The sequence below is a fragment of the Sus scrofa genome, chromosome 9 (genome assembly GCF_000003025.6).
Source record: "Sus scrofa isolate TJ Tabasco breed Duroc chromosome 9, Sscrofa11.1, whole genome shotgun sequence".
In the NCBI taxonomy this organism is placed as follows: Eukaryota; Metazoa; Chordata; class Mammalia; order Artiodactyla; family Suidae; genus Sus; species Sus scrofa.
The window spans coordinates 47242370-47364265 of NC_010451.4; the positions used below are offsets into that span (position 1 = coordinate 47242370).

Consider the following 121896-nt stretch of genomic DNA (forward strand, 5'->3'; position numbering starts at 1 on the left):
CGCACAGGGGTCTGTGCAGCCCTGAGAGGCAGCTTTGCCCCCCTATCCCGGTGTCCAGGCTTCATCAACCCAGGGAAGGGGACCACGTGGGCCTGGGAGTCCCCCAGCTCAGGCTCAGAGCTGGCTCTGCCTCAGAGCAGGTGACAGGAACTGAAGCCTCCCAGGCCTCTCCCTCCTTTTCCATAAAGGGCCCCAGGGGAGCTCTCCTGGGTTGATAACAAGGAGGCTTTCCCACCAGCCTACCCCACCCTCAGATTTCCCAGCTGCAAGTGACAGCTCAGCCCCAGCACAGAGCTGAAACTAGGCCCAGCTCAGCCTTGGGCAACTCTGGAGCTGAGAATCAGTGAGAGGTGAGCGGCAGCAATGGGAGAAACTGGTGAGAAGGGGGGTGGGACCAGAGTGGGTGGGAGGAGGAGAAATTGCTGACAGGGTGGGGCTCTTCGTCAGTCACTCTCAGAGCCCCGGGGCCTTCACAGTACAGGACCCTGAGCAGGGAATGTTCAGTTCCCTGGTGGCCGACCGGACCTCGGGCGGTTCTTTGCTCTGGCCAGGCCTCAGTTTACCCCACTGCACGTGGAGAGCCTGATCCCCTCCTCTTAGGCTCGTGCAAAAACTGATTGTGTCCTGGGGACACCGAGGTCCCCATGCAGAGGTATGCGGACAAGCCATGGATCTTATTAGTAATTCTTCCTAGCAGTATTAATTTAAAAAAAAATCACACGGAGCGCTGGACCAGGCCTGTTCCAGGTGGGGACATGAACTACGCTTCGGTAGCACCTCACAGCATGAAAACCAGAAAGTACTTTTCTCTGTGATGTGTCCCCTTCCACACACAGTGGTCATGCAGGAAAGGGGCGGTGGGGGCTTCTCCTGGTTTCCAAAACCAGGCATTTCCAGTTCAAAGAAGCCCTGGGCTGCCCCGGGCCAGGGAACCAGGTCCTCGGGGTAGGGGAGGGAGGACCCCAGCCTTGTCCTTGCTACGGGCTTGCACAGGAAGACCCGGCGAATGTGACCGAATCCTGGCACGGGGAGATATCACAGGAAGTTGGGATCTGAGCTTGGCTCCCAACTGTGCCATTTACTTGTGGTGTGGCCTCAGCCATGTGGTTATAATGAAGATAACAGAAACCTCTCCCAGCCCCTAGGGTGGCCAGGGCACATTAGGAGAGAGAAGGGACTCCAGGGGCTTGGCAAAACTCCTAGCCCAGAGTAAGTGTGCTCGAGGAATGTGTGCAATGGATTTCACATTTCTAAGAGGTACGGAAAGGGGGTTACCCGGCTGGCTTGCCTGCCATTCACAGGCCAAGAGACAGACATAATGATCCCCCAGGCCTCTCCCAGGGTGAGGGGCCCAGAAAGTCATTTTCTCAGCCTGTCTCATTTGCCTCTAGAGCCCCTCCCCATGCAGCCTTTGGGGCTTAAAAGCCCTCAGCAGCTGGCATCACCAGACAGTCAGAGGGCATCCCCAAGTTGATGGGTGTCCTGAGCTGAAGCCAAGGAAGCAGGGATCTAGACCCTAGGATGCTGAGCCACTTCTGCCCTGACCTTGGGCTTGGAACCCACCTGAGCCCCAGGCAGACCGTAGGGATAGTTGCCCTCACCAAAGCCACGGTTTGGGAGGAAGCAGAGCAAGAGCGTTGGGCTCTGGATCCTGACAGATCTGAAACCTAACTCTGCCTCAGTTTCCTTCTCTGTAAAGTGGGGTTATACTAGCCACCGTGGAGACTGAATGTGGTTATTATCCAGGCTAACTCTTCTCTTCGCTTCCTTCCTTCACCATGGAGGCCAGAATAGGGCCCGGGATGCCTGACCACTTGGCAGAGTTGACCTGAAGCTCTCTGTGTAGACATCCAGGATGCGGGACTGTCATAGGCTGGACCGGCAGGTGGGATGCTGATCACAAGAGCATCCGGGCCTCTCTGTCTTCTCCAGGACTGGTGGCTTCCCCAGCCGTCCAGGATGTACTACCCCGAGGCTAAGGACCCTCAGTGGTCTCCCCGATGAATGCCTGAGTGCCCTGACCCCACCCCCCCAGTCCTCCTCCAGGCTCCCCTTGACCCCTGTGCCACACAAAACATCACACGTGGCCACCTCCCGCCACCCTCACCCCTGCAGCAGGCGAGCAAGTCAGGTGACTCGCTCAGAGGCTCCGAGGGCTCCTCTGTTAAGTGGTGTAATTTAGCCTGGGTTCTGTGTTTTGATTTTGCCCAGCTGCGTCTGTGTGCATTTAGATTAATCCTGTTAGCTAGCGGGAACGGGGCTGCCTGCTGTTTATCAAGAGTGCTCGTGCGCTTCCCGTTTAACATGCAGCCACCTTCCCTGGGCTCAGAAGCCTCCAGTCTCCTCCCTCCCGCCAGAGCTGGGAGAGGCAGAGGGGTCCAAGGAAGGGGCTGGGAGCCACCCACCCTGGCCTGGCACAGACCCACCACCCAGCCTCTTCCACCCTCAGTACCTCCTTCAGGCTCCACTCATCAAACCGCCTTTGTTCCACTGCCTCTTGGCATCCAGAAGGCTCCAGGATCCTGGGTGTGGCTGCTCAAAAATCAGCAAGAGTCTGGGTGCTCTGAATAATGTTTGGAGACCCGTCCCTGACTCTCTTTTCCCACCTGTAAGATGGGGACTAATGATAGCTGTCCTACTTACGTGGAAGCTTGTCCTGCAGGTGAAATGAGCGTGCTTGTCCATGGCGCCTTGCATGGTGTCAGCCCTGCTTTGTCGGGTGCAAGGCATCCTAGAGGCAGAGTCCAGTCCTGCGCTCCCTCCCCACAGTGTGTCCTTTATGCATCACCAAGACACATGGCCTCTGTGATACCTCATGTAATACCTACCCCATCTACTCACAGGCTTGATGCCAACACTAACTGAGATCAATTTTCACCCATCACTTGAACTCTTCCCAGGTACACTCCACATAGCATCTAATTTCACACAGGGCAACCCAAGGAGGAAGAAATGACCACCCAGACTACTGATAAGGAGGAGTCTGCGGTCAGAGAGGTTCGCAGCTTCTGAACTCATGCTCCCAATATCCGCCTTCCACTAGCGGGGACACTGACCTGGTCAAATTCTGTCCCTCTGCACATCTTTGGTGCTGACCTCCCCCTGGAGGTAGATGGATGGGCTGGGGTACTGCTCCTTGGAGCTGTCGGTGCCTCATCAGAACCCCAGCCCCCGACACACACCCCAGCACTGACCAGCCCTCTCCTGACAGAAGTCACTGGGTCAGCCCTCCCCCTGCTCGGACACCCCCCAGGGGTGCACCTGCTTCAAGTGGCACCTCCTCCCCCTGAAAGTGTTCTCCCACGTTCATCTCTCTACCCCTTGGAAAATCCTTCCTGAGCAAGGTCACCCACCCCCATGTCGCCACCAGCCCCTCCCAATCTCTGTCTCCAGCCACACCTGGTCCCTCGGCCTCAGATTTTTTCCTTTGGGTTTGTTTCTCTTTCGTGAATAGCTTTATTGAGCTACAACTCAAACACCCGTGACTGACCCATCTGAAGTCTACAATTCAGTGTTTTTTAGCTTATTCGCAAAAGGTGCAAGCATCACCACCATTTCTATTAGAACCATTTCATCATCTTCAAAAAGAAACCAGGAGTTCCTGTCGTGGCGCAGTGGAAACGAATCTGACTAGGAACCATGAGGTTGTGGGTTCAATCCCTGGCCTTGCTTGGTGGGTTAAGGATCTGGTGTTGCTGTGAGCTGTGGTGTAGGTTGCAGACGTGGCTCAGATCTGGCATTGTTGTGGCTGTGGCATAGGCCGGCAGCAACAGCTCCGATAAGACCCCTGGCCTGGGAACCTCCATATGCCATGGGTGCAGCCCTAAAAAAGACAAAAAGACAAAAAAAGAAAAAAGAGAAACTGCATACCTTTAAGCCAGCACCCCTCTATTCCTCCAGCCCCACCAAGTCCCTAAGCAACCATTAACCTACTTTCTGTCCCCATAGATTTGCTCATTCTGGACTTTTGTATGAACAGAATCATATACTTGTGGACTTATGTCACTGACTTCTTCCAATTAGCCTCATATTTTCGAGGTTCATCCACAGGGTAGCATGTCAGGACTCCGTTTCTTTCATTGGATGGATACACACATTTCCATCATTCATTCATCCGTTGAACAGCCGGTTGTTTCTGCATTTTGGCTCTAATGAATAAAGATGCTATATACATTAGCATACAATTTTTTGTGTGCACGTATGGTCGTCTATTCTCCTGTGTGTACAGCCAAGAGTGGAATTGCCGGGTTACCCAGTAACTGTGTTTAACCATCTGAGGACCGTCTTCCAAAGTGGATGCACAATTCCACACTCCAACCATCAGCGTATGAGGATTCCAGTTGCTATACCCTTGACAACACTTGGGACTGTCTACCTTTTCATTTTTTAAGTTATTTATTTTTTATCGCTTTTTAGGGCCACACTTGGGACATATGGAAGTTCCCAGGCTAGAGATCGAATCAGAGCTGCAGGTGGTAGCCGCCACCACAGCCATAGCAATGACAGGTGCGAGACGAGTCTGTGACCCACACCACAGCTCATGGCAACACCAGATCCCTAACCCACTGAGCGAGGCCAGGGATTGCACCTGCATCCTCATGGATACTAGTCAGATTCTTAACCCACTGAGAAACAGGAACTCCTATTGTCTATTTTTTTCACTTATCAGCATCCTACTGGGTGCGAAGTAGTATCTCATTGAGGTTTGATTTGCATTTCCCTGATGATTAACAGCATTGAGCATATTTTCATGGGCTTATTGGCATGTATATTTCTTTGGAGAAAGAGATTTTCAGATATTTTGTCCATGTTTTGATTGGGTTGTCATTTTATTATGGAGTGTTCTTTATATAATCTAGATATAAGCCCCTCAGTCTTGTATTTGAACACCTAACTGGGCCTAACTTTATGCTCCTGGGGGAAGACAGCGAGCTCTGAAATGACACCAACCTGGGTTCAAATCCCCATGCAGACCCTGAGTAGTGGACAATTTCTTCAACTCAATCCGTAGAACTTAGGCAATAGCATTTGGGAAATCGCACAGGCTACTGTGTTCAGCTGGTCCTGGGCACAGGGCTGAGCATCTTTACAATTTGCCCCCTGAGACAGGAAAGGAACTGCTTTGCAGAGGAGGCAGCAGAGGCACAGGAACTTGCTAAGACTCTGGAGTAGTCAGTGGCAGAGTGGGGAGACCCCTCCCCCATGATCTGTGAGACTCTAGAACTGAGAGCCACAAGGGGGTAGGGTCTTCCCAAGGCTGACAATCAACGTGGTTAAACGAATGAGCAAATGCATGCCTTCACTGATGGGGACCTCACTACTCACAAAGCAGTCTGTGCTACCGTTGGATATTTCTAGTTATTGCAAAACTCTTTTTTCATTGAATAAAAATTGCCTGCCTCTCATCGCTTTGGCCCTGTTTCGGCCCTCTAGCAGACTCCTGACGCCCCCCCCCCCAGGGATTTGGGTCACCGCTACTGACTCCAGCCTCAGTCCGTAGGAGGTCCCCACCCTCCTGCATTCATACACTCCTGTGCGAGCCCCAGTCCTGCCCACTAGACCCCAGGGTTGAGTCTGGGGAGTGACCCCTCCCCCTGGATGCAGAGAAAGGCAAATTCCCCTCCCCAGGAGTCAGGGTCTGGCCCCCACAAGAAAATGAGGGCCTTGTCAACAGCCATGTGGGTACCGTGGCTGCGGGACCCAGTCAGTTTGAGGCAGGAGCAGGACCCAGGTGAGAGGCAGAGGGGCCCGTGGCTGGCTGGTGGGAGGGGGTGCACACGGGGAGATGCTCATTCCAGCAATCTGAGCAATCCCACGCTTGGTTAGCTCTGCGAGTGACATTGCTTCGGAGCTGACCCGTCATGGCCTCAAGGCTGACCCAACCAGAGGGCCGTGAGACCCAATCTCAGGATGCGAGACCTAGACAGCCTTGGGGGGCAGTAGGGATGGGGGGACTCCAGGGCACAAGCCTCCCCCCCCCCGACTCCCCCGAAGAATGCAATCAGCCTGCCATGCAGTCAGGCAGGACAGCACACCTGAGCCCTTCTTCCAGGCCCTCCGGACCTGGAGGGAGCCCCCGCTGGTCTCCAGGAAGCACTTCCCTGGGCCCCTTCATCATAGCAGGGGCCCCGGGGTGGGGTCCCCTTATGCCGTCCCTTGAGAACCCAGGCTGGACTGGACAGGCTGGGACTGCTCCTTCTTGCCAGGAGTCCAGGCCAGGACCTCCAGCTGCGCCCTGGATGTGAATGGAGCTGCCCTGATGTGCACAGACTCAAGGGCCAGCATTTCCAATAACCTGCAGGTCAGCGGTAGTGGAGAGGCTAGTCTGGGGGGGCAGGAGAGCCCAAGCTGGCATCCTGCCTCTGCAAGTTACTCACTGGCCTGGCCTCAATTTGCATTTCTGAGAAATGGGGACAGTGATGCTGACATTGCCCAGGTCCTATGAGGATTATACGAGTCCTTCAGGCTGGTCCGAAAAGGTTACATACTCTGCAATTCCATGTGTTTGACGTTCTCGATAACAAAATGAGAGCAGTGGAGAACAGATCAGTGGTTGGCGGGAGTCAGAGAAAGGGAGGAAGGGGGCGGAGAGGGTGCGTCCCAAGGGCACCAGAAAAGATCCTTTTGCGGATGGAAATGCTCTGGGTACTGACTATGTCCTGTCACTACTGGGGGTGTGACATTGCACTGGGATTTTGCGAGGCGTTACCATCAGGGAGGAACTGGGTACGGGTTACATGGAATCATCTCCCTGGATGATTTCGTGCAACTGCGTATGTAACTACAAGCGTCTCAAAATTGAGTTTAATTCTTTTTTGAAAGGAGTATTATCTCATGGCCGATGAAGATAGTCTCTATAACATTAGTTAATTCTTGTTCTCCGTTCCCCTGGGTTCCTCTATGAACTGGTGTGGCCTGGGAATTGGCATTCTACGAAGCTGTCACAGCAAAAGAGGGCAAGGAGAGCCTACCTATACGTTAGCATCTTTGAATTCTGCACCTGCCATGAGTGTCTAATAAACGCATAGGTGAGTGAATGAATGAGTGCCTAATAAATGCACGGGTGAGTGAGTGAATGAGTGAATGGCCTTTACAGCTGGTGAACTACAGGCCTCTCAGGAAATGAAATGGGCTTAAAGCAAGGGGTACTTGGGGGTAGACACAGGACCAACTTTACAGCCCCCAGGCTGGCCAGCCCAGGACTCTGCCTTGCCCCATCACCCCGGGTTGTGTTGTGGAGTGTGTGAGGGGGGGAGCCAGCTGAGTACCTGCGAGGACAGCACTTTAATTAGTGCAAGAGTCAATTACATCAGCCGAGGGGAGCCCCGACTTCTCCCAGTGGTGTGGGGAAAATGGAAGTCTAGCATTTTCAATTTAAGGTTTAGTTAGATAATGCCTATTGGTGCCAGTAGATTACAGAGTGGATATTAAATCCTGCAGGATTTGGAATCGGAGCGTACAAGTGGAATCCATAAATAGGGGGCAGGCGCCGGAAGGAGTTGGCCAGTCCTCAGCTAACGAGAAAGTCTCTGTGTGAAGGAGCAGCCGGCACAGACCTGTATCCCACAGCTTCTACCCACGGCTCCAGGACCACAAGCCATTGGTGATCAGTGAGGTTCTAGAGGCTGGATTCTTTCCATGGTATAGAAGGGAGCGCTAGGGTCCGAATGCAACCCAGGTTTGCCTCAGAAAACTTCAACCCCAACCAGCCCTTCCTCTCCTCTCCATATAGTCAACTCCTACACTACCTTCAAAAGGGCTCAAGCCCCCTGCTCCAGGAAGCACCCAGACTACCCACCAGGATTCCTCGGGGAGCCCAAGGGCTTTCCAGCATTGGGTCCCGCGCGGTGATTATCACCCAGGACTCCCCACCCTGACCCCCACCCCCTGTCTCTGAAGGGAGGTCAGGACTCACCCTCCTGCAGCCTCCCTCCCAGGCACACGGGGTACCCAGCAAATATCCTGGATACCAACGGGATTCTTACATGAAATTTGTGGTTGAACAGCTGATACTTTCTGCATATGCGATGCATTCACAGCGCTCAAGACTCAAGAGGTACAGAAGGATAAGGGCGAAGTCTCCCTCTGCCTGCCTTGCAGCCCAGCTCCTTCCTGGGGGCAGCCAGTCTCCTGTGTATCTGTCCAGGCTTTACCTTCCAAGCAAACACACATGCGTGGCTCTCCCTTTCTTATGGAAACGGCAGAACAGGCTATGCCTTATCCTCCCTATGCTAGGTCACTTCTCCGCCTTCCTTGGAGACTTTCTCATCCCTGCGCAGATAGCGTCCTCCGTCATCTTTGTCCCAGACCCCACAGCTTCAGGACGGGGAGCCCGTGGGGCTGAGGGCTCCAAGGATGCATCCCTGGATCCCCCTTTACTCCCCAATGAGTGCAAGATTGCTCGGGCACCTTGAGGCTGACCCTGAGGCTGACCTGGACCAGCACACTCAGAAGGGTGGACACCGTGCTCAAAACCTCGCTTGGGCTGAGCCCATGGGATGGCGATGGGGACCACGATGGCTTCCCTGGGGGCAGGATGACATCTCCGGCGGGCCCAGCATGAAGGCTCAGACTCAGGATCAGTGGAGAAGGCGGATATAGAGGCTTATTAGTTTAAGCAGGATGAAATGTGTAAATTAATTACCCCGGCCACCCGTGCATGTAGCGGCTGGCCCCTCGCGCTGGGAGGAGATGCGTTTGCCTCCATCCTTCTTGCAGGCTGCTCCCCAGCCAGATGCTGCTGGAGGACCCGTGGCTGCATGCCCACGGGTGCAGCCTGTCCCCAGGGGAAGGTGGGGCCAGGCTGAGCCTGTCCCCAGGAACCAGAGCAGGTGGTCTTGTGGGATGGGCAGGCCCTTCCCAGAATTGTGGCATTGGATTCTGCCACCTCCTGCAGCAAAATCTGGGTCGGAACAGAAGGGGCAAAAGGCCTGGATGCCCACTCACTGAGCACCTATTTATCGAGGGATATGAGCTGCCAGGAACCGTGGTGACACCTTCCATGCTCAAAAACCACCCAAGTGGTCACAATACCTAGTCCCATTTCACAGATGAGAAAACTGAGGTCCAGGAAGAATAAGTAACTTGCTCTGTTGCCGCGGATGCTGACTGGCAGAGTCAGGACTCCGGTCCCGGATGGCACACTGCCTCCCACAGGGACAGACAGACAAGGAGCAACATCTGGGATCCTGTCACCCAGACAAGCCCTCCCTGCTTCCACGTCCTTCGGCAGAAATTCCCCTCCATAGCCTGTCCAGACAGGCCTCTGCCTCCCTCCCCATGAGCTCCCCCTGTGGCTGGGACCTGTACTCTCTCCAACTTCCCAGGCCCCTGGGCCCCCTGCTCCTGGCCACTCCCAAACGGCCACATCCTCCTGTACTTCCTGCCTCTGGTCTTTGCTCATCCCTCCACCGGGGGAGCCACCAGCACCCCCATGTGCCACAGTCAACCCCATCGACCATGTCCCCAGCACCATCCTTGTTCGCCTGAACCGCCACGCTGGCTTTGTCCCAATCCACAGCGGAGTCCTCTTCTTAGAGCATCAGCGGACCTCTGACCTCCTGCATTCACAAGAAAACCCCCCCACCTTCTCTTGGGACCCAGGGTGATCAGGCCCTGCCCGCCTCCATGCCATCTGTGATCCCGGGCCTCTGGCCCGGCTGGCCTCTGCCCTCCTCACACATGCAGAACTCACCGTCTAGGGCCACTCCCTTGGCCCAGCCCCCTCACCCCAGTGTGACACAGCAGTGACCTCAGCCCATCAGTTCCCACTGCCCCACTCCCTCTCACACTCCACCACACGTCCTGCCCTGCATGACACTTACCACCACCCAAACCAACCCACAGGCTCATTGGTGCCCTTGTCCTCTGCTTCCCGAGCTGTAAGTTCCATGAAGAGCAGTGACTGTGCCTCCTGTACCCACCCTGCCCAGGTCTTGAGATTCCAGGAATGCTGGGAATGAGCCGGGAGCCCCTTCTAGTCTTGTGACCACACGAAGCCCCTCCCGCCCCTCTGCTCTCACTGGGCCTGCGCTGTGGACCCAATCTAGGCTCAGGTCTTCTGGTCTAGTTCCCCTCTAGGCAGGTCCCCACCTAAGCCACCAAAGGACCCAGAGCCTCGCCCCTCCAGGGCGAATCATGAACCCTTGGCTTCCACTGCCAGATCTGCCTTCTGCAAGTTGCTAATCAGGAAGGCAGTCCATGGAGAGTCTTAACCTGAGGATGGAACCAACCTTGGAGAGATACACTTTGCTCCCCAAGGCCAGTGGGAAAACAAATTGGCAGTCCACTTGCGATTAATTTCCTAATAACCATGAGCCAGCTGAGACCCTCCCCCCAGTCCTCCCTCGCCTGGCTCCTTGTCCTCCCTAGAGAGCCTCAGAGACCCAGGGCGGCATCACGTCCCTGGAGAGGTCTTCCTGGCTCCCCCTTCCCACCATAAAAGGGTCCAGTGGTTCCCAGGGTCCTGGCCCCAAAGCGGTCCCCTTTCCTTTGCCTCTTCCCAGCCTCAGCCTTGGCAAGGTGGTGAATTAGGAACCAGGAGTTGGCACAACCTCCTGGCAATTAGCGTTTATCTCTGTTGTTTATGAGGCTGAAGAACAGTTCATTTTCGAACTTCATAGTCAATACTCAGAAAGATAAAACTGCCTGGGTCACTCCTGGGGGGTGAGTTGAGGGTTTGCTGGGAAGATGAGGACAAGCAGGAGCTCGGCTCACATCGTCACTTCCAGGCACCCATCCCTCTGCACAGTTACTCCCAGGGCCTCTGACCACCCCACAGAGTCCATCAGGAAGAAGGTACAAGCTCCCCCTATTCCCAGGGCAGGAAATCCGAGGACAACGGAAGTCAAGGGGCTCTGCTGTTTGCAGCCTTTGTTTTTTCTCACCTTGGATTTCAAGGCCCTGACTTTTTCCATCTTGCACTTCGCTTGGGGTCTGCTTTGTAAAGAGTCCTCCTGCCTTGGAGGACTGCAGAAGTGATCCTGACAGGTCCACCCAGCCCCCTTCCTCAGGCCCACCTGCCCACAGAGAGAGCCTAAGGGCAGCAGCGTCCACATGGAGAGGGACCCGCACGCCACACTGCAGCCTCCATGCCACACTGGACAGTTTGGTGGAATGAACTGCAAGGCCCTCCTTTCTGCTTAGCTGTCGTCACACATTCCACAGCCTAGGACTACAGGGTCTACTTAGCTAATGCAGAGGGAAGGGAGAAACGGACTCCCCTCCTGGAAGGGCTGTGGGGCCAAGTCCTGCCGGCTGGATTAGCCCATTAACCACGGTGAAATGCTGCCACCTGCTGGCCATGACTCAGAACTGCAGGGTAGGCATGTGGCTGGTTCCGGGGCTGGAAGTAATTGGGAAACTGCCCAACAGCAGGCTCCTCCCTGCCCTCCAGCTCCAGGTTAAAAGGACTGGAAAACCGATCTTGGTCTCAAAGTTTGGATGTTGTTGCTGATTTGACAACAGTAATCATATTATCATTTATTTATTACTGAACACTTGTTATGCCAGGAGCCTTCACCCATTCCCAACAATTCTGTAAGTTGTCCTTATGAGATTTACCCTGACAGGCTGCGGAGCTCACCAACGGCCCACAGCTGGTGAGTGGTAGCCAGGACTCCAAATTCAGAAGCCCATGTCTCAGTTCCCTACGACGGAATGCCCTAGGTGCCCCCTCATGGGACCTCTCCCCAACTCCCCTTCTGTTTCACCCCTGCTGCCAGCCCCTCTCCTGATACCTGCTCCTCAGCCTCCAAGTGCTGTCCACATAGCTGCATTCTTCTAGAAGAACAAAATAGAGTAATCCCTGTTATCACGGAGTCCGTATGCATGTGGGTCCTGAAGCTCCAGGCCCACAACAGAGCTCGATGCTGCTGAGGCTCCAGCCCCCACCCCATCCTGTGCAGGGAAGGCCTGTCTTTGAGGAGGGCCCAAGCCCCCTAAGGTCAGGGTCTAAAAGTGAGGTGGGCCAGCCAGGTGAGGAAGGGGAGCCTGGGCGGATCAGGAGTCCAGTCCATCTGGCTCTTTCCACCAGGTCCTGATCACAGAGCCCCCGCCTGGGACCAAACTCCTTTTGCCAGGCCCTTCCAGCCACCTCACTTGGCTACACAGGCTATTGGGGCTGGGAAAGGACCTCAGGAATGACCCAGTGAAAACACCTCATTCTGGAGACGGGGAAGGTCAGGACCAGAGAGAGCAAGCAGATCCCACAGCCCAAAGTGATGGAGTCAGGAAGAGAACCCCTAACTCCCGCTGAGCCCCAGCTCTGCCTCCCTCCTCCTCCAGCCCGGGCCCCGCGGGTCCTCCCACCTCTGCCCGCGGGCTCCCCATGCCCAGCATCACCCAAGCTGGTGAGGACAGGACACAGGGAGTTTGACCTGGAGGAGCCGGAGTAGAAAGGGAGGCTGCTTCTCCCCTTTCTCTCCTTTGCCCTGAGGCGCTTGGGGCCCGCAAGAATCCTGATGTTTCCCTCCGCTGATGAGGGAGGCAGGCTAAGAAGTGGAAGAAAGGATTCCCCGCCTGCTTTATAATCACAGCTCTGATGTGATGGAACTGACGGGATGGGTGGGGGAGCCAGCGCTCCAGGCCTTCCCCACCCAGGCCCCAGCAGAGGGTCCAGGACCTCTGGAGCCTGCTGTCCTCCTGCTGTCCCACTTGCTGGCCCAGGAGAGTGACTCATCCCCATCACAGCCACAGGGACCGCAGGTCCCAAAGATAGTCAGGAGGCTGCCCGCCGCCGGGTGCCCATCGAGATGGACCTGCTGGGGGCACACTCCTCAGAGAGCAGTGCTCGTGGGGCTAGCACCCAGGGAGGGGACCGCGGCCAGCTCAGCGGCCACCCCAGGGACACCCCTTTCAGATCTCAAGGGAGGACACCAGTCTCACTCACGGCAGCCTCTCCTTCTTGACGACGCTACGAGGTTGTCTATACCTCTGATGCCATACTCATCAGAGGTCGAAAAAAGTGTTTGAAGATGTGCAGCCAGTCCCTCCCCAGATGCACTGGGTCCCATCACCGTCCCTTCCTTCCTTCTCCTCCTCCCCTGTCTTCCTCCCCTTGTCCGCTTCTCCTGATCCCAAGGAGCCCCCTCCTTTGAAGGCGGCTGGCCAGCCAGCACCCCAAAGCTCCTGGCCCAGCAGGGCGGGGAGGGGAGGCGGAGGGGCTGCCCCTGCATGATAGACCCCCCTGAGCTCCCTCAGGTGCATTTACTGCGCCGTTGCAGGGGTGAGGGGAGGGATGCTCCCTTGGTGTCATTTGATCCCTGGCAGGGAGCAAAGAAGGACATGAGAATGGAGGGGGGTGGGGGTCCTGGCCATACTAGGAGGGAGGGTGTAATTTTTCTTGCACCCCCTTTCCCTTCCTGCCAAGTCATGCTTTGTCTGTCTTGTTTGCCTCTTCCAGGAAGCATACCCTGATTGGCCCTCCAGGTCTCTCTGGGTTCCCAGGGACTGGAAGGCCTCATCTCTGTTCCTCATGGCCCAGGCTCAGGACAGCACTGCCCTCAGGAGCCGGGGCTCTCCTGCCAGGCCTCGCCTGTGGGCTCCCCTACCCAGAGAGGCCTCTTCCTCCCGATGAAGGCTCTGAGGTCTGAAGCCCCTGCTCAGCCTCCACTCCGGCCTTTGTGGAGCCTCTCCTGGGCCCTGGTGCCCTCTGGGGACCCTGAGCCACACAGCCCACAGGGCTCAATGTAACCCCCAGACCGCACATCTCTGTCCCCCACATCTACCCATTGCTAGCCGAGGCTGCTTCCGAAAGCTCCAGGGTCCTCGCTGCCACCCCGGGGTGGGGGAGAGGAGGGCTGGGAGGAGACCCAAAGAAACCATGTCTTCTGGAGGAAAGAGGGGACATGACGACACTCTCATCAAAGGTGGAAAAAGTGTGTCACAAGATGTGCAGCCAGCGCCTCGTGACCCTCAGGGAGATGCTTGTTCAATACAAAGAGGTGAGTGATCAATGGTTTATTCTGGAGGGGAAGCCCAAGCTGAATGTCTCCGTCCCTCTCCCACCCCTGCTAGCAGCCCCCTCCTGGGAGCCCCCTCGGGCCCGGGGTGGGGCGGCCGGAGGAGAGAGGACCCCTCCTTGCTGCTCCCGGTTTGGGGTCTCTGCAGGCCCTGGGCCCCTGACACCATGCAGCGAGGAGGGCAGATAGAAGGAAGAGGAAGACCCCAATGGGCAGGGGAGAGGGCGCGGGCCAGGGGGAAGGCGCCCTTGTAAATAGCATCCTTGTAAACAGCCGGCCTGCTCACTTCCCGTGGCCAGGGAGAAACCAGTGAAATTAGTTACAAAACCAATGAAATTCTATAGATAAACGACGTTTTCCTCGGGGCCGCTGGGCTACTTTCTTGGGGTGGAGTAGATTGTGTCAAGGGAATTGCTTATCTCAGCAGGTAGAAGAAAGACGTATCTTGGCAAAGATCATCCTGCCAGCCAGGAGAGCCGGTCCTCAGGGACCGCAGACCCACAGAGGGTGTGGGGTGATCCGAGGCCAGGCAGGAGGATGCCAAGACGCTGAGAGGCTCCCCTCGGTGGTGGCCAAGGGCTGCAGGTCCTGCCAGGCTGGCCTTGGTAGGTAGGACCAGGGCAGAGCACAAGTCTTCTCCTAGGGGCCAGGCTGCTGGGAAGAGTGGGCCCGCGTGGCTGGGAGATGGGCGCACACTCACTGCCTCTTGGGGTGAAGGGCCTTGGGGAGAAATGGCCAACAGGCCTGAAGTCAGCAGGGGCCTGGGCGAGGAAGGCAGACTGGTACCACGTGGGTACCCACCACTGGCCCCAACGATCACGCCCCAAAGGTGGGACTGGTGGGTTAGGGGAGAAAAGCCCACCTATCGCCCACCCCCGTGAGGGTTAGCCTCTGAGCACAGGAAAGCTGGTGACCCTTAGTCACAAAGCAGGAAGGGGACCTGGATGGAGCGTGGCTGACAGGTGGCTGGTGGGGGGGCAGGCAGGTGGCCCTGAGAGAGGGGGCCGAAGGCTGGAGGAGGGCAGGCACAGGGCCGGGCTCCTGCCCACCCAGATGAGAAGAGTCGCAAGAGCAGCAGGGCTGGCTGGGGAGGGCAGGGGAGGCGGTGCCTCGTTCCTGCCTGTCTGGAACTCATGGGGCCTCGTTGGACCCAATCCCGTTGCCTTTGTTGACGTAGAATGGCCGGTAGTGAGACTGCAGGGGAAACAAGAGCAGTTAGTGAGATCGATGGCGCTTAAGCCCCCCAGCCAGACCCCGCGCTCTAACCACCACCAGGAAGCGGCAGTGGTCTGAACCCCAACAGCTCTAGGGGCCTTTGGTCTGACCCACGAGCTCTAAATAGTCCTTGATGGGGGGGTTGGCCCCCAGTATTATCAGAGTCTCCAGCTTCAGAGCCTAATTAGAATTCCTGCCCTCCGTCAACTGGCTGGTGACCTTGAACCTCAGCCTCATCAAACCTTCTCTCAGAGTTCGCTGGTGGCCTAGAGGTTAAGGAATTGGTATTGTCACCGCTGTGGCCGACCTGGCGCAGAAACTTCCGTGTGCTACAGGCGAGGCCAAAAAAACCAAATTCTTTCCACGCCCAGGAAGCCCTTCCCTGCACCCCTGTTAATACAGCGTTTTCTGCTCCATGGAAACTCAGTCCTGGTAGGAGGGCTTCACGTAGATGGACTCACTGAATTTTAACAACCGCCAATTAAGTGGGTTACTGCTGTCACACGCATTTTATACATGAACAAACCAAGGCACAGAGAGGCTAAGCACCTCGCCCAGGGTCACCCAGATTGTAAGCAAAGGAGCTGGGATTTGAGCCCCAGAAGTCTGGCTCCAGAGCTCAGCCCCCTGCCCCACCCATGTCATCGCACGGCTGCTGAGTCTCAAGTGTCAGCCTCTGCTCCCTCTGCATAACTGTCCCTGACAGAGGGGGTGTAGAGGCGATCCCCCCAACCCAACATCGATTGGGGGCCTCCTTCCCAGCCCCTCTCTGCCTCTCTCATCCCGGCAGCTTCATTGGGATTCAGGAAGTGTCTCAGGACAGGGACGGTGACAATTTTCCTGCCAGCCCTGTGTATTACATCCCGCAGCAATTTCACAAAATCAGCGCTCCCCTCTCCTCCCAATCATTTCATCAGGGCCCTGAGAAATCGCCCCCAGGCACAGAGGAAGAGCACATTTTGGCTGCTGCTTGCCCCTGCGAACCCCACTGGCCCCTGGAGGGTCTCCGGAAGTGGCTTTGCCCTTGAGCTGGATCAGAGCCTGGGCCCTCCTCACACCCCACAGGTCTTAGGACAGGAGACCCCAAAGGTGATCCCAGCCCCTCCCCTGCCCCACCCAACTGGAAACCTATATCTAGGGTCACCTGCCTATATCTGGGCCACAGCAGGACTGGGGGCTGTGGAATGCCAGCGGGGGGGGCGGTGGTGGCTGAGAGTCCTTAGCTCAGTCCTTGATTAAACGACCTAGCAAACAACAGAGAGACAGAGGCCCAGGGCAGGGAAAGACACAGCCATGTTACCCAGCCACCCAGTGGCAGAGCAGGGTCTGGACCAGGTCTTCTGATCGCCAGGTGCCAGCCTGGACCCCAAAGTGGTTAGCAAGGCAAAGTGAATAGACCCAGAAATGGCGGAGGCCTTGCTGCAGGAAGGCAAGGCCAACAGAATGGATGCAGGTCAATGAATGGTGCGGTCTGGTTAAGAGCCCAGAGTGGTGGCGGGAAGGAACACCATGGCATCTGGGCAGGATGTTCTCTGCACACACACACACATACCCGTCTGCTGCCCCTGTTCCCTCTCTGGCTCAGAGTCACAGCACAGGAAAGCTGGAAGAGCCATGAAATCATCTGGGCAACTTAGGTTACATATGGGGAAACTGAAGCACGGGGAAGAATGACTCACACAACAAGTTGGTGAGAGGACTGGGGCCAGACCCCAGACATCCTGCCTCCCAGGCTGCCTCCAGGCTGGCTCCCATGCTAGCAACTGCTTCCATGCCTTCAGCACTGGGTACCAGTGCTGCAGTGGGGTTTGGGCCGCAGACCCCAAAACCCTGCCCTACAAGACAGCTCAAGGTGCTAATAAGCCTTCTCTGTTAGGATCGAGGCTCTGGGAGGAAGGGGAAGGGCCAAATTCAGGATTAGAATCCTTCCTTTTTTCCCCCATATCTGCTTTTTGCAGTCCTGCTGCTGCGATGCCCAGGGGCTCCATTCGAATCACACACGCCATCACTTAGCTCCATCACCTGCAAATTAAAACTCTCTCCAATTAAATGGGCCCCAGTCACTGTGGCCTGGAGCAAGTCACCTCTCCTTGTTCTGACCTCCAAATGCAAAGACAGCAGGCAGCTGAGGGTTCCAGCCCCTGTGCCCACCCCGCTGGTCCCACATCCCAAGGCGGCTGGCTGGCTCCTCCAGCAGGACCTGGCACCGGCTTGGGAGAAGGCATTCAAAAAGTGGGGGCTCAGGAAAGGAAGGACAGCCCCTGATCACTGAGGTCTCAGCAGCACTCAGGTCTACAGTGTATAAGGGACTGGCTCATCTGAGCACTGCCTTATAACGTAGAGATCCAGAGAGGGCTCTGACTCACCCGGGATCCCACAGCCAGCAGGTGGCTAGACCCCATGACCGTCTTGTTAAGAGCTTCCTCTTGCACTGCTCTTTGATACCCCCAGCTCAGGGTGATTAGCTACTGAATCTTAAATACACCTATTCCTAACTTTGCAACCTCTGCCTCACCTGCACTATCAGCTCAGTGATCCTATGCTGGCAGAGCTGGAGACCCCCCTCCCCCCGAGGGAAGCAGGACTCATCTTGAGGCTGCCTGTCCCCACCACCCGCCTCAGTCTTTTGGCCATCATTCAGCAAGCATAGGTAGCCAACAACCATCTAAAAATTAAAAAATAATAATAATAACAGGGATGCCCACTTTATGGATTCGAAAACTGAGGCTCAGAAATTATGTGCTTGCCCAGGCCCCCTGCCTATTAGCCCTGCCTCGGTCTTTCCTTCCTGTAGGCGTGTATTCAGGCCACAGCTGCCTCCTCCCTCCATCCCATGGCCCAGACACATCACCATCCTCCCACGGGCCCTGGGCAAGTGATGACCAGTTGCCCCTGGGAGGCCCATTTGGTGCCCATTCGGGACATGGGAGCCCGGGGAAGGTTCTGCTGGAGGTTCCTCACTCACCAGCAAAGTCTGCTTGCCAGATTTCCAAGTCTGGGGCTGGGCTTTGGGGCTCTGGCTCCTGATAAGCGAAGGATAACCTGGGAAGACAAGACATTTTGTCAGAGGGACCTCAAGCTGGCAGTCAGGGTCCCAGGGTCGGAGCAGCACAGATGCCATCTCCAAAGTGACCGCCAAGCTCCATCCAGCCCATTACCAAGTGCAGCCAGCCCTGAAGAGGCGTGCAGCAGCCTGGGGCGGGGTGGGGGGGATGCCAAGAAAATCCTGGGGAGGCGGGCCAAAGGGAGAAGGCACCCAGGCAGACAGAGGGGGAGGAGCAGGCCAGGTAGACTGGGCCAGGCAGCATGGGAGTGTCACCCCCAAATCCAGGTCAGGATCACACCACGTGCATGTGCAGGGATTCCCCCCTCCCACCCTGGAGGCTCACTCCACAGACCCCTCCCCTCTCTAAAGCCCAGGAAATCCACTTGATCAGCACAACTTGCCAGCATTTCCAGCAGGAGGAGCTCATGTCAACCTTCCCCAGCAGTGTGGACGATGCCTGCCCCCCCATTCACTGGCCCCACCCGGGCCAAGCACTGTGCTGGGACTCCCCACCAGTCTTCCCCAATTCTGTTACCCCGAGCTGCACAGCAAATAGCAGCGGTCAGAACTGGAAGCCAGGTTTGCTGGGCTCCAGAGCCCATCCCCACACCCCATTGCCTAGTTCTGCCCCGTCTTCCCTGCTTCACAAGCAGGAGGCCCGGACCCAGTGAGGGGCAGTAATTTGCCCTGTGGCTGTGGTCCAGGGTGAAAACAACAAGCCCCAAGCCCCCTCCCCAACCTCCCTCCTCAGCCCAACGGGTCTGCACGGCACTCTGGCCCACAGAACCGTGAAAAGCATCAGCCCTCAGCCTGCAGGGACCGGAAGTGGTGCCTGGGAAGAAATGGGCTGCGACCTGGACGTGGAGGAGCTCAAGGTATAGACAGGGTCCAGCTCAGGCGGGAGCAGGCCGGAGTCCTGGCCTGGCCTGATCTAGAGCAGTCAGGCCCAGAAAGCACCTGCAGCGCTGCCAGGCAGCCAGCCAGGCTGGCCCTTCCCCGGGATGGCGCTTAGCAAGGCGCCAGAGACAGATCAGAGAACCCCAGTGTCTCCTTGCCTCTGGGGTGGGGGCAGCCTTGGACAGAGAGGGTTCCTCGGGCCCTGAGTGGGAGGTTAAGGGGGGTGATCTCAGGTCTCGCTTCTCAGTTCTCAGAAAGAAAATCCCAGGCCAGTCAGGAGAGAGATGGGGACCAGGAGGGGGTGGGGTCCAGGAGACCAGCTTTAGAGCAGGCAGAATCCCGGGGAGGGTGGGCTGGGGATGGGGGCGGGGGGCATGCATCCTCTTCCAGGCGGCTCTGGGAGGAGGGACCCGGACACCCTAGAAGTGGCAGAGAGCCCCACAGGATGTCCCACTTGCCCTGCTACGGGAGAGAAAAGGGCAGGTGCAAAACAGGCAGGTACCAGGATTATTTTTAAACAGCCCACTGCCATCCAGGGGTTTGGAAAACTCTGTGCTGGCCTGTCCCAAGGTAGCGAACTGATAGGGGACTTTCCCAGTGCCTGCTGGGAGAGAGAGAGGCATTAGCACTAGTCCCAGGAGGGCCCAGAGGGAGTCACATGTCCTGTGGACGCCATGGCTCTTAAAGCCCCTGCTCAGTCAGGCACCCAGCACCCCAAGTGAACTCCCTGCCCCCCCCCCCCCAGCATAGAGGCAGGTGGGGTCAGTCTTCCCACACAGACACCCCGGCCCGGCACCCACATTCAGGGTCATTCCCAGCGGATCTGATGAGCTGATCTGTGTGAAGGGAACACCAGGTGTCCCTGGGCTTTGCTCGGGGTCCTGGTGTATTTGAGGAGGGGCTCTCCTAGGGCAAGGCCTTCATCCGGGAGGCCCTGCAGGCTGATGGGAGATACTGGGGAGCAGGGAAGCTCCAGATCACACCTAAGGGTGGCTGTCTTCCCTGCCAGGTGGCCTTTGATCCAAGTCTGAGCAAGCGCAGGGAGGGATCTGCTGGAAGCCAGACAGGCCAGGGCAAGTCCCAGAGCTCCCCCAGGCCTGGGGGTCCTGCACACTGGGACCCTCCAGTCATAGCCCCTTGCTGGTAGTTCCAAGAATCCTAGTGCTGGCTACAGGCTGGGATCCAGCCCAGAAGAGACAGCTGGATGAGAAAGCCACCGTCCGTGGCTGCCACTTGGGGCATGCCCTCCTGCACAGCCCTGCTTCCACTGCCTGCCCTTGAGCCCACCCAGCCTGCTTAGCCTGCCTCCCTGGCCAGATATCTTGGGGGCCAGAAGACCATCAGGCCTGCTCCTACTGTGGCCCACCAGAGCTGCATGGACATTTTGGAAGAGATGTGAGGGCCGTGGGTCCCACCGTGAGCTGGGGTCTGCCTCAGGCTTGCCCCTCGAGATGACCTCCAGGCACAGGGGGCATGGACCACTTGACCCTCTCAAAGAGCTCTGGGGGAAGAATCCGACTGGGGAGGCCTTAGAATCCATCTGATCTGCGTGTCTCACACAGGCTGGGCTGGATGCAGCTCCCAGGGCTGCTGACAGGGGCTATGTGGCCACAGCGTTCTAGAGTCAACCGAGGCTGGGAGTCACCAGCTGACAAAGTTAAATAAACTTTCTGCAGTAGGAAGACTCAGAAGTTAAGCTTGATGGAAGCAGCCTGGGGAGGTCTGGGGTGGGGGTGTCACAGAGGGGGTGGCCGTCCCCACCCCCAGACACTGAGACCCATATCACAGCACACTGAGGGCTGGCGTACGGTTGCCCAGCCCTCCCAACAGCAGAGACATGATGTAGGCAAGGTTCTGAGCCCTACAAGGTGAGAACTGCAGAGCAGAGACCAAGGCGGGGCTTACAGGGTGCTCAGAAAAGCAAGGTCGGATGAGGTGAGCTCACCTTTCAGCGAGAAGGAGGAGCTGCCTTGCACAGCAGGCAGGTCGTCGGAGCTCTGAATGGTGGAAGAGTATTCCCAGACCCGGGAGGTGTAGTTACCTGGCAGGGAGAGGAAGAGGCGTCAGCTCTGAGCAGCGTGGCAGAGGAGATGGAGACCAGGACATGGCCATTCCTGTGAATCTCTCCAGCCCCTGCCACGTCTCAAGCCAGGATGCTGCTGGGCCCTCATCAGGCCTCTGGCCAATCCTTCCTGCCATCACAATTGTCCTTCTAAACTATAAAGCATTGGAATTCCCACTGTGGCACAGTGGGTTCAGGATCCAGCCTTGCTGAGGCTGTGGCATAGGTCACAGATTGGATTCAATCCCTAGCCCGGGAACTTCCATATGCCCATATGCCACAGGTGCAGCCAAAAAAAAAAAAAATTTATAAAGTGTTGTCATGTCCCGGAGTTCCCGTCGTGGCTCAGTGGTTAACGAATCCGACTAGGAACCATGAGGTTGTGGGTTCGATCCCTGGCCTTGCTCAGTGGGTTAAGGATCCGGCGTTGCTATGAGCTGTGGTGTAGGTCACAGATGCAGCCCAGATCCCACTTTGCTGTGGCTGTGGTGTAGACCAGTGACTACAGCTCCGATTCGACCCCTAGCCTGGGAACCTCCATGTGCCGAGGGAATGGCCCAAGAAATGCAAAAAGACAAAAAATAAAATAAAAAAAATAAAAAATAAAGTGTTGTCATGTCCCTGCCTTACCTAAAGGCCCGCTGCTCTTACGTTGAGGTACAAAGTCCTTAACACGCCCCTCAGGTCTTCGATGAGCCGCTGCCCCCACCCCTCGCCATTGGCTCCACTTCCTGGCTTCACCCCTCCTCCCTCCTCTCCATCACTCACGTTCCAGCCAGACTATGCTCTGAGTCCCAACACACACCAGGCTCTCTCTTGCCCCAGGCTTTCTGCACAGACCGGGTCCTCTGCCTAGAAAGCCCACCTGCCCCCCATTCTAAGCAAATTCATGTGTCAGCTTCCATGTCATCTCCCCCAAGTTTAAATGCGTCTCAGCCCCAGGCCCCGTATCACGTGTAATTGCACGTTTAATGGTCCAGCTCCTCCACTGGACTCTGTGGGGGCGGGGGTGGGCATCACACCCAGCACCTGGCACCCTGCCTGGTGCCTGGAAGGTGCTCGTTGTCAGGGTGATGGATGACAAATGAGTAAAGGAACAAATAAATACAAACATGGAGACAGAGACAGCTGACACAAGTTCCAAAATCCTGTTTGCCCGTCTGAATGGGCTGCAAATGTCCATTTGCAAGTATGGCCCTGCAGTCTAGAGAAAAGAGGCCATGGGGATAGTGTGGCAGGAACAGCTCCACGAGGGCCTTTGAGAGCCCCTGTGGATGGTGCCTGCGCTCCAGCCGCTCCCTGGCGATCCTCTCCTGCAGCTGCCTGCAGGGGGCTGGGTCAGGGTCAGAGATGGCCGGGGCTGGCCAGTGTCGCATCGTGGATCCCCTCCCACGGGTGCCTCCAGCGGGCTCTGCAGCAAGGCCCTCACTGAGCGTGCACCCAAGGCTCCGGGAGGCCACAGGCCCTGCCCTCTCCTTCCCCCATTCATTCGTCCCCCTTCTCTCAGGCAACAAACGCTTACTGAGCCCCTCCCTCTCTGGGCCCTGAGGTCACAGTAGAGGACAGAACAGCATCTGCCTCACGGAGCTCACAGTCTACGGTGCCTGTGGTGGCAACAGAGTGAAGGCAACCCTGGACGCACAGGCCTGAGCTCCCCTCCCCCACCGGCCCCCCTTCAGTGGTGCCCCGACCCTCCAGATTTCTGGGGTCTTGTCCTCACTGCAGAGCCCCCCAACTCTCTTCCGTGCCTCTCAGACCTCCCGTGGTGTATCCGAGGCAGGGCACTGGAGGAGCTGGCCCAGTCCCTGCGCACACCCTGCCACCCCCGAACCCGGGCTCATCAAGGGCCCGGACCTGCTGCAGAGCAATGGTGCCCTCAGCGCTCTGGGTGGAGGGGACCCTGCACTCGGCCGCTCTCCCTGAGAAAGCCACATCTCCACCCACACTTCCCTCCTCCTGGGTCTCAAGGACATGCCACCCACCCGCCTCACTGGCACCTGTACCTCCCGGGTTTCCAGGGAAGACCCAATTCCAGCTGCCTGACTTTTCGGGTCCTGCTACGTTACTTGGTCTTAACCACCGTACGACTTTCCAACACAGGAAGACACAGATCAGTCAAGGTCGTCCGTGGTCCTCCCACCGGACATCTGCTGAGGGAAGTCTCCACACCCAACCCCGGCGTCCACTTCCCCTGACTCGTCCCTTCAGGGAGAAGATCTCACGGACTCCGAGATTTCCAGGATGCGGAGGTGACTTTCCTCAGCCTAATGATGTTACGCACATGTGAACACACACACGCACACACGCAAACCACACACACACACACACACACACACACACACCCTAAGCTCAGTAGGACCCTCCCCACCCGTCTCTGGGCCCCCGACCCCAGCCCAGCTCCCCACCTTCATGCCACACTGGGAGTCCAGGCCCTGCCCATGGCCCAGCCCCCACCTCCCGCCCGCGTGGCCCCTACATGGGCCCTGCCCACCTCCTACCTTTGGTGCCATAGAGATTGTTGAAGTTCTTCTCCTTGGAGAGGCGGCTGGGGGATGCCGGCTGGTACGATGTCCTGGCCCCACCTGTGAAGCAGATGAAGGGGAGGCGTCATCTCGGAAAGGTGGACCTGGCTCATCCGGGGGCCTGTGGCTCTGATCTGAGGGGTGCAATGCAGGACCTCTGCCCCCCATACAGTTCCCACTGCCTGTCCTAGGACCCAGATTCCACCACCAAGACAGCTCCTTTGGGTCCAGAATAAGGTTACCACATAATTTCCCATTCCAATCAGGACATTTTTGAGCGAGAAAGGGGCGTTATTAATAGTTATGCCGTGTGTACTAGATGACAACCCCGAGAGCGTTTGATGGGCTAAGATGCATGGTCACCCTAACTAGACCAGAGCCTTCCTGAGCCAGGCCCTATGTGACTAAGACCCCAGAGGCTGGGAAATGGGGTGCCCGTGGGAAGGAGGGCCACAGCCAGCGTGGGCAGAGAGTTGGTCCCTTGGCCATGTGGGTGCTGCCACCTGGAGGGGCCTGATGAACTGGTGCCACAAATACCTCCCCTGCCATGAGAGGCTTTCCCCACAGACGAGCCCTAAATGGCACAGGTGTTTCCCTCCTTTTCCCATTCGGGGTGCCCACCCCCACCTAGCGGATGAAGACAATGTGCTCCCATGTGCCTCAGACTCCCTCATCCGTGGGCAACTCCCTCCCACCTCCCCACCCCCTCTGCTGAGCTCCTGCTGGTCTTCTCCTAACATTTGTACCTGCACCCCGCACCTCTGTCCATCCCAGCTATGTCCCCTCTCCCGAGCCCACCACCCCTCTTTCCAGGAGCCTGGAAACTAACCTCTCCCAGAAGTCTCACCGCCCAGTCCCACTGCCCCAAAGCTCCCAGACTCAGGCCGTGGCCCTTTGGTGGCTCTGTTTCCGGATCTCCTTGCTGACTCTCCCTGCCTCTATCCTGAGCCTGGGAGCTCCCAGAGGGCAGGTTTCCTCCTCCCTCCTGTCCTTGGGGCGGGAGCAGAGGCACCAGATGAACCTGTTTCTCCAGCCTACAAATGCCACAGCCTGACTCTTGGTGACAGAGCTGGAAGCTCTCCTAGCCGTCAGGTCCAACCGCCTCCTTCTCAGATGGAGTGCTGAGGGGGCAGTGACCAGCCCAAGGGCGGCAGGCCCTGGCTCTCGGATGACATCTGGGTCCCTACTCTTTCCTCAACACCCCCCCCCCCGATGGCTCTGCTCCCCACATCTTCTACAGAGCAGGTGAGCCAGGCAGCAGCCAGTCAGGGACTTGATACCACACAAGGGTCTGGTGTCAGAAGATGGGGAGCCAGAAGGGCCAGAGAGGCTGGGGTGGCAGATTAATGCAGCTCTTCCAGAAGGGCGCTCCGGGTGAAGTGAAGGACTGGCTGCCCAGGAATGTGGCGCAGGGGTCCTTGGGCCCAGCTGCCTCTTGGGAAGCCCAGGTGTTGTTTTCAAGTTGGGTGGGGAGGCCAAGGTGCCTCTCTGCTGAGCTCATCTCTCCAGATCCCCTGGGCCCCTCCTACCATGTGTGTGGGCCTCTGAGGGATGCAAATCAGTGCCCGGGCCTGCAGGCTCCCTGCTGCCTGCACCTGACATCTTCCCATGCCTCCTGTCTCCCCCGCACACACGCACCCTCTTCTTCTGCCCCCCAACACACACACATGCACCCACCCCTCAACCCACCAGGCAGGCCCACCCTTATGTGATGAGCATGGCTGTGGTTTGTTGGTGGTGCCAAAGAATGTGACAGGCTGCCCCAGGGTGAGGACTGGCAGGTGCTGCTCTCCACCCCCACCCTGCTGGGCTGCCGGCCCTCAGGGTGGGCCTCTCCAGGGACTGGGAGGGACAGCTGAGGAATTTTAAAAAACAGCCCTCCGTTCCCCTGCCTTTAGGAGCAGGGTGGCTCTGGAGGAGCCAGCCCTCCTGCGGAACTACAAAAACCTAAGTGGAAATAAAACACATCTCAGCCTCAGCGGATGGGAGTGGGTGAGACGGCAGCCAGGAGAACCTCTGGAAGGAAAGGGAAGGAGGCGGTGGGCTGGAGGGAAGGGGGTGGGAGGGGACTGTCTGCAGGGGAGGGGGACCCTCTGGACAGGTGCAGACTGAGGGTGAGAGGAGGTGCTGTTAATTACACCAGGAAATGGATACACGCAGACCTTCCCAGGCAAATCCACCAAGGTCACTCCCTGGGGAACCTGGCTGAGTCTCTCCCGGATCACGCCCTCTGCGGATCCGCTCCCTTCCTTACCCTTGGGCGTGAGGTACATGGAGTATCTCTTCATGGCGTCTGGAGCGCTCCACTCGCTATTATAGCTGTTACCATAGTTGTTCAGGTAGCGATGGTCACCCCCTGGGCAGGAGAAAGGTCAGGTCAGCAGGGGGCAGGAGCTGGTCCCCTAGGGCATCGCTGGGCTCTGCTGAGTCAGCCCAGAGAGGCCAGGTCCCCAACCTCAGAGAATGTGGCACGCTGCCAGCATCCCCTCTGCCCCTGAGCTCCTGGGAGACGAGAGAGGGTCTGCGGGAGGCCACCCACCCTCCCAGGGACTGGCCCTTGTGAGTTAGATGGGGTGCAGGGTACTTTGCAGTTTACAAGGTGCTACCGAATCCCATTTCTTTTTTTCTGTTTTCTTTTTTTCTTTTGTGTGTGTGTATGTGTGTGTGTGTGTGTTTGCCTTTTCTAGGGCCGTTCCCGTAGCATATTGAGGTTCCCAGGCTAGGGGTCTAATAGCTGCCTGCCTACGCCACAGCTACAGCAATGCCAGATCCGAGCCATGTCTGCAACCTACACCACAGCTTATGGCAATGCCAGATCCTTAACCCACTGAGCGAGGACAGGGATCGAACCCTCAACCTCATGGTTCCTAGTCAGATTCATTAACCACTGCACCACACCGGGAACTCCCGAATCCCATTTCTTGTGGGATGTGTGCATCAACCCCTGGGCAGGCATGAAGCTCCTGGGTGACAGATGAGGAAACTGAGGCTCAGGAGGTATGTGAAGTCACTGTCCAATGTCACATGACCAATCAGGGCAGGTTTGGGGTCTGAGCCCCATCCCCACTGCCTGGCTCTGTCCCAGTCACTGCTGGCACCCCGGGGTGTGGAATGAGGTCCAGCATTGCCCTCCAGGGCCAGGGATCTAGCCTGCTGGGCAGAGATGTGCAGACAAAGGGAGGGAGCCACTCAGGAGGGGCACTGACTCCCCGCTGAACTTGCCAGCAGCCCCCCGAACCCAAACAAATCCGCAGCCCCACGCTTGCCTTTCCCCAGCCGCCCTCTGCCCCTTTCCTTTCCCTTGCCTCTTCCCCATCGGCTACTTTCCCTCTGCCCCTCCCTCTCCCCCTCCCTCTGCTTCCCTCCCCCCAGGGCAAGAAGAGGAGGGGCTCAGACCCTCATCCATCATCTCCATCACGTGTGCCCAGGAGGGGCCTGGCACACAGTAGGCACTTCATGACAAATAAACCGACTCCTTGATATCAGCCCAGCCCCCTCCTCACCAAGCCCAGGAGGAGGGTGGTCTGCTGCTTTTCAGCCCCCCGCCCCCAGGCTTTTGATAGTAGGAAAGAATCCCTGGTCTGGTGGGCAGGTCAAGAAAGAGAGGATGGATGGTCACTCCAAGGTCTGACTCACCAGCCACCCATCCCCCACCTCCTGCAGCCAGACTCACTCCCCAAAACACAGAAGTGACAGAACGCCAACACGGAGGCCCAGGGCCCTGGGCACAGATATAGGCCACTGACATCAGCAGCACCCATCCTGCTTTGGCAGCCTCCTCCCTACACACCTTGTACAGGCCGCAGGGCCACACCTGCACAGAGGCCACAGCCAACACAATCCGTGACCTAGAAATGGCACCATGGGTGGGCAGCAGGGATCCCTGTGAGGCTCTCAGGCCACCCATCCCCAGTCAGGGCCATCCTCTTCAGTCTGGCCAGACCTCAACTGAGGGGCTACCCCCCACCCCAGGTTGGTACCCCAGGGACCGTGATCATCACACGCCCAACTCCTCTGCATGGCCACCAGTGGCAGGAGCTTCAAGGATGAGAAGACAGAGGAGGCTGAAGAGCAGAGTGTGAAACCCAGCTGGCCCCCTGCTTAGCAGTGAGCCCTTTGCAAACGCCCTTCTCTGAGCCTCAGCTTCTCTCTGTGAGACGCAATGCATCACATAGGGAGACTAAGATAACGTAAGAGAGGGACTCACACGGAGGCAACATCCAGTGGCCCCCAATCACTGGCGGCCATCCCCACCAGCATCGTCGCCGTTGTCATTAGGAGGGTTTCAGGATCCAAGGGCCTCTTTTTTCTTTTTCTTTCTTTTTTTTTTTTTTTTTTTTTCTTTTAAGGGCCACACCCAGCAGCATTTGGAAGTTCCCAGGCTAGGAGTTGAATCAGCTACAGCTGCTGGCCTGTGCCACAGCTACAGCAATGCCAGATCCGAGCCACGTCTGTGACCCATACCACAGCCCACAGCAACACTGGATCCTTAGCCCACTGAGGGAAGCTGGGGATCGAACCAGCATCCTCATGGATATTAGTCGGATTCATTTTCACTGAGCCTCGACAGAAGCTCCCCAAGTGCCTCTTGAGGCCAATGATGGTCTCCTACAGTGGCTTACCTGTCCTCAGGTGTGACTGAACGTCCCTCGCATCTCACAGACACTATGTGCTGTCACCATCACCAAGATATACAGACCCCCTCCTGAGCCACAACCCCTCTGCTTACAATCACCCCCTTCTCTCTCCCAAAGAATCCCATGCTACCTTCAGAGACCAAAACCAAGGGTCCCTTCCTTTGGGGTGCTGGGGCCAGAAGTCATTAATTAGGCTGCATTCTAAAGGCCTGGGCCACTGGTGGGGCTTGGGGAAAGTGCCCAGCTATAGGCCCTAAGGGGACTGGGCTGGCCTGGTGGAAAAGGACTTAACGGGGCAGTTTCTCAAGTTAGGAGGCTTTCTGTGAGATGATTCAGTTGCCCTCTGCAGGGACAGTGTGATTCAGAAGAGAAGCTGACTTCAGGGGAGTTAGTGAGTCACTGAGTCATGCTATGCTCAACCATCCCCAGCCAGGTCGCCAGGCCAAGTCCAGCCTCTGGGCTCAACATGGCTCAGCAAGGCCTTGGTAGTGGGCAAGTTCTCCCCCTAGGCACAGACACTAGCATTCTAGGTCACATTCACTGGAGCCTGCAAAGCCACCAGGTTGGAATCTGGCCCTTACAAGCTGCAGCATCCACACAGCCGTTGGACTGGGCCCTCCAGTCAGATTCAGAGCTGAATGAAACCAATCCCTACATGTGGTGGAAGACCCACAAAGAGAGAGAAAACACATTTGTGCAGCCAGGGCCTGGGATGCTTCCCCCCTTGGAGACCCCTTGGGATAGCTGCATGGCTGGCAGTAAGTTCAAGGGAGGGGGTACCATCTCTGAGTCCTCATCCAAAGAGCCTTAGGTGGGATGAGTGGCTGGGAACAGAGAGGGGCCAGCCTGCACACAGCCAGAAGGAATCGACCGAGGAGAAAACATCCATGGCCTTGGGGCTTGCCCACAAGAGGGGACGTACCATTCTCCATGTGGTTCCTCTCAATGAAGTTACGGCTGAGGTCCGCCTTACACATCTTCTCAACGTGACGCATGCACACATTGAGCAGGTCGTCCTTGAAGTTGCCCAGTGACTGCCCCAGGCCCTCCCCCTCCAGCAGCACGTGATAGGTGGGCAGGGGCGGGGGGAGGGAGTAACTGCTCATCAAGGCACCAAATTCCTATCAGGAAAGGAAAGAAGTCATTAGCTTCCTGGGCGTTCAGGAGCTATGGGGACGCAGCTGGAAGACTCAGCACGGGAGCCAGAGGAGCTGGTTCTAGATCCAGCTCTGCTATTAACTAGCCCTGTTTTTCCTCACTGGGCACCATTTCTTATTCTTCTGTAAAGTGAAAGGGTTCCAGAATTCCCTGGTGGTTTGGTGAGTTAAGGATCTGGCATTCTCACTGCAGTGGTGCAGAAGTTTCATGTGCCACTGGCGCAGCCAAAAAAATAAATAAAAATAAAATGAAAGGTAACACTAAAATCACTAGAAGCTAACATCCCCGATGGCCCTGGCAGGCATATATGTGACCCTCTTTTCCCATCTCTTAAACTGGGTGCATCATGCCTACCTAATAGGGGTTGATGGGAGTGACACAAGTTGTCAAGTCTTTGGGAGTGAAAGTACCAAAGAAATGCAAGGAATTACCAGTGTCGTGAATCAGTCATGATGGTGGTTTCTCCCTCTGCACACGCCTGCCTCTACACAGTGGCACTTCTCACCTGCCTTCCTGCTTCCTAAACCCTTTTTTTTTTTTTTTTGGTCTTTTTAGGGTCACGCCTGCAGCATATGGAAGTTCCCAGGCTAGGGGTCCAATTGGAGCTGTAGCTGCTGGCCTACACCACAGCCACAGCAAAGCCATATACTTAACACACTGAGCAAGGCCAGGGATCCAACGCGCATCCTCATGGATACTAGTCAGGTTCATTACTGCTGAGCCATGATGGGAACTCCTCCTTCCCAAATCTTAATGGGCCTTCAAGACCAAGTTCAAATTCCATCTCCTCCACAAAGCTGCCTTGGATTATTCCAGCCTGTTCGCCCTTCCCAGAGCTTCCACAGGCACTTATCTCCTGAACCGTATGCTTTATCACTTAATTACCTACACTTCTATATTGTTCTCTAATTGTATGTGTCTTATCTTCCCAGCTGGATTGCAGCTCCTGGAGGGCAAAAACCATGTCTTACACCTCTCTATTCTCCACAGCATCTAAAAGAGGACTGAGCATGCAGTACCCAAAACACTCTAGCAGGTGGAAGGATGGATGGAGCAATAGACAAGACAGGCAAGATCAGGGATAACAAACATGCAGCACTTACACACCACCCCCCACATGCCATGCAGACACCACTAATCAATCACAGAATTCTTTCCTACTGAGCCTGAAGCACTATTAGTACATATCAAATGAAGCTGGTAAAAGATGATATTTATATGCCATCTTTTTTTTTCCTTTTTTTTTTTTTTTTGTATTTTTAGGGCCATACCCATGGCATAAAGAGATTCCTAGGCTGGGGATCGAATCAGAGCTGTAGCCACTGGCCTACACCACAGCCACAGCAACACCAGATCTGAGCCACATCTGTGACCTACACCACAGCTCACAGCAATGCTGGATCCTTAACCCACTGAGTGAGGCCAGGGATCATAACTGCATCCTCATGGATACTAGTCATATTCGTTTCTGCTGAGCCACAGTGGGAGCTCCAGTATGCCATCTTTAAAGTAGGTAGGGAAATGGCTCGGATGGAAAAAGTTAAATGGACCAATAGAATGGAGCTTAGGAGGATGAATTGATGGATAGAGGGAAGGACGATGGATGGTGGGTAGAGGGATGGTTGGACAGATGGACACTGGATGACAGTCTGCATGAGTGGATAGAAGGAGTGAGGAATTAAATGGCAGAGGAGTTGCTTATTACCTGCAGAAACAGCACCGAGTCGCTGATGCTATGCAGCTGCTCCCTGGTCTGCTTGTCCTCCTGCAGCACCTTGGCCCTCTCATCCAGAGCATCCACGATCACCTTTATTTGGTCCACGGCATCCTGCTCCCGTTGCTCCAGTGCAGCCCTCACTTCCTCCTTTTGCTTCTCCAGATCCCGCACCAGGTCTCGGAAATTCTGCTCCAGGACGGCCTTCTCATTGGTGGTGAAGCTCTGCGTCCAGAGTAAATTAGAGAGAGGAAGGAGGCTTTCAGTAATGAACAAAACCTCCCTAGTAGGTGCATCTTTAGGTTCCCAACACAGAGTCAGGGCATTTCTATGCTCTCACACCGCAAGCCTGTTCAACCAAGAATCTCATTCAAAGGCAACACCGAGGCATGCCATCTATTGGTGGAGATGGGCAGGCTTTTTTACAGTCCACCTTTTGTTGTCTATCTGCAGCTCACCCCCTTGGTGGGTTGACATGAACCCTCACTCCATCCTTGGGCAACTCCATGGGCCCAAAAGTTTCCAGATGAGTCAAGTTCTGTTCATTGAAACCTCAACCAGAATCGAACATCAGTCAGAAAGTAAATGGAGGGGGTGTTTCTGTAGCCAGGGTCAAGGGGCACTGATCTCAGGTTGCAGTTTATGAGTATTCAAGCCGTGGCAGACACACATCTGGCCACACTGGCACAACTAAAGGGAACATGGTGTGCATGGGGTGGCTGGATAGCTGGGGAGCAAAACAGATATTGGGGGACATTGGAAGACACACTGGAGGACAAATTGGTCCAGGGTCTTTATATGATGGGATGATATAAAATGAGCATTAAGGGATGGGTAACATCCCACCTGGACGCGTGGCCCAGACTTAAAAGGGGAATTGGTGGAAATGCCAGAGGGGGTAAGAGAACCCCCCAAGAAACAAGGGTGGGATGTAAGGGTAGCCTGAGGCCCAAAGCAGGAGCCCAGGCCTGCCTCCTCAGGTCGGGGGGTGGGGGAGCCCTGGGGGCTGCTGACCTTGATGCGGTCCTTCTCCTTCTGCCACTTCTCAGCTTCATCCTCGATCTCAATGATCTTGAGCTGCAGCTGCTCCTTTTGCAGTGACAGCTCCGTCTGCAGGGAAGGAGCCAGGTTGGAGGAGAAGTCGGGCCGAGGGAGGAGGGGGAAGATGGAAGAGAATCAAACCCATCGGTGATGGGGTTACCCGGGGAGCCAACTCAAGCAGGGCCCACCACTCAGCCCTTCGGCCCGCATTCGGCAAACACTCATCAGGCCCTTGGATAGGCCAGACACCAGGCCAGCCACCAAAGATCCAGCAGCAAGTCAAAGACCACTTTGCCGTAAACTTGGAGCTTTGGGGCCCCTGCAGTAGCCCAGCCATGTTTTGTAAAGGGCTGACCCCCTGCCAGGCCCTCCACCCAACGTGAGCAGGAAGGAAGCTCGTTTACGGGTTCCCACTCCTTTCAGAGGACCTAGGGCCACTGGGGAGCAGCTTGGAGGAGAAATAGGACCCGGCCCAGCCCAGCCCAGCCCAGGGAGTGTTCTGTGGCGGTAACAGTGTGCAGCGTTTCTATGACATGACGTGAGACCTGTGTTGCAAGTAGGAACCTGGGTTGCCGCCAGCGGGGGCTCCGTCCAGGCAGGCACAGCTATAAACCTGTTTATAGGAAAGGGAGTGCAGTCTTGAAGTCTGGGCAAGATGGGGACTTTATTCAGGGTCCCTGGGGGAAGAGAGTGGCTAGCGAGGGAGGGAGGCAGTGAGGGCAGTGAGAAGAGAAGGGGAGATCCTAGGGACCCCTGCTCAGGAAGAGGGCGCAGGCTGTCAGGGTCTGGGGTGGGCGTGGAAGAGGATGGAGCAGCAGTGCGCTGGGAGGTGAGCTCTGAGGGTCTGGAAAGTGGGGACGCTACTTTCCTTCCATGGGAGAAGTGCCCTTTTCTGAAAAGCAGCTACAAAAGAGACACAAAGGGAGGTGCTAAGCTCAGTCCAACCCAATTCAGCCAAGAGGCACCTCTTTTGTTCTGTAGGTTCCCCATCACCACCCAATGCACCCAAATACTTTCCAGCTGGGAAGACAGGCAGGTAACTTCCACCTGACAGCAGGAAGACCCAGGCATCCGAGAGCACTCTGGAGGGCTCAAGATCTCCTGCCCACACTGGAAAATCCCACCCCTTTCCAGCTGTCTCCTTGAGGAACCCACAAGAAAGTCAAGATGCAGAAGCCACAAACCACCAGGAATGCAAGCTCTGCTGGCAAGGAGTCCGGAGCAGCTGGGCACTGACTTCACCACGTCACACCTCCTGGACGCTCCTCCAGGCTGGGGTGGGGGTGCAGATGGGTGCCTGGGGCAGACACCCAGGGAAGTAGACTGATGGAGGAGAGAGGGTCCTGGCCTTCTTGGAAAAGTGCCCAGAGGCTCAAGGAGCTGGTAAAGAAGGTGAGAAGGCCCAGGGCAGGAGCCGAGCACTCCCAGGCAGAAAGCCCCTGATCCCAGCCCACACCCCGGGCTCTCCTGGCAAAAGATGCTACGTTCTTCTCAGCAAGTGTGTGCTCTGCCAGCAGAGGGCTGGAAACCCCACACCATGGAAAATGCCATCACCAGAGATGGAAAATGGTTGTTAAGAGGAGAGGAATAAAAGCTGATGAGGATGAGGATTTGGCCCGGTCTCTGGACAAAGGCCGAGAGAAGCGGTAGATGCGGGGGTGGGAGGGTGGCAGGCACAGGAGCCAGACCCCATGTGGGCCGCAGAGACAATGAAGGGGAAGAGCCAAGAGCCTGGAACTCAGAGGTTGCAGACCTGGGGGCCTCCCCAGAGGGCCTCCCCCCACCCCTGGAGCAGGCCTGAGGGGGAGGGATGGCTGGAAGCCCCCTCCCCTACAGCTTCCTCGCCTGGCTCAGAGATGGAGGGGCTGGCCCTGGGGCTTCTGGCCCCCTCCTCAGCCCCCAGAACAAGGAGGGCAGAAACCAAAGTGCACTCAGCCCCACCCCAGGCCTGGTGGGGTGTGAGGCGGGAAGGGCAGCCCTTCCATGAAATGAGCCTGGGGAAGCCAGGAAGGCGCCCACCCAGAGCACAGGACTAGGAGTCCAAAGGTTTGAAACCAGTTACTGCCACTCCAGGCAGGTGGCCTCCATGCAACCCTCACTCCGTCTTACTTGGAGTGGGGTAGGAGAATCGCCTCCCAGAGAGGCTGTGGGCTGCGGCAGGATCAGGCAAGGGGGGCTCTAGAGAAAGTATGGAGCAGGGGTCCCACCACCACTGTTGTACAGGGCACCTTCCAGGGACCAGGAGCCCGGCCCAGAGGAGAGAAGTCAGGGTGGCCATCAGGCCAGCAGGGCACAGGTGAGTGAGGGGAGCAGGCAGGTGCAAAGAGGAGAGGTCTTGGTGATATTCGGCAGAGAGCATGCGTGTGCCGTGGTGCTGGGGTCCAGGTGTGGCATGTACACAGCTGGGATACAAAGCGAAGTGTGCATGGAGGGGCGGGGAGGGCAAGACATTAGGCTGAGGATGTGACGTAGAGGCTAAAGGGTGGATAAGGATGGACTGGAGGGGATTGGGGAAAATAGAATGGGGGCTGGATGAGGGTGTGGGGGGCTAAGCCCTGCAGGTGGGAGAAGGTTTGCTAGAGAAGGTGAAGGTGAGGAGCCAGTGGAGTGAGCCAAGGTACTCGGGGACCTGCTGGCAGCTGCAGGGCAAGGGTGAGGCTGGGCTGAGGCCTGCAGGTGAGGGAAGTTCTTAGCCACATGAGCACAGACTCCCTGGCCAAGAGGGAGGAAGAAGGCACAGAATACAGAGGAGTGAGAGTCCAATGGGCTGAGAACAATGAAAAGCCTAGGCCAAGGGCAACGGGACTCAGCCCCAGGGGGTCCAGACTGTGTAAGAGAGGCAGGGAAGGGGGAGGCCAGAGGAGGAGAGCTGGGGATGCCAGCCAGCAGCCAGGGTGGGGCAGAGGGAGAGGCCGCTGATCTGGAAACAAGCGAGGGCAGGGTCAAAACCTGAAGACGAGCTGTCTGCCGCAGTGGGCGGAAGCGCCATCAGGGCGGAGGGGAGAGAGACTCGTTCTCCTGATCTCTTTGGAGCACCAGCAGAGTCGACACCCGCTGGGAGGGGGCCTTGCAGGCCCAGACTTGCAGGGCGCAGGGGATGTCGGAAGGGACCTGGGGCTGGGAGCTCTGTGCTGCTGAAGGATCCATTCTCACATCAGGAAGGAGCACTACCTTGTCAGGTGAGGAGGGTTTGCAGTGAGACCTCAGTGGGGGGGTTGTCCAGCATCTGTTTAGCTCTTGGCAATTTTTCCCTGCTGGAAGGGCTGCCCCAAAGCAGGAAAAGGCAGGATATAGGAAACAATCTAAGACAGGAAGGCTCCAAATCCCCAGCTCTCCTGCAGCAGCAGGACAAGGCAGGATGCTAAGTGCATCACAGGGCATCTACCAAGTGCCATTGTTTCTCATGCTATTCCCCCATTTTACAGAGGCAGAAACCAAGGCCTAGAAAGATTGAGGAGCTTGTCTAGGTTCCCACAGTGGAAGTGGGAAAACTGAGACACAGCAGCAACGGGACCTAGTTCCTGTTCTGTGGCCTCAACCTCTAGGCTAGTCTTTGATCTTCCAGGACAGCGTCCATGCCCTTCACACCTGCCCAGGCTCCCCCACCTCGCAGATGGTGCAATTCAGCCATTCGACCTTGTTCCGTCATCCCCTTTCCTCCCCACACCCTCCCCATCGCCCCGAGTCCTCAGCTTTCTCCCTCTTTTCCTCCTCCTGGGCCTCAGCTCCTCACAGCTCCGCCCCCATCTACACGCCCTCCTGACTTCCTCCTACCCCACTCCCTCCACTCCCTCCACGATGCCCAGGCCTGTCCCTAAATGCCTTCTTTGTTCCCTTCCCCGCCACCACTCCTCCTCCAAGGTTGCCTCTCTCTCTGTTGCCTGTAACAAGCCCTCAGCCCTGAAATCCTTCCAGCCTTGGTGGCACAGAAGGATGGCCAGATGCTCTGGTGCCTCAGCTTGGAATGGGCCTTCAGATGCAGACTCACCTGAGGACTCATCTGGACCTGTGTACCTGCACTGCCGCCGCCCCCCTGCCGCCCCAGGGAAGGGGAGATGGGGCTGTGATCCGTCCCTGGACTGAGTTAACCACACGGGCCGTTGGCTGTGACATTTGCCAAATGAGCCAGTTAATTGCCAAATTTGTACTTTCAGACAAATGGTAATTATCTGGATAAGAATCTGAAATTCTGGATAGACTTCCCGATTCCCACTCCAGTGTCAAACAGCCCAGTATTAGCCTGCTCAGCTGGGGCTCCCCTTCCCTTCTTCCTAGGGGGTCAGGACCGGGAAGGGGCAAAATGGGGTGGGAAGAGCATCACCGGGGCCGTCTCCAGACCAGCAGCAAGCCCGTGAGAAGTCAGCCCACCGACCAGGCCTCAGTTTCTTCCTGGTTAAATGGTCTAGATTCCAGGCTAAGCATTAGAATCCCTGAGGGAGACTTAAAAATACAAATCCCAGGCCCCAACCCCCTGAATCAGACCCTCCCAAGTGACCCCAAGGGGCTCCTGCCAACTTTATAAAAACACTGTTTAAAATGGTGAAGAGAAGGGATTCCTGTCGTGGCTGAGTGGAAACAAATCTGACCAGGAACCATGAGGCTGTGGGTTCGATCCCTGGCCTCGCTCAGTGGGCTAAGGATCTGGTGTTGCCCTGAGCTATGGTATAGGTCGCAGACGCAACTTGGATCCTGCATTGCTGTGGCTGTGGCGTAGGCTGGCAGCTGTAGCTCGGATTAGATCCCTAGCCTGGGATCCCTAGCCTGGGATATAACCTCTATATGCATGGGTATGGACCTAAAAACAAAAAAAAAAAAAAAAAAAGAAAAAAAAGTGAAGAGGAAACAGCCTGGGCTGTGGCCACATGGGGTCTGAATTCCAGCTCCGTCACTCCCCAGCGCTATAAATTTGGGTAAGTCTCTTGGCATCTCTGGGCTCCTTTCTTCACCTATTAAATAGCTGTAGCTCCTCCCACCTGTGGGACTGTGGTAACCACGTAAAGGCTCGGCCAGCACCTGGCACCGGAGGTGCTCTATAAGGACAGACTGTCTCCTCCCCACCTACACATCACTGTCCCACTCTGACTCCTGCCTCTGTACATCTTTTATCTGATTGTTTCCCCCTCAGCACCCAGAGATGTCAGTCTACCTCCTTTCTCTCTGACCCCGTCTTATAGCAAGAGTTTTCCCCCCAAATCTCCGGGATGGTGGTTCCAGTCCGTCCATCACACTCCAGGCCTTTAGCCTGGCTCTTCTTCCTGAATCCCGGTCACAGCTGCCTACCCAAAGAGCCCCAGGGCCCAGAGCAGCACAGCTCCCAAAACTCAGAGACCAGCCACCGCCTGTGCCAAGCAACCCAGCAGCAGAGCCTTCATGGAAGAACCGCCCAGTGAGAATGGAAGTAAAGCCACAGGCCATGGTGACAGGAACAGAAGTGATGGCATCATTAGGAGAGTGGCTGAGGCACCGAATTGCAGCTGTACAGGAGAGCCAGGACCTGGCCCTCCAGGGCAATGCTTGGCCTGTGTGCTCCCCGCCACCCCACACCTCTCCAGCCTGCCAACACAGAGCCCAGGCGGACTTATGGGTGCAGAGGCCAGGCAGGCTTCCCCGCAGCAAGCAGCCAGGGCCAGGAGTCCTCAACCCTGACCCGATGCAGCTGAGGGCACTGGGGACAGATGGAAGGAAGGGCCTCGAGTCACAGGTCAGGATGGATGTGAACACTGCGATAGCAGCATCCAACCCCAGAGGCAAGGGGTGGACCTCAGGACATCTGTGGCCCTTCCTTGTGACATCAGGAGTGGAGCTAAAAACCTTCCGATTTCAGGTTAGCAGAGGAAGGATTGTCATGACAGCCCACAAGAGGCCTTTCTCCAACACCGCCTCTTCTCGGAGTCTACAGGTAGAGCTGAGGAGGAGCACTGGGGCGTGGGTGTCGTCGATAGTCCCACACAAGGAATCAAGTTAGGTCAGTGCTTACCTCCCCTGGGCCCCACCAACCGGCCTGCAGAACAGGTTCTGGCCAGAGCTTCCTGCAAAGAGCTGTGTGGGGGCTGATGTTTGGTCTGCAGAGGCTGCCTCGAAGGCTGACGGGACTGACATGCTCATTCACTTTGATCTGTCAACCCACCTAAGGCTGATCCGTGCCAGCACCCCCACGTCCGACATTCCAACACAGCCAGGCCTGGACAAGGTGCTCCGCCTCCATCTCGGCTCTTCTCAGCTGCTCAGCCCCACCCGTCCCTGCCTACCTCTGCTGCTGGCGAGCGCAGGCACACAGGAACGCTCCCACCGCTAAAGTCACTCCAGTGCATGAGACATTTTCCCTTGAGCCCCTGCAATGCTCATAACCTCCTGAATCCCATCCCCCTCCATGCCCCCTCCCCAAGTTGTTCTCAAACATTGGAAGAGACTTAGGAAGTGTCTCCCTCAAACGCTGGGCTTGGACATGTTCCTTCCTTCCTCTGGGCCCATGTCCCCCTCGCAAGGTGGAAGGGAGACGGGCGAGACTGCTAATTCTCCATCAAGCCTGGCATTCTGTCCTCTGCAAGTTGATGTTTATTTACAGCGCTGTGCGGAACCGGGCGGATGCGCCCCAGACTGGTTTGTCTGAGCTCTGCCTCCTGACCTACATTATAAGCCCTCAAGACACAGCTTGTCTTTGAGTCCTGCCCAGAACTAGAACATGAACTCCACATTCCAGGTACCACCAGAGAAAGCTGCCAAAGACTACCCTCTAGAGCATTCAGGCTTTTCTTAATTGGAGATACCCTTGATTCAGATAAAATTGGAGTCCAAACCCCATGTATACAACGGATGAACAAGAGCACGTACTGTTTGCTGTGAGGTGGGAACCTGCCGACCCTGTCTTTTTGGCATCACTTTGCCCCCATTCTCATCCCTGACACCTTAAAGACATTCCCAAGAATCCTAAGCTAATGACAGTCCCAAGAATCCTAAGCTCCATGGAGCTCCCCAAGGGCTCTATGGGGTAATTTGAAAACCTCTAGGAGTTCCCTGGTGGCTCAGCATGTTAAGGATCCCCCATGGCCAAAAAGAGAAAGGAAGAAAGAAAATCTCCAATGGAGTCCAATCCCCTAGTTTCACGTGAAGGGAAACTGAGCCTGAAGGAAGGGAAGGGACCTGGCTACCACTGCACAGATGATCAGAGGCAAAACCAGGACTGGAATCCAGGTCTCCCAAAACCCAGCCCAGTCAGGGCTGTGCAACTTCTTGGTTGTGGTGAATGAAGATGATTGGTCCTTGTTCTATTTTGATTTTCTAAGTAAGGCCCCCATCTCCATCTTCCCGTATGAAGCGTGAAGCCAGGCAGGGGAAACTGGGGTCACCTTGCTCCTGGGCCAAATGAGGCTTCGGAAAAGGATCTTTGAGTTTTCTCTCATCTCTGACAGCTCCTTCCTGCCCAGGAGTGTGGGTGGGAGACAGTCACCCACAAACTTTTGGTCAGGAAGGCTGGGCACAGAGGGGGTGCCTGCAGGGTGCAGAAAGTCGATTCCCCTGCATTGACCGCTGGGAAGGTTCACCCCAACAAAAGGCTGCCCATGCCAGGGAGCTATGTGGCTGCCGGGGAGTGGGGGCAAAGGGCCCCAGTCTGCAGGGCCAGGGGCAGCAGCCACAGCTGAGCCTGTAGCCGGCGCACCCGCTCCAGGTATACCACACTCACAAGCCTCTACACGCCTCCGCTCCTCACCACAGAACTACTGGCAGAATCACGAACACAGGATGCATGCAAGCACACTGACGTGCTACATACACAATCTTATGCAAACATCCACATACGCATATACACACCCACGTGCATATAAAACACACAGACCCCTCCCCCCCACTCCAACCCTCACCAAGAGCGTCCATCCACAGGCAGAGGCACGCCCACCACATACAACCACACACACAAAGCACACAGGGCCTGGCTGAGGGGGGATAAAGGAGGCCAGCAGGGGGGTCAAGGGACAGGATGGAGGATCAGACGGAACAAGAAGAAGCTGCTGTCCTGCAAAGGCCAACTCTGAAGACAGAAAATAGGACATTGAAGCCATCCCCAAATTCCCTCCTCCTCACCCATAACCCACTCCTCAGAAGAAGAAGAAGAAGAGAAGGAAGAGGAAGAGGAAGAAGAAGAAGAAAAAGATACATCCAGCCAGGCCCACCCAGCCCAGGACTGAGTGCCAATCCTTGACCTGACTTGAATTTATCCTGTGACCTTAGCCGAGTCCCCTATCTTTGCTGAGCCCCTATGTGCTCATCTAGAATACACCAGTCTCCTGGGGCCTTAGAGGACTGGGGAGCCCTCCCTGACTCCCAGCCTGGCGGAGTAGAGGGGACAGAAGTGTTTTCTGAAAGACCCAGGGACAGCAGAGAGATGAGCCCCAGACTCCAGCACCCCCAGTGGGAAAATGAGGTGGGAGGACTCAGCGAGCGAGGAGAGGCCCCGAGGGTGGTGGGGGAGGGGCCCGGCTCTTACCTCCTTCTCAGCCTTGGCCTCTTCCACAGTCACAGTGCTGTGATTCTTGTGCTCCTGGAACATGCAGAGGTAGCAGATGCAGGTCTGGTCCGTCTGGCAGAAGAGCTCCATGGTCTTGCCGTGCAGGGGGCACTTGCGGGCCTCGAAGTCCCGGATGGGCTCGAGCAGCTGGTGGTCGCGGAAGGCGGCGCCCTCCAGGTGGGGCTTGAGGTGCAGCTCGCAGAAGGAGGCCTGGCACACCAGGCAGGACTTGACGGCCTTCTGCTTGTTGCCGATGCACGAGTCGCACAGGACCTCCTCGGAGCCCGACTTGGAGCGCAGGAGGATGCCCGAGTCGGCCCGAGGGTAGCTGTTCCGCCGGACCTCCCCGGGCTCCATGATGGACACGGTGGGCTTGCGGGGCTCCGAGAAGATGGACCTGCGCGGCTCCCCCTTCTCGGCGAAGGTGACAGGCGGTTTCTTGGCCCCCAGCTGGAGCCCGGCGTAGGGGGACCTCTTGCTGTCCGCAGAGTCCATGCTGAAGTAGCTGGAGGTCTTGTCATCCACGGACTCGACAAACTGGATGATGGGCCGCCGCCACTCGTTCCCGGAGAACAGGGAGCTCTTTCCCTCGCCCGGCTTCAGGGCGCCGCCCAGGCTCTTGCTCTCGGCCGCCTCCCCCGCGTGCCCGTTGGTGGTCTTGGCCTCTTTGCCTTCGGCCTTGGTCACGTTCTCCAGGCTGCCGTTAGGGCCCAGCGGGCTGCGGGCATCCCTGGCTTCCGGGCTGGCCCCGTTGCTCCTGGCGGCGTCTGCGGCTTCCATCGCGGGTCACCTGGCTGGTCTGGGTCGGGCTCCCTGGAGGTGTGGGTGGGTGACCTCTCCGGCGGGCGTCTCGGCGGGGAGTGGGACAGGCAGCCGCAGAGCCCGAGACACACCTTCAGGGAGCGGGGAGGAGGAGGAGCGGAGAGGAGGGGCCGCTGGGGCTGACACAACGGGGCCGGGAGAGGCGGCCGTGGCTCCCGGAGCCAGCAGAGCGGCTAATTATACAGGGGGGCCACACCCTGCACATTCATACCTAACCTGATTTTTTTTAAAGGGTTTTTTTCTCCCCCAGTTTAATTGTTTTCCACGGCTCGGCAACCAGTTGGGCTGCTTCCTTCTGACGCACTTTCTTCTCATCAGGAAAGTGGGAGCCTCTGTCCTCACCCGTGGGCAGGCTTCGCTGAGCCCAGCGGCCCCTGGGGCAGAGGTGAGGTGTCCGCAGAGGCCGACGGGACAGAGGGTTATTAACTGGGTCACACAAACCAAATAGCCTTGTAATCAGCGGGCCTGGGTTTCAGAGGAAGATTGCCCTGCCCTGAGAGAGCGGAGTGGCTTCTCACCCTAAAGGGAGTGATGGGTTCAGTTTGATTTGGATTTTAGGGTTTGGAGCGAAGTGGCTACTCGTCACTGAACTCCTCCTGCCAACTGCCAGGCCCTGTGTTAGGTGCATGACCTAATGATCTCTGGTAATCCTTACAACAACTATTTCAATTGTCCCCACTTAATAGATGAGAACACGGGAGCTCTAAGGAAATAACTCGCTGGCCTAAGTCAAGAGGTGGAGCTGATATTTGAGCCCAGGTTCCCTTTTTCAGCGCAGGTGTCAACAGAGCCACCTGAATATCTCAATGGAAGATGGCTTTGAAAGGCCATGCCTGTCCCAGAAGCCTTAACAAGACGCATACAGATTTTCTGTTAATGCGATCAGAGCAGGTCAGAACCTGCTTGGATACAAAGGCCAGAGAAACAGTAGTGAGGGGCAGGAATGCAAGCAGTGCCAGCCAGGTGGCTGTGTCCTCGGGGCCCAAACACTTCATTCTCATCTGCCTCCACGGTCAACTTGCTATGTGACTCAGAACAATACCTGTCCACCCTCTCTCTTCCAGGCCATAGGCAACACCCTCTCTCAGATACTCTCAGAAGTGACAGAATATGACTATCATACAATCCCAGACCTCAGGGAAAAAAAGAGAGAAAAACTAAAGACTCTAGACTCTTCCTCTCTCTGACCACCTCCAGGAACACTGGGGACCCTCCACTCCTGCCAGGATAGGCCACCTGGTCCCTTCTGGGCTGCGACCCACTGCCATGGTCCTGGGAATCCAACACCCCCAGCACACACACACTGGGTAAGGGTCTGTGCCTCTCCCAGGCTGGGCTGGATGTGGCAGAGCAGGAGGTGGGTGTGGCTGGGGGTAGGGGGCAGGCAGAGAGACATGTTCTGGGCTGCATGTCTGGGAGTGGGTTTCCCTTCCTTCCCCTGGAATCCAGGTCAAGTTCCGAGAGCCCCCGCCCCTTTGGCTCACCTGGCTGAAGAGCTAGTCCTTTGCAATAACGCAGGAACAAGAACAGAGACAAGCTTGGATCACAAAGCAGCCAGAATTTTAAGAGGAGGTGTGGGGCAGTGTTGGGGGCGGAGAATGCTACTTCATGGTGGGGATTCCCTCTCACCTGGTGCCTCTGTTCTCAGGCCCCACAGGAGCCCACTCTCCTTTGAACTCCCTGGTAATTTGTCAGAGGGCCGGTGACAGCAGGCTACACAAAGCAAAGAGCAAAGAGGACAAGAAGCAGCAGAAGAGGAAAACCAAAGGGTACTGGATATGGATCCAGCGTCAGTGGTGGCTGACCCTGGGGTGCTACACTGAGAGACCTCTGCTAAGTCCTTAGAGTTCATGCAGCAAGCTTCCAGAAGTCTGGGGGAGATTCTGAGCCTGGAAATAAGCTGACACAGAGTAGAGGCATTTGAGCATGGAGGAATGGCTGTGTGGATATTCAGAAGAAACAAAAGTTAGATGGACCAGAGTGGGAAATGAATGGATGGAAGAATGGATGGATGGATGGATGGATGGATGGATGGATGGATGGGTAATGGATTATGAATGATGGGTGCAGGGCTGATAGATTGATGAATTGAGGGTGGATGGATGGTAGATGGGTGGATGAGTAAATAGGTGGGGAACTGGATAAAATAATTGAAAAGGGGAAGGGAAAAGGGGAGGAAGGAAGATTGATGAGAGAGGGAAGAGAAAGGAAGGAGATGCATAGGTAATGGATGGCCAGGTAATAGGTGAATGTGCTGATAAATGTTTAGTGACTATCCTTTCCAAGAAGAAAAAGCACTGGTTTGCAGTGTTTGCCAATTTCTCCCACCCTAGCCAGTTTCAAGCTACCGACAGGAGATGTGCCTGGAAGAGATGCACACAGTCAGCTCTCCCAGGCTACCTGAGCCACCCCAGCACACCACGGAGGATCAGTGGATGCCTAGGGTAGAGGAATTAATGTAGGAGGGAGGATAGAAAAAAAAAAAAAAGGAATGCTAGAGAATTCAACTCTCAGTTGCCTTGAGAGAGGAAAATGGGTTTACATGATCTCAAGTCAATGGAAGACAAGGTTACTTTATTGCTTCCACGAGGCTTTCGCTCTGGCCCCATCCCACAGTGATCACTCCCTCCTCCAAACCCCTGTAATGTCCCTGTCCCTCTTGCTCAGAGGTATTTAGCTGAGACCACCTGATGGTGTTAATTACTCACTCATTCACACTTATTTCTCCAGCATCCTACCATGTGCCAGGCCCTAAACAGGGGGCTGATCACACAGGCAGGAATGAGTCCCAGATCTCCAAGCCCACAGTCCAGTGGGAAAACAAGCCAGTGGGTCAGTCATTTGAATCTAGCCTGACCCCAAATAAGAGAAATCGGTGTGAGAGGGTTGGGCTGCCCAAAGGAGGGAAAGGCCAGGCTATGCTGAGGAAGCTGGGTTCTCCAACCAGGGTGGTGTGGGAGACTGCACAGAAGCAGCCTCCCTAGCCAGACAGAGGCAGCATCTGATTTGATTCTGCAGATCCTTATTTGGCTGAATTCTCAGTCGCTACTGGGCGACTGGTGTGTTGGTACTCCCGAAGAGGGGCCCCAGATCCTTCCCTCCCTTGAGGGTGCTGTCCCCCCCAAATGCATGGTGGACTCTAGGTAGAGCCTCCTGGGAATCCCCAGAATCCAAGGGCTGAAAGACCTCAGAGGAAGAAACCAAAGAAAAACCACTCCTCCGTGCCCCGGGGCTGAACTAAAGAGGCAGGGGATTCTACACTCTGGAGTCTGAGCTCTGGGGTGCGCACTAAGGACCTTCCTCAGGTAAGTGTGTTCCCAGCTCTCCCAGTCCCCCCACTCCTCTATGCCCAATGAAGCTACACTCAACTACATCTGCTGGGGTCCGGCTGCTCTTCAATTCCAAATCCAGTTGAACAGGTCCCACAAAAGGCCATTTCCTGATGGCTCATGGAACTGATGTGTCACATGCAAACTGACAAAAAGCCCCCAAAGCCCATAATACCCATCACTGTGACTAGAGGAGAGGGGTGCGGGGAACAGAGGAACTTCGTTTTTAAAGGCCTTAAAGAAAGGGATCCCCTGAACGCCCTCAGTCATCATCTCCCATCTTATCCAGTTCTCCCTCTGGTCTAGCTTAAAGCCTTCCTGCTGCAACATCGCTTGCTATACAAGGTGATGGTAGATTGCCTGCCAGCCCCTACCCTTTCCCTTGCAAGGTTTAGGAGTTAAGAAGAGCTGCTATGTATAGGTTCCAGAGAAGGACTCTTAGGAAGCAAGGGCAGTCCTGCATCTTCAAATTAGGCAGGGCTGCCAGCCAGCCCCCATGAGTCTCTTCCTCCCACACCCACCTATCGGCCAACCCCAAGCCTCCTCCCAGACTCTTTTCAAGAGGCATCTCCAAGCTGTTCCCCTCCTGGAAGTCTTCCTTGATTCAGCGGTCTCCGGTCTCCTCTGTGGCCTGGCAACACCTGATTCCCTCACCAATCACCTTCAGATGAAAGAGGGAACCCCTTAAAAGGAGAAAACCCTCCCACTCCCTTGGAATCCCAGAGTTGGGAGGGAGCGGCCAGCTGGTCCATCCTCTGCCTCTGGGCAAAGCTATATCTAGAAACACCCTCTAAAAGACCTGCAAAGAAAGAGATATCACAACCTCCTTCAGCCATTCCGTTTCAAGCTTTAGGACTATCTGCAGCAGGAACATCTTCTTTGAGTCTATCTGAGCCTCAAGCCCTGCAAAAGACAAGATAAGGGGCAATTGTGTCCCTAAGAGGCAGTGCTTGCGCTGATGGGTCTTTCCATTTGCAGGCATCTCTGTCCCTTGGTGCCTCTTGTGTAGACAGCATCAAGGAGGAGGTGGTGGTTCAAATTTTATAGCAATGATAAAAATTCCAAACTCTCATTTCCTCGTTTCTGCTATCCTAGGGAGAGCTTAACCTGAAACTGGAGGATTTTGATTATATAGTAGGAAAAACTCTCAATTATTTTTCTTGCGATAAGAACTTTTAAGATCTACTCTCTGAACAACTTCCAAATATACAAGACAGTATTATTACCTAGTGTTACTATACTGTACCTTACATCTCCTGGACTTATTTATAACTAAAAAGTTTATGAAAATTTACCTTTAGACCAAAAATAAGAAGGGGGGGAGGGGGAGAGAAGGAGGAGGGGGAGAGGAGGGAGAAGGGAGAGGAGGGAAGGAGGGGGAGGAGGGGAAGGAGGGGAGGAAGGGAAGGAGGAGAAGGAGGAAGAAGAGAAAGGGGGAAGGGAGGGGGAGAAGAAGAAGATGAAGGAGGGGAAGAAGGAAGAGGAGGAGGGAAGGGGAAGAACTCTCTAGATTGGGCAATACTATTTCTACTATCAGTAAATTTTCTTCTTAGAAGAACTTTAAATAAAATCGGGTCTGACCTCTATCTGTCTAGAATGCATCAGGCACCTACCTGGGAAGGGATGAAGGGAAAGGAATGGACATTCGGAGCACCTCCCCCATGACCCACAGCCCAGCCCTGGGGTACAGAGAGGATGAGACAGGGTTCCCACCCTTAAGGGCTCTTGGCCTACTGGGTCCCTTGGATTCAAGCAACAGTCTTCTTGCTCCTACTTCGAGGACTACCCTTTGCTCTTCCAAGCCTTCTGCTCCCCGAAACGTCACCGGGTCTTAACAGCAGCTCTCAAATAAGCAGAAGCAAGGAAGAGCCTTCCCAGAGGAAAGCACTCAGATCTGGATCCAGTGGGATAAGCCTGACCTAGGACACTGTCAAGGTGGGGAGGTTGGTGGGTAGAGGGCTCTGCCATCCTTGGTACTTTCCCAGCCCAGGACTCGGGGAAATGCCCAGTGAGTGGAGCTGACTTCTCCCCAACGACACCCATAAAGGAGGGTGTGATGGGTAGCTTTATGTGTCAACCGGCTTAAGCTACAATACCCAGTTATTTAATCAAACACTAATCCAGGTGTTGCTGTGAAGGTATTTTATAGATGTGGTGACACTACAGGCAGTTGACTCTAGTGAAGGTGATCGCCCACCTTCATGTGGTTGGGCCTCACTGAAGCAGTTGAGAGACATTCACAGTACAAACTGAGGTTTCCTGGAGAAGAAGAAATTCTGCCTCAAAACTGCCCATTCCTGCTTGAGTTTCCAACCTGTCAGCCTGCTCTCTGGATTTTGGATTTACCAGCCCCCACAATTGCATACGCCAATTCCTTGAAATATATGTCTTGATATAAAAATAAAAACAGGAGTGCCCATCATGGCTCAGGGGAAACGAATCTGACCAGTATCCATGAGGACTCAGGTTTGATCCCTGGCCTCGCTCAGTGGGTTAAGGATCCAGCATTGCCGTGAGCTGTGGTGTTGGTCGCAGACGTAGCTCGACTCTGGCGTTGCTGTGGCTGTGGCATAGGCCAGCAGTTACAGCTCCGATTGGACCCCTAGCCTGGGAACCTCCATATGCCGCAGGTGCAGCCCTAAAAAGCAAAATAAGATAATAAAATAAAATAAAATATAAATAGATAAGTGAATCTATGGAGATATAAAGATATATAGATGTATTGCCCGTTGGTTCTGTTTCTCTATAGAATCCTGACCGATTCCTGCCACAGCCCAGCCTGTGACCTTGACAGATTCTCCCTGAGAGACGTCCTTCCATAAGGCCCTGAGGGAACTGGCTCTGTGCGCAGCACTGGGCCTGAGGTGAGAGTAGCAGGACCAGGGAGATTGGGTGGAGAAGCTCTGGGACTTTCTTCCCGTGTGAATTTGGGTGAGTTCCTAAGCTCTCAAAGCCAGTTTCCTTGCCTACAAAATGAGGCTCCCTGGCAGGGCTGTGGAGGGATTAAGGCGGTCACAATTTTGAAAATGCCTAAGCAACGCACAGCTCACCAGAACTTCTCAGTGAGTTTTGTTTAATGTATCTCTTCAAGGAAAAATGAGCAGGGCTCTCCTCTGCAGGAGGAGGGATGGGGAAGGGATGGGGGAGGGGAGCAGGCTGGTCCCTGCCCATTCTGGTGCTGGGTAGGGCGAGCCTGAGCCCTCTGCACCAGGCCCTCCTCTATGCCTCTCCTAGGTACCTTCCAGCTCTGAAATTCTCTGATGATAGGGTGGCATCCCAAAATACTGAGAAGGCAGTAAAAATAATTAAAGACTTCGAAAACAGAACCTGAGAGGAAAGGGTTAAAGGCCCTGGGATTCTTTAGCCTGGAGAAGGGATGGCTTAATGACACCCTTCGGAACCCAGGGAGGGTTATTTGGATGTAGGCTGGCCAGCTTCTCTCCACCTCTCCAGAGGGCAAAGCTAGAGGGACCAAAGTCAGATGGCAGGGTGTCCACCTCACCTGAGATAACACCTGCTCCATCAGAGGCCTTGCTGCGGCGGGGGGCAGGGGGTTACAGACTTGCCTTGTGGTAGGAAATGGGTTGGATGACCTCCAGCTTTCCTTCCCTGCTGTCTGAATTCTAGAAACTAATTTTCCCAGAATTATGAAAGATAGGAGGAAAGGAAAAAAAAAAAAAAAATCCCTGAGAACAGAACAGGTGGAGTGAGACTGGCCGGGCAGCACTTGACTGAGCTGTGTGGCAAACCATCTGGGGAGGCCTGGAGGGGATGAGTCGGTCAGTCAGCACGACCCCCAAGGAGTGGGGGGCCGGGGGTGGGGTGGGGCGTCAATCACAGAGAGAAGCTTCTGCTCCGGGTTTGGTCCTAAGACCTCAGAGGGCACCTTCCTTCCACACAGACTGAATGTGAACCTGTCCAGGTCAGACAGGGCTACCGTCTCAGGCAGACTTTAAGGAGAAGAAGACATATCTCTCCCAAGGCACACACAGCAGCAGCCAATTCCCTCCCAGACCCTTGAACTTCTTCCCCATCTTCAGCATCAGGAGAACAACATGAGCAACTATTTTTTATTGAAGGCATATTCTGTCAGGCACATTACACAGGTTATCCTCAATTTCGCAGCTCTCCTGGTACAGGGTACCAGAAAACAGCAGCCCAGAGAGGGAAGCAACTTGCCCAAGGTCACACAGCAGAGCTGGAACGCAGCCCTGTGCCATCCATCCTACCTTACAAACTTTCCTACTAACCAGTGAGAGAGAATTATCCACATCTTACTGATGAGGAACGTAAGACTGAGAAGCTAAGCGACTTGCCCTCCATCACTCAATTGTTTCTGGTTTTGTTTTTTTGTCTTTTGGGGGCCGCACCTGTGGGATATGGAGGTTCCCAGGCTAGAGGTCAAATCAAAGCTATAGCCATCAGCCTACACCACAGCCACAGCAATGCCAGATCTTAACCATATCTGCGGCCTACACCACAGCTCATGGTAATGCCAGATCCTTTAACCCACTGATCGAGGCCAGGGATCAAACCCTGGTCCTCAGGGCTACTGGTGAGGTTCGTTTCCACTGAGCCACAACGGGAACTCCATCAACTGTTAATCATTGAAGCTATAACAACTCAGCTTCCAGATCTGAACATTTCTTCCGCTAAATGAGGACAATCGTGGGCACCCCCTTCTTCAGCCTCTCCTCCCTATGGAGGGGTGGGGTAAAGTCCAGTGAACCCCAGTTGGTGGTAGGGAAGGGTCACTTACCTGTCCATCAGAGGGATTAAACAGAATAACACTGATAAATAGCATTATTACTGTTATTATTTGGGGGGTCTGCACCCACAGCATACAGAGATTCCCAGGCTAGGGGTTCAATCAGAGCTACAGCTGCCTGCCTACACCACAGCCTCAGCAACTCGGGATCTGAGCCGTGTCTGCAACCTATACCACAGCTCATGGCAAGGCCGGATCCTTAACCCACTGAGTGAGGCCAGGGGTAAAACATGAAACCTCATGGTTCCTAATCGGATTCGTTTCTGATGTGCCAAGAGGGGAACTCCGTATTATTATTATTATTTGTTAAGCCTTTATCATGTAGCAGAGAGAGACACAGAGAGGTTAAGTAATTTGCCCAAGGTCACAAGGTTAATAAGTAGCAGAACTGGGATTTGAACCCTATATTATCTGACTATAGAGCTCTCCTTCTAATCCCTTCAACTATACTGCTACATTTTTTTCTTCTGAGCCGAGCATGCTAACTGATTTTAGAGTCTAGCTGCTACATTTGTGATGTCTCTAAGAATTCCTTCCATGTCTTCCACATTTTTCCAGGCTCCACTCCTGAGACATTCATCCACAGCCCATCTCACCACTCTAGGGCGGTCCGGCTGGGATCCGGGCTCAGGGATGGGGGAGGCCCCACCCCAGGGGGAGGCTCTAAGGTCAGAATCTGCTCTCCTGGCCCTGGTTCCTGCGTATGGCCCTGGCAAATCCTGGCTGCTGTGGGTAGAGCTGAGGCCAGGACTGGAGCCAGAACTAGAACCAGAACAGAAGCCAGAGCTTTCCCTGAAAGGCCAAGGGGGCAGAGGAGGCTGCCGGACCCCACAGAGACAGAAGGTGAGAGTCACATGGAGGAGGTGAGGCCAGCTCTGCCTGAGTCACTGTCCAACCTGAGGGCTCAAGGAGGAGGACCGCTGGGAGGAAGGGGAGCAAGCCCCACTCAGCGCCAACCCACTCAAGCCCTGTGCCATTCGGGGGGCGGGAAGCACCCAGCCACCTAGTCTTCCTGGTCCAAGCAGAAGCACCACTGTCCCGGGCAGGGGTATTCAGGGAGGCTGGGTACAGCTGGCAGGGGAGCTATGGAGTTCTCCAGGCCTCATCTCCTAGCTGGACCCACCCTTCACACCCAAAATCGACCAGGACGAAATTTCTACAATTCCCAGGAGGCCCTGCTGTGAATATTCACCCCGGGGCTGTTTCACATGCTGTTTCTTTGCCACTCCACCCACTTTGGGTCTTAGCTTAGTTGGCATTTCCTCCAAGAATGGCTTTGTGATACCCACCACCCCAATCTGGGCCCAGTGACCCCTCCCTTCACACACACCTGCCCCGCCAGCTTCTCCTAGCTTCCCAGTGGCTGCCCTGGTCACATAGCATCATAACCTTGGTTCCTCCACCCTCACCACCAGGCCATCTCTATGGCTTCAGCGTCTTACTCGGTGCCCCACACACAGTGGGTGCCTGATAAATATCTATTGAGTTAATGAACAATTAAAACAGAACAAAAGAAAGAGCAGACTGTCTTATGGGTCCTGCCCCAAAGCCCAAGGTTTCTGGAACAGTGCCAGGCCCTCAGCTGGCTCTTGGCAAGAACCATCCAGGGTACAAGGGCTAAGATGCTGACAGCAACCAGGAGAGGCAGTTACCCAGTGGAGGTCGGGGTCAGGCAGGATGGCTCCAGAAAGGAGATGGGCTGGGGTGCAGGGCTGAGAACCCGGCTCAAATTTCCATCAAATTTGACAGTTTTCAGAGCAGCCAGGTAGAGGAGACATGTCAGGGCAAAAGCAGCCTGTCCATCCAGTTGGAGGGAGTGCTGGCTCTCGGGCAGCTAAGCAATGAAAGCAGCCTGCCTCCTCCCAGGGAGACCTAGAGAGATAGGGTGCAGGCTGCAGGGAGCAAAAGAAGGAAGACGCAAGAAGCAGTGCCTTCCCTGACTTCCCCATGGCAGACTGCTTGCTGTGCAGCCACAGCTTCAAGACACTGCCCACTTCACCCAACTGTGGCGCCAGAGCCCCTAGGGCAGGTCTGGAGTCCTAGGAGTACAGAGGGAAAGGGCAGCCAGAGAAGGGAGGTGGCCAGGCAGGTGGGAAAAAGAAAAGAAAGCGGAGCTGCAAGAAGGACAAAGAACTAGAGCACAGCCGAGAGCAGGAACTGGAGTGAGTAAATGAGAAGGAGAAGAAGGCAGATCCAATGGAGAAAGCTCGCTTCAAAACATACCTCCCAGCCTCTAAAACCCTTTCCCCAACATCGCCTTCTAGGAGGTATCAACAGCTCCGGGAGGTATCATTATCCTTTTCTTTCCTGTTATTTTATTTCACTTTTTATTACGGAAAACTTCAAAAATACACAAAGAAAACATAATGGTGTAATTGAAATCCCCACGTAACCATCACTCCGCTACAACGATTATCTCACTGGGCCATTCTTCTTTCACTCTATTTTCACCCACTCAATTTTTATTCGTTTTTGACATGACTATTGGGGGGGGAGATTTACATACATTAAAATGTACAAATAGAGCTTACAATGTTGATAAATATTTATATCCAAGTAACCCCCAATGCTTCCACAATATGGCTTATTACCATCTCACGGGAAACTTCTCCATGGTCACTTCCAGTCAATCCCACCAACCACCTCCACCCCAAACTAATCTAATTTCTAGCCCCAGATTGGTTTTGCCTCATCTAGAGTTTCGCAAAAGTGGAATTGTGCAGCATGTACTCCTGAGCGCCAGGCTTCTTTCTCTCGGCATATTATATTTGAGACTCATCTATCTCTTTTTATTTTGGCCACACCTGCTGCATGTGGAAGTTCCCAGGCCAGGGATCAAGCCTGCACCCCAACAGGGACTGGACCACATCAGTGACAAAACTGGATCCTTAACGTGCCGCACCACCGGGGAACTCTGGAGACTCATCCATCTTGACGTCTACGTCAGTAGTTAGTTCTTTGCAGTTGCTGACTGGTACTCCAGGGTAGGAATGTATCGTGAGCATTTGGACTGTTTCCAGTATGTTGCTATCAGGAATAAAAGGTCTATGAACATTTGTTTTTGTGGCCACGTTTTCATTTCTCTTGGATAAATACCTAGGAGCAGAATTACTGAATCAAAGAGTAGGTGTGTGTTTAACTTTACAAGAAACCATCAAGCATTTTCCAGCGTGTTACACGATTTCGCATTCCTACCAGCAATGCGTGTGTTCCCGTTGCTCTACGGTCTGGTCAATTTTGATGGTTGTCAGGCTTTTAACATTTTGTCATTCTGGTTGGCGTGTACTGTTTGTAATTTGCATTCTCTGATGACTAATGATGTCAAGCAATGCTTCCTGTGCTATTGGCATTCGCACATCCTCTTTTGTAAAGTATATATCTGCTCAAGCCTCTTGCCCATTTTTAATGGACTTGCTTGTCTTTTCATTATTGAATCATAGGAGTTCTTTGTTTATGCTGGTAGTAAGCCCTTTGTCAGATGATAGATAAAACGTGGCCTGCATATTAATTTTCTTAATGATGTCCTTTTATCAAATTTATCAAGGTATAATTTAGATAAGATGCACCAATTTTATGTGAACAGTTCAAAGAGTTTTTGACAAATGTCATATAACCAGCATGAAAAGCATGACTGCAAACATTTCCATCATTCCATAAATTTCCCTTGGGAGTTCCCTGGTAACTCAGTGGGTTAGGATCCAGCTTTGTCACTGCTGTGGCTTGGGTCAGTGCTGTGGCGCATGTTCAATCCCTGGCCCAAAGAACTTCCAGATGCCGCATGTGAGGCCAAAAACAAACAAACAAAAAAACCCCAAAAGTTCCCTTGTGCTCCTTTATAGTGAATCTTCTAGGCTCTGGGAATCACTGATCTGCTTTCTGGCACAGGTTTTACCTGTTCTAGAATTTCTAGAAATAGTGTCTTGTAGTATGTAATCTGGCTTTTTCGCTTAGCATAATGTTTTTGAGATTTGTTAATGTTGTTGCCTATGTAAACAGTTCCTTTTCATTGAGGAATAGTATCCCATTGTGTGGATATTCCCCAGTTTATCCATTGACCACTGATGGACATTTGGGTGTTTCAGTTTGTAGCTATCACAGATAAAATTGTTACGGGTATTTATGTAAAGAGGTTTCTGTGGTTATTTTTATTTCCCCTGGGAAAATACTTAGCAGTGAGTTTGTTGGGTCATGTAAGAAGATGTTTAAATTTGTACGTAGCTATCAAACTGGTTTTCAGAGCAGCTATACCACTTCCCAATCCCATCAGCTCACACCGCTTCCAGCTGCCCTTCATTCCACCAACATGTGTATCTTTGGAGGACTTAGCCATTCCACTGGTATCTAGAGGTATCTGGTGCAATTTTCCTTTGTGTTTATCTGGTGATTAATGATGTTGAGCTTCTTTTCACGTGTTTATTTGCTGTTCACCTTTATTGGTGAAATTTCTCTCCAAATCCTTTCACTCACTTTTTAATCGAATTATTTGTCTTTCTATTGAGTGGGAAGAGTTTTCCCTGTATATTCTGTATCCAAGTCCTTTATTAGATATATGATTTGCAATATTGTCTAACCCACTATAGCTTGCCTTTTCACTGCTTTTTTAAACCCATGCCACAGCTATGACCAGAGCCACAGCAGTGACAAAGTCTGACCCTTAATCCATTGAGCCACCAGAGAACTCTTTTTTTTTTTTTCTAATGGCTGCACCATAGCATATGGAAAGTCCCAGGCCAGGGAATTTTTTCAAGCCTCAGTGGTTTTGTTGTTGTTGTTGGTTTGGTTTGGTTGGTTGTTTTTTTCTTGCAATACTTTATTTTGGTTGGTTGGTTGGTTGGTTTTTGGTTTGGGAGAATTTTTTTTTTTTTTTTTTTTTTTGGCCTCACCCATGGAAGTTCCCAAGCCAGGGATCAAACCTGAGCCACAGCAGTAACAATGCTGGATCCTTAAGCTGATGAACCACTAGGGAACTCCAATTGCAATATTTTAAAGATATCACTTTCTTGTCTCCTACATTTTTGATGAGAAATCTGCTGTCATTCTTATCTTTGTTCTCTTTACCTAATGTTTTTTTCTGTCTGTTTCTGAGATTTTCTCTTTATCACGGGTTTTCAGATATTTGATCATAATGTGCCTTGATATAGTTTTCATTATTTTTATTCTACTTGGGGTCATTCGAGAGTTTTGACCTGTGGCTTTATGCTTTTTAGCAAATTTGGGAAGGGGGGGGGGTGGCTGTACCCTCGGTGTCTGGAAGTTCCCAAGGCAAGGATCAAATTCAAGCCAGAGCTGCAACCTACACCACAGCGGCCAATGCCCAATCCTTAACCCACTGCGCCAGGTCAGGGCTCAAATCCGTGCCTCAGCAGTCATCTGAACTGCTGCAGAGACAACGCCAGCTTCTTAACCTGCTGCGCTACAGTGAGAACTCCAAATCTTGGACCATTTTAGCCTTAACTTTTCAAATATTTTCCTGCCCTGCCCCACTCTCTCCTTATGTGGTTCCAATTACATGACAATTAGACTGCTTGAAATTATTTCAGAGATCATTGACGCTCTGTTCATTTTTTCCCCCAATATTTTTCTCTCTGTGCCTCATTTTTCATAATTTATACTGCTGGATCTTCAATTTCATGGCTCCTTTGTTTTCCCCAGTGTCTAATCTGCATTTAATCCCTTCCAATATATTTTTTACTTCACATATTATATTTTCATCTGTAGAAGTTCTATTTGGGGCATTCCCACTGTGGCACAGTGGGTTAAGAATCTGACTACAGTAACTCCGACCACTGCAGAGGTACAAGTTTGATCCCCAGCCTAGCACAGTCAGTTAAAGGATTTGGCATTGCTGCAGCTATGTGTGGGTCACAGCTATGGCTCAGATTCAGTCCCTGGCCTAGGAACTTCCATATGCCACTGGTGCAATCATAAAAAAAAAGAAAGAAGAAGAAGTTCCATTGAGGTCTCTTTATATTATCCATTTTTTTTCACATTATGCTCATGTTTTCCTCTACCTTCTTGAATCTATTAAACATATTAATTATAATAGTCTTTTGACATCTATATTTGTTATTTTACTTGTTTTTCTGTTGGTTGATTTAGCCCCTGATCATGGGGCTATATATATATATATATATATATATGACTGTGTCACTTTGCTGTACAGTAGAAATTGACAGAACATGGTAAATCAATTATAATGGAAAAAATAAAAATCTTAAAATTAAAAAAAGAAGAATTAACTCATTTGAAAAAATGCTGGGCATTGTAAATTTTATGTATTGGGTGCTGAATTTGTTGTATTCCTTTAATAGTGTTGGACTTTATCCTAAAGTGATTTGTAATCAGTTGGTACCTTTCAAAAATTGTGTTTAAGCTTCTTTAAAGTGGGTCCCGTCATGGCTCAGTGGTTAACAAATCCGACTAGGAACCATGTGGGTTCGTGTTTGATGCCTGGCCTCGCTCAGTGGGTTAAGGATCCAGTGTTGCCACGAGCTGTAGTGTAGGTTGAAGACACGGCTCGGATGTGGCGTTGCTGTGGCTGTGGTGTAGGCCAGCAGCTATAGCTCCGATTAGACCCCTAGCCTGGGAACCTCCATATGCCGCAGGTGCAGCCCTAGAAAGACAAAAAAAAAAAAAAAAGTGGGTCCACAGCAGCCTTTAGACTAGAGTTAATTTAGCTTCATTCTAAGACTATGCCCTTCTGAGCAGTCTATCCAGGGTCCCATATATTATAAGGTTTCTCAACTCGGCTGGTGGGAACATAAGTTCCAAGTTCTACATGGGTTCTAGAAATTATTTTGCCCACTCCCGTCTGGTGATCCTTTCCCTAGCTTGGGGTCATTTCCTCTCACACCTGTAGGTCAATAGCCAGTCAAAGACTCAAGGGACACCTGTGCAGATCTCCAGAGCTCTGGCTCTTTCTCTGTAGCTCCCTCCTCTTTGATACCCTGCCCTGCAAATTCTGCTCCTTGGCTTCCCTGAACTCTGATCACTGTCCCTTCAATTCAATGAGATCGCCAGGCCCTATTCAGCTTCTTTCTCTCTGTCCTGGACCTGGAGACTACCTCCAGGCACTAAAGTACAAATATAAGGTATTCGTAGGGCTCATTTCATTTGTTACTCTTCTCTCAAGGATCACATCCCTATGCCGATTATTGTCTAATATTTGAAAAAGATTGTTTCATATATTTTATACAGTGTTCTAGCTGTTTAAGGTGACAGGGTAGAGCTGGTCACTGTTATTCCATCAAATGAAAGTAGAAGTGTTTATTGATGAGCAAAGATTTTTTTCAATTTTAATGAGGTCTAATTTTTCACTTTTTCTTTTTTGGTTATTGAGTTTGGGGTCTTATTCAAGACTTCTTTGCCTACTTTGGGGTCTCAAAAATATTCCCTCCTATGCTTGCTTTAAAAAATACTTTAGGAGTTCCCGTCGTGGCGCAGTGGTTAACGAATCCGACTAGGAACCATGAGGTTGCGGGTTCGATCCCTGCCTTTGCTCAGTGGGTTAACGATCCGGCGTTGCCGTGAGCTGTGGTGTAGGTTGCAGACGCGGCTCGGATCCGCGTTGCTATGGCTCTGGCGTAGGCCGGTGGCTACAGCTCCGATTCGACCCCTAGCCTGGGAACCTCCATATGCCGCGGAAGCGGCCCAAGAAATAGCAACAATAACAACAACAACAACAAAAAAAAAAGACAAAAAGACAAAAAAAAAAAAAATACTTTAGTGGAGTTCCCAGCTTGGCTCAGTGGTTAACGAATCCAACTAGGAACCATGATGTTTCGGGTTCGATCCCTGGCCCCACTTAGTGGGTTAAGGATCTGGCATTGCTGTGAGCTGTGGTGTAGGTGCAGACACGGCTTGGATCCCATGTGGCTGTGGCTATGGTGTAGGCCAGCGGCTAGAGCTCCGATTAGACTCCTAGCCTGGGAACCTCCATATGCCACTGGAAAGGCCCTAGAAAAGGCAAAAAGACCAAAAATAAATAAATGAATAATAAATAATAATAAATACTTCAGGGTTAGTGTTATTTAGGTCTATGATCCAACTCTAGTTTTTTGCTATATGGTATAAAGTTCAGGTGTCAAGTCTTTTTTTTTTTTTCCTGGATAAAGATGTCTGGTTGTTTCAGGACCATTTGCTGATTTTCTTTTCTCCTTAGAATTGCTTTGACACCTCTGTTCCAAATCAATTAACTGTGAGTACAAGTCTATTTCTAGAATCTCTCTTGTGTTTCATTGATCAATTTGTCTATCTTTATGTCAATACAACACTGTCGATTGTTGCAGCTTTATAGTAAGTCTTAAAGTAATTTAGTATAAACTCTCCAGCTTTGTTTTTTTTGGGGGGGGATTTTATCGGTCCTTTGAACTCCCATATAAATTTTGGAATAAATCTATAAAATGTTGTTAGCAAATCCTTCTAGGATTATGAATGGAACTACATTAAATCTATGGATTAATTTGACAAAAATTACATCTTATCAAGGTTGAGTCTTTCAGTTTTATATAGCTCTCCATTTATTCAGGTCTTTTTAAACTTCACTCAGCAAAATTTTGTAATTTTCAGTACACAATTCTTGCATATATTTGGTTAAAGACTTTCCTAAGTATACTGCTATTTACAGTACTATTCTATGTGGAATTTTTCAAATTGCTTGCTGCTTGTATGTAGAAATACAGTTTAAGTGTCTATATTGACCATCTATCTAACAACCATGCTAAATTCATTCCTCAGTTGTAGGAAGGTTTTTATCCGCATCAATTATCATGCCGGCTGTGAAAACATTTTGTTTTACTTCTTCCTTCCCAGTATTCGTGTCTTGTATTTCTTTTTCTTGCCTTGTCACAGTGACTATGATTTTCAGTCCAATGTTCAAAAGAAGTAATAAAAGAGGATGTCCTGATCTCGTGGGGAAAGCATTCAGTCTTTCACCAATAAGGATGATTTTAGCTGTAAGTTTCATATAACGCTCTTTATCAGATTGGGAAAGTCTCTTGTTTGCCTATTTTCTGAGAGTTTTTATCATGAATGAGCTTTCATCATGAAAACTTGATTTTGTGTTTTTGTGCATTTATTGAGGTAATCATATGAATTCTCTCCATTATTCTATAAATGAGGTGGATTATAATAATTGATTAACAAATTCGAGATGGATAAACCTCATATAGTCAGATATATGATCCTTTTAATATATTGTTGGGTTCAATCTGTGAATATTTAAAGATTTTGTATCTCTGTTTATGAGACATATTAACCTATAATCTTCTTTTTTTGTCAAATTGGGGTTCAGGGTTGTGTGGGACCCATGAAAAGAACTGAGAAGTGTTCCATCTTGCTACATTTTCTGAAGGGCTATTGGTACCACTTCTTCCTTAAATGTTTGATGAACTCACTGGAAAAACTACTTGGGCTTGGAATTTCCTCTGTAGAGCTTTATGTAACAAATTCAATGTGTTGGGTAGGTATTGTTTTGATTTTCTTTTTCTTTTATGTCTGTTTTGGTCTACTGTGTTTCTTGTAAGAATTTGTCTGTTACATCTAGATTGATCAAACGTATTGGCATAAAGTTGTTCATAATAGAACCTTATTATCTTTTTGATGTCTTGTAGGATCTGTGGTGATATTCCTACATTATTCTAGATACTGGTACCTGATATCTTCTTTTTCCTGATCAGTCTTAATAGAGAATTATCAATGTTATTAATTTTTCTAGGAAAAAAATCTTTTGATTTCATTTTTTCTCTTTGTCATTTGTTTCCTATTTTATTGATTCTGCCCTTTATTGTTTTCTTTATCCTACTTATTTTAGGTTTAATTTTCTCCTCTCTTTCCAGTTTTTGATGGCGAAAATTTAGATGACTGATTTCAAGCCATTATTCTTAGCTAATAGAAGCATTTAGAATTGTAAAGTTTCTTCTAAATACTGCATCCTATGAATTTTGATATGTTGTATTTTCTTGTTACTTAGTGCAACATTTAATTTCATCTTTTATGTGTAGCTGTCCAGTTTTCCCAGCATCACTTATTGAAGAGATTATCTTTTCGCCATTGTATATTCTCACCTCCTTTGTTGTAGATTAATTGACCATAGGTACATGGGTTTATCCTGTTCCATTGATTTATAGGCCTGTTTTTGTGCCATTACCATACTTTTTGATGACTGTAGCTTTGTAGTATAGTCTGAAGCCAAGGAGCCTGATTCCTCCAGCTCTGTTTTTCTTTCTCAAGCTTGCCTTGGCTCAGAGAATCTTTTCTGATCTTGCCATTGCCTCCCTTCTTCACATACTTTCCCCACCTAAATCCTCACTGCTCTCAGGAATAAGACCTCATCCTTAAGCTGGCCAAACGTCCGCAAAATCCATCCCCACCCTTGTATCCTCAGAGCTTAGCACACAGCAGGTGCTTAATGAACAAATAATAAGACAATGACACAGCTCTGAGTGGCATCCTAAAACCTCCTCAGTTTGTGATGCAGAGTGAAGAGTCAACTGGAGTGAAAGGTGCTGCCTAAAGCTGTCAAGTGCTGCCCAAGTAGAGCATCCTCATCCCTGAAGCTCAAGGTAGGAGGATGGAGGCAGAAGAGGCAGAGAGGCGGGACCCACACAGGGAAGGGCAGGCGCCCCCGTGTGGCGAGACGGGGAGGCATGACGCTGCACGTGGGAGGGATGGCAGGGGTGGGAAGCCGAAGGCGCCCAGGCTCTCAGCTCTCCCAGGCCTGCACCAACTTGCTTACTGGGCTTTGATGGCTGTTCCCGCCCCCCTACAAAGGCTTGTTTCACGCCCAAACCGGAACAGGCTTTATGTCCGCCCTCAGTTTCCCTGCCCAGAGAACCAAGGATCTGAGTCTGGTGGCCCAATGCGGTCTAGGGGTGTCAAGGGCCTGGGCTGTGGAGCAGCTCTGTCTGGCCCTCCAGAGGTCGGGGTGGGTGAGGGGAAAGACCAAATGGAGCAGGGAGAGGGAGGCAGAGGGCTTTTCTGAAATCAGGTCACAGAGAGGATGAGGTTCATTCTTGTTCTAAAGGAAGTCCAGCAAGTTTTTTATTGTTGGTGTGCTTTGTATGGGCTCAGGGTCAGGCCCCATTCATTAAGTATCTCAGCTTCTGTCCCTGGGTCAATTGTCCTGCCCCTGGGTCTCCTGCTCTTTCTGCAGGCAGGTCCTGTGTTGTTTTAATTCACTTCCCATTCCCGACACCAAACACTGGGCGGCCCAGAACAAGACTGCAGAGGTTTGCCGAATAGGTACATGTACTCGTTTAATGCTCATGAGGCCCCTCTTGGCAGGTGGCGGGGGGAGTTATTGTTTATTATTTTCATTTTCATTTTCCTGATGAGGAATCTGGGGCCCAGAAAGGTCACCTGCCTGGGATCACACAGCTAGAAGCAAGCAGGCTCAGGGGAGTTGGATGGACAAAATGAACAGAGATCCCCTGAGCTTCGTGGGCTTTAACTAGCAAGCTCCAGACAGAGAGCCCACCCTGGCAGCTCAACCCACCCCACAGGATCCCAGAGCACTCCAGTGTGGGGATGGCTGTCTGTGCCTGACGCCAGAGAAGCAGCAGTGGCAGCTGTTGAAGCAGCATCTGCTGTTCTGAGCTCCTGGAAGCTTCAGAGACTGTGTGAGCTCCTGTCTGAGACAGAGCTTCCCCAGCTTTGTCACAGCACAGCGCATGAGAAAATGATGACCCGCTAAAGTAAAGCGAGGGGCTGCTTTCATCCCCGGGGGTGTGGGGGTGGGTAGGGGGGTGGCACCTGATCCAGGAATCTGGGACCATCTGGAGGGTCAAATAGAGATGAGTGCCATCTTAACACACCTGTAACCCATTCTCAGCACTTCAGTGTGCCCTGTCCACAGGCGGGAACTCTGCTCTTGGACACGTGGGACTGTACAACCTCTAGCCCCTCTGAGCAAGAGGACTCAAGACTCTTGCAGGGAGGCCCAATGAGATGGCTTGGTGTCCCCTCCTCAGAGCTCGCCCTCATCTCCCTAAGCCTCTATTGTGCACCAGGATCTGGAGCCCATCTCCTGCTTCAACTCTGCCTCCACTAACCCAACAGCCCCACTTCTGGTCCAGCTCAACCATCCTCTCCCTTTCGCAGGTGTAATGGTCACAAGTGTGGGTTGTAGAGTCCAATCGCCTGCGTTTGGATTGTTCCACTGTCTTCCAGCTGTGTGACTTTGTGCCAGTTCCTAATTTCTCTGTGTCTCACTTTCCTCATCTGTAAAATGGGGGAAATGATGGATCTACCTCATAGGGTCGCTGTGAGGGTGGGTGGGCTCACTGTTGCTGGCACAAGGAGGATGCGTGGTGAACGTTAGTTCTTGGTACTAAGACTCACCCCCCCACCCAACACACATGCGCGCACACACACACACACCCCACATGGCTTGGCAGCCTGTCCCTCACCCAACATAAGACACCCAGTTCTCCCCTTACAGTCAGCTCCCAGCCTGAATTAGCACCGTCACTGAGCCGGTGGTGCAGGGCACAAGAGCAGAGCAGACAAGATCCCAGAGGAGACTCACTGACTACACCAAGTTGGCGCCGAGGATGGCTGGAGTTTGGCCTGGGTGTTTAAGAGCCAAGGACTAAGCAATGTCTACATGCCTGCTGTGTCCATCTTGTCCACCGGAACAACAGTGTCAGGCCCCTGGCCAATGGGACCAGCCTCCAAGGTAGTCATCTGAGCACCCTAGGGAACAGCTTATCCCCTTCCTTTACTTTCTGTCCTTGAACTTGGCCTAAGCAGAGGGACTTCTCTGCCGCCATGGAACCTTCTCCCACCCAGTAAGTCCCTGCTGGTATCCAACTACAGTCCTTCCTGCTGTTGTTCGCTCACTCATTGAGCTCTGGCCTGAGAGGCGATGGAGACTGGATCCTCACTGTCTTCCCTGCTCTTGCCCAGGGAAGCCTGTCTGAAAGCTCCGGAGAGAGGAAGTGTTCTTGACCATCAGAGGGAACGTGGAGGAGAGGGCGGTTTGGGGACTCAAAGGCCAGCCGTCCCTTCCTCTGGGGTCAGGAGCTTGGCATGGGAACCAGGCACACAAATAGATGCTCTGCAGCTCAGCCTGACCAGCTCCAGGTGGGACCCACGGGGGGGGGGGTGTGCAGCCTGGGGTACCGCGGCCACATCCTGGAATCCCTCATCCATAGCAGACACTCACCAGTGTCAGACTGGGAGGATCCCAGCCATGCGGAGCCAGGGATGCAGCTGAGCCTGCCAGCTAGGACACTGCCTGGGATCCTGGCCTCCTGAGGCCTCTCTAGCACCTTCTAAGGCGGGGTCCCACCCTGGTTCTTGGAGACAGCATCTCAGCCCAGCCAGGCCACTCTCACCCCCAGGGATCAGAATCAAACCAGGACCCGGTCCCCAGCTGGCAATTCTGCCCAGCTGACTGCAGAGGTAATGGGGACCACCCTACTGTCCCTCTCAGGTCAGGGGCAAAGGGAGGAAACAAAGGGCCGGTGGCTAGACACAGCTCAGGCACCAGAGTGGGCTCACAGATGCACAAGCGACACTCGCTCCTTCTCCCTCACAGCTCCCTGGTGGCCCTGCTGGGAGAACCAGGAACAGTGGGTGGTGGGCAAGCGGCCCCACAAAGAGCCTCCTGCGTGCGTGCAGGCAGGGGGCACATCTGAGGGGCCTCGGAGGAGTCAAAGCACAGTGCACACCCAAGCCCCAGGCTGGAGATGGGGCGGTTTGAGCAGTGCCCAAGCTCAGAGATGGAGAAGGGAGCCCCACAGCCCACTCTCACTCAACTCTGCTCTGGCCAAGGGCACTTGGATTTGCCAAACCTATGATTTTCTCCTTAAAGTGGAGGGAGACACCCCACATCTGCTGCAGGTGTCTGGTCCTGACGGAAGGTGAGGGAAGGGGCAGAGCAGCCAGCCTGGGACCTGGCTCGGCCTCACTGTCTGCCGCTGGGCTGGTGTGCCCCGTCGGCCGCTCTTCCCCACCTGAGAGGTGAGCCAGCTCACACCTCCTTCCCGGGAACAAATGTGGTCTGAGGAGGGGCCCGCCACAGCCCCACTCTGCTGCTGGCTGTGGGGGGAGTGAAGAAACGGGGCCCAGTTCCTGCTGTGAAGGTCCTTGTTAGCTTGTGACACTGAGCAGGAGGTAAGTCTGTGTGCGTGGCCAGCCTCCATTTGGCCCCCGTTGCATGCAAGACCTCGGGAGAAGCACTTGGCCACCGCCACCCTGCAACAATCCTGTGAAGGGTTCCGTTTCAGAGATGAGAAAACTGAGGTTCCAAGAGGTTGTGTAAGTTGCCAAGGCAGAGCTAGAAGGTGGACGGGGCCACCCTTCCAGACCAAAGGGGGCTTTGGAATACCCACCTCCCAGAGCTAGAGGAAAGGACCTGCCCAGCCCAGGGGAGGCGCATCCCCCTTTGCCCCATCGCCTTTCCCAGGGAACCAGACTGTAGTTCCTTGTTCCCACCACAGGGTGGCTCCACACCCTCGCTCAACCAGCCACCGCAGGCCCCGGCTCCCTTGGATACAGGCCTTCCTGGGTCTGGCCTCAATCCTTCCCGCTACTGTGTAGCGTGTTTCCTTTTGTTTTGTCTTCAGGGGAGACCAGACAGGCCCTGACTGCTGGCAAGCACAAGGACTGTCACCACCGTCACTACCCACCCTCCTGCCCTGCTGGGTTAAGCTGCGTGGCCTGGAGCTGGAGTCACTTTCCTTGTGGGCTCATATCTTGTGGAGCCCTGAGTGGTTGGTGTATGACCTCAAGTTCTCCCACCTCCTCACCACCCTCTGTCTGGGCAGCGTGAGGAGCTTTTAGGAAATCCTGCCCCCTCCCGCTGAGGGCCTTGGCAGCCTACCTGGAGGCTGGTGCCTCTGCTGCAGAGACCCGTCCCCAGTCTGGCAGAGTCCCCAGGGACCTAGGTATGGCTTCCTAGTCTCCACAACCCATGTTCTTATGAACTTCTCCCTGGGAGGGTAATTAGAGGGGCATAATTATCTCCTTTTGAAAAATTAAATGAGGCTATCTATGTAGGTGAAAAACATTTTGAAAGCTCGTTATTAAAATGTAAATGTTGGTTGCCAAATATAGGGAAACTGAGGCCCCACAAGGTTAATGATTTTCCAGAGGCCACACAGCAAGTCAGCTGTGGCCCCAGGGAAGGATTCCATGGCTTCTGATCCCAACCTGGTGATTCTCCCAAGAAACCACACTTGGCTTTGGAGTGGGCTCTGTTGTGGGACCCTAGTCCAGGGGGTTGAAAGGGCAGCAGAACAGGGATCCTGGGGAGAGAAAGGGAGCCAGGGATGAAGGGGTTAAGGGAGCCTGGAGCCAGGATGGCTGAAGGCTATTAACAGACCAGTGGAAGAGGAGGAGGCCAGGAGGGGTCTGGCTTTGATTAGGTCCCAAGGCCATTGGGAAATCCAACTCTGGGGATCGGTTGGTTTTATGGGGGGCAGATGGCATGAATTATAGGGGCTTTCATGGGGCAGCAGGGCTCTCCCCACAGCGCCTTTGGAAGGGGTTGGGGTGGGGCCTCCTCCCTAGCAGCCTGGCTCAATTACAGCAGCTCCAGCCACTGCTGTGCTTCCTGCCTACCGTGCAGCACCGCTCCCCACGTGCCCCACAAAACCCACCCCTGAGGAGCCTTTGAGGATGCACCATCACCCAAAGGAGAGCAAGACTCTCTGCTCTCTACAGAAGCCACATCAGGGGCACCAGCCCTGTCTAGCAAATCACGAAGAGCCAGTTGCCCCCAGGCTAACCACAGGCCTTTGGAGAGCCATCAAATCACGTCCCTGACAGTAAGGGGCTCAAAGAGCATCCTGACCAAGTGTTTCAACAGGGCCTCAAGGCCACGCAGGTAATCCCTCAGTGCTGGACTTGAACCCTAGGGCCCCAGCTCTTGAACCGGTACCTTTTCATGACCACATTCCATCACAGTCTCTCTGGGTCTGTTTCCTCGCCTAACCTAACAGTATTCATTTGGCCTCCCTCACACTGAAATGGAATGAAGTCTTGGCTGCAAAAGGCTTTTTTCTGAAAAGTTAAATCCACCAGGCCAATGATTGCAGCCTTGGGGCAGTTTGGTGACCAGAGCTAGGAAGCCCCTGGGGGTGGACTAGCTGGCCGAACTGCTCTGTGGGGGATCCCAGCTGACACCCCCAAGCCTCACAGTCCCTCTGCAGTGGCTGTGGCTCTGCTGGGGGAAGCAAGAAGCGTTCAGCCTCTGCAAACATCATTATTAGGAGGATGGACCATTACGCAAAAAAATGACCAACAGAATCACCTCTTCCTGCATCCCAAAGCCAAACAGAGATGAGTTCCCAATCCCTCCCTAGGGAATTATCCCACTCTGGGGACGCATTATTCCCAGATAGGATGGGGAGGGATGGAAGCTTGGCGACCCATTCTCCCGTCACATTGGATGCAGTCGCACCAGGAAATAACCCGGGCAACATCTGTCAGCTTAAAATATATACCTCTGGAGTTCCCATCATGGCTCAGTGGAAATGAATCTGACTAGCATCCACGAGGGCACAGGTTCAATCCCTGGCCTCGCTCAGTGGGTTAAGGATCCGGCGTTGCTGTGAGCTGTGGTGTAGGTCACAGGCGTGGCTCAGGTCTGGCATTGCCGTGACTGTGACGTAGGCCAGCAGCTACAGCTTCAGTTCAACCCCTCGCCTGGGAACCTCCATATGCTGTGGGTGCAGCCCTGGAAAGACAAAATAAAATAAAATAAGATAAGATGAGATAAGATACGATACGATATGATACATACATCTGACATGGCAAGAATCCTCCCGATATGTACCCCTCAGTTATATTAGCACAGATGTGAATATATAAGGCTGTCCACTGCAGTTTTATTTGTAATAACTAAAGACTGAAAACAGCCTAAATGTCTATTGTTAGAGAGTGGGATTAATAAATTATAGTACATCCATACAATATAATACCAGACAGAAAATGAAGTAGATATGCATACGTATGGAAAGAAATATGTATATAAATACATAAATATATACATAACATTTAGATATATAGCCTATAAATGAAGTTGATTTATATGAAAATCAAATATATTAAGAACAAGTCTTATATGGCAATGATAAAATATTTATAATATTAAAAATGTAAATTTAAATAATTAAAATTAAAAATAAAACAAGTCCTATATGAAAGAGTGTGTATATATGTTCCTGCTGGTGGCAAAGAAAAAAAAGATCTATTTAAGCACAGAAAACTTCTGACAAGGTCCTACTGTATAGCACAGGGAACTATTCCAATCTCCTGGGAAAAGATAGAAAAGAATATAAAAAAATTCTTTTCCATGATGGAAAAGAATATTTAAAAAAATGTGTGTATATATATATATATATATATATATGTGTGTGTGTGTGTGTGTGTGTGTGTGTGTTATATATATATATATGAATAACTCTGGTGTACAGCAGAAGTTGGCACAACATTGTAAACCAACTATAATTTTAAAAATTAAAAAATAAATTAAAAAAATAAAGTACCAAATTCTGAGAGAAAAAAAAAAAAAAAAAATTTCTGAGTGATACATGAAAAGGTGCTAATGGTAGTTGCTTCCAGTTTAGGAGACAGGTTGTCTGCATCAAGAAGGGCTTGCTTTTCAGTACATTCCTATTTTAGCACTTCCATAGGAGCTAAGTTTTTCAGTTAAATGAAGGTGAAAAAAATAGCCTAGAAAAATGACTGCTTGGGAGTCCCCTTTCTCAAGTCCATTCGCCATCCAGCTTCCTCATTCTTGCCCCGGCTTCCTTCCCACCCAGCCCTGCCCTACTCCAGCCTCCAAGCCTGTTGGCACCACAGCTGCTGCCCCTGGGGGCGGCTATTCTTCATTCTGTGAAGACCAAGGCCTCCCTTTCATGCGAGAAACACACAAGGGCCTCGGATGCTTGGCAGAGGGAAATTGCCCCAGGTGGGAGCCTGTGAGCAAGCCAAGGGGCTTGGTTTCCTATGAAGTGCGTGGAAGGAGTGGCAGTTAAACACCCAGCTTCAAAGAGTCTAGGATTTTCAAAACTTGCTTTTGGGGAATATGCAGCTTTTATTGGAGGTGTCAGACATTAATGAGAGTGCCGGATCTTTCCCAGCCTGAAGAGCCCTCTCCCTCTCTTCACCTCCCCCACTCCTTCCAGCAACCAGATAGCCCCTCTATGATGAATCAGACTCAGAGTTCAAGGGAGATTCTGGTCCCACACCTCAGCCTACTTCCTCCCCCCATCGCTTCTATAAGAAGATGTGGAAGCTGAGAGGCTCCAAGGGGAGAGGCGTGGGAACCCCAGGGAAGGGCAGGGAGCAGGTTCAGACAGAGGCAAAGAATCCCAGGCTCCTTCACCTGCTCCTTTGGAAAAGTTTCCATTGGCGAAGATTAGGAATTCCAGGGCCTGGCCTTTGCCGGTTGGGATGAACCCTCAGCAAACAATTGCTCCTGTGGAAAGTGATTCTGCTCTTCAATACTTTGAGATCCCTAAACAGAAGGAGTGGTGAGAGGTCATTTTGTCCAAATACGTAGTTACAGATGAGCCTTACTCAACCACATTTGTCCTGCTGGTTCATTTCCCAGCCTTGGAAACTACCTAGTGTGCTTGAAAAGTAAGGAGCATGTCCAAAATACAGGGACACCTTCTAACATGACTAAGACACAGGACATACTCACAAACGTTTGCGGAATAAATGTATGCATTCATGTACGCATGAGAGAGTAAATATTTTATTTTTACTTATAACCTGAAAACATTAGATTAGACGTTAGATGACATTAGGTACTTAGACATTAGAAATTCCTCTCGTTGGGAGTTCCTGTTGTGGCTCAGTGGTTAACAAGCCCAACTAGTATCCATGAGGACTTGGGTTTGATCCCTGACCTCACTCAGTGGGTTAAGGATCCAGCGTTGCCATGAACTCTGGTGTAGGTTGCAGACATGGCTTGGATCCTGAGTTGCCGTGGCTGTGGTGTAGGCCAGAGGCTGCAGCTCTGATTTTGACCCCTAGCCTGGGAATGTCCATATGCCATGGGTGCAGCCCTAAAAAAAAAAGGGAAAAAAAGGGGGAAAGATCCCTATCTTACTCATTTTTCAATAAAAGCTGGATGGACAGATGGATGAGTAAATGAATGGAAGAATATGTCGTGTCGTGATCCTTGAAGATATAGGGACGTATTAACACAATCATATATCAAGAGAGGTCAGTTCTGCCTAAGGCAGGAGGTGGGACAAGATGGCCTATTGGGTCTGTCTTCCTACCCAAGTATCTATAGCCTGAGTGAGTGTTCAGGAATATTTGTATCTAGATCCTATCCTATGATGTTACTCAGTTTCTCAAAAGTTATTCCTTGCTAGGGAGTTCCCGTCGTGGCGCAGTGGTTAATGAATCCGACTAGGAATCATGAGGTTGCGGGTTCGATCCTTGGCCTTGCTCAGTGGGTTAAGGATCCGGCGTTGCCGTGAGCTGTGGTGTAGGTCGCAGACACAGCTCGGATCCCGCGTTGCTGTGGCTCTGGCGTAGGGCAGTGGCTACAGCTCTGATTTGACCCCTAGCCTGGGAACCTCCATATGCTGCGGGAGCGGCCCTAGAAAAGGCAAAAAGACAAAAAGGAAAAAAAAAAAGTTATTCCTTGCTAACCTGTGAACAGCCATCGGGGAATTGAGTCTCCACTGAATGGGAGGGGTGTCATCATCACCACTGCAGGCCCCTGGATCCCTCTTCTGCCAGTGACGATGGTGACTCCCTCAGGTAACCCCTCAGGAGTCTGTGCTCCTCCAGTCCCATCTCAATGCAATCCCCTGCAAGAAATAGGGGAAAGAGTGCTGTCCTTTCCTAAATACATCTTTTTCCCAGGTCAAATACAGAGGACCGAAACGGAGATATGCAAATCTTATTTGTTCCTCTCCCTCGGGTAGCTCTTTAAGAGCAATCCAGCATTGGTGGAAAGTGGACTTGACCGCTAGGCATCAACAAAGAGAAAGTTCAACAGCTGCTGGCCTAGGGACAGGGTTCTGCCCCCTTCCCCTCCAGACCTCTTTGTCTCTTCAATTTCCCACCTTTTCTTCAAGTCCCTTCTTTCAAGTTCCCTAAATCAGACTCCCTACTCTTTACCTCCCCACAGAAAGTTCTCTAGTTATGGCCTTGAATTTACCCAGATGCTCATGAAGACTCTGCTCCTGGCAGCAGTGGGTAGTTCAGGAGAGCAATGATGGGCTCTGGGACTCCAAATTCCCACCAAAGAAGGATGGCCGGGGTCCTCGTTGGCCAAGAAGCAAGCATGTCTGCAGGCATGGGGAGCACTCATTTTTTCCCCCAGAACCAACACAGCCTGGTGTCGTCCTGGGAAAGCCTAGTTCTCCTCTGTGCTTGACTTTGACCCTGCCCCTTATAAAACAAGAACCCCAGCATGAATTCATCTAAGAAAGCATGCTCATTCCCGAGCATGGCTCACAAGAGAAGAGTCACCACATCCGTTGATAAGTGCACTCTCAGCATCTGGAATGACTCTAATTAGATTTGTCTTTAATTCCCAATATCCCCCTGATGAAATATCCCCCAGATAGTTCATTCTGCCATAATAAGGCTTATGTCAAGACTCATCCATCTAGCACTAGTAGCGAGTCTGAGTAGTATCTATGAGGATGAAGATTCCATCCCTGGCCTCGCTCAGTGGGTTAAGGATCTGGCGTTGCCATGAGCTGTGGTGTAGGTCGCAGATGTAGCTCGGATCCCGCATTGCTGTGGCTGTGGTGCAGGCTGCCAGCTGCAGCTCCAATTCAACCCCTAGCCTAGGAACTTCCATGTGGGTGTGGCCCTAAAAAGAAAAAAAAAAAAAAAAGAATTGTCCTTCCAACTAGATCTTATCTTTGACAGGGGTGTGGAGAGGATGCTGTTCTCCTGCTGTCACTGTCAGAATGCTAGGGGGAAGCAAGTCCAAACACCCCTGATTCCCCCGGTTGATGTTCGTGGAAGACTGGACCCTTTCCAGTGTACCAAGCACGTACATGCGCAGCACGTCTTCAATCCAGCTCATGGGAGCCTGACAGGACCCCCCTCATACAGGGAAGGAAACTGAAGTGCTGGTGCTCGAGGTCATACAGTCTGTAAAAGGCCAAGTCAAACCTAGACACACAGGTCCCTTGACCTTCCTGCTTCCTCCACATTACCTTTTTAAAAACATTTCATATTTCCACCTAGAATCCAAGATGGGTACCAAGACGGCTGCTGTGCTGGGGAAGAGTTACAAAACCTCTTCCTGAGACAGGGCTGGATGCTAGGTGTCCCGAAGAGGCAGAGAGACCAGTGCCAGCCTTTCCGATCCTCGGAGGCCTGGGGTGGGAGGGGACATGTCATACACAAAGACAACCCATTACGTTACATCATCCAGAGCGGGGAGAGAAGAGACAGACGGGGCGGGGGGGGGGGAAGGAAGGGGGGTGCGAGAAGAGAGGCCAGTAAACAATTTTCTGAGGACTTCTGGGAAAGCACACACACACACACACACACACACACACACACACACACATCTGGATGAGGGTGTAATGGAAGGAGCACAGCTTGGGAGGGAGGTGGACCCGGGCGGTCTCCCAGCTTGAACGTGACTGGCTGTGCGTCTGTGAGTAAACCACCAGGTCTAAGTCTCTGGTTTTTTTTTCATCTGCATCCAAAGACTGCAATAATCTCCAGAAAAACATTGAGTCCAGGGCTAAAGGAGAGGGCGATAGTGGACTCAGAGCAGAGGGGGTCCGGAGGCCAGAATGGAAAGGCATTTGAGAGCCTCGGATAAGGATTGAAGACGTCAGATTGAAGAAAGTTATTCTCCAGAATTCACAAACCCCCAAAGAAAGTTCAAATTCTTTTCTCCTTACGATTTTGATACCAAGCCCAGCTCCCCGCCCGGTTCAGAGTCCTTTCCATCCATCGCCACCCTCATGGGTCCTCCAGACTTGGTGAGGAGAGTCTTCCAGCTGCCTGTCTTCAGCCAGGCTTCCTCCTCCCCCACTCCCAGCTCCTGGGCCAGAAGCAAAGCCAGCCCACCACGGAGGCTCAACCCGGCCCCAGCTGGGCCTCTCTGAGGCACACTTCAGAGGCAGAAGCCTAGAGGAAGAGGGCTCCCAAGTAGGGAAGCTGATGGCAGGGCTTGGAAGGGTCCACCTGGAGTGGAAATTTGAAAAAGGTCCAGGTGTTTTGCTAGGGCTGTGGTGCAGGCTGGCAGCTGCAACTCCAATTCCACCCCTAGCCTGGGAACTGCCATATGTCACACACACATGCAGCCCTAAAAAGCAATAATAATTTTTATTATTTTTTTTTAAATTAAAAAAATAAAGGGGAGCTCCTGTTGTGGCTCAGCAGTAACAAAACCAGCTAGTGTCCATGAGGATTCGGGTTTGATCCCTGGCCTTGTTCAGCAGGTTAAGGATCCGGTGTTGCGGTGAGCTGTGGTATAGGTCTCAGACGCGGCTCAGATCCTGCACTGCTGTAGCTGTAGCGCAGCCAGCAGCTGCAGCTCTGATTCAGCCCCCGGTCTGAGAACTTCCATGTGCCTCACATGCAGCCCTAAAAAGCAACAAACAAACAAAAAACCCAGAAAAAAAGAAAAAGACAAAGGTCCAGGGTCCAGACGGGGAAAGTGCCAGGCCCACTGCAGTCACTCTGCTGGCCTGCACCAAGGCCAAGGGCAAGACCAAGAGTCAGATATGGAGGTTATTGAGCAGATATTCATGGCTGAGTCCAGGGCCATGTTCAAGGACAAGGGGAGATGGAGGTGGTGGCTGAGGCCAGGAAGGCAAAAAGTAGCAGAGAAGCTTGGCATCAATGCTTTGGAGGGTCTGCAGCCACAGGCATCCTGGGTCATCAACCCAGTGGCCTAAGTCAGCAACCCAAGCTGGAGGCACAATCGGGATGGAACAGAAACAAGTGGGGGCAGTGGGCTGGGTAGGTGGGAAACCAAGGCCTTGGAGCAGCTCGGGGTTAGTGGGCCCAGCACTGTTACACTGTTCCCAGGGGATGGTGCCCAAGGCAGCTTTGATCCTGGAGCTGGAGCATCAGACCAGGGGCGGGCAATCTTCTTCCAGGGAGCTGGCCCCCCTCTTCTTCCTCATTCAAATGGAACTTCCCCAACCCCACCCTTCTTCCTTGGGCAACATCTGGATTTTCCTCTGCCCCCAACTTCCCCACGACACCCCACCCTCACACTCCCTCTCGATCCCAGCCCGCTGAGATCAACTGCTCAGCCTTTCCCCACCCTAAGTCAGCAAGCAGGCAAGCTGCCTCATCCAAGCCTAGAAAGGCAGAGGGAGGAGTTAGCAGATCCTGGGTCCCCGGGTACCACCAAGAGTCAAGGCCTCATTCAGAGGAAAGTTGCCTCCTCCAGGCTTGGGCTCCAGCTTTCTCCTGTTAATAGAGATCATGACCCAACTGCCAGGACTGCTACAGCTTGAAAGGGGCTTTGAGATGCTGGGATGAAAGGCACTGGGTTGAGTACAAAGCACAGTGCAAGTTGTCCTGGGAGTGGGAGGCCTGGCCCTGGGCCTTCCCCAGCCCCCGTGCTGAGTCACTTCCTCCATCCTGGCTGGATTTTGCCTCTGTAATCCAGAGACACCAAACTCCCCTTTCAGGACAGCTTGGAGTTGAGGGGTGGGGTGTTCCCAGAGAGTGTGTGCAGGACACAGGCCAGGCGTGAGCCTCAGCTCATTGGGAGGGGAGGGCAGGCACCCCGGTTGTGATGCTGGTGGGGATGCTTCCATGTGTCTACAGCTCCATGACGTGCTGTCACCACGTTGGGAGAATGAGGCGGCTCAGTGATGAGCGTCGTCGTTTGTTACACCTGAAGAAAGAGGAACAAAGAACCAGGAGCTTTCCCAAGGTCTCACGGCACATCTGAGGAGAGAGCAGATCTGAAGCCTTCTGGCTCCCAGCGTCCTGCCCCCAGAGGCCAGCCAGACCCCGGTTACTCATTCCTTTGAATGCGAGCCTCTCCTAGGACCTTCCCTGCCCTGTGCTTTGTATTAGCAGGGCTGTGATAGGAACATTGGCCCGAGCGCAGCCTTGAGGGATTTTTTCAACTGCTCAACTAGTACATCTTCTGAAACTGGAAAGATCACTGGATATTTCAGGTTTAAGAAAAAGAAGCGGAAGTTCCCTTCGTGGCACAGTGGAAATGAATCCAACTAGGAACCATGAAGTTGTGGGTTTGATCCTTGGCCTCGATTGGTGGGTTAAGGATCTGGTGTTGTCATGAGCTGTGGTACAGGTCGCAGATGCGGCTCGGATCTGGTGCTGTTGTGGCTGTGGTGTAGGCCGGAGGCTACAGCTCCAATAAGACCCCTGGCCTGGGAATCTCCATATGCCATGGGTGCGGCCTAAAAGGACAAAAAGACAAAAAATAAAATTAAAATTAAAATTAAAAAGAACCGGAGTTTGAGCAAGAGAGTGAGGTCTTCTGGAAGGTCCAAGTGGAGAGGTGAGGGCTGCCACGGGAAGGGCTCCCGGTCCGGGCTGGCCTCTGCCAGTGGACTGGAAATACCACGTCCTCCCGCTGGCCCTCAGCTGGCCTCTGTGAGATGGTGCACCCCAAACCCAAACTTCTTCCCCTGACGAACCTCAGCTTCCCCCTCCCAGGGGGCTCGGGCTCCCATTCAGCATTCCGACAGCTAGACGACGGTGAGCCCGGCCCGGGCCTGGTTTAGTCCTGGTGTGTCCCAGACAAATAAAACATGATCCCTGCCCTCAGAGTCACCCAGACTGAGAGGGAGGTGAGCTGAGATGGAGGGAAGTCCAGACAACGCACTGTGGGTGCCCAGGGGTGGGAGGGGAGTTGGTCAGTTCCAAGCACAGAGGCTGCTCGCCTGTACTTGGGAATCGAGCCCTCCCCCCGTCCACTGGTGAGGCATCTCCCCCCAGTTCAAGGCCCATTCCTTGAACTAGCCAGACCTGGCCAAGCTCAGATCAAGCAGGTGCTTCCCCCAGGAGCTTTCTCCTGCCTGGAAACCTGAAAAGTAGGGGTGATAATAGCACCAGTAGCCAGTGGGTTGTGAAAGCAGGCACTTCAGGAGTACTGGCTGCTTTTTTTTTTTTTTTTTTTGTCTTTTTGCTCTTATCTTTGGGCCACTCCCATGGCATATGGAGGTTCCCAGGCTAGGGGTTGAATCGGAGCTGTAGCCACCGGCCTACACCAGAGCCACAGCAACGCGGGATCCGAGCCGCGTCTGCAACCTACACCACAGCTCACGGCAACACCGGATCGTTAACCCACTGAGCAAAGGCAGGGATCGAACCCGCAACCTCATGGTTCCTAGTCGGATTCGCTAACCACTGCGCCACGAAGGGAACTCGCTGCTTTCAAATGCACGCTTATGACCAAGCGAAGGAGAGCATCCTGAGAACTGTGGGAACTCCTCAGAAGCAAGGACGGGTAAACCCCATAAACACAAGGTGAGAACGAACACGTAGGCTTTCGGGGGAGGTTTCAGTGCCCTGGGTTGGGTTGTCTGAGGTGGTTTGGAGGGAGCCTGGCCGGAGGCAGAGGGGGCTCCCTGCAAGGCGTGCCTAGGCTTCCTCTTAGCTGGGGGTGCAGAACGGAACAGAGCTGGAGTGTGAGGAGCCAATGACCGGTTTGTTTTTCCTATTTCTCTGGGCCCGGGGCTCACGCCTCCTGGCACCGGTCCTTCCTGGGGCCCCAGCTCCAGCTTGTTAGTTTTAACTGGAACAATTTCCTTTGAACTCAGCTTGAATTAGCATCACCATGGCGATGGATCAGAGTTTTCGCAAGTCAACCTGGTCTTCACCCTTAAGCAATTAGTTCGAAGGAGAAAAGCAGAAAGAGGAGGAGGAAGGGGAGGTGGGTGGAGAAAAGAAGGGGGGGAGGGAAAGTGGGGGAAGGGAGGGAGAGAAGGAGGGATGGGTGGAAGATGGAGAGGAGGGAGGAGGGGCGGGAAGACGTGGAGGTGACAGGAGGTGAAGGAGGGGCACCCTGACGGGCCAGCTGGGCTACTCAGCCATGCCCCAGGGGACAGAGTACCCCCACAGCCTTTGCCTCCCCAGCCCCTCTCACACCCAGCGCCAGACCTTCCGCAGGTAGCCCAGGAGGGGGCCCTGTTCCACTTTTTCAGGGGAGATCCAGTACCTTCCCCGCCCCAACCCCGACACAAGCCTAGTTTCAGCCTCTTCCTCCTGCTGATAAGAGCTGAGAACTGGGGTTTGGACCCTGAGACCTGAGGACGGGTCAAAGATCCCCTACTAACGTGGCCTGTGACCTTGGGCAGGCCACCAGCCACGGGAAATGGCAGTGGGAAGGAGGGTGGCGTGAGAGGGCCGCCCTGGCTCGGACTCAGCAGTGGTCTCCGTGGAGCTCACTGCCGGCCGTTTGTCAGCTCTCACTTGTCTGGAGCTTCTGGATGGGCAGTGACTAGGTCTTAATCATTGCCAAATTCCCCACACTAACACAGTGCCTGACACCCGCCTGCAGGCAGTAAGCATTTTTCAAAAGAATTAACAAATAAATGAACTATTGCTATTTTGTTTTTAAATAGATGGTAAGAGTGGGAAAAGGGGAAAAGAAAACCAGAATCCTCCAGAATGTGATGGCGTTGAGGATGGCTTTTCTTCAAGACTCGACCCACACCTCCTCCAGGAAGCCCTCAGGGACTTGCCACCCCACCCCCATCCCAAGCTCCTCACCCACTGTGGCCTTTGCCATCATCTCTATCACCAGGCTTGTAATTCCTGATTCACCCATCTCTCTCCCAGCTCTGTCTGGCGCCCCTGGAACAGGGACTATATGTCGTGTTCCCCAGCTCCTTGCATGCTCCAGGCTGAGAGTGGATGCCCTGGAAATGTGTGTGAATGCAGAACCCAGAGCATTTATGGAATGCCCGCACCGTCCCTCAGCTGTGTCCGGCGCAGGGCCAGGCGTCAGGCTTTCAGTAAAGGCAGTCCCTGGGGAAAACAATGTGTGAGCGAGGACTGGCAACGAGACACGTGCCAAGTGGAAAACATGGGTGTGAGAGGACAGAGTCACCAGCCAGGAGGCCTCAGGACTTTGCTCTTCAAAGAGCTAAGGAGGAAGGGTGTTTCCTAGACCCCTGAGGGCACAGAGCGTTTGAAGAAAGAGAAAAACAGGGAGTTCCCACTGTGGCTCAGTGGTAATGAGCCCAACTAGTATCCGTGAGAATGAGGGCTCTATCCCTGGCCTCTCTCGGTGGGTTAAGGATCCGGCATTGTCATGAGCTGTTGTGTAGGTCACAGAACGTGGCTCGGATCTGGCATTGCCATGGCTGTGGTGTAGGCTTGTATTAGACTTGTAGCTTGGGAACTTCCATATGCTTGCAGGTGTGGCCCTAAAAATCAAAAAAAGAATGAAGGAAGGTAGGAAGTCTTTTCTCTAAAGGAGTCAGATGGTGGGGACAGGCTACAGGCAGGAGGGGGATGGTACATCGTGTCTAAGGCTGCCTGGAACCTTCTGACCCAACCCTGAGGAAGCACAGGCAGGGGTTTACAGCTAGAATATAGATACCCTCTCAAGCCTGAAAGTGTCTCCCGTGTATGCTCACCTGCAGCTTTTGTGCCTCTGTCTCCCCTGGTTGCACCAAGCCCCACCGAGCAGCAGGAGGCGCCCATGAGCTCTGCAGGCTGGGCACCAGGCCACCTGTTCTCAGCTGGCTGACATCACATTAGGTATCAGTATGGTGCCTGACTTCTCACGGTTCCTTGCAGCCTGCAAAATTGGGATGACAGACTGTGAGCCTCATGTGATCACCGTGGGGGTGAAAGGGCTCTGCTGGGGAAGCCCTCAGCACGATGCCCAGGGCAGGGCGAAGGCTGGTCCACTTGGCCCTCAGCTCCGGCATCCCTTTCCAGGCCTGTTTTTCCCACGTGTAAAATGGAGGTAAAATCCGTTCTCAGCACCTTCATTTCCTCCCCCCCTTTGCCTCCAAATGCAAAAGCCCTCCATTCAGGCGACATCGCAATTTCCATCCCTTCTAAGACTTGCCCGCTGGTCCTGTCTCTCCCGTTTTTCCAGCCTCGCCTCCTTTTACGTTTCTCCACAAGCTCTTGCCACCTCCCTCCCCAGCCCTCAGCTCTCCTCCTCTCTCCTCTTTTCCCAAGTCCTGCCTTTGGCCTCTCTGTCTCTCCCTCCCTCCCCTCTCCCCCTCTGCTACTCATTATTAAAAAAAAAAAAAAAAAGAAAAGAAATCTTTCTAAATACGCCAAAAATGCACTCATCCCCCAAGGACCCCAGGCCAGCACAAAGGGCCAGTTCTTTCTCGGGCTGCTCTGGGTGGCCTCCTTCTTGCCCACTGCCTTTGACTCGTGGCCTCATTCACAGGACTGGGAGGGCTAGCTGAGGATTTTCCCATGTGGTTGGGTGGGAGGCAGGCTGGGAGGGCATGAGTTGGCCGAAGGAGGGTGGAGCTGAGCCTTTAGAATCTTCCCCAAGTTTGACTTATCCTGGTGGTGCGGGGGATGCGAACAGCTTACTTAAGATCTTAAAACCTAAAGAATACTATCCGATTGGCAGGGAAGATTCGGATTAGACTTCAGGAAGACTGTGCAGACAGGACAGTCACCATGTAGAATGTTTGGTCCTGAGGACAGACAGAGTCGGCGTTCTTCCTGGGGTAGGTAGGAGCCTTTGGCCTGGAGGTGGGGTGCGGGGGTGCTGATCCCTGGGAGACCCTCTGTATGGAGCACAATGGATTCTTCAGGGAGCACCGTAACCCCTGTGCTGGGGCCTCCCCCCCACCCCCGCCATGGCTCTCTGGCCAAGTCCCTTGTCCACAGGGACACTGACCTGGAGAATGCATCGCCCCTCCCCTCCCAAGCCAGAGTGACCTCGCCCCAGCCACGTCCAGAAAGAAACACATCTGACGCACTCAGGGTTGGGGGAGGGAGACTGGGGCAGAGGAGGGGGCTGTTGTCCCCTCTCAGTCCCAGTGGAGCCATCGCAGGACCTCAGCTGCTCTGCCTCTGGGCTGTGGTGTTGCCCAGACAGGAGAGGAAAGTGGCCTTGGCTGCAGCCTTCCCAGCCCTCATGTCCTCCATGGATTTCTGAATTTCCCAATCTCCCCTCCCCTCCCCTCCCCGCAGCAGCTGGGCTGCTGGAAGCCAGTGGTGTTCCGGAGTTAATCAAAAACTCCTGTACTTTGCCCTTGAATGGAGGCCACCATTCCTTTGTCCCAGGGCAATGGGGTCAGCTTACTCTTCTCAGTCAGGAGACTGAGGGGGTGGGAAGAAACGGGGGGGGGGGACATTAACCCTGATCAAGGGCGCCTGCTATTATCAGGCACTGAGCTGGGTGCCCTGCAGACACTGACCACCCAACTGCCCTACTGGGGAGCGATGGGGGCAGGTCCCCATTTTGCCTTCTAGAAACTGAGTCACAAAGGCATGAAGAAATTTGCCTCAGATCTCACAAATATGAAATGAAGGGTAAAGAATGCCTGGAGGCTTCCAGTTGAGTTTTAAGGGGGTTTTTTAACCCAAATTGGGTTAGAAAATTCCAGAATTATTCAGAGTATGGACAAAAAGCTGAGAATAGCTGTGATGTTCTGTCTCAGAGAGAAGGGTGAGGGCCTGGGACAGGCTGGGCTCATAGGTAGACAGAGGGTCCCCAGGGGAACTGGGAAGGCCCACGAGGTTGGACATTCCTTTGGACCCTGGGGCCACCACGATGGCCCTGTGTATGGACGGAGGGGGTTAAAGAGCACCTCAAGCCCAAGACACTCCTACAAGAGTCCCAGAGAATCCTGGTCCCGCCTGAGGAGATCAGGATTTGGGGTTACATTCACGGAGAGGCCAAGAACATTGGTCTCATCCTCATGTGGGCCAAGCAGGGCCTTCAAGTGCCTGCCCCGCCAAGCAAGGGAACTTGGGAACTCTGTTCCAGCTCCCGCCACGCCGGCTCTCTGGCCACCCACTTGCTGGGCACCTGCAGCTGCTTAGCCCAAGCAAAGGTCAATTCTTTTTGCCACCTTCCCTTTTTTTTTTTTTTTTTTGCTTTTTAGGGCCGCACCCTCGGCATATGGAGGGTCCCAGGCCAGGAGTCCAATCGGAACTGTAGCCACCGGCCTGCACCACAGCCACAGCAGCACCAGATCCGAGCCGCATCTGCGACCTACACCACAGCTCACAGCAACGTCAGATCCTTAACCCACTGAGTGAGGCCAGGGATCGAACCTGCATCCTCATGGATGCTGGTCAGATTCATTAACCACCAAGCCACAGGACTCTTGCCTTCTTCCACTTTCTATTTCTCATTTGCCTCCTCCCCCATCTGCCCTGAAGAACAAATTCCAATCCTGACCAGGAAGCCTTGCTGGAATCTGGGAGGCCTGGTTTGGCTCAGGGAGAAGAGACAGTCACTGCTGATGATCCCACAACAGGCCTGAAGGGATGAGGGAGGCAGAGGAAGGGAGGCAATGGGGAGGATGGCCTCCCGGCTGAGGGAGGGGAGCTGGCGAGACAGTGGCCCCAGAGCCCATGAGCTTCTGGAGAGATGTGAGGAGCAGGATAGGGGTTCTCAGCTGGTGGAGGGCAGCTGGGGAGGCACTTGCACCTCCGCCAGCCACAGCCCCGTGCAGCACCACCAGGTGTCTGGCTTAGGCTGCTGGGAAGCAAAAGTGGAGGAGAGGGGCCCGGCCAGGGAGAGACCAAAAGTCAGTGGCAAACAGGCAGTCGCGGGTCTCACCAGGCATGGTGGCTGCTCTACTCGGGGTGCTCCCCTGGGGCCCCCACCCTCTCCAGGCCTGGGTCTGAGAGCAATGGGAAGCCGCAGCAGTGGAGCTGGCTGGCTGCCCTCCTCCGCCAGCCCAGGTTAACCCTTGCCCAGCTGGGTGGCTTCCTCCTGTTTCGGCCCCCTCTCTCGCACAGCTTCTAGGCTCCCAGCACAGACTGGCCTTCCTCCACCTGCCCAGCCAGCTCCTAAGGACCGAGGCCGACCCCTTCCCTTCCCCCAGGTTCCTCTGCACAGGCAGGCCCCTGTCTCCAGTCCTCCCAGAGAGCCTGCAGTTGTGTCTCCCCAGATGGCCTCGGGGGTGGAGGTGGCCTGTTCCCAGCCCAGTCAGCCTAGAGAAACCGACTCAGGGGCCAGGGTTAGAATGGAGAGGCCTTAGCGTCCTCCAGTCCAGCTCTTCCTTCCTAGGAAACCAGGGCCGTACAGGCCCCGAGGGCAGCTCATGAGCACCAGGAGAGCAAGAGACCCAGGATGCTCAGAGCCAAAGAGGAGGTGCCGGGCAGCCTCTGTCAGGGAAAGGGCAGAGGATAAGGAGGCCCAGAGACACCCCCCGGCTCCCCTAGGGGAGGGCAGGCCTGTCCTGTTACCCAAAAGGGCAGGCGTTGCCTGAGGTTGGGTGTAGGGGGATTCGGTAGTTGGCTGGAAGTGAATCACACCTCCGTGTGCATTGCACGTCCATGCGTGGGTGTGCTGAATCAGCGCACGTTGTCCTGCGTGTCTGGGAGGTAGGCGTTATGTGTATGGGACAGGCCCCAGGGTGCTGCCTTCATCTTGAAGAACTTGCTCAAGATGGTTCTCAGAATAAGCTGCCTCACCTGTGTGCTCGAGTGTCCTCATCCGGCCTCTGACTGTCTTATTGAAATCAAGTGCGTGCAAAAGCGTGTCTGCATATATGGGTGTGTGTGCGCAGGGACCAGTGAAGGGCTAGCCACAGGCACATGGAGTCACTCCGCTGTGCCCATTGTGCAGAGAAGGGGAGGCACTGAAGCTCCGGACCCCAGCCAACTCCAGTTCCTGAGTTTCCAGCTGTCCCAGCTGAACTGTGCACAGATGTGGGCTGCTTTGCTGCAGTCAGAAGCAGACCTCCCAGGATTTTTCCAGAGGAAACGCAGAAATATTTTGGTGTCTGCTCTGGGTAGTAGGAGAGAGAGTGGGGATGGGCTTGAAGGATAGGGCTTCAAAAACGAAGGACCACACATCACAGGGAAACCAGCCCCCAAAAGCCAGGGTGGGGAGGTGGATGGTGCTTCCAGTTGCAGGGTCCTCAGTGGGTCCCGCTACCACCTAGGAGAATGAGGTCCCACTTGCCTGAGGTGCTGGCCTCCAGCGCCCAGCCCACTGTGGCTCAGCTGGTCCCCAGCCCCTCTCCACGGGGGAGCAGGGTCCCTCGAAGGGTCCCCACTGCCTTCTGGGAGAACATGCCTGTTCACCTTCACCTCTTCACACCTCATGGCACACCAGGATGCCCGCACCTTCACATGCACCCCAGCCACCACCGCACCGCCACCCACACACCTGACCACATACACACACCATCACCACCACATTTTCACACACACACCATCACCACATATTCACACACAATCCTCCTTGATGCCTGTGCTAATTTTTCAGGACCACAATCACAGATACCACACAAACACTCCCACTGCACACGAACTCCAAACTGCGCATGCCCACCCCCACAAACAGTGATTCTGCCCACCCACCCACACTTTTTTTTCTTGGTCATGCACGTGGCATGTAGAAATTCCCCAGCTAGGGATGGAACCCGCCCCACAGCAGCAATCCAAGCCCTGCAGTGACAAGGCCGGGTCCTTAACTCTCTGTGCCACAGGAGAACTCCCCACCCCCCCCCTTCATCACAGTTCATACACCAGGAAAAGATCCCCTGTCCCCATACACAGATCTAGACCTCACCAAGCCAAGGAATAGGCCGGATACTGTTCTTAGGCTCCTCATCAGAGCGAACTACTTAAAGCTTTAAAAGCATTTGACTGGTTCCTGCCCCATAATTACCTGGGCTGGTTTCAACCCGCCCCCAGCCCCTGAGGGTGAATTCTCCCATTCAGCTACACCCCTTGCTTGTCCCTCTCCAGGACGCAGAAGTGGCCTCTTCTGGGCAATGACAGGGCTGGGCCCCGTCTGCCCTTTGCCCTCTGAGGTGGGAGGCCCTCGCACCTCTCCCCAGGGACTCTCAAGGAGCAGTTACTCTATGCCTGGCATGTGGGGGGCAAGCAGGAGGCAGAGCTCGGCGAGGTGCTTTCAATCCCCTTAGGGAGCTGACAGCACAGGGGCGGGTAGGACGCAGACCGTACCCAAGCCACCGAGGATGCCCTGCAGGAAGGGGGATAAAGTCCAGAAGCAGGAGAGAACGCTGCCCGCGCCCCATCCAGGCAGGATTCCCTGGGCAGTGGCTTGTGGGCAGACCCCGACCCCAGGCCGCATTTACCTCTGCAAGTGTCGGGGGGTAGGTCAAAGACTATGACCTCACTTCCACAACCCAGAACTCTCTAGCCCATCACCCTGCTTTCCTGTATGCTCGCACTTATCTGAATTGACTTTGCGTATTTGAATATCTGTTTTTATCTGTCTCCATCCCTGTAATGTAAGCTAAGTGAAAGGAAACCCTGGGCACTTAGAACGAGTCTGGTGCTCTTTAAATCAGGAAGGAAGATAGAGAGGGAGGGGGAGAGCCTTGGGCCAGGGTTCGAGGTCAGGCTGGCAGGAGAAGATGTGCTCTTGACTGCGGGGCATCTGGGTCTCAGAGGCAAACAACTGATAGGTAAACACATAGGAGCAGGAGTCAAGTGTATGACCTCCAGCGTCACAGGTTTCTCTATAAACTTGGAACTTCCATGATGAGGTGGGCAGACAAAAACAGATCATCAGACCAGCCAGCAGGAATCAGCCCTAGGTGGAGACAGGTTATGATGCTAAGTCCTGTCTTAGAGAAAAAACCTTTCTATGAAGCAGCAATATCCCTGTCATTGTTCAGAGCACAGGAAGAATTTGGGCACAGTAGGTCTGAGAGGAGAGTGGCTTGGCCACTTCTTCTGTCCTAGAAGCCCCCTTCCATCTTTAGAGCGTGGACCAAGCCAGCACCCAGGGTCTCACTCTTGCCAGGAATAGTTCACTTAACTAAAAAGCGGAGTTCCCGTCATGGCACAGTGGTTAATGAATCCAACTAGGAACCATGAGGTTTCAGGTTCAATCCCTGGCCTTGCTCAGTGGGTTAAGGGTCTGACATTGTCATGAGCTGTTGTGTAGGTTGCAGACGCGGCTCAGATCCCACGTTGCTGTGGCTGTAGTGTAGGCCAGCAGCTGTAGCTCCAATTCGACCCGTAGCCTGGGAACCTCTATATGCCGCGGGAGCGGCCTAAGAAATGGCACACACACACACACACACCACACACATACAAAAACAGAACTAAAAAGCAATGGGATTGAAAGAGAATCTTTGTGTGAGCTACCTGCCCACTTTCCCAAGGAGGACAGAACAAACGCTGTGGGGAGGCCTCATTTTAAACTCTCCCTCCCTTTGGGGGGAGGTTTTATCTCAGCAAACATCACCCAGGAAGTCTGGAGGTGCAGGAGGCCCGCCCCATGGCACCCTTAGGACGTTAGCCTGCTGGCCTGGGTACCGGCAACTCCCCAGCCCTCCAGCCTCCCGTCCAGGGGCCGAGAGCTCCAGGACTACATCCAGAGGCTGCACTGTGTGCAAAGCCCAGCTCTGGACCAGGAGGAGGGATTCTGGGTTCTGGTCTTGACCCCCAGGGCTCCCCTCTGAGGCAGGGCATCTGCCATCTCTGCGGGAGCCAGGTCAGCTCAGAGGCCCCAGGCCCCAGGAGAGACAGAGTGGTAGGTGGGGGCAGGTTCTGGACTGTTGGCAGGGAAACAGAACTTCAGCCCTGACTCTGCCATTGCCCAGCTCTGCTGCCTTGAGCAGGTCAGTTCCGATTTCTGTGCCACAGTTTCCTCCCCTGTGACATGGAGACAACCATCAGCACCCTGCCTGCCTCAGAGGGAGGCCAAGTGGGTCAAAGCAGATGGGAGAAGAAAGATAAGCTGCACACATGGGGAAGATGCTGCCCACGTGGGAAAGAGGCCTCACCCTTCTCTTGGCACCAGATGCAGTAGCAGGAGGGTCTAGAAGACTCCACACCCAGAATTAATTAGGAGGCTCTTGTTTCTAACCATCTGCCCTGGGTCTGAGTCCCATCTCCCTCGCTCACCAGCAAGGTAATCTTGAACCAGACAGCTTAGTTCTTCTGGGCCTTATCCTTTTAAAATTTTTATTTATTTTTATGGTCGCACCATGGTTTATGGAAGTTCCCGGGACTGAATCTGAGCCCCGCAATGCCAGATTCTGTAACCACTGCCCTGGAGCAGAGATCAAACCTGCGGCACCTCCCCAGGAACTGCTGCTGCAGTTGGATTCTTTTTTTTTTTTTTTTTTTTTTTTTTTTAGGGCCGCACCTGCAGTTGGAAGTTCCCAAGCTAGGGGTCAGATGGGAGCTATAGCTGCCAGTCTACACCACCACAGCCACAGCAACTCGGGATCCAAGACACATCTACTACCTACACCACAGCTCATGGTAATGCTGGATCCTTAACCCACCTAGCAAGGCCAGGGATCAAACCTGCATTCTCATGGATCCTAGTTGGGTTCGTTAACCACTGAACCATGACAGGAACTCCCTGCAGTCAGATTCTTAACCCACTATGCCACAGTGGGAATTCCTGGGCCTTATCTTTGACCAGGGAGAGAAGGAGTTGATGCTGGATGACTGCTAAGCTCTGCCTTTGTCCCCTGGTCCCTCCATTCCTGAATCCAGAATTCTCTCTTCTGTCCTATCTTGCTCTCAGCTGAAGGGATGTGGGGAGAGGAAACTGGGTTCTCAGTGACAGTACCAGCTGGCTGGCAGCTGAGAATGGCTCCACATGGCACAGGGATGGGACAGCAAAGAACCAGAAGTGAGCCTTCAAGTCCTCTTGTGCGGATGGGTGAGAGATGGGGGTCTGGAGGAGCCAAAAGGGGCCCCATTTGTTATCCTGGCACCTTGTGTTCAGCATCCTTTCATTTTTCAGTCTTTCAAGTTCATTCACTCACCTACTTGCCAGGCACCATCCTGGGTGTGGGGAATAGAGAATGGTCCATTCACAGCCTCGAGGTGGGGCAGAGTGGGGACCACAAGAGATACAAAGAGTTGGTTCCCACGGGGTGTGAGGAGGGCAGCACGGGGAGGGCCTGCCCCCAGCCACTCGGGACAGCTCTCTCCCAGACATGCAGTCGGCTCTCAGCGATGATGGGAAAATACAGAAATTACTCGGTGTCCAACAGCTTAGGGAGTGGTGAAAAAAAAAAAAAATGCCCGAGAGAAAGGTTACTGGGTGGGATAATTAATGTTTTGCTGAGGAGGAAAATATTAGTGTGTGTTGCTCAGCATGCAAACACCTCAACAAAATGCCTCAAAGAAGAACACAAGTGGAACCGTGGGATTTTTCTCACAAAGATTAAAAAAAAGAAGAAAAGACAGCAGTCACAGACATGCCTCCTCCAGTAGCTGCAAGAACATTCCCCACCAGGTGAGAAAACCAGGCAAGGCCCAGTCTCTGGCAGGGCGAGGCCTGGCTGTCGCTCTGTCCTGGGTGAAGGCTGACCAGTGTGAAAACCCAGTGGCCCAGCCCCCTACCCAGGCTGCCCTCTCATTTTAAGCCGCTCAGCTTCATTACCGAGGTGAGGGGTGCTTCAGCCTGCACTGGTCAAGCACCTTAAGGAACCAGAGACTTCTGACTCCTGAGGGTGCATTCAGCAGGTGCATTCAGCAGGTGTCACTTTTGGACACCTGGAGTCCCCTTTTCATGGGAAAGGCTGGGTTATCTGCAGCTCAAGATCACATAGAAGGACCTGGTTAACAGGAGGAGACAAGAGGTATTTTTGTGTCTACTTACGTGAACTCTAAATAAGTGTTCAGAATCTCCAGGCCACAGGACAAACCCAAGGAGCCTCTCTGGGGTTTGATGCTAAAGTTGACAGGAGCTGCCAATTAGTGCTAAGAAAGTCCACCAGAACCAAGATGCCTGCTCTCTTTCCCAGTTGAGATTCCAGGGCCCTTGCCCCGTAGGAGGATGACTCTGGCTTTAGTGCCAAAAACCCTCCCCTCTAGAATTAGGTCCAGGCCTCAAGAGACAAGAGTTCAGGAAGGGTCCTCTTGCCACAGTGTCTCCAGATGCTTGGGTGCTGGGCCCTGAGGGAAAACCTCTAAGACAGGTGTATTGCTGCGGCAGCAAGCCAACCTGGAACTCCCTCTTCACCCCTGACTACAGCCAGATGGGCCCCATCATCCAGGCCAGGTGAGTCCTCGGCTGTGTGAGGACCAGGTAGAGCATCACAACCAGAGAGGCCCAGGGCCACCCCACCCTTCCCTGGGACAGGATCAACCCACGGCCAGCCTGAGGTCTTCCTCCGCCAGCACTGCCAGCCGCCCTCTTAGCCATCAGAGACGGCCACACACAGCCACAGTTCTTCCTTCTTTACTGCCCCTCGATCTGCACCTGAGGGGTAAACGCCCCTCTCGTGGGTCTTTCCACCATAGACCCCACAGGTCAAGGTCAGGGGCTCTGTCGCGTTCCAGGGGCACTTTCCATGTCAAAGTAGATCTGGCTTAGGGTCCCACCTTTGTCAGATATTAACTATTTGGTCTTTACCACAATAAAATAGAAAAATATCATCTCAAAGATTTATTATATTAAACAAAGTAGTCTGAAAAAACAAACAAAACAAAACAAAAAAACCCAGTATCCTATTGATGTTGCCCTCCTCTTCTTCCGGGTTAAAGGTTAAGTTCCTAGGAAACAGACGCTAAGAGACGGTCAGGCACTTGGTGAGGTGTTTCTTGGTGCGGAGCCGGTGGGGGAGTGAAGAAACAGGACTGGGTAGAAGGAGAAGTTGGACTGTGATACAGCGGCAGCCAAGGCCTCCGCTAACCCCATCAACGCTGGGGCGGCCCTGCAGAGATGTCCCATGTTGAGGCAAGAGGTCTCAGCCTGTCATTGGAGTCAAGCTGTCCCCCCACCTCAGAAGGAAGCATAACCTGGAGTTCCTGTTGTGATGCAGCAGAAACGAATCCGACTAGTATCCATGAGGATGTTGGATCGATCCCTGGCCTTGCTCAATGGGTCGGGGATCTGGCATTGCTGCAAGCTACGGTGTAGGTCGCAGATGCGTATCCCGAGTTGTGGCTGTGGCTGTGGCTGTGGCTGTCGCCGGCAGCTGTGGGTCTGATTCGACCCTAGCCTCAGAACTTCCATAGGCTGTGGGTGTGGCCCTAAAAAAAAAGAAGGAGGCATAACCAGGGGGAGCATAGCTCCCCCTCCAGCTAAGGGCATCTCTGCAGGGCCACAACTGGGGCAGCAATGAGCACCTCCATCCTGTGCCCCCCCAGCACAGCACCCAGCACTACAACCTCTCAGCTCTCTCCTCCCACCGCAAACCTAAAACCACTTTCCAAGAAGTGAGTTAAATTCACTCTGGTAGAAACTGGGAATGAAAAGGGGCCCAGAGTCTTAGGTGTGGGGCTTAGGGCAAGTCCTTTCATTTCCTTTGCCCTCTGTTTGCGCCTTTTCTAATGGACTCTCATCTCTTCCCTGACTTTCCTGGGGGCTGGTGAGGAGCATGAAAGGCCATCACGCAAACTGTGAAGTGCCCTGACACCTGCGGGATTCTTTCAACAGGGGGACCCCACAGACGGTAAATTCAACATCAGTCCTAATTCCAGGTATTCCTTCTCGTGCCCCCATCAGCTCACTCCTTCCCATCAGGCTGTCCTTTTGCGAGGTGAGGAGCACAGATCACCTTGGCCATGGCCCACCCAGAGGGCACGGGAATGAGAAAGCCGCTGCTTCCAGGACTGGAAGTAGGTGGGGTGGGAGCATAGCAAGGGCCTGAGCCTCTGGATGAGGGTTTGGACTCAGGCCTGACTTTTCCCAGAGCGTGAAGAGGAGTATCAGGGTGTCCAGACAGAGACAGCAGATGCTGTGCACTGGGGCGCTTCCTCTGAGCACCTCATGTGTTGGTCCTGGTGGCGGAGCAGGTGGCCCTCCTGGTCAGCTCCTGGCCCTTAGGAAGTCTCAGCTGCCCGCCATCCATCACCATCCCCCCTCCCTGGGAGTCACATGTGCCAGAAGCATCCTTTAAATCAGCAGGCTGCCTCTACCCACACTGTGTCTGTCTGGCCCTCCGCAGAGGTGAGCCATAATTTCTCTCCCAACTCAGCTTCAGGTTTCATTCCTGGGGGTTTGAGAAGCCTGGTTATATTACTTTTCCTTTCAACTGATTATGCCAGTACCAGACCCCTCCACCTAAACCATTTTACCCAATTTAATTCCTGCTTTTTAAGAAAAATCTCCCCCCCAACCCTTTTTCCTCTAAGTCTTTTTGGTGGGGAAAAGTGGGGGGGGGCGCCTCAAAGGAAACTGAATTTCCAATACCAGCGCCCTCTGTGGCCAAGGAGCTTATTAAAGGGACAGACTCAGTGTCCCCTAAGGCCGCCACACCAGCTCTCTGTGGGTCTGAGAATGCTGGCTTCGGAGGGGCCCAGGTGACTGAGAGGTCTGCACACTGTCATCTGGGGTCTGTCTACGCAGCCCATTTGCTGCAGCTGTAGGTCTGCAGTAAGAGAGGAAAGGAAGCCTGGATTCTGGCAAGACCACTTCAGCCAGCAGCAGCAGCATCTCCAGAGAGCTTGTTAAAATTCTCAGGCCCCACCTAAGACCTGCTGAAACGGTACTGAGGTAGGGGGGACCCCGCCACCTGTCAGTGAACAGGCCCGCTAGGTGATTCTGATGTCCACTGCAGAAGGGCACAGAGGAAGCCCCGTTCGTCGACCTCAAGAGAGCATGGTTGGCCTTGGCCCTTTCTCAGAATAGGCCAGCCACTAGCACCACTGCCACTGGGGCCCGAGAGCAAAGGTGGCAGTGACCCCTCAGCAGAGTATCCGAGGTTCCTGGTGTAGGTGGTGAGGAGGGAGTCCAGAAGGGGCCCGGGGGAAGGTTCTGCAATGCAGCCCCACGTTCATAGGGACCTGGAGACCTGGGCTGCTCCACAGACCCCAAGGCAAAAGGAGGGGGGGGGTACTTCCACCAGATGAGCACCATCCGCCCCAGAGTCAGCCTCTCACAACCCCTTCCTTTCCCAGGAAAAAGCCCAAAGCCTTGGAAAGTTAGGTCACTTGCCCAAAGTGTCTCAGAAAATCAGTGGCTGAACCTGGACTCAGGCAGGAAGGAACTGATCCAAAAGCAAATCCCAGCTTCTGAAGCTACAAGGATTGTCAATTTCTTCAGTCATTCTACAAACAGCATCTAAGGACTGCCCCGCAGAGGCCCACGCTCATCGACACCAAGCCTGTGTGGGAGTTCCGTTTGGATGGAGGGAAACTGAGGCTTCCAAGGGCAAAGCTACTCACGCAAGGTCCGCAGCTCGGAAGAAGTAGCAGAGTCAGATCAGAACCCAGATGGCTGGCCACAAGCCTGGCACTTGACCCGCGACTGATTTGTCCTGTGAAAAAAATCCTAATGGCCCATGCCAACAGCGCCTCTTGTCCCTGGAAAAGCCCATGAGCAACGATATGTCCCCAGCAGCAATCCCAGGGACACAAGCCAGCTCTGCTCCCAGCGCCAGTCTACGAATGTACAGAAAGGACAGAGGAGAATCCACTACAGAAAGGGGCCTTGGCTTCGCCCTTACCCTTCAGGAGGCTGAGTGCCTGCCTCAGACCCCCACCCCCTTCCCGGGTCTGGAGTCCCTCCCCCGAGTTCAGCCTGGCCTTGGGCTGAGCCCCACCATTAGTTCCAGACACCACGTCTCCTCTATTTATGGGGTGTTTTTTTTTTTTTGCTTCTGCGGTTCTCCCTGGATGAATGCCCCCTTTCCCTGGATTTACAGCATCCTCCTGCGGTGGGGTTGATGTCACTTTAATGAGAGTTACAGCTGCCTTCAACTGTGACTGCTGCATTCCAATTTATGGCCTGGCCTCCAGGAGCCCAGCAGGACTTCTCCCTGGCAGGGAGGGGTGGCCAGGCTCTGGCAGGGATGGGGGCAGAGGGTGGAGCCTGGCCGTCTCCTCCTAGTGCCTGGGGGACAACCGGCCCCAGCTCCGAACTAGGGGCCCAGGCGCTTTGGTGGATAGAGAACAGTAAGAATGGGGACAACAGGGAAATCTGGGGGCACAGGGATTGTGTGCTCTCTAGGTTTGGGAAATGAGATCTCTCAGCTTTTCTGGCTCCTTCTCCCCCATCCACACCCGTGAGAACCAAAGTTGTGTGGAGCACAACTAGGGGAGCAAGGGGAGAGGAAGGCGGAGGCACTCACAGAAAGTCTGTTGTTCTCTAGTTGAATCCAGATGTGGATGGTGGGGGGGTGGGCTGGAGGCAGGCCTGGAGGGAGGAGGGGGCCTGGGAGAGCAGAACTCCCAGCAGCAGAGCCAGAGATGCCTGGAATTATTTCTGGATCTCAGTGCCCTCTGATTGGGGTCTAAAATGTCACCCCAAACTGGCTTCCACTGTCTCCAGATAATCGATAAGAGGTGACGCCTCCAGTGGCTCAAGCAGCTATGGAAAACTGCTACTGTGGGAGTTCCCATTGTGGCTCAGTGGGTTAAGAACCCAACTAGTATCCATGAAGATGTAGGTTCGATCCCTGGCCTCGCTCAGTGGGTTAAGGATCTGGTGTTACCCCAAGCTGTGATGTAAGTCGCAGTTGCAGCTCGGATCTGGTGTTGCTGTGGCTGTGGCATAGGCCCGCAGTGGCAGCTCCAATTCCACCCCTAACCCAGGAACTTCCATATGCCACAGGGAAGGCCCTAAAAGTAGAAGGAAAAAAAGAAAAAAAGAAAAAAGAAAAAAGAAAACTGCTACTGTGTGTAAAGCATCATGTACCTCTTCCTGTGTAGCCCAGGTCCCATTTATGTGGGGCTAGCCTCTGCCTAGCACTTCTAGCACTTTTTTTTTTTTTTTTTTTTTAATCTTCTTAGCGCCGCACCCATGGCATATGGAGGTTCCCAGGCTAGGGGTCCATCAGAGTTGTAGCCACCAGCCTAAACCAGAGCCACAGCTACTTGGGATCTGCATCTACGACCTACACCACAGCTTGCGGCAACACTGGATCCTTAACCCACTGAGTGAGGCCAGGGATCAAATCCAGGTCCTCATGGATGCTAGTTGAGTTCGTTAACCACTGAGCCATGATGGGAACTCCTGCCCAGCCCTTCCGCTTACAGGCCCAAGTGCAAAATCAAATGCTTGGCCTTGACCAAGAGACAGGGGTGTAGGGTGGGGGCCCAGGGTACTGAACACCGTACTTCATTTAATTATCACATCAACCCAATGAGACAGGAATTATTACATCCATTTTATTGACGAAGAACCAAAGCTCTCAGTCTTAGAAGTTTAGCTCTGGTCCAAGGCCACATAGCTCGAAAGTGGCAGAGCCATAGTTCTGACGTGGGGCTACCCATTTTAGAGCTATGGCCTTTGCCGAAGACCCACCCGTTCCTGGGAGTCTGAAGTTGGCTCAAAGTTGCCCCAAAGTCCTGCTGGAGACTGGCTCCTGGGCAAGACTTTGGCCATGTGTGTGTAGTGCTCCAGCAAGCTCAGGCCTCCCCCGCCCCCTCCAGGGAGGTGGAGTCTCCGCCCCAGAGGGCGTGGAGAGGACAGAGAGAGCAGGACTGTGCAGAAAGCCCAGAGAGTCGATTCCCCTGGAGGCTATTGACCCTGGAGATGGGAAGGGCCTGTCCCTGCCCTACCCCACCTCCCTGTTGCCGCCTCCTCCCCAGGAACAGGAAATTCATGATCAAGTCCAAAGGCTCAGCAGGGAGTTGGAGCCGAGAGCTGCAGCAGCAGCATCAGGGACATCAGCCCCTACTTGTCCCATGGGAGACCAAGCAGGGAGGGAACACTGGGCAAGAGGCAGCGGCTCAGGTGGGACCCAGGGCTGTATGCGCAGAAGGTCCTGGGGAGCCCAGTGGGAGCCCAGACTTTGGAGTCAGATGGCCTGGGTGTGGCCCTCATTCTGCTGCACTAGCAGTGTGACCTTGGACAGAACACTGTGTCGCATGTCCTGCACCTCGCCACCCACCCTCCCCCCGCCAAGTCGGGGAAGGTGTAGTTCTGATCTCCTGGAGTGTAAGTGGGTGTTCGGTGGGACACTGTATTTGAAGCATTTGCAGTGAGCGCTCCAATGTTAGCTGTTGCTCTTCTAGATCCATTTCCCCTGCCTCTGCTGATTCCGGTCTCAGCCTCCTTCGGCTTATTAGAGGTAGAAAGATCCTTTCAGATGAAACCATTCCATTTCCCCAGGTCTCCCCAAACCTCTCATCTCAGGGACCCAAGGGACCAGAGAGGTATTAATTAGCAAGGCCTTGGGACAGGCCCAGGCGGTGAGGGAGCCTTGCTGACTTTAATTAGTACAATCAGATCTTTGCCCAGTCAGGATGGAGCAGTGCAGGCTGTGACAGCGTCTCTGCCCTTAGGGTTCACAATCTGCCCAAGATTGCACCCCCAGAGCAGCTGTGGTGGGTGGAAGGGAGGCTCCTCCCCTCCCTCCCCTTCACAGGCCCAGCATGTGAGAAGGGCCAGGATGGTGCTACCGTCTCCTATGAAAGGTTAGGGGCCGTGTTCTCAGGGGCAAACCCAGGCCAAGGGCTGTGAGAGATGCCAGTCTCTGGCAATGGCTCTCAACTAATTTAAGGAGCCCAGGGAGCCTGCTTGAAATGCATCGTCCCAGGCAATGCTGTCAGTGGTTGGGATGCCAGGACCTGTATTTTTAACAAGCACCCGAGACATTCTCATGAGGCTGGTCTGCAGGACCACAGTTGATTGATTGATTGATTGCTTTTTAATTTTTGGTAAACGACCTCAACATGCAGAAGTTCCCAGGCCAGGGATCAAACCCACGCAACAGCAGTGACTCGAGCCACAGCAGCGAAAGTACCAGATCCTTAACCTGCTGAGCCACCAGGGAACTCCAGCACCATACTTAAGAGAGCACTGGTCTGATGTTCGCAAGTCCAATGTTATTTAGTGCAAAGCCAGTCACATAGGAGGCAGCAATGATAAATGATGATTGAGGGGAAAAAAATGAGTGCGTGAGTGAGCAGAAGAGAAAGAGACTGAATATCTGTAGGGTCTACACCTAAGATCTGCCTTCCTCCAGGAATTCCCTCCCTCAGGGAAGCGTGGGCCCTTCATCCCCGGATCTCTCCCTTTTGTGGTTAGGACCCGACTTCTGCTGAAGCTGCAAGTGGCTAAGTTCTAAGGAAAGTTCTAGTCCACACAGAAGAAACCCCACAGAGTCCTTTTTCCCACTTCAAATCCAACCAGAGAGGTCAGGGATCCCTGAAGATTCTATTTCCAGAAAAATGCAAATACACATGAAAGTTTGCCTGTAATTTCCAGAGTTCAGGACCCTGGAGCGATCGGTGGTTATGGATCCCTGCTGGGGCGTCCTTTGATCTGTGAGTCATCTGTTAACTGCAGGGAGATGGACAAAGGTGAGGGGAGGCCCCAGAGAGGTGTCTGGGCAGAGGGAGAGGCAGTCACGGCTCTGCCCCCAGGGCAAGAGGCCAAGCTTTGGCCTGGGTTTCTTTGCTCCCTTCTCTGTCTCTCCAGGAGAGCTTAGGGGCAGCAAGGTCAGGGCTGAGGGTCCCTAACATGGGGCAGGAAGCAGCTGAGGTGACCCCAAGTGTCCCCAGGTGAGACTCCACGCTTCAGGGAGGAGAGGACAGGGAAGGCAGAAAAGGGAGGGGAGGAAAGGAAGTTTAACTAACTTCCACTTGGTGCAGGCACCAGACTAATTGTGCATCACCCCCCATGCAGTGCTCCGTATAACCACTGGCAGGAATGAATACCCCTTTCGCAAGTGAGGGCACGGAGACTCACTGGCCCGGGGAGGGGCACCACTGGCTCAACCTCACACGGCCAGTAAAGGGCAGAGCCAGATTTCAAAACCAGTCCCAACAAACACCCAAGCTGGGATCATCCCTAACCTTTGGGCTGGGACAGGCTCAAACTGCAAACCCAAGGGACAGTTTCTGCTCTGTCCTCCTCTGTGGCTGCCAACAGCCCCTTCCCAGCTTCCCTTCTGCTATTTGGAGGAAAGGAGGGGGAGGTTCTGAACTGAGGGTGAGAACCAGATTCCTTCACCCTGATGGCCCAGGCCTCCGCCACCCACCCCCACCCACCCAAGGTCTTGGGTTTGAAAGTTTGCTCGTCTCCTCTGACTTGCTCAAGGGCATCAGGGCAAACACACACACACACACACACACACACACACACACACACACACACACACACACACACACACACAGATTTTCAGATCCTCAATTTGTAGGAGGAAGAAAAAAGTTACAAACAAAACGAGGAGCTAGTCTCTGGGTAGATGAGACAGACGCCTGGACGTGAGTCTCTGGGTAGATAAGACAGATGCCTGGACGTTTAGGAGGACTGTACGCAGAGGCTGAAGCCCAAGACCTTGGAGCTGGACTTGGGTTCCAGGTGCAGTCCGACTCCTTCCCAGTGTGACCTTGGGCCAGTATATAGGCTTCTCTGAGCTTCGATTTTCTCACCTATTAAATGAAAAATAAGGCCCGTTTCCCAAAAATATTGTAAGATTTATGTAAAAAAATGAATCCAAAGTTCCCAGGCTCAGAGTAAGCAACTGATGAGTAGTCACACGGCCTCTCACGGCTTCATTTTTAATAAGTGGGGTATTTGGGAGAAGTAATTTGAAATTCCAAGTAGGAGATATTTAAAATGAGAAATAATTTTTAAAAGCTGGGAGTTGATTGAATCATCTTCTTTTCTCATCTGTAAAATGGAAATCATAATAGTACCTACCTCAAAGGGTTGTTCAGGATTTGATGAAAATTCATGAAAAGACTCTAACATTCTCTGGCAGAATATGAGCACATATAAATGATTCCTATTACTGATCATCCGCTTCTAATCTGCAGAGGGATGCTATACGCAGGTCAGAGAAACCGTCTCTGCTGAGGAAAAGGTAGAAAGCTGAAATTCAAGTCAAGGTGATTGGTGCTGTACATTACAAAGAACTTTCTAGTCAAAAGCTAGCTGAGATCCTATATTTGCACAGTAGCAAATAAGTCTCCTCGAGATGTTATGGGATCCCTTCCCCTTACAGACACCAAAAGAGAGACGGAACACTTTGTTTCAGGAGCTGCTAGATATGGTCCCGGCTGGAGGCCTGAATTAAAGCTTCTGTCTAGGGAGTCAACCTTTGCAAAGAGCAATGTTATTATTCACATTATATTGATGCATATTAGAATTGTATTCATATCTCCTTTTAAATCTTTTCTACAAGATCACAGAGGAAAAAATGATAAAGAATGATTAGAGTGAGCTATCAACTGTTTAGACAACAGCAGGCTCTAGAACTATTAAGAATGACATGTGAATTGTGTCAATATATGGAAATACATGGATAATATAATGTTGAGAGCAGCAGAGCAGGAAGCACAGAGCTTGCCCTGATAACTTTATTCAAAGCCCTAAAGCTCAGAAGATAATTTGGAATAAATATTGATCAGGTTTTATTTTCTCTCAAGTAGCCTAAAGCCATCATATGCATTTAAATGTGTGTGTGTGTGTGTGTGTGTGTGTGTGTGTGTCCCCCACGGTGTATCTTTCCATTTGTTCAGAAAAATTAAATGAATCATTTTTTGAAAGTCATGGCAGTGATGGTGTTTCTGAGATCCCCAGTCTGGAGGAAGAAGACATTCCTTTTTCTATTAGGTAAGGAAGAGATGTGACCTCCAGTTCTGGCCCCAACTAGGACCTGACAAGGCCTTTCTCCAGTCTAATAGGAGCCTGAGAAACAGTGATGCCAAAGACCTCAAGCAGCACCTGTGATGGGAAAAGATGACGGTGCTGGTCAGAATGGCTCCTGTCCAGACCCAACTTGCTCATACTCAGCTCTATGATGAGAAGCAGGACTTCTTGTCCCAAGCCGTAACAGGTACATTCATTTTGTAAGAGCAGTAAAAAGCTTGGCTGAAAATCTGATTTTTTTTTTCAGTAATAAATTTCCTCAGGACTTTGCATAAAGAAGAGGATATTTACCCATGAAAAATGTAATAAACACAAGACACAAAATCCTGCCAGGTCCCTTCCTCTCACTGCAGGCTTATTGTCTAAGGTCTCCGCTGACGTGAAAGTGTGGCTCCACAGAGCAGGGTCAAGGGCCTTTTTCTCCAAGGTCTCCAAGTGTGCCCCAAGGTGATGGAATCACTGGGCAGGTGGGGACACAATGCTCTCAGGGACTCACATCAATATTTCCTATGGTCTGTGCTAGACTCTCCATCTCTTATGGTTTTCCAGGGGTAGGGAGCAGCACTGGCCGCTGCAGATGGCCTGAGGGCTTCCTTTTTGGTGAGGTGGCCCCGTCTGCTACCCTGGGGTGGGGGTGGAGGCACTGTTCTCTGGGAACCACGTAACCAGTGAGAGTCTTAAGGGCGAGGATGATGCCTCAGATCCTCAGATCTTCACCCGCAGGGCACAATGCTGGGTACGCAGGGCTACATTATTGAACCTCCTATTGAACACCCTCAGTGTACCAGGTGCTGTGCTGGGCTCAAGTGTACAAAGAAGAGCCAGACCCAGCACATCCTGCCCCCAGTCATGGAAAGGAAGCCCTGAGCAGCATCACAGAGGCAGCCAAGGGTGGCTTCAGGATGCTAGGCTTCTAATCTGAGCATGCCACTAATAGAGAGCCTCAGTTGTTTTAGACCTTCTGGTTCAAACACAAATGCTGTGAAGTCATTAAAACTGAAGGCAGAGGGTGAAAAAGTACTCGAAGAGCTACCAAAAAAAGTGATCTAGGGGCCTCTCCCCCAGGCTGCCCAGTCTCAATTCATGGTGTCCCCCCGAGTTGCCCAAGCCGAGACTAGGAAGTTGGCTTGACCTCTCCTCCCTCAACCTCCAAGTTCAAAGAAACATTAAATCTTATTTCCAAATTCTACTGTCCAAGTGCGGCTGAAGTCCCACAGCTCTCTACCTTCCTGCTGCCGCCACCATGGTCCCAGGCACTATGATCTCTCCTCTGGACTGCTGCATCCACTTCCAGAGAGATCGTTTCAAAACACAAGTCTGATCATGTCACTCCTTTATACAACACCTTTCCGTGACTGCCCCTTGTTCTCAGGAAGGCAAAACAAAACTCTTATCCTAACATTGCCTTCAAAGCCTCACCTGATTTGCAGCTCTCCTCCCCTCATCCCACCTCCATTACTTGGCAAAGTTTCTGGGAAGCCCACCGGGCTCAGGCCCATGTGCAAGATGCTCCCTTTGCTTGGAACATTGTCTTTTAAGTCAACCTAAACATTGAGGGTCTGGGCTCAAGTCTCCTCTAATTCTCCACGGTACCAGTTACAATTATAATTTAATTATTTGTTTCTGCACCTCTTTTTTTAAATGCCAACTTCCCTTGCAGGGGGTAGGAACCATCTCAGGATAAGGAAGTGCTCCGTCTGCCTTGTCCCACTTCTGTGACTGCAGAGTATCTGACTAGATGACCAATTGGCTGGCTGGCGGATGGATGGATGGGTGAAATCCATGTAGGAGAGCAGGAAAGCTCCCCCAGAAGAACTGGCATGAAGAAGAAGATGGTTATGCTTCGGAACCTTTAAGAGTCCCGGGTCTGGAATCAATGAGCTGAGAATTATCTTTCAGGCCTTCTTTTCCTTCCTTCCAGCGATTAACTCAACTCTATCTAAACTTCCCCCAGCCCAATTTTCTGCCTGGGCTGAATGGCTGCTCACCCAGCAGTCCCTGCCGCTGCTTCTTTTCCGCTCTCTCTCCCAGCCCGCTGCCTCTCCAATCCTCTTCCCCACCACACCCTTGGATTTACGTAACTGAGTAATTGTGTGATGCTATAAAACTAATTTGCACTTCTGCTTGGGCGGGGAAGTGACCAGAGCTTTGCAGTGCCTTAAAAGGCAGAGGAAAGGAGCCCACCCCAACCCCAGGTCCCCCTCAGACTCAAAGACCTAGTGGCCAGCCCCATCTGCAAGGGCCCAGCACCAGCAGCTGTACCATAAACCAGGCCAAACACCAGTCACAGGAAGAAATTAAAAGAAACATTCTCCCGCTGCTGCAAAGACAAACCCCCTATCGCATTCTCCCCATCTCCAGATAGAGGCCACTGGTTCAGTCTCCCTTTCAACTGTCTAGGGCTCTGTTAGCACCTGTTTTCCTTGTCACAGATTGGGAAGTAGTTCTCTTCCTGCCAAATTGAAAGCACTGCAAAAAAAAAAAAAAAAAAAAAAAAAGCAAAAAGGGGAAGCGCCTGCCCGCCCAGGTTTGGCTGCACTTCTCAGCTTCAGAGGACTCAGAGGTATAAAGAGAAAAAGTGTCTCAGGAGTTCCCTTCGTGGCTCAGCAGTTAACAAACCCCAGCAGGATCCATGAGGATGTGGGTTTGATCCCTGGCCTCGCTCAGTGGGTTAAGGATTGGCGTTGCTGTGAACTGTGGTGTAGGTCGAAGACATGGCTCGGATCTGGAGTTGCTGTGGCTGTGGCTGTGGCTGTGGCTGGCAGCTCTGGCTCTGATTCAAACCCTAGTCTGGGAACCTCCATATGCCACGGGTGCGGCCCTAAAAAAAAAGGAAAAAAAGAAAAGAAAAAGTGTCCCAGAATGAAGTGTGTGTGTGTGTGTGTGTGTGCGCGCGCGCACGCGCGGGGGGGGGGGCAGGGGAAGGAGGGAGAGGATATGTAGGTCAAACAAGACTTAATATTTGATATAAGAGGAGAAAATTAACAGTTTTAAATAAAAATAGTCACCATTTCTTGGGCCTCTACTAAATGCCAAACACATTGAGAAGTGTTTTGCACAAGTTATTTCATTTAATTTTCGAAATGACCCATTGAGGTAAGCATTTACGTGCCCATTTTACAGATGAAAAAACAGACTCACTGAGTCACACAGCTTGTGAGCGGCCAAGCTCCAGGATGGAGATCCTGCTTTGAACCACTACTCACAACGGCTTTCCTAGGGCTAGAGATCAAAAAGGAAGGAAATTGGTTTGTGGCGTGGCAGAGGGCTTGAGATCAGACAGAAAGGACGCTCTGACAATGAGGGCTGTTTGGTTGCAGTCGGAGTAATTGGGCTTGTTAGAGCTCTTCCTCTGAGGGCCTTTACGCGTAAGATGAATGGCTGCTTCTATGCCCGGCTGATTGAAGGGAAGCACTCTGTTCTCAGCACGGGGCTGGTCTGTTGGAACTAACTGACAGCCTCACTGGGGTACAAGATTGCCACACACAGAACCGTTAGATTACAGAAGATAATACAGAGTGTGCGCCCAAATGGGACTGGAAGAAAGCAAGGGCCATAGAGGCAGGCAGATGCTACTGTGGTTAAAAGCAAGGGCTTTGTGGTCTGGCGGCCTCATGTTTGAGTCTCAGCTGGCTCCCCTGCTTGTGTGACCCTGGGTATGTTCCTTAACCTCTGGAAGCCTTGGTTTCCTAGTCAGTAAAAAGAGGCTAAGAATAGAACCTGCTTTGGAGGGTTGCCATGAAAATTAAATAAGATGATACATGTAAAGTGTTTGGCACAGAACTTGGACATGGTAAGAATATAATGAATGGTAGCTGCTGTGATCATTGTTATTGTTGGAGTTCAGAGGAGGAAAAGAACAGTTTCGTCCTGGATCTTGAAGAGTTCATCAGGTGAAATCAGAAGGAAGGCATAGGACGGAGGTGGAGCTCTCAACCACAGTGGAGGAAGACTTCAAATTCTCCATATTAAAAGAAGAATCTAGGAGTTCCTGTCGTGGTGCAGTGGTTAACGAATCTGACCAGGAACCATGAGGTTTCGGGTTCGATCCCTGCCCTTGCTCGGTGGGTTAAGGATCCAGCGTTGCAGTGAGCTGTGGTGTAGGTTGCAGACGCAGCTGGGATCCCAAGTTGCTGTGGCTCTGGCGTAGGCCAGCGGCTCTAGCTCCGATTCGACCCCTAGCCTGGGAACCTCCATATGCCATGGGAGCAGCCCTAGAAAAAGGCAAAAAGACAAAAAAAAAAAAAAAAAAAAAAAAAAAAAGAAGAAGAAGAAGAATCTGATTTGATCTGTGGTTGAGGAACAGCAAAAGGACAAACATGAAGATGTTAAAAAAGGACTTCAAAATCATAGAATGTGGGGAAGGAAAGTAAGAACATCTAGACTTTTTTTTTTTTTAATAATGTGTCTAATTTGATCTGTGGTTGACACAAGAAGGACGTTCCTTATGGGGAAAAGGTGGCAGAAAGAGACGAGGTCTTCTACCCTTGTTTCCAAACCCAGAACTGAAGAGAGACAAAGAGCCTTAGACATCTCAAAGAGAAACTGGACACACAGGGCTTCTTTGCTGGCTTACTTCTTCTGGGATCTCATGGCGGTGAAGAAGAAGGGGCCTGGGAATACAGCTGAGGGCAGGGCTGATGATGGATCGGGGCGGGGGGGGGGGGTCAGGACCTGAAAGAGAGGAAGTGAGGAAATGTGGGTGAGGCCCTAATGACTCACGTGGGAAGACCTAGCTTTAAGGCTGGATCGAGCTGAGTGTCCTGTGAGGCCCTTGGTGAGACACTGGGCATCTCTCTTCTTCGGCCCTGCCAGCTCAGGGTGGGAGGCCCTAGGGAGCAGTCTTTGTGCTAATCCAGTGTTCTCTGACAGCCTGCCTCATCTCCCTAATGGGAAGATAAACTCCTTAGAGGTCCTTAGAGGATGTTTTCCTAGGAAAGATGCTGTTTGTTTTAGATCAACTAAGCTTAACCCTCTGTCAAGCACCAGCTATCCACTCCTGATATCAAGCCACACCAGTCATTTGTTTAAAATGCCAATTTTCAGCTCTTTTTCCTAGGGAGTCTGATTGACTAGATTTAGGAATCCAGGTATCTGTGTTTTTAACAAGTACCCAGGTGATTTTTTTGATAAGGCAAACTTGGAAAACACTGAATGAGATAATCTCTTGAATCCCTTTCAGTTTTAAATTTAGGCAGCAAAGTGTAGTAAGAAGAGCCCTGGGTTAGTAGTAAGGAGGTGGGTTCTGGGCCCTACGCTGCAGTTCAAGGGCATCTGGCTCTGCTGTCGGTACCCTCACAGTACCTGGGTGCCTGGAGACCTGTTGTCATCTTTGGTCCTAAAAAGAACCCTGGGCTGGGGAAAACCTAGATGAGAAGGAGACTGCAGTACCTAGGAAGGTATTCACCAGCTGTGATCCAGATCTCAGAAAGAATAGGGGGACCCAGAATAAACGGAAGTGAAACAGACCTACAGTGAAACAGACCTACATCAGAGAACAACAGGTTCCGAGCATCCCCTGGGGCTTTCTCTTCAGAAGAATTTTGTAGGTCTCCGCAACTCCCACTATACCCAGGGGGACACTTAGGCCTAAAGGAATTTTTTTTTTTTTTTTTTTTTTTTTTAGTTTGCCCAAAGGACACAACTAATCTGAGAAAGTAGGAATCCCGATTCCTCCTGCCTTCACCCAGTTCACTGTTGGGTGCGTGGCCAGGCAGTCATATTTTCATGGCGCTTGTGGGAGCGTCTTTGATGGTCAAGCACATCCTGAGTCTCTGGACAGTCTCCAGAATGGGTTGGAATCTAACATTTCCCTGAAATTTCCTCAGCCTGTTACTGGGAGGGAGAATGGGAGTCTGAGGAGGTGGGCAGGACTGAGGAAGGGTCTTGAACAGGGGAAGGAGGACGCCTGGAGACTGGACAGAAAAGAAAAGCTTCCCAGGGGCTCACAGAGCACGGGCGCTTTGAGGGCCATGTCCAGAGACATGGCCTGACCGATCAAGTTTTCACACCTGATGGATGTCAACACATCCATCCCCAGCCCCGGGCAGAACCCCAGCCCCTCTCTCCCGACCTAAGGCAGTCAAAAGGCTGAGTGCGAGGTGAGGTTTGATTTTTGCAGAAGGTTTGTAGAAATTCGCTGTGTCAGAGAAACTAAAAGACCAAACAAAACCCCTGAAACACCAAGCCCGATTCTTTCATCCACGTGGCACAAGAAGCAGCCAAAAAAAGGGGGCGGGGAAGAGTCACCCGTCCCGCCCCTGCTTGGAGGAAGGGATTTGCCAGAAGAGTCTACTCCTGAGCGGGCCTGGTCGCTGCAGGGGCAAGGCGGGGGAGGGAGGGCGATTGAGAAACCCCGGTTCCCACAAAGCGGCCGCGCGCCCGTCCCCTCGGCCCGCTCCGCCCCGCCCCTGGCCGCAGGCACAGGGAGTCGCCGCGGGCCCTTTAAGGGCCGAGAGGTGCGCGGTCTCTTTAAGGCAGGTCCTGGTGGTTTCTGTTTTCTGAAGGAAGTGACGGGGGGTGGGATTGAATGAAAAGTGCAAAACAGAGTCTCAGAGCGCAGGAGTCGGGGGCCCCGGGAGCCGCAGCGCGGGGCCGTGGAGGGGGCGGACTGGTTTCAGGAGCGCGGTGTCCGGCTCGGAGCCGCCGGGGGGCGCGCGGCGGAGCGTAGCCCACGTGCGTCGGCGCCACGTCGCGGGAGCCCAGCGGCTGAGCCCCCCGGGGAGCCGCGCCCGCGCGCCCCAAACTAGCCTCCAAGTTCGGGCGAAGTTTGGTCCCGCCGCTCCGGGTACTGCGCGCGGCGCGCCGGGACCGCGAGGGCGGCGGCGGTCCCCGGGGATGCGCCCTCCCGGCCGCCGCGGGGTCCCCCCGGTACCCCCTGCGCTGCTGCTGCTGCTGTTGCCGCTGCTCGTGGTGCTGCTGGGGGCGCCGCGCGGCGTGGGCGCGGGGACCGGGGCGAGCGTGCCTGCGGAGCTGCGGGTCCGCGTGCGGCTGCCCGACGGCCAGGTGACCGAGGAGAGCCTGCAGGCGGACAGCGACGCCGACAGCATCAGCCTGGAGCTGCGCAAGCCCGACGGCACTCTTGTTTCCTTCACCGCCGACTTCAAGAAGGTGAGGCACCCTCGCTCGCCCTGGGGGCACCTGAAAGTCTGACCGCCCTGGGGGCCAGGTCGCACCGAGGCCTGCAGACGGAAGACTGGGCCAGGAGAGGGACGCGACTTTGCCAAGGTCACGCCGGGCTCTTCCCTACATCTCTTTGACTCGCTCCCCTGCGTCCAGACCCAGCCCTTCATTCTCTCTGAACCCCTCAGCTGCCCCTCCGTCTCAGCTCTCCAGCCTTTCACCTCTTTGCCCTGGGTGCCCAGGCTCCCACACCAGCTCCCCACTTCCTCTTCCAGCCCTCCCAGAGCCCTCCAGGTGCTGACCTTCCTACAAAAGAATCAATGTTGATAACCCCAGTTCCCTTTTTTGGAGTAATTTCCTCGTGCTCTTAACAGGGAAAAATCCTGGGACAGGCGGCTGAGGTCCAGGGTTCTTGCTATGTGATCTAGGGCAAGTCTCTTTCCTTCTCTGAGCAGTTTTTCTCACCTCTGTACATAACAAGGAGGCAGCTCATGCCCCGCAGCCCTAACATCTTGAAGTCTAGGAACCACTTATCCTTGGGCTGGGGAAGGGGAGGGTTCTAGGCAGAGCTGCTTGTCCCTTGTCCCTCCCAGGCTGAGAAGAAGCTACCTCTCCTCTTTGGCCTGGAAGTCTGGGAAACTTTCAGCAGAGGACCTGGGGAGAGGCCCCAGATGAGGTCCCCATGCTCTGGGAGAGGGGCCACTGCTCCCTCTGCATGACAGAGGACTAGCCATCCCCCACGTTTTGGGCCGGATTGCAGAAAGAGGGGTAGAGACCAGCTTCTCCCCGGTGTGGGTGTGGATGTCTATGTTGTGGAGAGAACCAGGGGTGGGCTTGGCCCCCAAGATTGGGGCGGGATAGAGAGTGGAGGTGCAGGGGGGTTTATGGGAAATGGGCCTGGAAGGGCAGTGAGTGACTAACGGTGACCCAGCAGCAGGAATCCTCGAGGAAATGAGTGTGGGTGAGGCGTAGGTGTTCAAAAGGAGTGAGGCTCCGGATCACTTGAAGTCCCCCTCCCCAAGTCCCTATCCTATAAAAGGAGGCCTCCTGAGGTTGTGTCTTGGGGGAGTTGGAGAGGTGAGGCCAATCAGATAGCGGGACACCTAGGGCTGTTGCCTCTCTCCTTCCGATTAGAGTCTGGAAGCTTAAGTGGAGTGGGGGGTAGAGTTTGGGGAGTCAGCTAGGGACCCAGCAAAATTGCCATAGATAGCATTGGGGGCAGTGATCTGTGGACTGTGTGGACAGTGGAGATGGGACTTGATGGATGATCTGTCCCAGAACTGTTGAGCTGTCGCTGACAAGGGGTGCAGGTAGCTTCGGGTGGAGGGAGGGCAGTTGAGTGTCACAATTGGGAGGCCTTTTCGGTCCATCCTTCCTCAGCAGGCCCAAGCTAGGTTCTCAGGTTCAGGTAGGGACAGGTGAGTTTGTGTGTGGAGAGAGGGAAGCTGACAGGGCCAGAGCACCTCTGGCCTCCCCGCTAAACTCCAGAGTTTTGTCAAGTCTGTTCTTTTCCTGGAAAACCCAGACACCCAAATACTGGCTGGACATCTGCCCCTCCCCTCCCCTCCTCAGGCAGGGATCTAACCCTCCCCTCTAACCTTCCATGGAAGCCCCTTGTCCTTGAGAGTGAGCCTCAGGCCAGCCTGAGTCTTGCACCTTGCTGCCCACTGCCCATTTTTCTGTGGCTGTGCTGGAACCCTAGAGAGACTGGCCCATCCCTGTTACCTCTCCAGCAGCCAAGGCTGTGGCCAAGAGTCAACCAGTGGGGCTCGGCTTTTATAGCCTCTAGCTGCAGCATGAAGGATTTAATTGCTCTACCCTGAGGGCAAGGGGAGGGGAGAGCCTGAGTAGCAGAGGGGTGGAGACCTGGGATCCCGGCCGAGAGTAGAGTGGGGGGCTGACTGCCCAGTTAAAGAATCTATTCACAGCTGATTGTAAGAGCCTCCTTTTAATCCCCTGCAAGCAGTTCAAACTTCCACCGGGTTCCAAAGTCTGCTTTTCAGGTTAGCCTCTGACCCAGAAGGTGGCATTTCACACCCGCCCCTGGCATCTCCAATTTCACCAGCAAGGGAGGGAATTGGGAGTGAGAGGCACAGAAAGGGAACCAGCTTTCCAAGGTCCCCTCCAACTCGGGTTTTCTCAGCTATCGTGGAGCGGGGTGGAGTTGGGGAAGGCTAGGGGTAAGGCAGAATAGCCTTTATCCCCGCCCGGATCCACTGTCTACTTTGGCCAAAGCAGCTTTTATAAGGAATCCTTCTGGGGTGGGTCACCTCTCTCGTTGCCTGCCCAGTCCTCAAGTTCTCTGCCTTTGGCAGATTTCCATGAGAAGCTTCTATCTAGAAGTAATGACTTTTCCTGTAGGAAAAAGTCCTGGACTTAGTGTTTCTTTTGTTTCGTGTACCACATCCATTGGGGGGATTTGGGAACAGCCCCTCGTCCACTTGGAATTAGCAACATTGGCTGTTTTACCACCTTTGGGAGGCAGTCCAGACTGAAATTAGACAGACCTGGTTTAACCCTGCGCAAGCTACTGGATCTCTCCAAGCCTTCATTTCTTCCTCTGTAAAATGGGGGTAATAATGGTGCCAACCCCATGGGCAGTGTGAGACCAAAACGGGGTAACGCGTGTGAAATACCCACTGTGTGTCGGCCGCTGTACTAAGTGCTCCAGAAAGCCATTAACTTTCATAACTGTGGTTCATGTCCTATTTCAGCCTGGACCCTCCCTACTAACTAGGCTCGGGCTCCGAGAGGTTGAATGGCAGACCCAAAGTCACAGAGAAAGTCATCACTGAGCCTGGAAGAGCCTTCTTCCCTCATCTTAATCTTCTCTTTGAAGCTCCATATGTTATTCGGGGTTCTCCCGCAGAACAGAGATAATAGGCTAGACGTATAGATTTTATGATGACGCTCACACGATTCTGGAGACTGAGACGTCTCACAATCTGCCATCTGCAAGCTAGAGGCCCAGGAAAGCCAGCGTAGTCCCAGCCTGAGTCCCAAGGCCTGGGAAGCAGGAGCGTTGATGTCCGAGGGCAGTAGACGGATGTCCTGGCTCAGGCAGAGAGCACGTTTGCCCTTCCTCCACCTTTTTTGTTCTGTTCACCGCAAACAACAAATTGGCTGATGCCCACCTACTTTGGTGGGAATCTACTTGGCCTACAGCTACCAGTGCTGATGTCTTCTCGAGACACCCTCACAGACACACCCAGAAATGATGTTTTATCAGCTATGTGGACATCCCTTAGCCAGTGAAACTGACCCGTAAAATTAACTATCACGTTCCAGAATTGCTGGCCAGCCCCTCAATAGCGGGCAGCCATGCCTGTCCTGCCAGTCTGCTGGATGCAACACAGCCCTCTGTCTAGCTGATCTCAGCCCCAGCCCCTCTCCCCACCCCTCCTGCCCTTGCCTCTGCCTGCCCGGAAATGGGGCTCTAAGATGGCCTGGCCCTCCCCACACCGCCACGCTGGACATGAAGCCAGTGAAGCAGTAAGAGTAACCAGCCTGCTGTAGGACACAGAGCCTGGAGCCCAGGCAAGGATTACCTACTCCACAAGCAGCTTGGAGCCATCACATCATCATGTATTACTGTAAGCCCTGCCCAAAGGCTGCTGACTCTCAGGCAGATCGAGTCGGTGCCCTAGCTCCGTGGCTCCCAGACTTTGCTGCACATTTGGGAAGCTTTAGAAAACCCCAGTGCCTAGGCTGCACTCCGTACCAGCTAAGTCAGAATGTGTAAGGATGAGAACCAGGCAGCAGTGTTGTTTTGGTTTGGTTTTTTGGCCACATCTGTGGCATGTGGAAGTTAGACCAGGGATCAAACCTGCGCCATAGCAGCGACCCGGGCTGCTGCGGTGCCAATGCTGGATCCTTAACCTACTGCACCACAAGGGAACTCCAGACAGCAGTATTTTTAAAGAGCCCCTGGGAGGTCCCTTCATGGCTCAGTCGTTAATGCACCTGACTGGGATCCATGGGGCTGCAGGTTCGACCCCTGGACATTGCCATGAGCTGTGGTGTAAAAGTTGCAGATGCGGCTTGGATCCCACGTTTCTGTGGCTGTGGTGTAGGCCGGCAGCTGTAGCTCCGATTCAACCCTAGCCTGGGAACCTCCATATGCTGCAGGTGTAGCCCTAAAGTAAATAAATAAATTTAAAAAAAGAAAAAAAAAAAAAAAAAAAAAGAGCCCCTGGTGATTCCTGGGCAGCAAAGTGGGAAGGCATAGCTGTTTCAGAGAAGGAGGGTCTTGGCAGAGGGACCCCTTTAGACTGTTAAATGAGGATAGAGGCCAAACTCAGTCACTTAGTTGAAATCCGTCATTCTACCCACAATAATGCTGATGCCTTTTAAGCAGCGAATAGACTCGAGGCCTGATTCTGCCTGCCCTCAGCACAAGAACTCTGATTCCTTATGCTCTTCTTACCGGCCATACTTTTCTTTATAATCCAGATCCCATATAGGTAATCATACCCAGAGTACATATTCACTGGGCATATCTCATAGTGGGCATGGCACCATCCCTGGCTTTTGGTCCGACAGCCCTCTTGATCCCCCGCCCCCAAGCTGCTGTCCCTGTCCACATTCTCTTTCCCTTCTCTCCGCCAGGGCGAGTGTCCCAAACCTGTGGCGGGGATGAGTCATACAGCTGGTGGTTTGGTGCTGACCGGATGGGGAGGGTGTGGCCGAAAGATAAGAGAAAGGGAAAGTCACATGCAGCTTGATTGGGGTTGAGGGGGGGTGGTCGCGACTGCAACGGGAGCACAGAGAAAGGAGCCACAGACCCCAAACATGTGGAGAGAGGGGGGTGTGAAGGGCCTCAGGCTGGAGCCAGGATAAAGGGAGACAGATGACAAGGTGGGTTAGCTTGAGGTCACTCCGAGGGACATGCACCCTGCCCGGGGCACCCATGGGTGAGTGGGAGCCAGAGGAAGGAGCAGTCCAGAGGACACCAGCATCTCTGCCTGGGGGCTCCTAGTCTTAGTGGGGGGAGCAGTTGCAGGCTGTGAGAGGCAGTCACCAAGGATGTGGAATGTGCCAGTGGCCTTGTTGCTGCCTGGGGCTGTTTATTCTAACAGGATATCACATCATGCAGATGTGAGACAGGATGAGCTTTTAGGGTGCAGTCTCCCCCTGCCCTGTCTGATTTGAGGGAGAGGCATGTGATGAAGAGGATGTCTTCTGGGGAAACAGAGGGCAGTAGAGGTGCCTTCAGGAGAGGCCCAGACCTTTTTGGGGTCCAGGGCATCTCCTCATGGGAGTTGATGAGGGGTCAGCAGAAGGAATGACCCAGCTCAGGTCCGTGGTCCCTCGGACCTAATAGCGGACTCTTGGGAATCAGCAGCCCTGCCCCCGGGGCCTGGCCAGCCTCTCCATGCCTGCCTGCCTATGTCCAGATGGAGTCCTAGAAAAAGATCTCAGGTGGGCCAGTGAAAGCTGTCACCTGGACAAGTGAGTGGCCAGTTGGGAAGAAGGGGAGAGGCAGAGTGAGGTTCTTCCTACAAGGCAAGGGACAGAGAGGTGGAGGTGGTGGTAGAAAAACAGACCAGGCTTGAGATAAGAATCACATATACCTGGGCCTCGCGCATCCAGTAGTCACTGCAGTCACACTGTGGCAGTTTTCACACGCCCGGCCGCACTTGATCCTCACGGTAAATTATGTCAAATGGCAGATCTTGCTTCCATTTTGCAGATGCGCAAACTGAGGCTCAGGGCTAAGAAGTGACTTGGACAAGATCAATAGCTATTGGGACCCACTGATCTTTCCACTATATTCTGACTGCCTCTGCTTCTGTGGCATATAAACGGGGCTCTTTCCAGAACGCTGAAGAAACCCGAATAGGGCAGGGAAAAAAGCCTCGGTGCAGAGAAACAAGTCTACAGGTAATCCTTCCTCTACAAACTTGGTCTGGGCCCTGCCCCCTCCAAGCTCACCCCCCACCCAGTGAATTTTCCCAGCTTTGTGCCTGAGGCGCTCCCTTTTCCCCTCCCACCCTGGCCTCTGGAGAGATGAGGGGTGGGGGTGAGGGGACCATTTTTAAAAGACCTCAGAGATACCACTAAGTACTAACTGTACAATCCCGTGCCCTTTCCCAGCTCTGTGACTTGACAAATCACTTAACCTCTCTGCACCCCAGGCTCAAACGAGACACAAACACAACAGGGACAGCAGTGCGATGCTTGCAGGCGTGTTGTGAGAAGTGAGAGGCCTTAGCGAAGAAGTGGAGGCTGGCAGAGGCGTGTGAGAAGTGAAATCGCAGTTGCAGCCAGGCCCCCGCCCTCCTTCCTCCCGCTGTTAAGCAGATTGTTCCTGCTCTAGGGACCAAAGCACTATTAAGACTCCTGTCCCATCCTTTCAGTTGGCAAGCAGTGCAGTGGCGGCCACTGGGGGTTCCGATGAAGGGCAGGGAGCCAAGAGGGCACTGGGGCTGGGAACGCGGGTGAGAGAGAAGTCTGGGGAGCCCCATCTCAGGAGCCCTGAGTCAGCAGGACATTGAGGCACAGTTGATCCACATAAAGCCCCACATTGTTCCTGGGGCAGTTAGGACAGTGGTGACCTTTGGGATTTGGCTGACAGAGCACTGGGGGCACGGGGGGCGGCGGGGGGGGGGGCACTGCCCCCAGCTGGTGGTTACACTAATGCCCCGTAACAAGAAGCCTCTGTCTGGGCCTAGCCCTGAGGGTCTGCAGGCATCTCCTGGTGGGGGCAGCCTCCGTCCCTGGGCACTGCCTGGAATGTGCTTGGCCTGGCTTCGGGTTCACTGCATTCACCGCTGTTCCTGCTGGAGGAGACTGGGCAGAGCGGCCAAGGTGCTCCTGAGCTGGCCCTGGGGCAGCCAGCGTGGGGTTAGAAGGGCCTTGGTTCCTGGCTGCCCCTCCAGGTCGATCCTTCAGCTCCCCAACCCAGGGAAGCTGGCCCCTTCTCGAGCCGCAGAGCAGCCCCAGCCAGGAGCAGAGCGATAAATATTTGGGTTGGCTCAGCCTGGGCCTCAGAATCACGCACTCCAGTGTGAAAGGAAGGAGACCGAGATGGCAGAGGACATGCCCAGGAGACAGTGCCAGCCATCCAAGGGCAAGGAGGAGAGGGGAGCAGGTGCTCCATGGGGACCCTGGAGAGACGGTCTCTAGCCCGCTGTACAGCTGCAGTGGCACAGAGGCGGGCTGGGAGAGGGGCTTTGAGGGAAGGGCGGCTCTGCCGTCCAGGCCTCTGTTTCTGGTTGCGCTGCCGTGGACGGCTGGGCCAGCAGCAGTGTCTGAGAAAGCTTTACTGCCCCTGCCCATGGTGGGCTTTCTGGAAAGGGGGGCTCGGAGGGCAGAGGGGGAGGGCAGATGGGCCAGGGGCTGAGAATTGCATAGGAGAGGCTGCCTACTAGGGGCGTGGGTGCCTGGAGGCAGGTCAGTGTCACAGGGTGTGTGAAGGCTTGGGTGATGGGAGGTGGAGGGTGACTCGCCATGGGTAAGACTTTGGGGGAATTCAGGGAAGCGGGAGAGACAGTTGGGGAGAAGGTAGGCTTGAGACCGGCTGGGAGGGATTTGTGTCATGTGACTGGGAGGAAGCGGGTGAGGCGCAGGCTCCTCAGGAGGCCATGAGGGAGGAGCCATGCCCACAGGAGCCACGGTGTGAGGGAGAAGGGACTACGCAGCTGAGCCACAGGGTGAGCCCTGGGGTGGGGTGGGGGGCTGGGGGCTGCCAGGTTGGGGTGGGGGAGATTGTTCAAGAATCAACACATTGGGAGTTCCCGTCATGGCTCAGCGGTTAACGAACCCACCTGTGATTCCTGAGGACGTGGGTTCAATCCCTGGCCTCGCTCAGTAGGTTAAGATCTGGCATTGCCGTGAGTTGTGGTGTAGGTTGCAGACACGGCTCGGATCCTGCGTGGCTGTGGCTGTGGCTCCGATTAGACCCCTAGCCTGGGAACCTCCATATGCCGTGGGTGAGACCCTAAAAAGACAAAAGAAAGAAAAAAAAAAAAGCGTCAACACATTTGGGTGAACAGTTATGACCATGTGGCCTGTGAATGGGTGAAGGCGGCTGTACACCTGCCTGTGCAGCTCTGATTCGACTTGGCTGCAACGTAAAACCCCACAGCGGCTGAAGCAAGGGAGAAGTTTATTTCCCTTTTTCAGTCGTATCTGAGGCTAGAAGTCGCAGTCTGGCTGGCGTGACAGCACCACGATCGTCAGCGCTGTGATGGGCGGTGGCCTCGTCTGCAGGGTTGCCTCCCACCCCCAGCATTTAGCTTTCCCTGGCGCCTCTCACCAGGAAGGCAGCATCAAGGGCCTGACACGGGGTGCCTGCTCTTGGAAGTGCAGCGGGCTGCCCCCTGCTTTATCCAGAGCAGCTTTATCTCTGTGAGACACAGAGGCTCTCAAGCAGCGTGGCAGGGACTGGACACAGAGAAGAATAGACTCTCTGGACTGGGGCTCGGGGGACGCTTGGAAGAGCGTAAAGATCACAGGATTGAGTCAGGAGATCTCGGCTCCTGGGCCTGGCTCTGCAACTGTTTGACCTATGAAGGTCACGTCCCCTGCAGGAACCTCAGTGAAGCATGAACTAAATGATCCCCTAAACCTTCTAGAAGCCAAAATCGCAGCCGTAGGACTACCAGCCCTCAGAAGCTCAGTTATGAGGAAGCCCAAGAAGCCCTCTTGCTGGAGGTGAAAATAAGATACTCTCCCAGCCTCAAGGAGTTGAGTCTGGATGAGAAGACAAGTGGAAAGATCACTGCCGACACAGTGGGATTTGTGCTGTGGAGGGTAGGGGTTGGACCTGGCCAACTGTGCAGGAGGGCGGGTGAGGGCAGAGGTAATAGATGCGTTTGAACTGATACCCGAAAGATGATGGACAGAAGGAGACAGGGCATCACTGGCTGAGGCATCAACTCATGCAAGGGTGCATGGCCTCACTCATTCTGAGATCTGCCATCTCTTTTGGTTCTATGCTCAGAGTTGTTGGCAAAAACTGGATGCCAGCCTCTGGGGAGTATATTTTATGGTGAGGACAAAAGGAGCCTTGGAAAGACATTAGGCCGATAGTATGACAGTAGCATGGAGGGGCGGGCAGAGAGGTGGGTGGGGTGGGGACATTAACAGACCTTCCCACCTCTCCATCTTCTGTAAATCCCTCTCTCTTTGCTAGAAAGCCCCTCATCCTTTGAGTGTCCAGAACCCACTGAAACATCCTTCACTTTAAGAAGTCGTCCCTTGGAGTTCCCATTGTGGCTCAGTGGTTAATGAATCCAACTAGGAACCATGGGATTGTGGGTTCTATCCCTGGCCTCGCTCAGTGGGCTAAGGATGGGTGTTGCTGTGAGCTGTGGTGTAGGTCACAGACACGGCTCAGATCCCGCTTTGCTGTGGCTGTGGCATAGGCCAGTGGTTGCAGCTCCGATTAGACCCCTAGCCTGAGAACCTCCATATGCTGCAGTTGTGGCCCTAGAAAAGACAAAAAAAAAAAAAAAAAAAAAGAAGTCGTCCCTCCCTCCACCCCTCCCAGTTCCATCCCCATGAGACAAAAGCACTCCCTCCTGCATCCTTTGCCCTCTAGCTTTTAGCATAAACTTCAACCCTAGGCCTTATCAGGGTACACTGACTTCAGCCTCCTCTATGAGCCCTGGAAGACAGGGGCCTTGGCCTTGGCCATGCCCATTCTCCTGCCTCCCTGCCCACTCGTGTCATGCAGGCCCTATGCCAGGTGATGCTCTTCAGTGCTCTCCCCCTGACTGGCTGGTGACATGCAGGCCTCAGTGGAGCCACCCAACTTCCCTGGGTCTCAGGAGCATCTCTCTGGGAGAAAAATCTTTACACCTGCCTGTGGAGGCCAGGGCTTGCAATAATAATGGAAAAACTTGAGAGTCCAGCACACTCAGTCCTGAGACCTTTCACTCATTTTTCCTCCCAGCAGTCCCTTGAGGTCTTGTTAGTTGTACTCATGTTACACGTGTGGGCACGGAAGTGCAGAGAGGTGAAAGAAATCCTCCAGGCTTATGCGGCTCCTATCAGCAGAGCCAGGATTTGAACGCGGGCAGCACGGGCTCCAGCGCCTTTGCTCTTAACTGCCATGTTCTCAGAGAACTTACCTTCAAACCACACACAAAAGAGGTGTCCTGTTGTGGCTCAGCAGGTTGAGAACCTGACATCTATGAGGATGCAGGTTCGATCCCTGGCCTCGCTCAGTGGGTTAACGACCCAGCATAGCTGTAGGTCGTAGATGCGGCTTGGATCTGGCATTGCTGTGGCTGTGGGGTAGGCCGGCAGCTGCAGCTCCGATTCGACCCCTAGCCTGGGAACCTCCATATGCCACAGGAAGTGCCCATCTTGGGAACCTGAGCCTGGGCCCTGGACCTGGGGAGCCTGCCATGGGCTTTTCTCCGGCTGTGTCATCTACCTTGGGCATCAGGCCACGTTCGGGTGGATCATCCCAGGGCAAGGAGAAAACACAGGGCCAGACTTCCATCTGGCCTGGGCTTAACATCTGACCCGATGTTCCCCAAAGCAGGGGGACCTCTTCCCGTGCCTTGCCCTCTGTGCTGGAGGGAAGGGGGGCCCTAGAACCTCAGTAGTGAGTCTGAGATGTAGGGAGTAGACAGTGAGAGGGACACTGTTCAGGATGATGGAACCAAAGAGATCCGAGCTTCTGGCTGCCCTCCGCCTCCCAGGGCTCAGCACATGGAATGTGGTTTTCTGGAGACATGGGATTAAGAAGGTTGGAGAATTCAGAGCTTATGGACGCCCTGGGCAGGGCAGGCAGGCGAGTTAAAAGGGAGGTCCTGCGCCGTCTTACCCTCATGTTTGTGTCAGAGGCTCTTGTCTGTTATTCGCATGGAATGGGAGCTGCCACACTCCCGGGGCAGGTCTGCAGGGGCACACAGACCACCGCCGACAGGCACAGCTGGAAGAGGGCTCTGCCGCTCACCAGCTGTGTGGCCACACTCCCTCTCTGGGCCTGAGCTTCAGTTTCTTTAACTGGGCATCAACGGCATCAGACTCATTGATCTAGGAAGCAGTTGTGCACCGTGGTTGCAAGAGCTTGGAGTTTGGAGTCAGACCGCCTAGATTAAAATTCCGGCTACATTTCCTCTTTGTCCCATGACCTTGAGCAAGTTATCTGCTCCAAACTCGGTAACAATCACAGTTCCAACCTCCTGTTGTTGTGAAGATTTTGAACGGGACGGTACATCCTTTTTGACTCATGGTAACAATGACTTGTCCTTTCCAATTATAATCTTCAATAACTTTGTCCCACACAAATAGGAGATACAGAGGAAATCTATCTCTTCCGAAAACACTCATCCCCTCTCTTCACCCCCATCCCAGTTCCCATTTCAGTAGCATTTTCTCGTGGTCATTGATACTGTTATTTAATAGAGAGGCAGGGGGAAAAACTCCCCCAGATTTCTTTCGCCCCTCGGTCTGGTCTAAAAGTTTAAATGCTTCCTCCTGCTAATGGTGCACGAATGACGCCCAAGCGGTGAGGGCAGCCTTCAGACCACTGGCTATGGCACGAGCCTGTTGTATTGGAGAAGAAGCTGTGAATATTCCAGATGGCATTCTTCTAAAGCGTCATGGCTGAAAATACCCGGGAGGTGGCTTCTGGATCCTGCCTGGGGGTCCTGCCAGGGACATCCGCCTGACTCAGCCCCAGGACGGGAAGTCTGGTATCAGGTCTCACCTGGCAGGAATCGAGCCTGGAGCAGGAAATGCCCAAGTGTACCAGCCTCCCGTCTCCTCAGCTGACCCCAGGGAGTGGAAGGGTGGATGGTCCAGGCTGGCGGGGCAGGGAGATCCCAGCCTCGTGGCCTGGGGAATGGATTTCCTGATGGGAGGAAGCTGAGGTTCCCCGAGCTCTGATTCACCTTCCTTGTGAGTCTGGGACCATGAGGAGCCTAATGGAACCTTGGTCACCAGCTCAGCCCGTCTCTTCTACTTCGGTATTGGTGGGCAATCTCCCCATAGCCTCACACACCGCCGTGTTCTAGGGATCACTTACAGAGACAGGAGGTAGGGATATGTCCTCGTGGAGTCCAGGGATTCCCAAAGGGCATAGGGATTTGTGGGATGGCGGTTATGACTCACTAGGGTCAGATCACTTGGAACTTTTTCTGGTCACCTGCAGCTACAGCAATGGCCATGGCCAGCAACACTGAGCCCTCGCTCTGGGCAGACATCCTGCTGGGCCTCCCTCCACACTAACACATTTAATCCTCATCATAATCCTACCTGGTACATGCATCTTCAGCCCCATTTTACAAACGAGGCTTAGAGGTGGAGTTCCCTGGTGGCTCAGAGGGTTAAGGATCTGGTGGTGGTACTGCTGTGAGGCAGGTTCAATCCCTGGCCTGGGAACTTCTGCATATCACAGGCACGGCTGAAAGCGAAGAACAAAAAATAAAAAAAACAAGTCTTAGGGAAGCTGGGAGATGGGTCTGGATGTTGGCTAATACAATGCAGACTTGGAGTGGAACCCTGAGCACCTCACTGCCTGTACCAGCATCCAAGGGGGACTCGCAGGCCCTGTTCTCAGAGCATCTCACTCTGGCACATGGACAGAATGCTCAGTGTTAGGGGTGCTCAAGGGCTGAGGCCAGGGCAGGGCGCCGAACTGGCCGCTGAAGGATACATAACTACCCCGAGCTGTAGACCCTCCAGGCGCCAAAGGATGCGTAGCTACCCCGGGCTGTAGACTCTCCCAGCCGGTGCGAGACCACGGGGGTTCCTGGAGGGGAACCACCCCTGTGGCCTGGGGCCCTTCCAGGCAGGGGTGTCTTGACAGATTTAGCCTGCTTCTGACTGAGACCCGCTGACTTCTCACTGGGGGCTGTCAGCCAAGGCACAGGGAGCATCTCAGGTGCGCAGGGTTCCAGCAGCCAGACTGAGAAGGAGACCCCATCACACAGCCCCTCTCCTTCCTCCTGCCCCCTTCACACAGTGAGTCAGTAACACGAAGGAGACCTTGGCCTGTGGGTAACCCCGAGGGGAAAGGGGAAGTGAGAGGAGGGGGAGGGGGAGCCATCCCAGCTCTATGGCCAGAAGAATGCAGCTGTGTCTGCCCTTAACCCCAGCCTGGCCCCCACTTCCATCTGAGATGCAGGTGCAGAAGCCTGGCTGACCAGAAGCACCTGGGCATATTCTCCCCAAACCTACTGAACGGGGAAGTCAGCGAGAAAAACTCGGAATCTAAAAAAATATACTTCTGTAAACTCTGTAAAAAACTCTGTACTTGTAAAAAAATGCGGCGCCTCCCGCATGATGCCATAGTCAGGTGGTTGTAGGGGCCCTGATTCACCCTGATCAGGGTCACACAGGGATGCCACTGCGAGGAAGCACCAGCAGGGAATGAGCCGGGTGCCAAAAGGGGGCTTCCTTTCCCAAGGTGAAGTTCTGTACTTTTCAGTGGTTTTGTTTTGAAAAGCTTTCTAGCGGCTCACTATGTGAATTTTCCAGAAGGCTTTGGAACATCTGGGGTGTGTCCTTTTAAGTCATGGGTTTAAGTGGGAAAGATTCAAATTCCCAGGCCAGCAGGAGGGAGGCTATTATAGGACAGTGGCAGGCCTGCGTCCTCTCTAGGGCCTGAGCTGAGCACTGGGTGGGCTGGTGAGGAGGCCTCACCCCTGCCACCTGGTCCCCATCCTCCTGCTCTTTCCCCATCAGAATGTGAAGATCTTCCGAGCGTTGATCCTGGGGGAGCTGGAAAAGGGGCAGAGTCAGTTCCAGGCCCTCTGCTTTGTCACCCGGCTGCAGCACAATGAGATCATTCCCAGTGAGGCCATGGCCAAGCTCCGACAGGTGAGTGCCCATCCCAGGCCTGCTCTGGGGCCCCCATCCCTGCAACCAGACCCCCAGCTCCAGAGCCAGCCTGACTCTGACCCCTGTCCTTGACTGCCACCCCCAGCCTCCGTCTCCCACCCAGCCCCTGACTCACCGATGCTCTTATCCCCGACAGTCCTGAACCCCCGATTGAGCCCCAGGCTAAACCTGACCTCTAGTCTGCACTGACCCCCAATTCCCCGATTCCTCCAGTCCCCTCATCTCAGCCCCTCCCCATTTATAATGGAGGAGCAAGTCAGATTAGCCTTCTAGCCCAGCGCCACCACTCGTCACTTAGGTGATGTTGGACAAGTCACCTCACCTTCAAAGCCCCTATTTCCTTACTGAGAGATGGGTTACGGTGAGAATTAAATGGAGGAGTCACCATTGTAGCTCAGCGGAAGTGAATCTGACTAGCGTCCATGAGGATGCAGGTTCAATCCCTGGCCTCATTCAGTGGGTTAAGGATCTGGCATTGCCGTGAACGCTGGTATAGGTCTCAGACAGGGCTCGGACCCCTCTCGCTGTGGCTATGGCATAGGCCGGCAGCTGTAGCTCTGATTCGACCCCTAGCCTGGGAACCTCCACATGCCGTGGGTGCAGTCCTAAAAGATTAAAAAAAGAAGAAGAATTAAATGGGCTGGTACATGTTCAGTATTCAGGCAGCACTTGAAACCCTCAGCCTGATGCCCGGGCTCAAGTTCCTTCCCGGACCCCAGGCCTCTCCCCAGCCACATCTAAGGTCCCTAAACTATGCAGCAGGACCTGTCCCAGGCCCCTCCCTTTTGCCTGCTTTTTCCAGAGAGACCCAGTTCCCTGGATGTTGGAAGGTACGGGACCCCAGAGGTCATTGACCCTGGGACAGCTTGCCTGGCCTGCCCACCTCCAATGCTCCCGGCCAGCAACATGTCAGAATTGTCCCCCAGGCCCCAGAGGTCAGCCCAGTTGGCTGGCTGAAAGGCTTGACTGTGCCCTGGGTATGTTTCTCCGACAGTCGGAGGGGGCCTGGGTGCTCCTTGACTGTCACCCTGCAGATGGCCCCAGGGACCTGAAAGCAAGCAGCCTTGGGTTTGTGTGACTCTCAGGGAGCAGGGAGAGAATGGGCAGGGAGCCTTCTGAGGCCACGTGGGAATAACTCCTTTCCTCCACACAGAAAAATCCACGGGCAGTGCGGCAGGCGAGGAGGTACGGGGCCTGGAGTATCTGCACATGGACATCGCTGTGAACTTCAGCCAGGGGGGCCTGCTGAGCCCCCACCTCCGCAACGTGTGTGCCGAAGCCGCCGATGCCATCTACACTCGCCAGGAGGATGTCCAGTTCTGGCTGGAGCAAGGTCGGCTGGGGACTGCGCACTGCTGTATCGTCTCAAATACGATGGGGACCCATGAGGAGATATGGGAGTTCGAGGGAGGGACCTCTAAACCCAGCTGGGACGGATCAGGGAAGGCTTCCTAGAGGAAGTGGCACCTGTGCGGCTCTTTGGTGAGAAGAGTCAGCCAGATGAAAGGGACCAGTTTCAGGTACGGAAACCCAGAACCGTGACTCTGCCAGGCCCCGTGGAGCAGATTCCCAGACAACTCTCAGCACATGTCTGCCTTAGTGAGAACACAGATGGGACCTTCTGTCGTAGGACATGGGCCCAGGAACCGGGATCCAGATGGGGCCCACAGATGCCCATTCCCACCCGCGACCTCTGCTGCCACCTCTCAGAAACCTGCTCCTCCTTCCCTTCACACATCTTTGGTGCCAGCGCCTCTGTGCCAGATCCTTGAGAACAACTCCCATCTTTGCATGGTCCCCATCTTTCCGGCCTAACAGACCTCACTGTTGGCCCATCTCCTGTCACCTTTCCCAGGACTGTCCTCAGGTCTTCTCTGGAGAGGGGACAGGGAACCAAGCATTTCCCTTCTGTGTTTTGGCAGCACCTCGAACAGTGCTGTATACCCTGAGGTGATGCACATATTGACTCTAAGGGCTAAGTTTTGTACATCTCATCTTTAACGCATCAGAGTTTCCCTTTCCAAGAACAAAAATGCTATTTCAAAGAAAAACAAAAATAGTTCCCGTTGTGGCTCAGCAGTTAACGAACACAACTAGCATCCATGAGGACATGGGCTCAGATCCTCAGCCTCGCTCAGTGGGTTGAGGATCTGGCCTTGCTGTGAGCTGTGGTTAGGTCGCAGACATGGCTCAGATCCCGTGTGGCTGTGGCGTAGGCTGGCGGCCACACTCCAATTGGACCCCTAGCCTGGGAACCTCCGTATGCCATGGGTGCGGCCTTAGAAAAAGACAAAAAGACAAAGAGTCAAAAAAAGAAAAAAAGAAAGAAAGAAAAACAAAAATAAAAGTTCCAAGAAAAAGAGCTGTCACCATTCTGACTCCAGGCCCCTGGTCCTTCTGCCCAGCTGGCTGGGCTCAAGAGAAATGCCTGCCCCTCTCCTGGCAGCTCTGGATTTGGAAATCCTAGTAGAGCTGTGGTCATGCCCTCCTCACACACCCCTCCCCAGTGGGCTGTACCCCAAAGTGCAGGCCAAATACTGTCCTCTAGAGGCTGGTCCCTCCCATGGCCACTAAGCTGAGCCTGAAGCCGTTTAACTGCTCTGTCCACCAGCATGCCTCATTCGCACACTCCATGCACCCTGTGCCCTGGCCACCTTGACCTCCCCAGCTGGCCCTCTTCAGATACCAACTCCTTTTTTTTTTTTTTTTTTTCTTTTTTTGGCCTCTCTGAGGCATGTGGAGTTTCTGGGCTAAGGATCAGATCTGAGCCGCAGTTGCAGCAACACCAGATCCTTTAACCCACTGTGCCAGGCCAAGGATCAAGCCTGCATCCCAGCGCTGCAGAGATAGCACCAATCCCAGTGTGTCACAGCGGGAACTCTGATACACCGCCTTTGAGAAGCTTCCCTTGATTTCTTACTTCCCACGCCTCTATGTGATGTGTTTAGGGCAGTAGCGTGGACATCGAAGGCCTTGAAGTCAGACAGACCTTGGGTCCAGTCCTGTCTCCCCAACTTACTGGGTGACCTCAGCCAGATCTAAGGAACCTAAAACTGCTCTGGGCCAGTTTTCTCGTCTGTCAACCAGGGATGCTAACCCTTAGCTCAGGGGATGCTGGGATGCCTGGAGGGGCCATGCAAGAAGCCCCCTCCCAACAGCCCTCTCTGACCTCTGCCTTCTCCCGCAGGTGTGGACAGCTCCGTGTTTGAAGCTCTGCCCCAGGCCTCAGAGCAGGTGTCGCTGCCTCGCTGTGGACAGGTTGGGGACCGTGGGAAGCCCTGCCTCTGCCACTATGGCCTGAGCCTGGCCTGGTACCCCTGCATGCTCAAGTACTGCCACAGCCGTGACCGCCCAGCACCCTACAAGTGTGGCATCCGCAGCTGTCAGAAGAGCTACAGCTTCAGCTTCTCCGTGCCCCAGAGGCAGTTGTGCCTCTGGGATGAGGACCCCTAGCTGGGCTGGGGAGAGGGGTGGTCCCTGAGGCCACTGCTCTGGGCCCACCGCTCCTCCCCCAGCCGGAGGGGATGGCCAGCCACGACCGCGGCCTCATTGCTCGTTCTTCCTTTCCCCTAATCCCTGAGCCTCTGGCCACCTCACCCGTGACTGTGAAAAGGGATGTGGCACAGCAGGGGTTAACTCATGAAGGCAGCCCCCACTCCCACCCTGTGCCTTGCTTGGGGACAGAAAGAGAAGGGCCGTCTTCAAGCTTGCCCCCTTCCCCCCTTAAGCTCCCGTGAAGTGTTCTCTTTCAAGCAACCAAAATGTGATGGCTTGTGACTCTCCTATTTAATTTAATTCTTGGAAGGTTTAGACCCTGAAAGGTGTCTATGCCTGTTCCACCCACCTCCCCCCATACAAAGCCCTTCCCCATCCTCCGGAAGGAGGGGGCCCATTCTGCACCTTCCCACTCATCGCCCCAGAGAGGGGGCTGGCAGGGACGATGCCACAGCCCCTACGCCGGATCTCACTGCGTTCTTCTCACTCATGGCCTCTGGGGCTGCCCAGGGCCCAGCCGGGGGCCGCCTGCCCTGAGACAGACCACATGTGCCTTTCCACAGACTTGGACTTCGCCGAGGGCGAAGGTGCCTGTTTCCCCTCTAAACAAATATTTTTGTAAGGTTCTGGGACAGAGAGTGAGCATGAAGTATGAGGAAAACTTGAATTCCAGATTTTTAATGCAAAGTATTTATCATTTGTACCAGAAATAAAAGTTTAAATTTTTATTTGACTGAGCGCTCTGGACTCAAGAGTTCTGAGCGAACTTTTGACCAATGCTGCCACCTGGTGTCAGGAGACGTGTCCCTGTATTTGGTTGATGACCAATCTTGTGACAACTTCTAAAGCACCTATTACATGCTCAGCCGCTGTGTGATGGCGAGAGGATGTAGATGGGGGCGGGTATTACCAGCAAAGGATGCGACAAAACTTGTGCATTTAAGAAGACGAGGCGTTCCCATCGTGGCGCAGTGGTTAACGAATTCGACTAGGAACCATGAGGTTGTGGGTTCGATCCCTGGCCTTGCTCAATGGATTACAGATCTGGTATTGCCGTGAGCTGCGGTGTAGGTCGCAGACACGACTCGGATCCCACTTTGCTGTGGCTGTGGCGTAGGCCAGTGAGTACAGCTCTGATTAGGCCCTAACCTGGGAACCTCCATATGCCGAGGGTGCGGCCCTAGAAAAGACAAAAAGACCAAAAAAAAAAAAAAAAAAAAAAGCAAGATGAGAC

The 121896-nt window shown here is 53.5% G+C and overlaps 2 protein-coding genes and 1 long non-coding RNA gene across 5 annotated transcripts; 2 read left to right on the forward strand and 1 right to left on the reverse strand.

Annotated features, from left to right (window-relative positions):
- On the reverse strand, nt 13945-41735 carry TRIM29 (tripartite motif containing 29). 3 transcript variants are annotated; one of them, XM_021062977.1, is made up of 10 exons: nt 40736-41735; nt 32227-32322; nt 31204-31437; nt 29263-29461; nt 25958-26059; nt 23680-23763; nt 21065-21160; nt 19622-19720; nt 18142-18218; nt 13945-15155 (listed from the first exon to the last, which is right to left on the reverse strand). In XM_021062977.1, the coding sequence occupies exons 1-10, from the start codon at nt 41534-41536 to the stop codon at nt 15093-15095; spliced, it is 1851 nt and encodes a 616-aa protein (XP_020918636.1). In that variant the 5' UTR covers nt 41537-41735; the 3' UTR covers nt 13945-15092. The 3 variants fall into 3 exon arrangements, with proteins under 3 accessions (XP_020918636.1, XP_020918635.1, XP_003129991.4); XM_021062976.1 differs by having other exon boundaries at nt 19622-19723; XM_003129943.5 differs by lacking the exon at nt 19622-19720 and having other exon boundaries at nt 40736-41734.
- On the forward strand, nt 77869-98698 carry LOC106507833. The gene is made up of 3 exons (XR_001304125.2): nt 77869-78279; nt 96267-96426; nt 97900-98698. It is a non-coding gene; the product is annotated as an uncharacterized LOC106507833 (long non-coding RNA).
- On the forward strand, nt 102547-121399 carry OAF (out at first homolog). Its single transcript, XM_003129954.5, is given in 5 exon segments — nt 102547-103349; nt 117012-117146; nt 118321-118342; nt 118345-118500; nt 120355-121399. Coding segments are annotated over 5 exon segments (852 nt in total). The 5' UTR covers nt 102547-103076; the 3' UTR covers nt 120621-121399.

Bases quoted from the DNA above. Each gene is read 5' to 3' on its own strand.
- TRIM29 (XM_021062976.1), bottom strand. From the start codon at position 41,536: ATGGAAGCCGCAGACGCCGCCAGGAGCAACGGGGCCAGCCCGGAAGCC. The intron at 23,764-25,957 runs GTAAGGAAGGGA...TCTGCTTCACAG, and splicing joins CATGTACCTCACGCCCAAGG to GTGGGGCCAGGACATCGTAC. The intron at 18,219-19,621 runs GTACCTGCCTGT...TTGTCTTCCCAG, and splicing joins GCTGTTTAAAAATAATCCTG to GTTATCCTTCGCTTATCAGG.